The 108,523-nt window shown below is 54.5% G+C and overlaps 7 protein-coding genes across 7 annotated transcripts; 6 read left to right on the top strand and 1 right to left on the bottom strand.

Annotated features, from left to right (window-relative positions):
• Positions 1–3,559: 3,559 nt before the first annotated feature.
• Positions 3,560–13,266, top strand: LOC311185657 (keratin, type II cytoskeletal 75; the record flags this gene model as incomplete). The annotated part of the gene is made up of 9 exons (XM_084256361.1): positions 3,560–4,057; positions 4,594–4,808; positions 5,706–5,766; positions 6,119–6,214; positions 6,959–7,123; positions 9,033–9,158; positions 9,284–9,504; positions 10,862–10,896; positions 13,028–13,266. 9 exons carry the CDS (start codon positions 3,560–3,562, stop codon positions 13,264–13,266), a joined length of 1,656 nt encoding a protein of 551 aa, XP_084112487.1.
• Positions 13,267–15,353: 2,087 nt separating this feature from the next.
• Positions 15,354–25,467, top strand: LOC311185661 (keratin, type II cytoskeletal cochleal-like; the record flags this gene model as incomplete). Its single annotated transcript, XM_084256365.1, has 9 exons — positions 15,354–15,812; positions 17,567–17,775; positions 19,935–19,995; positions 20,603–20,698; positions 21,791–21,955; positions 22,718–22,843; positions 23,317–23,537; positions 24,046–24,080; positions 25,241–25,467. The coding sequence occupies 9 exons, from the start codon at positions 15,354–15,356 to the stop codon at positions 25,465–25,467; spliced, it is 1,599 nt and encodes a 532-aa protein (XP_084112491.1).
• A 3,295-nt stretch (positions 25,468–28,762) lies between these two features.
• Positions 28,763–39,908, top strand: KRT82 (keratin 82; the record flags this gene model as incomplete). Its single annotated transcript, XM_084256369.1, has 9 exons — positions 28,763–29,167; positions 30,805–31,013; positions 33,277–33,337; positions 34,014–34,109; positions 34,478–34,642; positions 37,136–37,261; positions 38,680–38,900; positions 39,127–39,158; positions 39,667–39,908. The coding sequence occupies 9 exons, from the start codon at positions 28,763–28,765 to the stop codon at positions 39,906–39,908; spliced, it is 1,557 nt and encodes a 518-aa protein (XP_084112495.1).
• A 7,709-nt stretch (positions 39,909–47,617) lies between these two features.
• KRT84 (keratin 84) lies at positions 47,618–54,455 on the top strand (the record flags this gene model as incomplete). Its single annotated transcript, XM_084256353.1, has 9 exons — positions 47,618–48,286; positions 49,479–49,687; positions 50,217–50,277; positions 50,697–50,792; positions 51,612–51,776; positions 51,926–52,051; positions 52,531–52,751; positions 53,168–53,199; positions 54,142–54,455. 9 exons carry the CDS (start codon positions 47,618–47,620, stop codon positions 54,453–54,455), a joined length of 1,893 nt encoding a protein of 630 aa, XP_084112479.1.
• Positions 54,456–63,962: 9,507 nt separating this feature from the next.
• On the top strand, positions 63,963–69,845 carry LOC311185665 (keratin, type II cuticular Hb5; the record flags this gene model as incomplete). The annotated part of the gene is made up of 9 exons (XM_084256370.1): positions 63,963–64,382; positions 66,025–66,233; positions 66,536–66,596; positions 66,731–66,826; positions 67,507–67,671; positions 67,921–68,046; positions 68,326–68,546; positions 69,280–69,311; positions 69,652–69,845. The coding sequence occupies 9 exons, from the start codon at positions 63,963–63,965 to the stop codon at positions 69,843–69,845; spliced, it is 1,524 nt and encodes a 507-aa protein (XP_084112496.1).
• Positions 69,846–74,427: 4,582 nt separating this feature from the next.
• LOC311185670 (keratin, type II cuticular Hb5-like) lies at positions 74,428–86,512 on the bottom strand (the record flags this gene model as incomplete). The annotated part of the gene is made up of 9 exons (XM_084256382.1): positions 74,428–74,576; positions 74,903–74,934; positions 77,818–78,038; positions 80,286–80,411; positions 80,652–80,816; positions 81,461–81,556; positions 82,557–82,617; positions 84,025–84,233; positions 86,090–86,512. 9 exons carry the CDS (start codon positions 86,510–86,512, stop codon positions 74,428–74,430), a joined length of 1,482 nt encoding a protein of 493 aa, XP_084112508.1.
• A 10,256-nt stretch (positions 86,513–96,768) lies between these two features.
• On the top strand, positions 96,769–103,392 carry LOC311185671 (keratin, type II microfibrillar, component 7C; the record flags this gene model as incomplete). The annotated part of the gene is made up of 9 exons (XM_084256383.1): positions 96,769–97,152; positions 98,647–98,855; positions 99,820–99,880; positions 100,005–100,100; positions 100,707–100,871; positions 101,012–101,137; positions 101,459–101,679; positions 102,342–102,373; positions 102,839–103,392. The coding sequence occupies 9 exons, from the start codon at positions 96,769–96,771 to the stop codon at positions 102,988–102,990; spliced, it is 1,446 nt and encodes a 481-aa protein (XP_084112509.1). The 3' UTR covers positions 102,991–103,392.
• Between the last annotated feature and the right edge of the window lie 5,131 nt (positions 103,393–108,523).

Below are 108,523 nucleotides of genomic sequence, written 5' to 3'. Positions count from 1 at the left end.
AGCGCACTGCGGGTCCTGAAAATGTTTATTGAAAGAATAAGTACCAAATTAGCACATGCATCCGGTCTGCAGCTCAGGTCAGAAGTCTCTCTAAGATGGAACTGGGGGCTGAGAGATGAGACTAGAAAGCAAGAAGGAGCAGCTTCCATGTTCATGAGACACTGAGGCAGTGCCAAGCCTCATGTGCAGGTAAGGCTACAGCTTCTGGCTGTTTTTCCTCAGCTGGTGACACACTCCCCCACCCTCAACAGCAACCCCCAAGGCCAGAAACAAGCGGAGGAGACGGTATAAACAGAGGCGCCCCAGTATCTCCCAGCCCACCCAGCCTGTGCCCACAGGCTGTGCCCACACACCGGGCCCACCTCTCTGGGCTCCTAGGTGTGTGCTCCTCTGTTCACACGGGGCCTCTGTCCCTGCCTCACAGGAAAGGCCGCAGGGGTACCTCATTTCTCCCCCACTTTCCTCTCCCAACAGGAAGCCTGTTTGGCACTCCTCGGCATGAACCAGAGAGTCTTGGTTGAAAGCCCTGGCCCGGGGACTAAATGAGGCCGTGAGCACAGCGGGGAAGGGCCAGGACTTTGCTGGACACGCCTCACTCTCCCCCTGCACCAACCTCCACAGCCTGATTGCTTCCCCGGCCTGATCTCCTTGGAATGGACGACTGCAGTCAGAGGCTTCACGACGCCTCAGAGGACTGGAGAGACCACCTTGAGCAGGACAGACAGGGCGTGGGGGCATCGGGGCATTTGGCACCCTCCCTCTCGGGCACCAGAGCACACACTGCAGCAGTGAGCCCACCGTCCTCCAAAACCTTAAGAAAATGCCTCCAGCAAACCCAATAATGTCTAGTTGGAGAGGCTTAGGAGATTTGGAAAACAGAAAGGACCACATCTTCTTTAGAGGAGACAACCACACCAGTGCCCCTGTAATTCCACGTAGGGGGCAAGGAGGCAGGTCAGGGGGATAAGCCACCCCCAAACCTAACCCAAAACCAAGGCAGGTGAAGGAAATGCACTGTCGTGCCAGCCACGCCCTGGCCGGCTCGGGGAGCAGCACAAAGGGGTTGCTCCTGAGCAGCAGGCCCGAGAAGGCTTCTTGGGATAAACGCTAACAAAAGAGGTTAAAATCAAGACAGAAAACCTCCCTCGGCAGAGAAGAAAGAAAAAGGTGCTCCTAGCCTAAGTTTTGAGGTTTTGCAGGAATGTGACACAGCCAGTTGGGGAAAGCGGGGTGTCCTAGGAGTCCATGCAGACACCGTCCATCAAGGTAAATGTCACTGAGAGGGGTGAAGGAGGCAGAGAGGGGAAACTCACATCTTTTCCAACTAACTCGCCGTAGTCAGCCTGGAAACAGCTGTCCAGGTGGAGAACACAGAAGAGGTTCAGAAGGAAGGAAGAGGCACCCCTGGCAAGTGATGGCTGAGCGAGACAAGAATGGAAACAGGGTGCGAAGCAATGCCTGGGGACCGGGCTCCCGGGAGAAGCTCCTGGGAAAGCACAGGTGCAGCAGCCTTGCAGGAAGGCAGTCGGGAGCAGCTCCCACAAGGGAAGCTTGCTGGGAGAAGGAGGCTGGGCCTCCGCGCAGGGCCAAGCCAGCTCAGATGTCCTCCGGTCATGACCCTCCTGCACACTTTGTTCCGTGGAGAGCGCTGAGGGTTTGCTCAGCGCAGCTCAGGAAACAAGTGTCCCTTCTTCTGGGAGAAAGATCATCATGCGACATGTACAGAAAACAAAGACAATGAGTGATTCTTTCTGCGCCTGACGCACACCCACCCTGGCTAGGACTGGGAACGTTGGCAACCGGATGAGAACTCCTGTGCTCCTCTTGGCCTGTATCAACAAAAGCTATGATTCATAGATTCCCCGTGGAAACTGAGACTCTGAGACAACATCTTGACGGAGGAGAGGCCCAGCCCCGGACTCAGCCTCGAGGAGGAAAGAGCTCAGAGAAAAGAAAGCCGCAGCCGCAAGTGCCAAGCTGCCTTCCAGCAGGTGAGCGGTGCCTGCCCGCTCCGCGTGCACCTGGACAGGGTACCTGCACCAAGCAGCCGAGGAGTCTGGCTCTGCTTCTCACAGCCTGGCCGTGTGCCCCCAGTTAATCATTCCCTGACTCAGTTTCCCCATCTGCAACATGGAGACTGAACACATTTCAGTTTCTTTCTGCCTCTCCCATCCTCCCGAAACACTGCAAGAAGCCAGCTAGATGAAAGGGGATCTAGCAGTTTCTCTGGCTCGGGAACTGAGATACAAAAAAAAGAGGTTGAGGGTCCTCACAGACTCCTTGTCCGTTTGTAGACTGACGGGAAAGTGGGGTGCATCCATAAGACCAGCAGGGGAAAAACCAGAGACAGGCCCTGCCCCGTGAAACCACTGAGTTCTTTTTATACAAGATGGAAGGATAGGGAGCCCTGGTCCTCGGCAAGAGAGGCCCGATGGGAGACCGCCGGGGTGCGGCAGCCTCAAACAGAATGTGGGAAGGGAGGCTTTGCCATATGTCACTTCTCATAAACTCTGTCATGGCTTCTGGCTTGTCTTCCCAACAGGGCCCCGGCCCACGGTTACAGAGAGAGCAAGCACAGTGGGCGCCCTCCGAATCCCCACGGGACTCTCCACAGGACGCACCGCTGGGGGCACTTCATTCATACGCGCTTGATAGTATCAGAAGGAGAGGAGACTCAACAAACATTTACTCAGCACCGACATGCTGCAGCGTTGCAAAAGTTGTTTTCCCACACGAATCCTCATCCCAAGCCCCACTGAACAGACACTCAAAATGAGGCTTGGAGAAGGTTTGTGATGTGGCAGGACCGGGGTCCAGCTTCCCCTTTCCACGGCTCCTCCACAGCAGCCGGGAGTCACGTGACATCGGCGTGGAAGACCCTCCGTGCGCACAAGCTCACACTCCGGGCAAGCATGAGTGACCTACCGCCACCACAGAGCTGCAGCTCTGGAGTCAAATAAAGGGGCAATCCAAACCGGGTGGGTTCCTGAGGAAGATGGGAGAGCAAGATTTTCAAGATCTGGAGGAACACTGAGCAGCGGAGAAGGCCTGGGGATCAACCACTGAGAAAATGCTCAGGAGCGAGAAGCAGCCCTAAGGAGCAGGAAGGAAGCGCAAACAGTGAATTGCAGTCACTTGTATTGACACAAGATGTTTGAACAGGAAGGAGTCAGTCCCAGGCCTAAGAAAGCGGTTTGGAAACGCAGCAGTGTTTTTTGAGTCCATTATAAGATGCATGATTAGGACATGACTGAAAGCAATTAACATGCTTCTCATTCGTCTGCTGATCAAGTTGTGACTGGAAAGGAGTTTCCGCGTGGGGGGAGGGGGGGCAGGGAGCCAAGCAGTGGCTCTGAACACCGTTTGCAGAGAGGAGCCGTGAGCTCAGGGCTGGCGAATGCCTAGGGGATGCCATCAGAGGCCTCCATTAGCGGTGCCCCGCCCCTCCCACAGGTCCATAAAAGCCCGGGGGCCCGAGGCTGTCCAGATGCCCTGTCTTCTCTACCCCCCTGCAGGAGCCCCCGTCAGGAGCTCTCCTCTCCCGCCCTCCTCGGCCACCATGTCTCGGCAGTCCACCGTCACTTTCCAGACTGGCGGTCGCAGGGGCTTCAGCGCAGCCTCGGCCACCACCCCGGCCAATGGACGTTCTCGTTTCAGCTCCGTCTCCACGGCCCGCTCCACAGTGGGCAGTGGAGGGCGGGGAAGGATCAGTGGTGCTGGGGCCGGCTTTGGAAGCCGCAGCCTCTACAGCCTTGGGGGGACCAAGCGGGTCTCCGTTGGTGGGTGTGGCAGCAGCTTCCGAAGTGGCTTTGGTGGCAGGGCGAGCAGCGGGTTTGGGGTCAGCGGTGGATTTGGCTATGGTAGTGGGGTTGGAGTGGGCTATGGTGGCGCTGGCTTCCCCGTCTGCCCTGCTGGAGGCATCCAAGAGGTCACCGTCAACCAGAGTCTCCTGACTCCCCTCAACCTACAAATCGACCCCACCATCCAACGAGTGAGGAAAGAAGAGAAGGAGCAGATCAAGAGCCTCAACAACAAGTTTGCCTCCTTCATCGACAAGGTGAGCCAAGAGCTGTATCCGTTCTTGGGGTGGTGGTCTGAACTCTTGGTGAGGCCCTGGCCTAGAAAGGAGCTTCCTTGTGGGAAAGCAAGTCAATAAGGTCCCTCCAGGGGCTGAGGCATTGCAAATGGGGCCAGATTTCCCCAAAGAACCTTCTGGAATGTCTCCCTTGTTCCCCTTAGAGCCACGTGGGCTGGTTCAGTCAACCCAGAGGAAAGAGTTAAGTTGTTCTTTACAGGAGGAGTTTCCACTGAGCAAACTAACTAAACCAGAGCAGATACTTTTGAGACACTCAGCCAAGAGCCCCCCCAGCCCCTCACTATAATGACCTCCAAGCCCCACTGGTTGCACAGAAGCCCTAGAGAACTGAGAGTGGCTTCAAAGTCTCTCTCCTTTTGAGCTGGAGTTGTCAATTATAGAGTTGACAAATGGGTGCCAGGTGAAAAGTATATTTTCCTTCTCTCCCCTATTAATCTAACTGGGAGGCCAGGCTTCCCCAGTTTCCCAAAATTTCATTTTCTTCTTTCCCCCTCCAGGTGCGGTTCCTGGAGCAGCAGAACAAGGTCCTGGAGACCAAGTGGAATCTCCTGCAGGAGCAGGGCACCAGGACTGTGAGGCAGAACCTGGAGCCCTTCTTTGATGCCTACATCAATGATCTCCGACGGCAGCTGGATAGCATCACTTCTGAGCGGGGCAGGCTGGACGCAGAGCTGAGGAACATGCAGGACGTCGTAGAAGATTTCAAAGCCAGGTAAGTTGGAGATGGGCTTTTAGTCATGCACAGCCCTCCGGAGAGGTACAAAGGAGCAGATGTCGCTGCCAGCCAGAATATTTGCAACTGGCAGTCATCCTATCCCATGGAGGTAGCGTGCTGTGGGGGGTCACGAAGGGGCCCTCATCTCAAGCATTATCTAGTCAAGGAGACTATTTGTATTTGCTGATATGGCTACAGAGGATCTCTGCATCATCTCACAGAGCATTGCTGCTCTGGAAAGCATGATAGCATTGCACAGTCAGAATATGGTTCAACTTCACTGCACGCAGACTGTCGCCGAGGCTTGCATTGGCAGGATGCACACGAGAGTGTAGGCAAGGTGAGCTGGTCCTCCTAGGGGAGGTAAATTTGGACCGGCCATCAAGCAGGCTGGGACAGGCAAGGCATCCAGGGACAGGGAGCAAGCTGACCCTTAGTGGCTTTGCAGGAGCTGTCCTAGGAGCTATACCTACTCACCAAAAGCAACACTGCTCGACCCTGAGTGTGAAAATGTAGCAAAAGCTACTGGAAAAGAGTCCTGAATAAAGTTCACCTTGTACTTCCAGCAGGCTTGTGAGGCAACTAATATTTTTAGAGATTGAAATGATGCATCTCAAGAAGATGGTTTTGCATAAATATTTCTAGTCCCACTAAGTTCCACGCTCCCCTTCTAGTCTCACAAAAAAAGAAGAACTTCTTCTGGCAGAAGAAATGATTTCCACTTTATAGAGGAAGAAACAGAGGTTACGTGACTCACCCAAAGTCACACAGAGGTCAGAGGAAGAGCTGGAAAGGATTTGTGGTCTCCTGCCTCTTGCTACACACTCTCCTCTGCCTGGGAAGAGTTCAATCAAAACCTTACTCAACAGACGCCCCCTCTTCTTGTGTTTACAGGTATGAGGATGAAATTAACAAGCGCACGGCAGCTGAGAATGAGTTTGTGGCTCTGAAGAAGGTGAGTAGAAAAGTCTCAAAAGAGAAGCTTCAAAACCGGACCTTGGAGCGTGGTGCGATCCGACACTTGGGCTGCCCAAGAAATGTGATGTCATTCCTGAGCATATCTGGCCAGCCCAGGCCTACCAAAATGCTCCCTCCCTGTCTACGACTCCCCGAAACTTGCTTGGGTTTCTCTTAGCCCGAGAACTTAAGCCCCCGGTTCTCTGTAAATCATTTACCCCCAACCAAGAGTCCCAAGAGCAGAGTCTGCTGAAGTCCCCCTGGAAGGGCCAGGGAACAGTCGCCCAGTGTCTCTGCTGACTTGCTGCTTGAGGCCGGGGCCGCACAGCAGCTTCCTGTGCTTGTTCCAGGACGTGGATGCCGCCTACATGAACAAGGTGGAGCTGGAGGCCAAGGTCAATTCTCTGACGGATGAGATCAACTTCTTGAGGATGTTCTTCGAGGCAGTAAGCGCCTGCATGTGTTTTTGTCTCCTTCCCCCCCACCCCAGTTCTGGAGCCGGGAGAGTCGCCCACGAGTGCCCCTGCCCAGCTCTGCACCCCAGACACTCCAAGGCGGGGCGCAGCAGGGGGCATGGGGGAACTGGGAGAATTGTCCAAAATCTTGACACACTAAACCCTCCCACAGAGCTGGTTCTGCCCCTACCCCATGGCCAGCAAGGAAAGAGTGCTGATTTCAGAACCATGGGTCCCGGGGCAAGGTTGTCAAGAAATCAAGACCCACCTCCTTCTGCCCCCTCCCAGAAAAGTTCAGGAAGGCAAACCGGCCAGGGAGCCTCTCCTCCTCTGAAGACGCCTTGTTCTGGGTCTGAGAAAAGTAGGGACTGAAGTCACCCTGTGCAGGGTCCTAAAAATTACTTGATTCTAAAGAAATCTTTTTTGCTGGCACGTGGATAAATGTGTCACATTCGACTCTATACAATCTGGGCTCAGAGGGGTCCCAGCCTTCATACCCAGCCCAACAGTCAGAGGGGAGCCGTGGAAGCAGAACTGGGGACACCCCAGCACACTGCCCTATGGTCCAGGAGCTCCTCGGGGACAGGCATGTGACCCCCTAAATGGCTGGGTGTGCCCAGGAAAGAGCTAGAAGAATCCCCTCCCTGGGATTTCCAACCCAAGTAGCTAGTCATCCGGGTGATTTCAGGTCCCTTCTTTCTCTGCTCCTGTGACGCTGAGTTTACTGGCCTGCAGGAGCTGTCCCAGATGCAGACCCAGGTCAGCGACACGTCTGTGGTGCTGTCCATGGACAACAACCGCTCCCTGGACCTGGACAGCATCATCGCTGAGGTCAAGGCCCAATATGAGGACATCGCCAACCGCAGCCGGGCGGAGGCGGAGTCCTGGTACCAGACCAAGGTGAGTGTGGACCCCCCCACAGTCAGTTCCAGGGTTAATGTTCTCTGAGGTACCAGATCATCACTTAACTATTAGCCACAGGCCTCAGGAAACACGTGAGTGTGTCTTCAAGTTGGAAGTGGCTTTGAAACTATCCAAACTTAGCTTGAAATGTATGTGGAGGCCCAGCCACGTGCACAAGTATGTCCCGGCCATACTGGGTGCCCAGGGGCCAGTATCCACGTCTCTTACAATCTGGTGGGGTTCTGGGGGAGACTCCAAAACCACCGTAAAGCTGTGTTAGCTGTTTCTAAAGTGTTTATTTAATTGCACAGTGTGGAGCTCCTTCTTTATGCCAAGTTGAGTTACAGAGAGGGAAATGAATACATCACAGGGAACCCAGGGCCTGAGAGGCCATAAAGTGAACAGACAATCATTGCAGGGAAAAAGACAGCATTAATAAAAAGCTTCCAAGAAGAGGTGGGTTTTCCGTCCTTTTTCGGAAGTAGTGAGGGTCAGAAGACTTCCCAGGAGGGAGAGCCGAGGAATTTAAGCCTGGACAAGCAGCCCTGTGAGACTAGGCCGCAGAATGAGCAGAAAGAGCTTCCTGAGCAGGAGGGTTTGCTGTGGGAAGGAGGAGGTCTCATGACTGCGGCGGCTCACTGTCCAAAGGAGCAGTCGGCCAGGAGGGCTGCCATGGGGGTGTGTCGTGCACAGGAGAGTCCAGCCCAGGAGATCTGCTCCCTGCTGAATCCAGACCCTTTCAGGGCAGCTGCCCCCACCCCCCTGGCCCCTGCCCCTGCCCTGTGCTGTGCCTGCTTCAGGCCTCACTCCCACAACATGGCAGTAAGAAAGGCAAGTGTCAGCGGCCAGGGGTGTACAATGCAGGGGCAGCCTCTTGACAGGGTGGGGAGAAAGCACTGACTCTCAAGGTGCAGGGGCTGAAGTTCATAGTGAACAAGTCCTTTCATTGGCTGCTGTTCCCTTTATGTCCATCTACTGCTAGAAACAGGAATCCAGTGTCACAGACCCAGGCAGAGCTTCACCCGGGTCTCTTGGTCAGCTGGGGAAGGAATGGGTTTTGCTCCCGTCTGCTGGAGTGGGCCTTCCTGCTACGTCAGTGTCTTGGATTCGCACCACTGTACGCGGAGCGACCCCAGAGCCAGGACGCTGTTCCAGAACGTCTTTAGAATGTCAGCCTTGGCTGATTCCATCCAACACCGGTTCCCTGAATCTTCTCCCTTCTTCCTGCTTGTGCTCCCCGTCACCACAAACGCCCCCAAGGACAGTGAGACAGTGACCAAGTCGCCTCTCACCTAGAGCTCAACATACTCCGTTGTGCCCCAGGATCGGCACTCAGGCCACTTCCCTGCCTGGAATGCCCCCTCCCCACTCAGTCACTTCGGTCACTTCTTCCCATCCCTCAGAGCACAGCTGAGCGTCTCCATCGCCAGAGGTCCTCCCTCTCTCCCCCTGCTTCCCCGCGATGCGTGTCATAGGACCCTGTCCACTTCCTGAGGACACTTGCCTCAGTTTGGAACTATAAATCTAATAATGGGCTTATTTGATTAATACTGACCCTGATCACCCTTGACAAAGAGCAAGCAAGCGTGTGATTATGCTCTTCATGATATTCCCAGGGCCCTGTACATGCATGTCGAGCAGATGTGCTTAAGAAATAGCACCAGGGCGACTCCACTGACCCCCGCCTTGGGTCTGTGAGGTCTGCCCGGGGCGCAATAAACTTTCCCTCCCTTTGAGAAATGTAAAAAAAAAAAAAGAAAAAAGAAATAGCACCAGGATTAGTGCATGAGGGAGGGAGTGACAGGTCAGTGCGTGAGTGGCCTGGCGTGGACTGGGGTCAGGCCCTGCCCACAGCAGTGCCTGGATGGGTGTCTGGTGAGGTGATGGGCCTGCACTGTTCTTTCAGTACGAGGAGCTGCAGGTCACGGCCGGCCGGCACGGGGACGACCTGCGCAACACCAAGCAAGAGATCTCTGAGATGAACCGGGTGATCCAGAGGCTGAGAACCGAGATCGACAATGTCAAGAAGCAGGTAATGTTCTGGCAGGGCCAAGAGCTCCTTACACATTCGCTTCTTCCATTTCTGCCATGTGTGCTGACCCAAAAGCTCCACACCTCCAGGGCTAGCAGGACGCTTATGGTTCCCCTCCCTTACAGTGTTCCAGCCTACAAACGGCCATCGCCGACGCAGAACAGCGTGGAGAATTGGCCCTTAAGGATGCGCGGGCCAAGCTGGTGGACCTGGAGGAGGCCCTGCAGAAGGCCAAGCAGGATATGGCCAGGCTGCTGCGTGAGTACCAGGAGCTGATGAACGTGAAGCTGGCCCTGGACGTGGAGATCGCCACCTACAGGAAGCTGCTGGAAGGCGAGGAGTGCAGGTGAGGGCAGACGCCCAGCTCCATCCCAGCTGCCTGGGCATTTGTAGAAACAGGTTGCTGCAGCTCCCTCCTCACCTGGAAAAGCGAGCAAAATACAAGTGGAGTCAGGCCATAACAAAGAACACAGATGCAATTTTTTTCCAAGCTAATAAATGATTATCAGATTCCCATACTTGAAACACAGCTACTTTGAATCCCACATGAGATGAATTGCTATTGTCTATTGCTAATAAGTCTAAGGTCTAAATAATCGAATCCTGTCAAAGGAGGGCATGTCGTATGAAAGTTTCTGGATGTAGAAGAAGCTGTCGTAGCATCTGGACTTACTGGTCTACCACTCACTGGTCATATAAGCTCAGTAAGTCAGTATCCTCAGTGGGCCTCTATTTCTTCAATGACAGAATAAAGAGCACAGATCACATGATCAGATGATCACTGAGTCTCAGTGGGAGTTTTGTGCCCAGCCAATTCCTAGCTGTGTGACCCAGGGCAAATGATTTAACTTCTCCATTCCTCAGTGTCTTCACTTGTCAAATGGGGATAACGTAGTTCCTAGTTCATGTTACTTAAGAGGATTAAAATAAGGGAACACACAGAAATCTCTTAGGGCACACATGGTACACAGTTACTCAGCAAATGTTCGCTATGCCGTTTAGTGACCAAAGACATGCACTTTGGAATAAAATTAGTCTGACTTCAAATCCAATTTTGTAATCATGGGCAGGTTGATCTCCCTGAGCTACAATTTCCCTCTCTGTATAACTAAGATAATAATACCCACTTAATGGTGTTGTTGAGAGAACTAAATGGCCGAGTGTAGGTAATAAGTATTCAATAAATGTTAGTTCTTTTTAATGTCCTAAGTATGTGTTTATGCATGAATGCCAGTTCTGTCCTCAAGATGCTATCTAGAATTACTCTAGTTGCTACAACAATAATAGACCGATTATTGCTATTGTTATGCTTATGATTCACCCTCTTCTCCACACCTAGAACATCCTCAGCACTGCCCAGTGCATGACAGTAGTCTATTGTTGAGAGAGAAATCTCGTTCTATGCCAAGCCCTGCCTTTCCAATTGATAGCAGTCTGTGATTAGCCGAAGGTGTCTACTTTGCTTAAACCAGAAATGTGTTTCTGAGATTACAGGTTTTCCTCCTGTGAACCTCAAACTCCATATTATCTCCTTTGATTATTATCTTTAATAACACTAGTGCTTAAATCATTTCAGCTTCCATTACATCTGCATAAAAATAATAGTTTTTAAGTGTATTTAAAAGAATTGCAAAATGTCTGTTCAAATGCCTGTAAACTGCTGGAAATGTAATAACCTTCTTTTCTCCTCTCCTTCCAACCAGGCTGAGCGGAGAGGGTGTTTCTCCAGTTAACATCTGTGAGTATGGCATCCTCTTGTGTAATTTCACACATGCGTGGTTGGGGGGATGAGGAGGCGGTGGGCATACGGAAGGCTTTAAGGGGAATCCGTTGATTGGGTTCATTTTGAAAAGCTTTGAGGCTCTGAATTCATTAATAAGTGGGTCTTATTAGGAGAGAATCGTTAATGTCACAGTTCTTACTCTGCACATGAGAGAGGCAGTGGACATTTGCTGTAACCCTTTTACATGGTTTAAAAGACCCAAGAGTTACATGTCCCATGTCTCCGGATTTCACACCTTTCTTGCTCAGATTGCAGCTCTAGCTCAGAGAGGAGCCTTTACTCTAGCCAGGATTTATGAAAGTCCCCGCTGTGTCCCCAGCCTTCAGCCTTTGGAGGAAACCTTCACACCGGACAAAAGGGCACTGCCAACTAGCCGGCCCCTTCCTGGTACAGCTTGGGGAGAAGCCCCAGATCTTGGCTTAACTGTGCAGAGTGAAACTTCAAAAGTTACCAAGGAAAGTTACCAAGGCAGTGAGAGCACCCTACGACACAGCAGTGGGGTGCAGCTTCTCGGGAACAGAAGGACAGAGATGTCAGCGATCCGGTGCAGCCTGTCCTGTTAGGAGGACCAGGCTCCACTCACAGAGCTCAGGGCTGGCATCCTGAGGCCAACTAAATGACCCTGGCCACTTACACTCTACATGAGTGTGGTGTTCTTAATGCCGGATTCACAAAACCGGTGATACTAACCACGACTCCAGAAGGCAGAGCCCTCTGAAGCACCCACGTGTCCTTCCTCGATGGCCTCTCCTAGTGACTCCGAAGTCCCTCAAAGCTCATTTTGAGGACAGATGCCTCTCAAGTTTCCTTTCCCTTAAAAACACCTGAAAGTCTGCATTCCTTTCCTGGGCCTACCTTCGGAAAGTACTAAATAACTTAAAACAACAGAAATGTATAGGTTCACAGATCTGGGGGCTAGAAGACAAAGCCAGGTGTCAGGTGCCAGAGTCCCTCCGAAGCCACAGGGGAGAATCGTCCCTCTCCGCGTCCAGGCTTCCTTGCTATCCTTGCCTTGCAGCTGCATGCGCCCATCACTGTCTCTGCCCTGATGGCCCTTTTTTTCCCCTGTGTCTGTCTTCACATGGACAACTCCCCTTGTCTTATAAGGAAACGAGTCATGTTGGATTAGAGCCCATCCGAGTGATTTTACTGTAACTGGATTGCATCACAGAGAGCCGACTTCCAAATAAGGCCGCGTTCATAATCATGGGGGTAGAGTTTCAACATATATTTTTTTAAAGATTTATTTATTTATGCATACAAAAGCTGGGGTACAGGCCAGAGGTGTAGGGGGTGAGAGGATTCACCAGAGACAGAGTGGGGAGCAAAACAGGCAGATTGACCGAAATACAGTGCTGAGGGGAGCAGCGAGCGAGACATGAGAGGTCTGCTGTGCCGTGTGGGTAGCTCCCTGGCCAGGGATGGAACTCATGCTGCAGAGGCTGCGGGTTGCTTCATAGTGCTATGCTTAACACCTTGCACCACCAGGGAGGCCCCTCAACATATTTTTTAAGGGATACAATTCACCCCACAACAGAGTTCAGTTTTTATTTCAGTTTTCCTATTGACATGTTCAAAGCAGGGTACTAGATATTTAAGGTGACAGGCGGTTTAAAATTTCAGGAAAAGAGCAGATTGGGAGAGAAAAGGAGCAGGGTTGTCTGGGCAACGGGTCACCTGTCACTTGGTTTAGCCAGAGTATTCCAGCTCGCTCTGGGATTCAGAGTGTGGAGGCTGGAGCTCATCAGGGAAGGTGATGTGTGCCTGGCAAGAGTTTGCAGGAGGAAGGGACGCAGGAGGAAGGAGCCTGCAGAGGGAGATGGGAACAGTACAGTGGGGTCAAGCAGAAAGCAGGCGGACCCACAAGCTTCCCAGAAGGGAGACATTCCCAGTGAGTTCTGGAAGGAAGAAAGAGGCCAAGTAGCAGAAGGAGGCGGAAGGCCATTCCGGGTGGGAGAATACCTAGCACTACAGTTCAGGGAAAACCAGACTGAGGCATAAGACAGTGACCACCCTACATGGGCAGCTGCCAAGACTGCGGGCCCTGACACTGGAGGTTCTGACCACATCTCCTCTCCTCTGGCAGCCGTGGTCTCCTCCACTGTCACCAGTGGCTACGGTGGTGGCAGCAGCATTGGAGGTGGAAACCTGGGTCTCGGCGGGGGCAGCGGCTACTCCTTCACCACCAGCGGTGGGCACGGCCTGGGCACCGGCCTGGGGGGCTCCAGCTTCAGTGTGAGCAGCAGCCGGGGCCACGGGGGCAGCGGCTCCAGTGTCAAGTTCGTCTCCACCACGTCCTCCAGCCGGAAGAGCTACAAACACTGAAGTGCAGTCTCCCCACTCGCTCACCCCTGCCTGAATCCGACTCCACTGCTGGCCTGGCCTGGCCCCACGCCCCTGGATACCTGGGTCCTTCTCCTCCTCCCTCCACAAGGCTCACCTGTGCTGTTGGGAAGCCGACCCCAGCTCAGCCCCCTTCCCTGGCCTGCCAGCTTGTGCTCTGCCAAAGCCGCTGTCTTTCAAGTTCACATCCAGCCTGGCTTGAGCCTCCCCACCAGCTCTGCCCTCCTCTGCCCCGTGCGGAGATGGGGAGTCTGTGTCTCCCAGACCATCTCAGCCATTGTCAGCACCCCCGTCTCACGGTGCCTAGAAGCTGCCTGCTGGGAGTGAGGCTCCCTCCCTCCCTCCCTGGAACACGTCTATTAAATGCATGTGTAATGTGCGTGGTGTCCAGCCCTCTGCTTGGAACGGCAATGAGCACAGTGAACCGCCTCCTCCAGGCCTCCTCCCAGCACGGGCCCCACACAGGAGTGTCCAAAGCACATCAAGCCTCAAGCCGTCCCCCGCCTTTCCTCTGAGCTAAGAAGGCCAGACTGGGGGCTGGGAGGGGCCTAGAGCAGAGCTCCCACCAGAGTCACTGCCCTCGCTGTCGGCTTCCTCCTACCTCTTGCTGGGGTGCCTTCTTTTGAAGCCCAAGCCCCTGGGCAGAGCTCTGCCCACTCTATGTCATGCAGGTGATGCCGTCCCCTCCCCAGAGCAGACTTTGTTCCAAGGACACTGACGTAGGGTGGGTGGCCCAGCCCTCCACCAGCAAAGGGGTTGATTGTTCCCTGACAGCTTCAAACTTGCAGACCTAAGCAGAGAAATAACAGGCCAGGAGAGGAGTTAAAAGTCAGCCCTGGGGGCAATGCTTTCACCAGGCAGAGGAGCCATCTAGGCCCATAATTGCAGGCAGTAGTGAGACACCAGGAAGCTCCCACATTCCTGAGTTTACAGGTCTCCTGGACCCCTCCCGTCAGGACTGAGCCCTGGGGCAGGTGCCCCCCAGAGTGGGGGAAGCCATGGGGGTTTGGCAGGAAGTGGCTTCCATGCCCAGGGTCAAGCTGAGAACTGGTGGAAGTTTCCGAACCTCAGATCTGAGACATCATCATCCAGGGTGAGGGGGCAGGAAGTTAAGTGCAGGGGAGAGAGGCCATGAACCAGGGCAAGACGATGACTGGAACATGGGGGGCAAAAATTTGGAGGGGCTGGGAGGGAAAAGATGACAGGAAGAAGAGAAACAACATCGAGGGCAGATGTCAAGTGTCCCTGGGTCCCAGGGGAGAAGGGGGAGCAGTAAAGACCCTGGGGCGGGAGGAGAAGAGGGGCAGGAAGTTGGAGTGAATCTTGGCTTCTTCCCTTGCGCAGACCGCCTCTCCTTCGCAACGTGAGGTGCAGTGACCCTGGGCAGGTGATCCCCAGCCGCACCCCAGCCCCAGCACTCACCAGTCCTCTACACCTCAATCACTTTAAGCTCAAAGCAAGGGTGACAAGAGTAGCCGCCCCTGGTGCTGTTCATTAAGCGAGCAGACAGAAAACAGCCACCGGGGCAGCTGATCCATGAATGCTGGCCACGGAGATCCTTGCCCGCCCTCGCGGTGCTGTGAGAGGGCTCACATGCTACAATATTTGCAACTGCTGCCACGCGGCCTGGCCTGGCTGAATCCTCAGTAAACGGGTGTTTTTTCTGAGGAAGTGACCACGACGGGAAGGGCGTCCTCAAGGGCTTGGGTGCACAGTCCGGGGCCTCGGGAGCCGAGAGGAAAGGAGCAGATGGGAAGCCTGGGAGTGTCCGGGCATGTGGCTGAGCACCTGGGTGGGGGGCTCAGGACCCACAACTGCCCGGGACTGGAATGCCCAGGCCTGGTCCTGCCCTGGGCAGGGTGTTCCCGTGATGATTAGCGGGGCAGGAAAACGGGCTGTGGCCAGACATGCCATTGAGGTGAACTCAACAGAGTGGTCTTTGATCTTCTCCAGCCAAGCCCAGTTCTTGAAAGGGATAAAAGTCTAGGCGACTCGGGGAGAGCCAGGCTTTGAAGGCTCCGCATCCTTTTGACACTCGCTCCTCCGGCCCTCTGGCACCAGCTCTCGCCATGACCCAACGGTCCTGCGTTACCATCAAGTCGGGCGGCACTCGGAACTTCAGTGCCTCCTCGGCCAGCTGCAGGCCCAGCTTCAGCTCCGTCTCCGTGTCCCAGAGCGGGAAGAATTTCGGATGCGGCTTAGGGAGCGGCTTCGGGACCAGGAGCCTCCACAGCTTTGGGGGTGGTGGCAACAGAATCTCCGTCAGCGGGGGCTACCGCTCCAGCCAGACCTGCTATGGGGGCTCTGGCTATGGGATGGGCACTAGCAGGATGGGGGGCGTCTACGGCGGGTACGGATTTGGGGGTGGGATGCTACCTGGAGCTGGGGGCATCCATGAGGTCACGGTCAACCAGAGCCTCCTGACGCCCCTCCACCTGGAGATCGATCCATCTCTCCAGCGGGTGAGGAAGGAGGAGAAGGAGCAGATCAAGACCCTCAACAACAAGTTCGCCTCCTTCATCGACAAGGTGAGAGGCAGGCAGGATCCCTGCCAGGAAGCAGCTGACTCCCAGGGGTCACTGCTTTCTGCACCTTTTTGAGGTCAGCTGTGACTTGCCCAGGACTTGGGACCCTGGGGCTGGGATGACAGCTGATTGGGGGGGGGAGGGGCTTTCCCACCTTGCTGAGGTGGAAGCAGCAAAACATCCATCTCCAGAGCCCAGAGCTGCTTGACCCACTGCTGGGAGGCAGAGTGATCTGGTGCTTGGTTTAAAATTAGACAACTAGAGGGTCGGTCTGGAGGAAAGCGGATAAAGGAATGAAAGCTAAAACAAGGTCAATTCAGGGAGGTGGGCTGGGCTCACGTTTTCCTGCCGGTTCCATCAGGGCAAGCCCCCTGTGACGGCCTCCCAGCCTCCTGGCGATCTGGCTCCGACCTGGCTCTGCCTCGGGGCAGGGGAGCTGGCAAAGGAGTGCTCTGGTCTCGCCTTGTCTTTTGGTGAGTGGAAAGCGGTGACTTCAACCCTGAGGCCCCTGCTGTGTGACCTGGGGGTCTCCCCAGTTCAGGGGAGAGAAGCAGCTCTATTTAGCCCCTTATTTGGGTCACACATGAGCTGGCTGGTTTTGCCCAGGAAGGAGCAATGCAAGGACCTGGGGGGTTGAGAGTCCATCCCTGAGAGCCGGACAAAAGAGTGCTAAGCTAAGAGCCACCAATCAGGGCTCCTTTTCTGGTTCTACCACTGGGGGAGCTAGCTAACTTCAGGGGCTCTAGTGAGTGGGGCAGATGGACTGTTGGGTCCCTCTGCAGGGCTACCAACCTGTGAAATACCTCGGCCTACGAGCCCAGGTCACTGAGCATGCAAACCTCACAGAAGGGCCGGCTGAGGCGCTGGTTCTCCAGCTCTGCTGCCCAGTCACTGCACTTAGCTTGGGGTGCAGCCACAGACACTGCACTTAGCTTGGGGTGCAGCCACAGACACTGCACTTAGCTTGGGGTACAGCCACAGACACTGCACTTAGCTTGGGGTGCGGCCACAGATGCAAGATCTCCAGGCGCCAGGCTCTGAGGGGAAGATTGGGGGTCCCACTTTGCTTTGGCTCATCTGGAGGAGACGCAGGGAGTGTGGGGGTGTGGCAGAAGAGAAAGCTGGGCGGGGCACACCTGCTGAAGTCCCCGCATGGGCCCATGGTTAATGGGCTAATGGGAGGATGGGGGAAAGTTTGCTTCTCCCAAGGCCACGTCCCTGGCTGCAGAGCAGCTGAGTGTAATTCCAAAAAACCAAATTAGTAACTCAGGACCACAAGGAGGCCAAGAGAGAAGAGAAGGGACTTGCCCGACACCACACAGCTAGTGAGGGACTGACTGGAATGGTGCCCAGGTCCCCACAACATGGCTTCAGAGTGACCCGTCCGGGTATTCCTGGAGTGGGTGGGCAACGAAACCCAGATTGCCATTCTAGAGAAAAGTCAGAAAGAAAAAGGACAGATTGAATTTTCTGCAAAGAATATCTTGCCCATTTAATGGGAATCAAAATTTCATCCAAAACTGATCATGAAATGTCCCTTTCTTCAGCTACCACTCAGTATGGTTTGGCACTCAGATGGCTTCCAGACCCTCTGGGCCTCTGCGTTTCTCCCCAGCCACTGCCTATCTCTTAACGCTTTCTATTGAGGCTCCTTGGCCAAGGAGACCCCGGCATTGTCAGGGGTCTGGCGTCCCCTGAGCCCCCCAGGAGGCCATAGCATGAAAGCCCTCATGGTCTCCCATCTCTGGCCTTGGCAGGTGCGGTTCCTGGAGCAGCAGAATAAGGTCCTGGAGACCAAATGGAACCTCCTGCAGGAGCATAAGATCACCAAAACCAACCTGGAGCCCATGTTTGAGGCCTACATCAACAACCTGAGGCGCCAGCTGGACTGCCTGGGAGGGGAGCGGTCGAGGTTGGAGATGGAGCTGAAGAACATGCAGGATGTGGTGGAGGACTTCAAGAACAAGTGAGTGGACCCTGAGCCAGCCTCCCGGCAAGGCCCCCCCACAGGCTCCTGGGGAAACTCTGCTCTCGGGAAGTGCCTGGTTCAGTGGGGAAAGGAACACACGCTTAGGATGCCAAGGTAGAGTCAGAACTAGACATAAAGGCAGATGAAGAACTGGGGTCCTGCGGGCAAGAGCGGCGAGGCTGGGGAGGGGCTGATCACAGCTCACGCATGCACAAAGAGCGGGGTGCTCACCGCAGCGCTCTAAGTTTGAGAGTGCAACTGGCCACCCAAGCAACTCAGGAGCTAAGAACGAAACACATAGAATCTCACATTTGTTCAACTCAACTCCCCCTGCTGATTGACATGGTGCTCATGCACCCCCAGCCCCAAGACGGGGGTAACAAAGACAAAGAGACATATTTGTTGCCTTCTCTGTGGAACCACTCACACACTCACACACACACACACACACACACACACACACACACACACCCCACTAAACATCATAGCATGTATGTGCCTGTCAACATGAGCAATTGTCTTATTTGTATTATTTTCATCTAATTTTAATTATCTTGGTCCAAACATAATAAGTGACTTGATAAGGAACTTTCTAGTAAGAGAATAATGTAGTAAGAGTATAATATAGTAAGAGTTTGGGCTTTAGAGCTGTGCCAGCATTAGCCACATATGACTACTTAAATGTAATTCATTAAAATTAAACATAATTGAAAATTCAACCCCTCACTCACACCAGCCACCTTCCAAGTGCTCATTTGCAACATGTGGCGTTTCTGTCATCACAGAAAGGACTATTGGACAACACCACAGAATCTAGTCAGTGGATTTAGAATCTTGGCTGAACCATACTAGCTAACCTAAGGAAAACTAACCTCTCTAAGCTCCTGCTCCTCCTTCTGCTAAAGAGATATATTAATAGTTTCACTTCATGGTGGGGGGAGGGATTGAGAATATTATATTAAAACTTGCATGTAAAATACTTGGTATGGTGCCCAGTGCCAGGTACACAGTAAGTTGCTAATACATGCTAGCAATTTTTGTTGTGTTGCTAATTAGGTAGACATGTGTGTTGATGCAGATAGACAAAAGAAGCAAGTGCAGATATTAAATTTTCTGTGCAAACATGGAATAACAATTTTCAATCCAAGAAGGCTTCTTGGAGGAGGAGGCAAATGTTCAAGGTAAAGAAGGAAAGAGGCCCAGGGGAGTGAGCTCCTAGTCAGCGGACCTGTCTCTGCTGCAGGGCATTAAGTGGCTTGGACACAGTCACATGATATTTGGCACCTGGTACATGTTCAGATTTTTTGACAGACAATGCAAGGAATCGATAAAGAAAGCCACTTCAGCTTCCCCAGAAAATCTGGGAGGACACAATACTAAAGTTCAGTGGCAAGCACGATCCTAGTGGACTACAGAGGCAGTACAAGAACAGGGCGGAATCTGTTACACACACTATGGGGGACAGCACTTTGTAGCGTTCAAAGAACAGTGACATTGGTGGGAAGGTCACAAAACTCAAACCACACCCCCCCAGAGCAGCTGAGGGCTGAGATGCCTTGAGCTTCAGGAGGCTGGGTGGGAACGGGTCACCTAGAGAAGTGAAGCTTCCTTCCCAGAGGCCCATGAGCAGGGACACACCTGCATGGACCCCTCGGCGCAGAAGGGGAGGGGTGTTTATAGGAGCCCTGAAGCAAGAGTCACCAAGCGGGGCTCCTGTTGGCACAGCTGAGAACAGAAGAACCTGACAACACCAGGGCACCAGGCCAGGCTGGGACCGCCCCCCTGACGCTGACTCCAGGCTCCTCCCCTCACCTGCATTTGAGTGAGGACAGGACCACGGAGTGAAAAGGGAAACTGGGTCAAAGAGGACGCAGGCATGCCCCTCTAGGGTGTCTAGGGACAAGCGGGGAGAAGAGCAACCTCGGAAAGAGCGAGGGCTGCTCTGCTCCGTTGTTGACTGGGGTTTTGGTTTAGTTGGGCAGAGATGGCTACTGGATTGATCTGGGATCTGGGGTGGGGCGGGGGGTGCCTGTGTCGCAGCAATTTTCCAAGGCCTCTCTGGAGAGTCACCATGTCTCCTCCCCTACATTCCCTGCTATCTGACCTCACTTCCAGAAACCCCGCTCCTCACACGCCCCTCTGCATCCTTCCCGCAGGTATGAGGAAGAGATCAACAGACGCACAGCGGCGGAGAATGAGTTCGTGATGCTCAAGAAGGTGAGGAGGCGGGATGCTCCCTCCCGACCCCTGGTGCAGGCAGCCTCAGGAGTGGCCGCTGCTCCTGAAGCCGGGACCTCGCTCCCAAGGCTTATATGCAAATCTGTGCAACCACCTGGAAGCAGGTTTTCCTTTAGAAGTGAGGAAACTGAGGCTCAGAGAGGTTAAGGAAGTTGCCTAGTGTGACCCAGGTCAGCAGAAGTGAGTCTGGATTCAGGACGCCAAGTTCAAGCTGCAAATCACTCCCCAGCCCTCCCTGGGGGGAGCCCAGTGCAGAAAGAGGCGTGGCAAAGAGGCCTTGGCCCTCTGAGTGTGTGGGGCGTCCCACCAGGCTCAGGAAGGTGTGGGCAGGACAGGGATTGGCTCCTGGAGTTATGGGCCACCCCGCTTATTGGGGACTGGCAGCAGGAGGGGCACAGGAGTTCTTCCCAGTCCATGAGCAGACAGGCGTTTCCCTGACAGCCCTGGCCTCACAGTTTGGACCCCTGCAAGTTTACCCCATAACCTAGAATATAGAACTGATGTTTTCCCACTGAACTCCTGGCCTGAGGGCCTGGTCGCCCAAGCAGGCAACACTGTGGTGACAGCATGTTATTTATGTCCCCAGGACGTGGACGCCGCCTACATGAACAAGGTGGAGCTGGAGGCCAAGGTGGAAGCCTTAATGGATGAGATCAACTTCCTGAGAGCTTTCTTTGAGGCGGTAAAGAGAAGGGCTGGTGGCTGGGCGGGGCTCATATGGGCATGGTGTCAGCTGCCTCCTTCCCGGGTCTTCTTTCTGCACATCACCCCCACCCCCAGCTAAAATTCACGGAGCAGGTACAGTCTCCCCACCTCAGGAATAAATGAGGTGCCCTAGGGCAGCTGTTGGGTCAGGCCAGGTAGGAAGTTCAACCTTGACCACCTGGACCAAGCACGCAGTGCTGGTCAGACAAAAAGAAAAAACTGGCTGTTGCAGAATTTTGCGTGGTTTCCATTAGCAATCTGGGCCACTTGGCTCACCCAGGTGCGTTCACCTGCTGTTCTCCTGGAGTGACTGCAGGTGACTCTGTTACATGGGTAGCATGGTGACAGGCACCACTGCCTGCTCCCCTGCAGACACGTTTGACAGCACCTCGTGTGCCAGCCGCTGCTCTGAGTGATTCTGAAAAGCGGTCAGGGACGAGTTCATTGTGGCTTTACTGCTTCAGAAACCACCAGATCCAGATGTGAAGTTGTTCAAGCCGCACACAAAGCACCTGAAGAGTGACTGGTCACTCTGAGATGCTCTCCCAGCTGCTGGCCAGATCCAAGACTTGAATTTTTGGTTCCCTTTCTGCTGTTTTGAGCCAGTTTCCATTAGCAGTACCTGAGGAGCAGGGAGGAACAAAGCTGGAAATGGGGCTGGATTGGAGCAGGGATTTCTGGTTCCTTCTGACTCAATTTCCTTTCACAAGATATCTTTATTTGGTGTGAAAGACTGTGTTTTCTCAGAACAGGAGACAAGACAGTGCTGACGGGTCACAGCAGGGTGCATTACCTTGTTATCATTGTGCCTTCTGGAAAATTCTGGTTACAGTTCCTGCTGCTCTCTGGGTGCAGGGAAGCTGATGACAAAGAACCAGTATAAACTCGGTGACTCTCTAATAGCCTTCCTGGCGCTTTCAGGCCTAAGTAATATGTTTCCCGGTGCAAGTGAGGCTCTCTATGTCAGAAAGGGAGTACCTGCTAGTGCCCCAACATACACTCATGTACACACCCACACTCAGGCGCACACACGGGCCCTGCTTCAGCTACCATGTGGGCCCCTTCACAGGAGCTGGCTCAGCTTCAGGCTCAGATCTCTGAGACCTCCGTGATCCTCTCCATGGACAACAACCGCAAGCTGGACCTGGACAGCATCATCAACGAGGTCAAGGCCCAGTACGAGGACATCGCCAACCGCAGCCGGGCCGAGGCTGAGTCCTGGTACCAGAGCAAGGTGAGGTGTCGAGGTCAAGTTATATAAAGCAGTAAGAGAATGGGAATTTCAAAGACAAATTAGGTAAGAGCCTTATCTCTTAGGTGTCCAGTCTGATGGGGTTGGAGGATCTGAATTCAGCTCGGGGCTTGCCCTCCGACCTGAGTGCTCCTCAGGCAGCACCCACAGGACCTGGGGGAAAGTCTGACAAAGATGGGAGGTGGTCAGTCCTCCTGCCAGGAGGAGGATGGACATGCCTCCAATGCTCTGTGGAAGAGAGATGCGGGATGGCTGGACAGCACTGGCCATCAGTGCTGGCAGGAGCCAGAGAGGCAGGGTGGGAACAAGAAGGGGCTTTATGCTCCTGGATCCAGAGAAGAGAGCTGGGACTGGCCGGGGCAGAGAGGCTGGAGGGCGAGGGCTGGATGTGGGTCACAGAGTAAGGTTTTCCCAGTTAGGCCAAGCACTCTGAGTTGGGGGATATAAGATGGGGAGCCAAGGAAAACAAATATGGAAGAGCTTAAAAAGTAAGGAGTGACAGCAACCCCAGTCTGATGCTGAGATTGTGAGGCTGAGACGCCTGGGACAGAGAGCGAGGGAAGACTCTATCCAGGCAGAAGGGTCTGGCTATGGGGTGGCGTCCAGGGACAAGGAGACTGTGGGCAGAGCCAAGAGGCAATGCGGATGGACAGGATGGGCACTCCAGGCAGTGTATGGGAAGACTGCCGGGCCCTGGAAGCCGCTGCCTGACTGTCCCACCCTCCCGCTTCTCCGTCCCCCCAGTACGAGGAGCTGCAGCGGTCTGCCGGCCAGCACGGGGACGACCTCCGCACCACCAAGATGGAGATCTCCGAGCTGAACCGGATGATCCAGAGACTGCGCTCTGAGATTGACAACCTGAAGAAGCAGGTGAGACTGCGCTCCCAGGGTCATCCCAACCATGCCCCTGTGCCCAGGCAGACCTGGGTCTGGTCCAAACTCAGCCCATGCAGAGAGAGGCCTCCCCAGAGAAGCGACTGTGCAGGACTGTAAATGTCCACCTGCCCCGCCAGGGATGTCAGGACCTTCCTGAGACCCACCCACACCATCCGCTCTAGGAAATGTCTGTCCCCTGGAGGCAGCACCTTGACTTGTTTATGTCCTTCCTATCCAGAGTTCAGCTTTGAAAAAGGACCCCCCCCCCCAATCATATGCTCTCTCCTGGCTATACCTCAAATTATCCAAGGGGAGGAGTGGTCAATCTTTATTTTTAATGATGATGGCGCTCCAGTCTCTTGTGCATAAAATCTACTTCAGGAAACTCTTCCACAGTTTTTACATAAAGTCCACATTTTATTGTATTCTCTGCACGTTATTTCACAAGCCCCCTGTCCCCCTGGCAGTGCTCTACGATCCAGGCCTCCATCGCTGACGCCGAGCAACGCGGGGAGATGGCTCTCAAGGATGCCAGGAGCAAGCTGGCTGAGCTGGAGGACGCCCTGCAGAAGGCCAAGCAGGACATGGCCCGGATGCTACGCGAGTATCAGGAGCTCATGAATGTGAAGCTGGCCCTCGACATGGAGATCGCCACCTACAGGAAGCTGCTGGAGGGCGAGGAGTGCAGGTGGGCACCTCTCCCAGAGGCCATCGGAGCACTAGTGCAATGCCTCAGGGCCCAGAGAGAAATGCCAAGGGCAGGAACGGGGTTGAAACGCAAATGTCCCACCCCATCCCTGTTAGACCCAGGGCCGGGGACCAGGCTGAAGTGTCAGGAGTGGTAGTCCCTGAAAGGTGGCCACAGGGCCATTTCTGTCCAGGCCCCATGGCAAATGAGGCACACTTGGGGCAAGCCTCCGGCATCCCAAGTTTGCCCAGAGAGACCTACAGTCGCACTACCTAGTTAGCAGGGCCCCTCTCCCCACTTCTCTGTATATTTTGACTTGACCTTCTTCTAGAAGAATCCAAGACTCACATTAGCTTCCTGATATTAATGAGGTAAATGAAAAGCCCTTTTAGCAGCACAGCGCCCTGCACGCAGTGAACACTCTGTGCTGCTGACTTTAAATACAAAGAGCCCAGGACATTCAGCTTCTCGGCAAATGAAATGTCTTTCTCTCCCTTACCTGCAACAGACTCACTGGAGAAGGTGTCGGACCCGTGAACATCTGTGAGTAAATATCTTGGGGTGAGGGAGGAAAGGGAGGTCATAGACAAGAGGGAAGCTAAGAGGGTCACTAACAAGGATTTGGTGTCAAGAGAGACTGATTTTGACCCCCTAACCCCCAGGGCTGGTCCCACTGGGGTCCTGGGGTCAGATGCCCATCCTGGCCCCAGACCTCAGGACAAGAGCAATGGCCCCCAGCCTGACAGCTGACTTCTCAGCTAGTTTGGACAGGAATTCAAACTAACACAACTAACAAGTGGCTAATAAACAGGCTAAATGTAGAGAACAAATTTATCATGGAAGTAAAACCATCCAACAGGCAGAGCATAGACCGGCCTGGCTTGGCCGTTACTCAGGAAGAATCAAGCCCACAGGATGGTGTAGCAGGGCTGAGGGGCGGTTAAAAAGCTTGGCTTCAGGGGGCATTCAGGGAGCTCTGGTGACAAGCCACATGAGGGAGGCTGGAGAACCAGGATGGGGTCTCCATGTCCAAGGCAGAGGAATGCTCCGTCTAGAGAAATGGACACCGAGAGAGGAGGCCAAAGAGGCGCCTTCAAATGCTTGGCAGGCCACAGCAGGTGGCATGAGGCAGCGAGCCCCCGTCACTGAAGGCGTTTGAGCAGAAATTAAATGACGGCCTCTGGGTGGTGCAGAAGAAGGGACTCCAGTTGGAATCCTAGGGGAAAGGTCCATTTGGATGGTTTCTGGGCCTCCTCCAATATGGGGGTCCACAGCCCCCTCACTATCAGTGAGGCCTCACGCCCCTTCCCACATGAGAAGCGCAGGTGCAGGTGAGGGATGGCCGAGCACAGCAGCCTGAAGCCTTGGTTCCCAGCAGGTGTGATGTAGGGACCTGCCACTTGATCTTTGCCCCTCCATTTTTCCCTCTAAAAATGAAGGGGTGCACAGTGACCATAGTAATGGTGTCTTCCCAGGCCTGTTGCCATCAGTGTGGTCACAGCTGTGGAATTACTTTGAAAACTGCAAGGTCCTTGCAGACATGCACGCTGAGACAGGGGGTGGGGCTGGGAGTCTGCCCTAGGAACCCTCTGTGGTCCTGGCCCCCAGGGCTGAGGAGTTTCCTGCTCCCTGAGGTGTGGCAGGAGCCTCAGGGCTCGGAAGCGGAGGTGCCTGCCAGCATGCCCTGTGCCTTCTCTCCCCAGCGGTGGTCTCCTCCTCCGGGGGCTCTGGCTACAGTGGGGGCGGCGGCTACAGCAGCACCGTCTGCTATGGCAGCGGCAGCAGCAGCGGCGGCGGCTTCAGCTCCAGTGGTGGCGGCTTCAGCTCCGGCGGGGGTGGCTTCAGCTCCACCAGCAGCCGGAACGTGGGCAGCAGCTCCAGCATACGCATCATGTCCAAGTCGTCCACCAAGAAGAGCTACAGGAGCTAGAGGGCCTCCACCGTGGCCACCGCCCCCGGGCCCCACTCCCCAGCCCCAAGGCCTGCCGCTTTGCTGACCACACCCCCACGCACAAAGCCAACAGCAGGAGGCCCAGGGAGCAGGCAGGGCTGTGAGTTCTAAGTGAGCTTGTCCATCCCTCTGCCCTGACAGGTGCCCACAGAGGTGCTCACTCCCTCCTCAGCCAGAACTCCCGCAGGGTCCACAGGCACCCACGCCAGGCTTGCTGGGCCAGGGCCTGGCCAGGATGCAGCCTTCAGGAGCTCCCAGAAGAGGGGTGCAGTGGGATCTCCTCCTGTCTGACGCAGATCCTCTGCAGTCACAGTCCTTCACGAGGGTTTAAATTGACCTTGGTGACCAAAGAAGTGAAGTGTAGACAGGAGGTTTCGCGCGTATCCTTGGCCACCGCAGACAGAACACCTCCCGCAGCCCCTCAGACCAGGAATGGCCGCAAGCCCTGTCCACACCCTGCCCGCTGTGGCCCTCCAGCCCCCAGTCACTTCCCTGATGCCCCCAGCAGAGTATTTGAATGAGAAACCAACACTCTTCCAAAATAACGCCAATGCTTAATTATTCCTTCTAGAATGGGAAGATTTTAGTAAGAACCCAAAAGTCCCTTGTGGCCTGGGGAAGATGCATTGTTTGATAACTCACAGCCAAATTTCTTCCAAATCCGCCTCACGTAAGCCAGGATTAGAAAGACCCGCCCAACATAGGCCCTGGTGGCGAGGGGCGGCGGCAGGTGCCTGAGAGGCGTGGGAGCAGCGCAGTGCCAGCCACGGACCTGGTGGCCTCCTTCGGAACTGCCCTGGAGAAGCTTCCTGCCAATTCACCTGCAGGCTCAGACGTCTTTCCTTGAGCCAGCCCTGTCTCTGGAGAGCTTCCTTCCCTTTTCACCATGCCCTGTCCACTTTCTCTTTCACCCACTGCTTTTTGTGCTCATGCCCTCCAGCCCCTGAGACCCTCTCCTCCATCCCTCTGCTCTGAGAGCCTTTAGTGCTCCGTCTCCTGCTCTACCCCTTTGAGGTCTGTTTCCCCAGCCCCAGCTAGAACAGGCACCAGCCTCCCTGTTCCCTAGGGATGGCAGGAGAGCAGACCCTGGTGTCCTCCCTACTCTGAGGGACGCTGCTGTCTGAGGAAGAGAGCAGAGGTGCGGTGCAGGGGAACGGGGCGGTGGGGCAGGCACGGCTCTTCCTGAGGCTGGCCTTCAGAGGGTAATTTCCAGGCAGTTGGAAGAGTGAACCCTCAGGACACCTGCCAGTGAGTTCAAGACCCAAATGTATTCGAAGGGCAAGTGGCGACTGGCTGCACTCTGCTGAGGAGCAGGAAGAGCAGCTTCTTCACAGAAGGTCTCTATCCCTCCTGAGCTGCCTGCTCCCTAGGCCTGCTGTTTCCTGACATAGCTTCAATAAAATGGCACCGAGCTCTCTGGGTCTTGACTGTGTCCTACCTCACGCTTTGGGGAGACCCTAAGATCTGGGCTTCTCGGGAAATGCCTTCCACCCACAACAAATCCAGTGACCGTACTCTGGGTCCCCGAGCTCTGGCCCTGGGCTCCCGGGAGCCCCTTGTGGTCATAGAGACCATCCTCTGGCCTGGGAGTGGTGGGGATACCCCCAAGTCCACATCACTCATAGGGCTGCCCAACAGCTCACTCCGGCAGCCATCTGCTCTCCAGGGTGACTTCTCAGCATTGCACACCATCTCCTGGGCCCACCTCTGTGGCAAAATGAGGACCCTCCTTCCCTGACACTGAGAAAGGGGACCTGCCCTTCCTCTGCCTCCCATCTCTCCAGGTGTCCTGCTACACCTGTCACCTCCCTGAGCCCCACCTTGCCGAGCCAGCCCCACCTTGCCGACCCAAAGTCACAACTACAAAGGGACACTTGAACTGAGAATTTCTGAGCACAGAAACATTTGTGTTTCAGTCTGCTGGGGAAACTGAGGGCAGAGGAGCCATAATGCATATTGGCATAGGATCCCCAATTCCTATCCTGGGCTTCTCTCCATGGTAAGTTTGGAGAGAAAAGGACAGAAACACCTCCTGTCACGGACAAGCCGTGTGACTTCAGGCAGTTTCTTAACTGCTCTGCTCCCCACTTACCTTAGTCGTGAAATGGAAATGACACGTTGGTCTCCTTGAAAAACTAAATGAAATAATGGGTGTAAAGAACTCATGGTCCAGCACATAGTAAGCCCACAGTCAGTGTTCCCAGTATTATTACCATGGCCTTGATTTTGACCTGGAAAAGTCCTAGTGCAGAAGGGAGAGACCAGCCAGCCACGGCAGAGGCTGCACTGAAGGGACTCCCGGGGGAGGGGGAGCAGATCCAGAGAGTCTGACCTGGGGGACTGGGGAGGAAGTCTGAACCCCGCATCTACCTGAACTGTTCCTGGGAGCAACAATGGTCCCCACAAATGTACTCAGGCCAAGCTGGCTGTGTCAACCTCAGAGAGCTTCTGGATGGGAAGAAAGAGAACAGAGCAGGGGAACCCAGACCTAATGGTTGAAATCAACACTTGTTTGGAGGCCCAAATTGTCAAGGAGAGGATCCTTTCACACACACCCCGCCCCACGCACAAGCTTTCTCCTCTTGAGTCTATATCTGGAAACCTCGTCTGTCTTGGAGCCGTAGTGGGGCGGGGGGGTGGGGGGGGGGTGGGAGGGGCGGGCAGCCAAGCCAGTGCCAGGACCTCACTGGCCTGAGGGCAGGGAGGGTCCAGCCTGCTTAGGGAGGCTTAGCCCACCTCATAGTCTTCTTTTCTGGAAAATTCTAGGGCCCTCTAGGATCCCAGGGATCCTAGGGGCTGGAGCACCTTCAAAAAACATAAAAAGAGCCTTGGGAGAGAGAACAGCCTCAAGCGCATCCAATTGGCCTCTAATCCCAGGCCAGCCGGGATGTATAATTCATGCCCCCTCTCCCGTGGATGGCATAAGGCCCCAACTCTCCCTTTCCTGGGGGCCGAGTCGCTGAGTACACCCAGCATATCTGTCCGGTCGGCCCCTTTCATCACCCCCATAAACAAGGAAGGAGGACAATTGGGGTTTTTATAGGACCCACCAGCACCGACCATTGGCTCCTTCTCTTTGCTCTTTGCTACCCTAATTATCGACCCTGGTACTTAGCAGTTGCCAATATCCCAAGCTCATAAAACTGATTTAATGGCGATTTGGAGTTTGACCCAGCTCAGTCCCCCGTCCCCTTCAGATAAAAGGTGGAGGCCGAGCCGACTTGATAACTCCAGTCCCTGCCAGGGCCCCGTCTCTCTGCCTCCCTCTCCTGCCATGTCGTGCCGCAACTTCCAGCAGGCCTCCAGATGTGGGGGCCAGAGCTTCAGCTCCTGCTCGGCGATCCTGCCCCGGACAGTCACGCACTATGCAGTGAGCAAGGGGCTGTACCGGCCTGCGGCCGGAGCGGGCCTCCGAGCCCTGGGCTGCCTCGGTTCAAGGAGCCTGTGTAATGTGGGCTTCGGGAGGCCCCGGGTGGCCTCCAGGTGTGGGCTGCCTGGCTTCGGGTACAGAGTGGGGGCCACCTGTGGCCCTGCTGCCTGCATCACCCCTGTTACCATAAACGAGAGCCTGCTGGTCCCGCTGGACCTGGAGATCGACCCGACCGTGCAGAGGGTGAAGCGGGACGAGAAGGAGCAGATCAAGTGCCTCAACAACCGCTTTGTGTCCTTCATCAACAAGGTAAGAGGCCGGCAGCGGTCCAGGGCGTGGGGTGCAGAGAAAATCCTTGGGTGTGGTCCAGGGGACCAGGGAGAGATGGACAATAGAGACCACGGCTGATCAGCTGCCTCCTCTGTGCCCCTCAACGACTTGCCATTGAAAGCTAGTTAGATGGGGCTCAGCAGTAAACATTCCTGTTTGTCAGTCCTACGTTTTTGAATATATCATCTCTTTCTGGATGCTATCTGCTAGAATCCACCGGGGTGATGCACAGCCAGACAACCAGGGGAATTTCCAGAGGCATAATAGATACTGAAAGGAACAAGCAAATAGGCAGAGGACTTCTGAGGAGGCCATAACTGCAGGGCTGCCTTCCTGGTGCCGAGCTGGGGCAAGACCCTGGCCCAGAGATGGGGTGGGTGTTATGACCTGCAATTTTCCATCAGCCGAGGCCTAGAATGATGTGGGGGGGGGGGGGTTCAGTCAGAGCAGGGGGCACAGGTGGCATTGACCAAAGTCTTACGTCTGTCAACCCCAGAGGCTCAAATCTGAAAGGCTGCAGGGAAGGGTGAGGAGCCACCATCAGGGCCATCACTCTCAGCCACCTCTAGACCTGTTTCCACACCCCAGGGGTCTTGGAGGGAGCAGGATTCTGGCCAAGGGCTGAGCCAATGTTTCTGGTGTCCAGAAGTTTTTGGGCAAAGGGTCAGGAGCCCACTGACGGGGGTCGGTTCCTCTCTGACTGTTACCCCAAAGCCCATTCACTGCTCAGCTTTGGCGACCCTGCCGCCTGGGGCAGGCGTTGTGCAGAGAATGGCAGGAGAGTCAGAGGAGGCAACATATGCAAACGTGATCCACAAAGGCACTGGTTTAGTAAGTGGGGACTGTTTCAACTGCGGTTTTATTTTTAAATCTCATGAAGTTCCAATTGTAAAGTCATCCCTCGACGTGGCCTCCATCCATCACATCCCACCACCTCCTGTGATGTGGCTGCAGACCTCACTTCCTCCAGAATTTTCTTAAGAGATAGCACATGCCATAGGGAAGTCCCGAGCTGGCGAGGACTAGGGAGCATGTCCCCTCAGCCGGTGCCTCCTGTAGCAGACCGTTAGCAACTTAGCCTTTCCTAATCTTGGTGCCCAAGGCAGGAGAAATGGGGGGCAGCAGTAATGGGGGCTGTTTTTGGACCCAGCCAGGCAGGTTGAAAAGAACTCGAGTCCTAGCACAAAGCCCCTGACCTGAGCTCCCTCTGCTGTAATTAAAAAGAGGCCCAGATTCTGGGTACAGACTTACAGCACGGAGATTTTCAAAGTGCTTCCACGCACAATCCCAAGAGGGAGCTTTAAGAAACCAGTGAGGCTTGGAGGGACGGATGGCTTGGTCCCATTACAAGGCCAGCAGGAGACAGGCAGGCCAGCAGGGCTAGGAGGAGGGCCTGCCCAGACTTCTCCAGGTGATGCTCTTTCCACGACAATGTGTACCCCAGCAGGGTGACAAAAAGACCCAGCCACTCAGGGCCCCTAGTCTTTGTAAACCCCAACCATTGCTGAGGGGTGTTGAGAAAGAGCATGGACTTGCTCCACGGCCCCCACCACTGTTCATCCTCCCCAACCACGGTCCCCCGGCCCCCGCTGCCATGACATCCACTCTTGGGGCAGGTCCGCTTCCTCGAGCAAAAGAACAAGCTCCTGGAGACCAAGTGGAACTTCATGCAGCAGCAGAGGTGCTGCCAGAGCAACATGGAGCCTCTCTTCGAGACCTACATCGGCGCCCTGCGCAGGCAGCTGGACTGCGTGGCCGGGGACCGCACCCGGCTGGAGGCTGAGCTCTGCAGCCTCCAGAACTCCCTGGAGGCCTACAAGAAAAAGTGAGTCTGCTCAGCCTCCACCCCCTGGGGGGACCGGGGTGAGCTGCCCAAATACGCTGGACCTCAGGTTCCCCTCTATAAAATGGGGACCTGAAAACTTGGTTCTCTTCATGGTAAAGTAACTAGGGGGGAGACTGTAGGCCGAGCATCTAGGAGACTGGCTGTTTCTCCACCGGAGAAGCTCTGAAATCCTGTATTTCTCTTCCTCTCCCTCTCAGCATCTTGACGTCAAGTCTCCCAGATCCCACATTCTCTCTCACCCTTACTCTGGCCTCCCTCCTCTCACCTCTGGGGCCTCCACCCTCCTCTCCCCATCAGCCCTCGGTCTCCTGCCCCCTCTCCCGGTTCTCCGTGATTAAGGCTGTGCAGCTGCTAGACTGGCCCTCCCGGGCCACTCCCAGAGCCCGGCTCACAGCAAGAGGAGGCAGTTGAGCACACGCCGATGAGGAGCTTCCAGGCTAACAGGTCCAGCGCTTGAGAGAGACTGAGGCCCAGATAAATCATCCTGGGGGGTGCTGTTCAGGTCTAGGGCCCATGGGAGCTCACGTTGGGGGAGAGGATTGAGAGAGGTTGATAGAAACAACTAGAACATGCTGATGGCAAGGGTCCCCAGGGTGGCAGGTTGGTGAGGTGGGGCCACGAGGGACACAGTCATGCTGCCGGGTCAGCCACATGCCACTCAGAGCCAGCGCTCTGGGGCGGCCCGGTCCTCACGGAGGGGGAAGAGGCCGGCTCCTCCTTACAATACCCTGGTCCAGTAAGCACAGACCTCCATGCCCTCCCACCACAGCTGCACACCGCAGGGGACAGGAATCCCGAGACGTGGGATAGCAGGAGGGGCCCGGGAAGACTTACTGCCCTTTGGGGGTGTGTGTGTGTGTGTATAATTTCCCATTATTTTTATTTATTTTTTATTTATATTTTTTAATTTTTTAACTTTATGTGTTTCTTACATCGTTTTTCATTTTTGCACAATATATGCATTTTCATCTTGGTTATGTTCGGGACCTTAAAGGGTATTTTACACCAATTGCTTCTTACTGAAAGTGGATTCCGGCACAGACCTGAGGGGAGGGGTAGGGACAGGTGACGAGGACGGGCCAGGCTGTGAAAAGTGAGAACAGACACCTCCAGCGACTGTGACGGGGGAGAGGTGCAGACACGGTGAGGGGCCAGGGAGGTGGAGGCCAGACCCCCGGGAGGAGCAGTGTCCCCCAGGGGGGACACGCAAGGTGGCATGGTTTGCAGCTCCAGATGAGGGCTTTGGATTTTGAAAGTGGAGCAAGAGGAGACGGATGAGACCTAATGGACTGGAGCATTGCTAGCGACAGTGCCCGGGACACAGCAGCGCCTGGCCCCGGCCTCGTGCTTTGCAGATGTTAACTCATGTGACAGGTTAACTCACCACAGCCCTGTGAGGCATGACCAGCGTTCACCTCATTCTACAGATGATGAAACTGAGACAGAGAGGCCAAGTCACTTCCCTGAAGCCACACACTAGCACGTGACAGAGCCCAGGTTCGCCCAGGCAGGGGCTCCAGGGCCCGGAGCCGTGCTGCAGCAGAGTGAGGCTGGGAAAAGGAAGGATGAGCGTCAGGAAGCTCCGAGGAGCTTTTAATGGATCAATGTCGCTCTTCAAACTGAGTTATTAGGGCCAGACTAAAGCCCCTGACCCTGATTCCGCTGCCTTGGGGAGCAGTGAGTGGGCGAGGAGTTCCCGCGAGCCTCCAGGAAATAGCTGGGCCAGCCGGGCAGCTGTATGGGCCTGGCAAAGTGGGTAATTGCTACCTCTGCATCTGAGCGGCAGGCTCGGAACTCCCCTGGAGTGGAGGGGCACGGGGTCAGCTGGGAGGTCAGTGACCGCAGCCGCCGCTCAGGACAACTGGGAAAAGACAACTGTGCCCGCAGCAGGCAGCCGACTTCTCTCCACCTCTCCAGAGGAAACCACTAGGTGGAGGGGACTTCCTTAGCAGCGAGATGGAATAAAGGCTGACCTGCAGAAGGACTTCTGCGGGATCCCCGACCGCAGGAACAGGCTCCTGAGGAGTGGGGGGGAGTAGCTTAGTGACTAAAGAGAGGCCCTGTTCATGATCATCTGTCTTGAGTGGCTGGAGTAGAGATGCCCCCAACAGGCCGCACCTGGCGGCTTCTCTGGGTACAGTCAGTACCAGGCGCATCTGCCCCTTCCCTCAGGCCTGATACCAGGGTGCCTTCTGAACCCTGCAAGCTGGACTGAAGCTTTTTCTCCTACCTATTCCACCAGATACGAAGAGGAACTCTCCCTGCGACCTTGCGCTGAGAACGAGTTTGTTGCCTTGAAGAAGGTGAGGGAGAATGGCACTGGGGAGCGGGGGTGGCCCTGAGCTGGCCCTGCTGGCCTTGGGACACCCAGGCCCTCGGCGTGTCCAAGCGTGTCTGCTGCCCAAGCGTGTCTGCTGCCCCGAAACGCAGCCCGGAGCCCTTCAGGCTTCCCAATGTCCCGGGGAATGAGGAAGACCAGCCCCTGCAAGGGACAGTGGTTGACCTGGCCTCCGCCTCCCAACCCATTTGGCCCAATTCTGGTGAAGCTTGTGTCTGCCCCTGCACAGAAGCTGTAGATGTGACTAACACCAAATCAACAACCAAACAAAAACTCTGATTCAAATCCCAACAGATGAAAACAGTCTCGATGATTCCCCAGACAGATCTGATTGCTGGGTGTTCCTGCCCACAAAGTGAGCTCTGAGCAGGGGCATCTGAGGTTTCCTTAAACCCCACTCCCTTCAGATCCTTCCCCATCAGGGGGCCAGGCCACATATGGGGTCCCAGGGCTGAGGATCCTTCCTCATCCTTGGCCCTGTCACCCTTCACTTATGAACCTAAGTGAGGAAAGGTGGGTCTCACATCTGTCACCACCACTAGCTTGCCTGGAGGTGCCTGGGTTGGAGGGGGTGGGGAGGCTCAGGGACTTGCACATCCCTCCAACCCCAGGTTATGTTTCTGTCAATGTTCTGTCTGCAGGACGTGGACACGGCCTTCCTGATGAAGGCTGACCTGGAGACCAACGTAGAAGCTCTTGTCCAGGAAATCGACTTCCTGAAAGGCCTGTATGAGGAGGTAACTGCAGCCACGTGGCCCACCTAGCGATTGGTCAAGGGACAATGAGGTGGGGAAGCTCCTGTTGTGGGGAATATGTTTCAGGGCGTGACAACTTTAAAGTGAACAGATAAAGAAATCAGCATGGTTTTCAAGAAGTGAGATGCCCTGAAACCAGCTCCCCAGACCTTGGCTATCAGTGGTCACTGTCCTGGGGGGTGAGGACAAGGTGCATGCTGGTAATTGAAAGGCCAGGAGAGCTGTGACAAAGTCCTGTGTGAATCTGCTCTGAGAAGGTCAGAGGGCCTTGCCTTTTCTCTCCCCTACTGTCCCTCTCCCCTCTTTATCCTCCAAAAGCTCAATGTCCTCACCCCGCGTTCCCTCCGCAGGAGATCTGCCTGCTCCAGTCTCAGATCTCAGAGACCTCGGTCATTGTCAAGATGGACAACAGCCGGGAGCTGGACGTGGATGGCATCATTGCTGAGATCAAGGCCCAATATGACGAAATTGCCAGCCGCAGCAAAGCTGAAGCCGAGGCCTGGTACCAGTGCCGGGTGAGGCCTGGGTGGGGCAGGGGACCCCGAGCCCACATGCCCCCAGGAAGTGGGTGAGGAGATAATGAGGGCCCTGCCATGTCACAGCAATGGAGAGCCTCATAAACCCCAAGCCCTGTTGTTTCTGCCAGGTCCCTGCCGAGCATGTGGGAGGGGACCCCACAGACAGCCCAGACCTGTCATCAGGGTGCCAGGGTGCCCCAGCTTTATTCACCCAGAGACTCACTGGAAGTGTTCCTTTAAGCAGTACTCAAGGAATAGTAATTGGCAATGATGGCAGAGAGGGCCCTGGGCTTGGAGGCGTGGGAGGTGGCTAATGTCATGGAGTGGTTCCTAATGGTGGAGCAGAAACAGTGATTAAGGCCGCCCAGACTTAGGTAATTAGGGGCTTACTGGGAGGGCAGCTGGTGTCCCCAAAGGCAATCTGACTTGACAAATTTAACAAATATTATCATCTCAGTCTTCACCCTATCTGTGGAAGACACTGTACATGATTTCACTCCCTCCCTCACTCACTCAATGACTCTTTATGGAACCTCCATCATGGGCCAGGCACAGTGCTAGGCTGAGATCCAGCAGGGAGTAGAGCAGATAGCAAGCCTTGCCTCATGTCACCTTCCTTCTGAAGGTGGGAGCAGGGAAGGGGAAGGCAAGAGACAAGACAAGAGAGTGCAGTGGGTGTATGTTAGCTGGTAAGCTGCGCTGTGGAGGAAACTAATGAGTCGTGGGACTCAGGACTTACCGAGGATGGCCCGGGCCTTACTGAGGTGCAGGGCAATGAACAGAGACTTGGCATCAGGCCATCCCTGTCCTGAAGGAGGTTGCAGGCCATGGGGAGAGAAACGAGCAACTAGGCAGAGATGCGAGCTCCAGGAGGTGATTGCTAAGGCCAAGCAGCAGCTGAGGGGGCATGTGATGGACAGGCAGAGGCATCAGCCTTGGGTCCAGATCACCAAGGCCAAGCACAGCCCCGGGGGGGAGGGTGTGTCCCCCTGAGGGCCAGGGGAGCAGGACACTGATGTCTGACAGCAGGCGCCCAGTGTGTGGCCCCATGGAGAGCGGCTTGCAGAGAAAGGCTGGGGCAGATCACAGCAGACCTGGGAGCTGTGCTGAGTACTTGGCCCTTTTTGCTGAAGGCAATGGCTACCCTTGTCCAGGCAGCCCCCAAGTGAGGCTCAGCCCACTTTCTGGAGCTCCACAGCGGTGAAAGCTATCAGGCCCAGTGACCCAGTGCGGCCCATCCATAGCCAGTCTTCACCCTGGCTGCCTCCCACCCCCAGGTGGTTTGCACTATCAGTCAGGTGGGCTCTGGGAAAGCAACGTCAGTTTCCCCTCCTCCTAACACCAATTAATTGAATGCTATAATTGAGTTACAGATATTCCTCTATTATGTAAGAGTTGTAGTTGTCTGTGAAGATAAGAAATCAAAAAAAAATTTAAAACAAATTCACTTTTTTTTTTTTTTCTCAAGTAACTTGAAGCCTAGGAATAGACTGCCCCAAATGCCCACAATTGATACAGAGGTCCTGTCACCACCAGGAACACAAAGTCCTTCGAGCTTTCTATTCGGTCCTTAGCACATTGTCTTAATCTTCATGGTTGCCTCGAGTCCCAAGGTGGCTGCCACTGCACCGATCTCATATGTTCATTCCAGGCAGGAAGAAGAGAGGGCAAAAGACACAGGCCCCCACTCCAGAGAGCTTTCCTTGAGGCCCTACCCAGCAATGGCCATAATCTCATTGATACAAGGGTTGAGAAACACTCTCACCTGGCTCATTGCCACCCCCAAAGAAAAGCAGAATTCTGTTTGAAGAAGAGGGGAGTGGATATTAATTTAACAACTACAGCAATTACAAGCTTTCCCAGGAAAAACAAATCCTCAAAAGTGATTCATGCTTCTCTCTTCTTTGGCATTTTCTACGCAAAATGTTCTCATCCACCCAATGCAGAAAATCTAAACTTGGCTAATGTTTTAGAATCTATAACACGCAAATTTCTAGCATTTAGAAATGAGATTCAGTGTGCAAAGACTATTCGAAAAGCGCTAAGTCAGGGTAGGGAGTCACAACACACTCTGTTTTGATTGGACGAATGTTCCCAGCCAGGGGCAGTCGGGTCTGTCCTCAGCCCTAGCTCGTTAGGTCTCCCAGGCTGAGCACAGAAACCCCCTCAACAAAAGGGAGGTGCCTTTGGTGACTCTGAGGCTCTGGGGCAGAGAGAAAAGAATGAGACTAAGAACAGCTGAACAGCGAGGAGGGCAGCTTGGCAGAGAATTTAATAGTCTGAAGGTTCAGGGCTGGGAGGTGTGGTGGGGATGAGAAGCAGCCCACAAAAGGACCCCCATGGACCAGAAATAGGAAGGGGTGGGGCGCAGAACAAGCACAGGGACCCAGGGAGCACCTGCAGCAGCGGGGCGCCGTGGGGAGGCTCCGGCCAGCACCGTGTCCTCAGAGGCGGGTGCCTGGAGTCCTGATCTCTCGGCGGTGCCCGCAGTACGAGGAGCTGAGGATGACAGCCGGGAACCACTGTGACAACCTCCGCAACCGCAAGAACGAAATCCTGGAGATGAACAAGCTGATCCAGCGGCTGCAGCAAGAGATCGAGAATGTCAAAGCTCAGGTGAGACCTTGCTCGGAGCCACTGTCTGGTCAAGCGGGACGGATGCACCCTCCCTTCCAGCACTGTCAAAGCAGGAATGAACTTGTGCTCCCCCCAACCCCCCTCCCCCCGAGAGATAGCAAGTGTTGCTACAGCAGAAGCGGCCCACAGCAGGAGGGGCCGTCTCAGGAAATGGTGAGGTCCCCAACAGAGGCATGGCGGCCTCGTGGCGAGGATGAAATAGGAAGGATGCTTCATTTAAAGGGAGATAGAAAGGAGGACCTCATGGTCCTCCCACCCCAAAGACTCTGTCCTTCTATGGCCCTGGAATTCAAGGTGACTCTGGAGGTGACTCTGGCTGAGCTTTTCTAAGAGGACACATGTCCCTTGAGGAGTTTCAGACAGGACTGACCCCCAAGCCCAGGGGACCAGATGTCACAATCCTCGGGTGAAAACCACAGACTTGAAAGTGCACAAAGTCACAACTCTAGGGGAAACTCTTCCTCCTGTGTTTCTCTTTTACTCTCATGACTACACACGCACAGGTCTTGTGACCCCGCCTGTGTGAGTGCTGGGGGGAGCTTCTCACACCAGGCAATTCTGTGACTCCAGATCAGTGTCCTACAATTGAACTCAGTTCTCAAGCTACCTACCTGGAGGGACATCAGGCCCCACAGGTGAGGCGCACATTCCCACAGCACCGCCCCAGTTCAGATGCCAAGCACAGGTCCAGGCTGTCACCTGAGGCTTCTGACCAATTGGCTACTAACAGGAATTTCCCATGAGCCACTCCTCAGATTCAATTGATTTGCTAGAGCAACTCACAGAACTCAGGAAACAGTTCACTTACTGTTTACAATTTATTACCAAAAGGTATAATAAAGGGTACAGAGGATGGAAGAGTTGCTGGGCAAGGTGTGTGGGGAGGGGCACGGAGCTCCTCGCCCCCCTTGGTGCCACCTCCCGGCTCCGCCGTGTGTTTACCAACCTCTCCCCAAAGCAGTGCTTTTGGAACTTTTATGGCGGCTGCATCACTGAGGCATCACACCGTGTCATTAACTCCATTCCCAGCCCGTCTCCCCTCTCTGCTGAATGGGAGGTGGCGGCGAAAACTGCAAGCTTCTAATTATGGCGTGGTCTTTCTGGTGACTAATCCCCGAGACCTACCGTATTAGAACAGGAGGAATTACTACCACTCAGAGAACACCAAGGGATTTAGGAGGCTGTGTCAGAGACTGGGATTAAATACCAAACATTAGAGTAAAAGCTGTTCCTGCTGTTCTTCTCACTTAGGAAATGCCAGGGTCTTAGGAGCCTGTGCCAGCAACTTGGGGCAGGGACCAACACATATTTTTTCTATTATCTTATAGCAGTCATGATCTCTGCTCTTCTCAGAGCCAGGGGTCCCCAGTAATGCCTTTCTGTGCCCTCTCTCCCAGCGCTGCAAGCTAGAGGGAGCCATAGCTGAAGCCGAGCAGCAGGGCGAGGCCGCCCTCAGCGACGCCAAGTGCAAGCTGGCAGGCCTGGAGGAGGCCCTGCAGAAGGCCAAGCAGGACATGGCCTGCCTGCTCAAGGAGTACCAGGAGGTGATGAACTCCAAGCTGGGCCTGGACATCGAGATCGCCACCTACAGGCGCCTGCTAGAGGGCGAGGAGCACAGGTGAGCTCCTGCGCCGGGGGTGGGCACCAGGTGTAGACGCCCTTCCTCTGCTCTGCTTGGTGTTGCTGCTGCTGTGCCCACCCTGTGGCCACTCCCCACCTGACACAGCAAGAATCTGCAGGGCCTCCTCGTGAACCTGGCCCTGCGCGAGCAAGAGGAGGGCAGCTGGGCACTTAATCCGCCTGGTTCTCTTGTGTTACCTGTGTCTTCTCTTTCCTCCCCCCAGGCTGTGTGAAGGCATCGGGCCTGTGAATATCTGTGAGTAGAGGAGCAGTCCCCAAGGGGTCTTGGCAGCCGGTCAGCCCAACCTAGACAGACCCACCACCCAGCCAGGCCCCAAAGAAGGACTTCAGTCTGCTGGGAGCCCCTGCTCTGTGAAGACACCATCTCCCAGGCTAGCCAAGTCTCTGGAAGGCAGAAGTAGAATTAGATATGCAGTTGGCCCCAAGGTCTCAGGGTCCAGAAACTGCAAGGAACCCTACTGTCAAGGGGCCACTCCAGAAAGAAGGCCCTGAAGCAGGTTCCCAAGAGAGGGGAATGACGAGTGGGGTCCGAGAGAAGCAGAAATCAGGCCTGGCCTGGCCCCAGGTCTGGGGAAAGAGTAAAAGCACCAGGAGTAACAGCACTTTATGCGCTGGGTGGCAGACAGGGAAACCAGTAGCTGGGACGGGGTGTTCTTAGAGGTGAGGGGCGGTGGGGTAGGGGGAGAGGACACCCTTAGATCCGTGCAGTGCAAGGCCCCGAGCACCCCTTCCTGTTTCCACAGCTGTGAGCAGCTCCAAAGGCGCCATCCTGTATGAGCCATGTGTGGTCAGCACGCCCATGCTGAGGACCGAGTACTGCTCGGGGAGCACCAGTGTTGTCAAGAGCAGCGGGGGCTGCAGTGTGGTGGGCACCGGTGAACTCTACATTCCGTGGGAGACCCAGGGGCTGCTGGGCTGCGGGAGTGGGCGGAGCTCCAGCATGAAGCTGGGGACCGGGGGCGGCTCCTCCTGCCACAAGTGTTAGCCCGAGTCCAGAGCTGGAGGCCCAGGCCCAGGGCACCAGACCCCAGCCTGGACATTGCGCCCCCCCACCAGGGCTGAAGACAAGACTACTCTAAAACCCCACCTTCCTGTTTGGATGGCAGGCTCCCCTTGGCTTTGTCGGGGAGCTGCCTCTCAGGCCCTTCCATATCTTTAAGCATCACCTTTGACTGAGCTGCGTGCAGATCCTGAGTGAGGTTCCGGGGCTGGAGGCAGGATGTACAGGAGGAGAAGCCTCGCCTGCATCCCCTGGATTCTGACACTCGGGCCCGGGAGCGGCCAGGACAACGGCGATGGCCCCTGACCACTTCTCTTTCGGACCAGAAGCTGCAGTAGGCACATCGCAGTTCTGCTTTGTGGGTTATCCCATGGAAGTTTCCCCACAAAGCTAGTCTTCTCCACCCCTAGAGGGTCCCACCTCCCACCCATCTGGTTCTCATGCACCTAAGAAAAGTGAACTTCTTTGAACATCCACCTAAAATATGCACTACTGCAAATGTCAAAAGCAGATACCCCAAAATCCATGCCTGAATTCCAAAAATGTAGGATTGTTGGATAACTCAGGGCCTGCCAATGGTTCTCTCAGTCAGCACACAGAATAAAGTGGTTTTTGGGCAGTAGATTTACCTGCTCAGGTGTGTTGAAGTCATACTACGCAAATAAGTTTTCTTGCTGAACTCAGATCAGTGGCTGTTGGCAGGGAGATGCCGAAAACAAAGGCAAGAGGTCATGGATTAAATACTGGACAGAGGGCTAGCCAATAGTTGACATTACTCGCCCAATGGAATCCAGCCCACCCACCCCTCCCCTCTGTACATAACCACCCCTTCCTGCTCACTCTCCCTTTAGTTCCTTTTGCTTTGGGTCTGATATGAACGGATTTCCTAGCTACATTGATGTGGGGCTGCCCCAGCAGACTGGGACTCTGGCTCAGGGTCTGGGAGAAAGAAGGTGCTGAGTTGACCTCACCTCCCCAGAGGCTCTGCCCTAGCGCTGCCTCCCACAGAAGCCCCACCCACCCGGGGTCCAGTCTCTGCCTGGAGCCCTGGGCCTCTCTGTTTCCAATAAACTCACTCTTCCCAGGCTGCAAGAATCAGGACTATTCACCTTGCTCTGTGGGGTGCAATAAGAGGGGGTCCCGATGAGCAAGCTTTGGGGGCTGGAGGGCTTGGGCATGGACATGAAGGCTACAATACAAATGGGAAAGCCACATGCAAATTCTCTGCAAGTGGCTTGCGGAGGAAATGCTGACCGTACACATTGCCCTCAGAATGTGCCTATCACTTGCCACATTCAAAACCATGATCTGTTGCACAGAAGCCCCCTCATCACGTGCCCCCGCACAGGTACTAGAGAAAGTCTAGGTCCCCGTCGTGTCTGTATTTAGAGCCTCCATGCCCTGGGCACTCCCTCCCCATGCTGGACCAGGGCACAGGTCCTGGGGAAAGAGAGAAGTGGGCACAGCCCATGCGGGTGGATGGGCTGGTCTCCGCTCCCTCCTAGGGAGTCCCAAGGCACAGAGCTGCATTCCATCTCAGCAGCTCCACCTTCTGCAAGGCCCCAGTCCTTTCCCTGCTGCCTCAATGAGCCACGACAATTCCCCACCACAACTGTCCCTGACACCTCACTCCTGAACACTGGGGCGTTCCCCTCCCCAGCCCCTATGGAGCATCCATCCTAATCCTGGGGGGCTCTCTGCCCCCCAAAGGGGTCATAAATCATGAGAGCCAAGAGAATGGGAGCAACAAGAAAAGGGAATGAATGATTAGGCCTATACAGGGGGTCAGAGAAAGACTTCCAGAGAGACATTCAACAGGCTCTCTGCTGCAGATGCTCTGAGGCAGCATCTCAAAATGACCTCTCCCTTCGCTTTTTCATTCAATAGCAATGAACTTGTCAGCCCCTGCTGTGGGTCAGGCCACACCTGAGCTGGTGACACAGTGAACAAGACAGACCCAGTCAGTGTGACTCACCCAGCAGGCTCAGGAGACACAGTTCCTGGAACCAGGCCAGGGGTGTAGCGAGATGCAGCCCCTTCGGAAGACAGCGGGCAGGCCACGGGAGCTGGCTATTTCACTGCATTAGACCCACAAGAGGGGAAATACGTGGCCACACAGCTGTACGTCAATGTTCATAGCAGCACTATTCCCAGCAGGCAAAAGGTAGAAACAACCCAAATGCCCGTCATCGAATGAATGAGCAAAAGAAGTGTGGCCAGTCCACGCGATGGAATACCATTTGGCCATAAAAAAGGATGAAGGACTTTTACAGGCTACAAGTGGATGAATCTCAAAAATTTATGGCATGTAAAAGGAGCAGTTTGTCATGTTATTTTAGTCATATGGCAGTCCAGGATAGGACCTCTGGAGGGACAGAAAACCAGGGCGGCCACTTAGGAATGGAGGGAGGGACAGGTGGCCGTGGCAGGGGAAGTGTGGGGGTGACGGCTAAAGGTTCTTTGCGAGGGGATGGAAATGTTCTACAATTGACTGTGGTGATGGCTGCACACGCCTGTGGGTACTAAAACCACTGCATTGTACATTTTAAATGAGTGTGTTATGTAGTATGAGAACTATGACTCAATAAAGCAGACTGTTTTAAAAGAGGCCTTGACCCCTGTCCACACGTCAGGAGGCTTACAGCCTGCCAGGGAACACAGCCCTGGAACGGAAGATGGCAGATGTGGGGTGGCTGTCAAGGGGGACCCTCGAATCACGGACTCCGGGAAGCTCTCCAGGAGAAGGGACAGGCAAGCTGGATCCTGAGGACAGCGGTGCTTAGGCAGGAGCAGAAAGGCCATGGGCAGGTGTGAGCCGGAGCCTGTGACCCAGGGAAGGAGGGGAAGGACGGGAGGGCCTCAGAGCCTCTTCCCGCCGGAAGCCCTGGCCCCCCGGGCCCTGGAGCCAGCTGAGCTCCCTGCTGATTAATAGCTTAAAGCTCTGAAAACTGCAGGGACACTGGCCCGGCATCAGCAAAAACAGAGATGCCCATCGACCACCCACCCCTGGGCCACAGGTGGCTACCTGATGTCCACCAGTATGAGGGCGAAGGCTCCCCCAACCATCCTGGGGCGTCCAGCCTGCCGGCAGACCTTGGGACTTCCCAGGGTGGCCAGGCCCCTGATGTGTGTCTGGTGGGGAAGGAGGCTGTCCGGAACCATCCACGAGGCACCACTCTTCCCACCAGCAGGAGCGCCCAGTTCAGTCCTGAACATGAGCTTGGAGGCCTGGGCACGCCCCCTCCGGAACTTCCACTAAGGGGTCCCCTCAGCCGCCCAAGAGAGGAGATGGCCCAGGACAAGCAGGAGAAAAGTACCTCCTGGAAATGGCCTGGCCGGTCATATTCCATTCACCTTTGCAAACATCTGAGCTCCCCTCCTGGGCCAGCCCACGCCGGGTGTTGGCAGGACAGGGAGGTTGGCCCAGCCCCCTGCCGTGGGCCCGGTCCCTGCCTCACTGTGCTCCACTTGGAAACCCAAACCGTGGCCCCTTCCAGAGCACCCCTGTGAGGACAGGTGGGAAGCCTGGGGAGGCTGGGGGACCACAGTGGAGCTCCTCGTTTCTCTGTGTCTCCCCCAAATGTCTCCCATTTCCTTGTCCCTTTTCTCCCCACGTGACCTTTCCTTGCCCCACCACCCTGACCCTCAGGTGCCCTTTGTCTCTGCCCCCAGAGACGCTTGTCTCACCCCAGCTTTTGTCATCCCAGGCCCCCCTACAGTCACAGGGCCCCACACCCAACCCCGGCTGGGACTGGGGGAAATAGCTACAGAAACTGTGAGCAGAAACAAGGGCGCTGGGCTCTGAGTCTTACAGGAAAAAGACTGCACCCCACAGCCAGCCCAGCACCTCAGTGCAATGCCTGGCACACTTCAGCACCCAAGAAAAGTATGGGGGAGCAAAACAACCAGTACACTTATGACTGCAGACAGGGGATCGCTGTGTGGGAAATACGGGGGATTTGGATTAAACCTGAAAAAATCATCCTGTCTAGAAGGGGGGCAAGAGCCAAAAAAAAAGGGGTACTTTATACCTCCTGGGAATTGTCTAGATGTCCCCGAAGTGTCATTACTCAGAGGCAAAGGGGCAGAGGGCCTGGCTGGGGGGGGCGCACAGCCCTCCCAGGTCCCCCCTGTGCACCTGGGACTCCTCGGTCCCTGCCCAGCAGGGGCAGGTCTCGGCAGGAGCGCCTCCCGCAAGCGCCTCTTTCCAGCACGAACTTGTCCCAGGGCAAAACAGAAACTCTCAGAAGAAGGCGGCTTTTAGCAAAGCTTCCCGGCACCTGGGACTTCCCTGTGCCCTCCCCCCTCCCACGCCGACAGGAGAGGCTCACGGGGCTCACCAGGCCCAGGTTCACAGACCGTGCTGAGCCAACCAGGCCTCGCCCACCCCCGCCCTCCCTCTCCCCACTTCCCTGGTCAGCAGTTCTCCCTCCTCCCCACTCCGCAGATAGCATCCCGATGAGCCAGCAGCCGCCCTGGCCCCGGCGGGGCTGGCCCGGCAGATCTGGGGATTACATGGAGGCCAGCTGATGACAGGAAAAAGAAACTGTCACGGCAGCAAAACCTTCAGCCCCGCGTTTCCAGGGCAACTCCTCCCCTTCTCCCCACCTGCCACCCCTCACTAAGGGCTGAGGCGGGCGTTACGCATCATCTGGCGAAATGATGCCTCAGAACCAGAGACGGAAGGCGGCACAGCTCATCCCAGAGCAGGGTGGTGCCTGACTGCCCCAGTTACCCCCACCCGGCCTGCCTGCTGCTGGGGCTGAGGGATGCTGCACCCGGGAGGGGACAGCCCCAGCCCCCCCAAACCCCGGCACGGGGTGCCACAGCCTCTGGTGGGGGAAGGAGGTGGGGTGCTGGGCGGGAGCAGGGTGACCGCTCGGAAGTGAAGGGAGGATTGTGCCAGCGAGGAATGGGCAGAGAGGAAAAGAGAGGCGAGGTTGGGGGAGGAAGGCCGGAGAAAGAAGGGGGAAGGGGAGCAGAAAATAAACAGGTGATCGCAAGAGCAGCCGGGCCCCCACGGTGCACACCCCACTATTATCACATGGAACCCTGAAATTCTGTGAAGTGGGTCTAACTCCGCTTCACGGGTGAGGGAACTGAGGCCTGGAGAGGTTGCCCGGGTCAGCGGCACGCGGGGCGGAGGAGGGATTGCTGCCCACTGCTGCTGGCCATGGCCAGAGCGCGGTGAGAATAAAAGCAAACTGACTTTAGGGTGTATTTTTTTTAAGTTGTGTTTTTTTTTTAAGTTCTCTAAAGACGAGTGCCCATCCCTGCCTGCCCCCGGAGCAGATCCTGCCCCATTCTGTCCTCAGGGCACCACTGTCCTAGTTTACGTCTTGGCAGATGGCAGAACCACGACTGAACCCAGCCCAGCTAGAGCCAAGGCCGTGTCAAGCCTTCTGTCCGAGGGCAAACACGCCGGCTGGTGTTCTCTGCCTCCTGCCCTCTCCCTCCACCATCGCGGGCATCCTCGGCCCCTCCCCCATTTCTGGATCCCCTTGTCTGGCCTTGGAGGAAGGAGCTGCCCTTTCTGCAAAGCCACCAGCTGCACACCCAGAGGGCCAGAGCTGGTTGGTTCCCCTGTGAGCTCTTGAATTCCTGTGCCACAGTCACCTCCAGAGCCATTCCTGCCAGTTTTGAAGCCAGGAGTCTCCTCTTCCTAAAATAGTTACAAAACTCAAGCGCTGGTCTCCTTTGCTCTTTACTCCCTGTTCCCTCCTCCCCTCTCCCACCTGCTTTTCATCTCTGTGGTGTCTTCACCCATTCAAGAAAACTAGACAGCATGACCACCTTGTGCCTGCTGGACACCGGGACACACAGGAGAACGAGCCCCCGAGTGCCCGCCTCCGTGAACTTGTATGCCAGCCCGGAGGCAGAGGGGCCAGTTGGGAGAATGAGCCAACAGACCCCCGTGACGAGTGACAGATTTGGCCACCATGGTAGTGGTGGGAACAGTGAGAAGTCATAGGAATCCAGCTATATTTCAAAGGTAGGATTTTCCAGTGGATTAAATGTGGGATATGGGGGGAAAAAACACAGGAATAAAAGGTGATTCCCAGATTTTTGGACTAAGCTACTACAGGAATTGATAAGCTGCCAAGTAGAATGCAATTGGGGAAGAGTTTGGGTTATCTTAAGATTGAGATGCCTATTTGATGTCCAAATAGAGATATGGATCAAAATGTACCTGTGTGGTATGGAGGGGAAGTCAGTGATTGATGGACGGAGAGCACATCAAGTCATGAGATGGTACCATGTCCCCATATGTGGAGAAAATGGGAATAGGGACGAGGGCTGAGCCCAAAGATGCTGCAGGTTGAGGACACCAGGAGAAACCGGTAAAAGACTGAAAAGAAGCATCCAGTACCATGGCAAGAAAATCAGGATAATGTGGTGTCCGGAAATCAAAGGAATAAAGTGTTTAAGGCGAGGCATTATAAAGTGCATCAATAAAGGTTAAATGAGGGTTGAGAACAAACCGCTAAATACAGCAACGCATAGGTCAGTGGAGACCGTCGCAGAAGTATTCTTTTCTACTTGTCCTTTTAGACACACATATACGTGATAGTTCTAGGGAACATAGTAGTAAACTTGGAATAGAGGGGAAATTTCTCAACTTGATAAAGAATATCCACCAAAATACCTATAGCGAAATCATACTTGAAGCTTTCCCACAAAGATCAGGATAAAACAAGGTCATCTCTCACCAGTGTTTCTCAATATCACACTGGACATCCAAGCTAATGCAATAAGACAAGAAAAGGAAATAAAAGGCATGTAGGTTTAGGAGAGAAGATTCACCAGTAATTCATGACCCTAGACAGAGAGCACTAGTTAGTTTTTGGCTCAAACTCACTTGACTAACTTTCCATACAGACACACAGTCAAATTATGGGCACACTTTGGCCTCAAATTATACCACCAAAGTGTTGACTGGGGGGGCGGCTCAAGAGTTATCTCTCTCCCGCCCCATCCTGTCCTGCAATGGGGAGAGAAACTGCACTTTTGTTTTTTGTTTTTTTTTTTGGTTTTTTATCTTAGCACCAAGCACACCGCCTGGGGCAGCGTGGGCACTTGACAGTTGCTGAATGAGCACATGAGTGAATGAATTTCCTTTGAATTTCTCACACCAGACATGTGTTTACACTAACTCAAGTGAGCTTTGCCAAAGTTGACCTCTTTCTTACAGAAATAGCCAATCTAGATAATAGAACATAGATTAAACACTGCTCCAAGTTTTTAGACTATTGAATCAATCTACAGAGAGGCAAAAACTGTGTTCTCACCATATTCTTTCTTATTTGGAGGTGTGCAGACTCTGTATCTCTTCTGCACCCCACCCCCCCTCCCCACCTATTTAGAGGGCTCTATTTGTCTAATGCATCCTCTGCAAGTCTCACATTGGAGCATTACCAACCTAACTTTCGGGCAGTTCGCCACTCTTGCAGTGGAAAAAGTCTATTGGATTTATGACCAAAGCAAATTAACGTCCCCATAATGGCAATTGTGGTAAACTTATGGGAAAAATGGGACAATAATGTTTATGTGTTTATATGTTTTTAATGTTTATAGGTTTGATGGAAGAAGCCTGATCCCCGGGAGAATAGGTGTGTCTGAGATTGGCTCATTGTTAAGGAGGTTCTAGGCATGAACAGTTTCTGCTAACTACCCAAGCTCATAAATGCCTCCAAATGGCTTTTTTGTTTTTATGGGGCCAATCCTCAGAGCCCCACACACATAAAAGGGGTGAGAGGGATCCACTAGCCTCATCGGACTCCCAGCTCCAGTTCACCCCACTGTGCCATTCATTGCTGCTTTGCCTCCCCCAGGAAACCAGCATGTCTTGCCGCTCCTACCGCGTTAGCTCTGGCCGCCGGGTGGGCAACTTCAGCTCCTGCTCGGCAGTGACACCCCAGCACCTGAACCGCTTCCGGGCCAGCTCTGTCTCCTGCAGGAGTGGGCAAAGTTTCCGGGGCCACGGCGGCTTTGGCAGTCGGAGTGTCATGTCCTTTGGGTCCTGCTCGCCCCGGATGGCGGCCGTGGGTCCGCGGCCCCTCCACTGTGGAGCTGGCTTTGGTGCTGGCGGTGGGATGGCCTTTGGCTTTGGTGACGGCGCTTGTGCTGGTCTGGGGTTCGGGCCCGGCGGTGGCCTTGGCTATGGCTTTGGTGGCCCTGGCTTTGGCTACAGAGTTGGAGGAATTGGAGGCCCAGCAGCCCCCTGTATCACAGAGGTGACTGTTAACCAGAGCCTGCTGACTCCCCTCAACCTGGAGATTGACCCCAACGCCCAGAGAGTGAAGAGGGATGAGAAGGAGCAAATCAAGACTCTCAACAACAAATTTGCCTCCTTCATCGACAAGGTACTTTTGACAGCTGAACCTTTGGGCCTGGGATGATGAGCTAAAATGTATCGGGCCGCCTTTTCCCTTAAGAAGAATTGCCCAGGCCTTGGGACCGACCTTGACCTGCAAGGCACGGTGGTGTGATTTCTGGGTAGCTCTGGGGCAGAGCAAGGACAAGCCTCAGGAAGCACTGCGGGGGGGATAGATTCAAACAGCAGTTATGTCTTCTGGGGGAGCAGGAGATTCCAGCTAAATCTGAACGCATCTGGGCAAACTAAGACCTACCACCTAGTCACTTAGAAGTAGCTTCCAAGTAACAAAAGTTAGGACATGGACCAGATGTTGGTTACTACGTTGTTGAAGGTACTTTTGAAATCCTCATGCTCTTCCTGAGGTTTGTGTAGTTTCTGAGGCTGGGTGGTCACATCTGTTCATTCTTAAGAAAGGGGGGAGTGGAGTTGAGTCATTTTTTCATGCAAAAAAAGGTTCATGTCTTTCATGTGTATGTCTATATTCAGCCAAGTTGCCTGAATTGAGGGAGAAATCAGGGAACCAGCATGGGGAGCTGCTGGTCTTTGGGTTGATCAGGCTTAATGATGTGGAGCTGACACCCTATCCACCACGTCTCCATAGAGTGGGGTGCGCTGGTGTGCCTGAGAATGCTAACTCACCTCTGTGAGCCTCAGCTTCCTGGTCTCTGAAATGAGGGGATTAGAGCAAGTGACCTCTAAATTTTCCACCAGCTCTCCAAGCTCAGCTGAGGCACCATCTGGGGTGGCAGTAACAGCTTCTTACCTGAGAACTCCACCCCCCACAGTGTACCTCCCACCCATATGGATTTTACTCTGCTCCTCATTCTCTGCAGGGGGTGGCTGGCATGGGTTTTTAGAGAGAAGCAACCCCAACTTGGGCTGCAGAATCAGATTCCGCCTTCTGACGAGCTGGCTTCCACCTTCCCCAGAAGGTGAAAGGGGAACTGGTGCAAAAGTGCTTTCATTCCAAAGCCTCAGCTTGCAGCTAAATTTGACCGAGTGCGAGGATGCTCAGGCCTGCTCTCCAGCGCCTGCTGAGCTAGAGCAGGGATGAAAGTCAGCAGGGGACAGAGTGGTGCCAGCATGAAACTGAGAGCCATCTCGAGCTGTTACAGAACTGGGCACTGTGTAGGTCACGCAGCACTTCAATTGCCATCTCCTTGCCCCTGTGGATTTAGGTGCGGTTCCTGGAACAGCAGAACAAGCTCCTTGAGACCAAGTGGAGCTTCCTGCAGCAGCAGAAATGTACGAAGAGCAACCTGGAGCCCCTCTTCGAGACTTACATCACCAACCTGAGGAGGCAGCTGGATGCAGTGACTGGTGACCGGGCCCGGCTCGAGGCCGAGAGGAACCACCTGCAGGACGTCCTTGAGGGTTTCAAGAAGAAGTGAGTGGCATCCGGGGGCTACACAGACTGGGGATGGGGAGGCACAAGCCCAGCTCAGATGCGAACAGCTGCTGAATTCAGGTTGCACGCTGGTTTCCACACCCAGCCTGGAGACAGGGACAGTGACAAGTAAGAGGGGAGGAGAGGCCCTCTGCAGGTCCCAGACGCCAGACACACTTGGGCACACTTGGGCACACTTGGGCATGGTCTACCCCAATCCCACCTGTGGGTGAGGTGCCCTCTGGCTTTCGAGAACAGTGCCCAGGTGCAGTAGCCAGTGGGTCCTGCTTCCTCTTAGACCAAGCGTGATGACCCTAGGTCTTTTCCAACAGAGGATCTGGAGACAAGGGGAGCCACTGGTTCCTAAAGGGTCTTGAGGACAGGACGAGTGGATGCTGACGCATAGTGGCAGCAGGGAGCCGCCCTCCGTAGGGCAGGACAGGGCCCCTGAGGGAGGGCCCCTGAGGAGCGGGGGCCATGGGCTCTCAGTTCAAAGCGCGAGCTCAGTCCCTTCATCCCTCCCACCCAGGTACGAAGAGGAGGTGGGATGCCGGAACAATGCTGAGAACGAGTTTGTGGCTCTGAAAAAGGTGAGTGAGAACCGTCATGCCAGTTTCACCTCAGTTCTCAGGACCCCCCTCCCAGAACCTGCCCCCGCAGCCTGGGGCATCCGAGTCTCCTCGCACAGAGTGGATCCCCCAGGTCACAGCAGTTTCCCTTTGGTTCTGATTTGGCCTCAGATTATTTAAGATCAGGTTTTCACGAAGCAGAGGTCTGTAGAGATTACCCAGATTCTCCTGCCTCTAAATCAGCATCCGAAAATGTCCGGCGTCTGGGAGCGAGCGCATGCCCTAACAAGAAGAACAATAATCACTAAGCTGCATTTCTACCCAAGGTCTTTACCATCCATCCCAAACCTCGCCTCAAGGCCTGGGGCCTTGGCCTGGACTCCACTCCCGAGGTGGGAACAGCGCAGGCAACAATCCTGTTATTCTTCTCTTGCATGCAGGATGTGGACACAGCTTTCTTAAATAAGTCTGACCTGGAGGCCAACGCGGATACCCTAACTCAGGACATTGACTTCTTAAAAGCCTTGTACATGGAGGTAAGGACTCATCCCTTCTGGGGCATCTAGGGGGGTCAGTGCTTGGTAGCTTCGTCTGCACAGGATGCTTTTCAATCTCTAGGGTCCCACATCTCTCCTCTCACTCAAACTACAGGCTCTGTGAGTTGCAGACAGTGAGGGTAGCAGGCTTCACAGCAGCCTGATCCAGGTCTATGAACACATCCCCATTGATCTGTCATCTGCCTCCTTGTTGGCCAATCCAAAGACTGGGGCCTAGAAGGGGCACTTCCTGCCTACTGATCAGAGAACGCGGGAAAACTGATAGGCCAGGAGATGTAGGAAAAAAGTATTTGGCCTAATTAGTCAAAGGAACTATCTTTTGTTCCATAAGTGGTCTATCTGTTCTGGAATAACCCAGCCAGGAAAGGCTGAAGAACATTCTGCCTGGACCCTCACTTTGCAGGCCAGTTCCAATTCAAGCTCTGGTTCTAGTTAAGATTTGAGATCTAGGAATTCCTAGAACACTATGTCCTAAAATAACATCAGCTCACAATGACTGGTGACCGACACAGTCACTTTGTGGATGTTCCGAAGAAAATTGTAAGTCCAGTCATGGCTTGCTCCCTTCCACCAAGTGTCTAGCCCCCCAAGGTTTTAATGTTCGTGTAACCAGGTCAGAGTGTTAAAGAGATGCCTCTGAGTTTCTAATAACGGTGTAAGGCAAGCTGAAATTGTTCTCAGTCATGTCTTTTTCTTTGCGGACACCATGGAGGGTCTGCCTGCCCTGAACCAATGAGCGCAGAATCTTGGCCACTGGAGGGACTCTGAGCCATCAGTCTTTCTGTTCCTCCCACACAGGAGATCCAGTTGCTGCAGTCACATATCTCAGACACTTCGGTCATTGTGAAGATGGACAACAGCCGGGACCTGAACCTCGATGGGATCATCTCGGATATCAAGGCCCAGTATGAGGAGATCGCCAGACGCAGCCGGGCTGACGCTGAGGCCTGGTACCAGACCAAAGTGAGCAGGGTTGTTGCAGGGGGCGGGTGTGGGCAGCCCATGTACAAGGTAACAGGCCCAGTGGGGGTCTGAGGCCCCAACTCAGGGAGGGTCTTGACTCAATCTCTGGACCTTCGGAACACCTCTTCTCCCACCCCTCTCTTCCCCAGTATGAGGAGATGCGGGTGACAGCTGGCCAGCACTGTGACAACCTGCGCAACACACGGGATGAGATCAACGAGCTGACCCGTGTGATCCAGAGGCTGAAGGCAGAGATCGAGCACGCCAAGGCTCAGGTGGGTGAAGGGAGGAAAGAAAGCCCCAGAGGGAGGAGAGGCAGGACCCTAAGCTTTGGGATCCCCAAATCTGATGAGGTAAGAGAGTCCACCAGGACCTAGAAAGAGAAGAATGAAGGGATCGGTCCAGGAAGGCTTCCTGGAGGAGGAAAATATAGACAGGAAAGAGTGTCTCCCAAATAGAAGCAAAGTCTTAGAGTGGCAGGCAAGGCAGAAAAATAAGTCTGTTCTGTGCATCCATGGCTCTTGGAGCAACAGAATTCAGGAAGTGCAAACCAGTGGGGATGGAAGCTGAAGAAAAACAATGCTCCTCCCCCTGGTGACATTAATCTACAAGATCACTACCGCCTGGGAAAGCTGGACCCAGGGGCTCCATCCTGGCTTGGCACCAGGCTGTGTTCCCACCAGCGGGGAACTGTGTTTCTAGCCCCACCTGGGGAGCCCTGTCCAAAGCCCACTGCAAACTGCCCTCCCTGCAGCGGGCCAAGCTGGAGGCCGCCGTGGCCGAGGCAGAGCAGCAAGGCGAGGCTGCCCTCAACGACGCCAAATGCAAGCTGGCGGATCTGGAAGGTGCCCTGCAGCAGGCCAAGCAGGACATGACGCGGCAGCTGCGCGAGTACCAGGAGCTCATGAACGTGAAGCTCGGCCTGGACATCGAGATCGCCACCTACCGGCGGCTGCTGGAGGGCGAGGAGATCCGGTGAGTTCACCCAGAGCCGCAGGAGGGAATGAGGTCAGACTTAGGCATCTAGAAATTTAACTAGGAGGGGGAGCGGGAGGGGGCCCCGTGAATAATTGCTGAAATGACACTCTCGAGAGTGACATTCCTATTCTGCAAACATGAGTCAGGTTGCCCAGATGTGCTAGACCTGTGCTTCCTGAATGCAAGTGAACAGGATGCTCCAGAATCAGAGGGAGGCTTGCTTACCAGTTAGTTTGTTTAAAATGATATTAATACATTTCCTCAAATATTTTAATTTAATAACTGAGGGTGGGATCTAGGAAACTCCCGGATGATTGCACCGTCAGGGCTGAGAGCCGCTGGGCCGTTCATCTGATAGCAAGTAGGACTGCACAGTGAGGCTCAGGGACCAACGTGTGTCTTTCTCTCTCCAGGATCTGCGAAGGTGTTGGACCAGTAAATATATGTAAGAAACTTAAATCTTCCTCTCCACACACTTCTCTCCTGGGACTCTTCAGACTTCCCTTAACGTTGGAGTTAGGCGCCTGCGGCGGCGGGTGTGAGGAGCAGGGACCACAGACCCCTGCCCTGGGGGCATCTCCTGGGCTCAGGCCTGAGCTCTCCCCAGAACCTGCCTTACCAGAGCGAAGCAGTCACCAAGGATTGCAGGGTGCACTGGTGGGAGAGTGTTCTGGAAGTGGCCTTGTTCTTCAAGGGTAAAGGCCAGGGGAGAAACGGAAAGAGATGGACAGGCCTGGGCCAGGAAGTTCCCTCCCCCAGAGGGCAGGGGCTTGGCTGAGGCTGAGTGGACGTCCCTGCAGCCACCAGAGTATTGGTCATGCCTGGAGCTCCTCGGGCACAGTGCTGGCCACTGCGGGCAGGGCACAGAGAAGGCGGCTGCAGTCCCTGCTGTCTAGAATGCTAACCTTCCTGAGGAGATGAGTCCTGGCCAAGCTCACCCTAATCCCCAAGGAGCCCTGGGGGCAGGCAAGCAGGGCATTGCTGTCTCCCTTTGCCCCCTTAGAGAAAATACCTGAATTGCCAGAAGTCAGTCAGTGATACAACCAGAATCGCAACCCCGGTTTCCGGCACCAAGTGCACGCTGGGCACAGAGGCACAGTGGAGCCCGTGCTGGCAAACATCTGGGGAATCAGCTGGACCCCTAATTTGATTTGAATGTTTGACATTAGTGGGGTCACAGCCTTCGAGTCAGTGAGCCAAGAGAAGGGGACAGTGGTGTGGGCTGGGTCGTCAACAGGGACCATTTCAACCCAGGCCACCTCCCCAGATGCCACCAGCCTTTGTTACCACCACCCCCACCCCCCAGCAGCCTTGCCCAGCAGGAGCCTGGAGGACTGAGCCCCGAGAGGGCGGCCTTGCTGACGCTGACTGTTTCTTCCTCCCGCAGCCGTGAGCAGCTCCCGGGGCGGCCTGGTGTGCGGGCCCGACGCCATGGTCAGCGGCTCGGCCCTCTCCCGCGGTGGGGTCTCCTACTCCAGCAGCAGCAGCAGCAGCGTCCGGTACGGCGGTGGCGCCTGCAGCTCCAGCCTGGGCGGGGGCTGCCGGGGGGGCTCGGTGCTGGTAGGCGAGGCCTGTGCCCCCAGCATGCCCTGCCCGCTGCCCACCGAGGGGGGCTTCAGCAGCTGCAGTGGCGGCCGCAGCAGCCGCAGCTCCAGCGTCCGCTTTGCATCCACCACGACGTCCTGCCGGACCAAGTACTGAGCACCACGCCCCGCAGCCACTGCCGGGGAGAATCACCCCGCGTCTCCTGTTCCCGTCCCTGAGCTGCCTGGACTCTGGGCCTGAAGGGCTCCTGCATCCTCCTGCGGGGAAGCTGACTGAGACCCTCAGCTCCCCCCGGGCTGCCCTGCCTGGCTGGTGACCTCAGGCTCCAGCCCAGGCCAGTCTGGCTTCCCCCTGACCCCCGGTTTCCATTCTTCCTTTCGATTACTCTTCACCAGCCGCCCGACAGCCTCCAGAAATGCAGATTCGACACCCTGTATTCCTTCCTCTTTCTCCCCCTGGCAGGAGAAGGTTCTTTCCTTCTCTTCCCGAACCCAGAAGAACCCACAGTCCTTGGTGACCCAAGGGATCCCTATGTCTCCCGAGATGGTTTTTCCTCAAGTGGCTGCTTCTCTTCCTGGGTTGTTGCTTTAACTCCAGCGTGTGAGTGCCCGAGGTGGTGGGGTACAGGTGGAGAGAGGGGCCCTGCCTCAGTCCGTGCACCCTGTCCCTGTTGGCGGTGTGAAAGAGGCCCAGCCCTGTTTGCTGCGAGCCCCGGGAAGGCCTGGGGTGGAGTGGGTGCCTGTTTGTACTGCGCTTTGTGTTCCTGGGTTTCCAATAAAATTGCCAAGCTCACATCACAAGGACTCCAGCCTCTCCTTCCGAATCACACTGGGGCCGGGGGAGATCGCCTCCTAGACCACACCAGCCCTGCCTCTGGGGCCTCGCCAGGGACAGAGGCCGGTGCTCTGGGTACAGGGTTGCTGCTGAAGAAAGAGGCCTTCCCCAGAGGGGCTCACATTCAGTAGGCAGAGTGGATGTGGAGCAAAGGCTCTGAAACAAGTGCCAAGCAGGCCACTTCTCTCCAGGCATTGCCCTACGCCCCAGGGCTGCCTTCTTCCAACCAGCTCAAACCTTCCACCTGTTCCCCAAGTCCCACCACAGCCCAGGTCCTTTGGGATCACCATAGAATCCTCCACAGTCTGTCCCCGTCTACCTACTCACCCCATGCGGTGAGAGAGGCTTTCTTCCAAAGAAGAGTGACCATGGCCCTGCCTTGCACATGGCCCTCCATGGTCCCATGGTCTTCCAGAAAGAACCCAAAATTCTTAGCATGGCATGCAAGTCCTGAGTGATCTTCCCATGCACTTCAACCCCCTGCTGCCCCCACCATGCACCCACTTCCAGACTCTCATCCTTTATCTGCTCATCCCACAAATATTTGATAAGTGTTTACTACATGATCTTAGAAACAGCAGTGAACAGGAGGGGTCCTTGCTTTCCAGTCTAATAGCTGGACAGCTAAACAAACTATGATTTGATATGCTCAGTGTATGTGAAAAAGCAGAATCAATATTGCAATGCACAGAAGAGCAGTCCAACCCAGACGTGAGGTATCACTAAAAGTTTCTTGGAGAATGTGATGTCCCAGCAGACATGTGAAAGATCAAGAATGGGTCGTGAGAAGAAGGGAGAAGTGTCCCAGGCAGACAAGAGCAGGTGCAAAACCCAAGAGACTGGAGAGAGTATGTCCATTTGGGGTGGCACCTGGGGTGGCCCCACCCCCACTGTGATGTTTATTACCTTCCATGCTATAGTCATACTCAACTCCATGTGGCTTTGAACTGAAGGAAGGCCCCAGTTGTCAGGCTGTGAGCCATCAGCACCATCAGCTAAAATTCCAAAAGAAATTCCATTTTTGTAGCCCGAGGAAGCAGGAAAAGGGGACCCTGAGGTATGGAGGGGGAACTGGATGTTTTTCTCTTCTCTCTCATGGCTTTGTCCTAACTGCCACGCCCAGTCATGGAGCTGTGACGAGGCAACGGAGTGGGCGGCTCACACTCCGAGGGAAACATGATCGCTCCGGGTGGAGGAGCCAGGAAAAGAGTTCTGTGCAGGGACAGGGTGGGGAATGGGGGAGGCTGGAGAAAGCGGGGGTCCTCTGTGTGTGAACCCACCAAGTCCTGGGCGTGCATGAGAGACCCAAAGCAACAGCCCAAAACTGAAGTCTGATTGAAGCCACTACCCAAGTGTCAAACTAACTCTTCAGTAGCCTGCACAGGACAGACACACGCAGCGAAGGAGGTGGGGGAACGGCTCTAAGTTTGGAATCAGGGATGGGAGAAAGAGGGGCAGAGCTTACAGTGTGAACTTGATCAAACTCTATCCCTACTGAAAGAAAACAAAACAAAAATAAAAATTCTTCAGAGAATTTTAGCAAGACCAAGAGAATTTGGAATGTTCAGGATACAATCTAAAATTATTTTGAAATTCAAAGAACCAGAAAAAGGTGACTAATTCTCCAGGAGAACAAAAATCAACAGATGCCAACCCCAAGGTGATACAGATGTTGAAATTGTCACACCAAGACTACAAGTGCTCTGTAACTATGTCCCATGAGCTGAAGGTTTGAAGTGAATGAAAAGGTAGTTCTCAGCAAAACCCAGAAACTCTCAAAGTAGGATCAACTGAAAATTTTAGAATTGGAAAATACTGTAGCTGACATTTAAAAATCCTTGACAGGTTCCATAGTAGAAAGGAGAAGACAGAAGCATCAATAACTTGAAGGTAGATCAACAGAAATGATTCAATCTGAAGAACAAAGAGAAAAGAAGATCTGTAAAACAACTTTTAAATTAGAGACAAATGTACATTATACAGAAAGAAACAAGAATTTAAATCACCACAGATTTCTCAGAAATCCTGAAAGACTGAACACAGCAGGCCAACAGCTTTAAAGTGCTAGGGATTAAAAATAACTAGCAAAGGGCCCTCCCCTGGTGGCGCAGAAGTTGAGCGTTGGGTTGCAAAGCTGCCCGCAGCCTCTGCAGCGCTGGTTCAATCCCCCAGCCGCTGGTTCAATCCCCCAGCCGCCGGCGAGGGTCCCACATGGTGCGCAGACCTCTCCTGCCACCTGCTGCTCCCCTCAGCAGTGTATTTCATTGGTCTGCCTGTTCTGTTCCTGGCTCTGGCTCTGGTGAATCCTCTCACCCTCCCACGCTTCTGACTGTACCCAGAGCTTGAATAAATAAATAAATAAATCTTTTAAAAAAAAAAAAAAAAAACTAGCAAAGTTCTGGAGAGCCCCCAGGCCCACATGAAGGGGTGCCAGAGAGGCCAGCGGCCTCGTGATCTTCCATTAGAACTCACTGGCCCCACTAGCCTCTGCCTAGACCTGCAGAGGCCTCTCGAATTTCTGAGACTCCCACCAGAGAGGTCCAAACCCATGTCAGGGAGGGGCGAGAGCAGCCAGAGGCCTCAGGAGAAAGGAAGAAAACAGAGAGAGGAAATGTTAGAATAAATATAAAAGCACATTACCCTTCTCCTACATTCTTTAGCACAAGTGGGATATACAATGTGACCAAAATATATCCTAGTACATATGATGGCATTGTCAGGTGGGGCTTCACTGTCCACGCTCCGTCCATGACAACTATAGTTGAGGGTGGAGAGGAAATGGGAGGTGCAAGCCTCTGACGTGAGGCGACAAAAGTTTGACTCTGAGAAGCCTGTGGAAGATGAAACCCCTGTGGCTGCTGAAGCCCAGGCCTTCTGCTTTGCTGTGTGACCGAGGTCCTAGAGGCGACGGGACACTAGCAGAGACGGGGCCCAGCTGTGCTCCAGGGCCTCCCGTGCTTTCCCCACCTGATTCTTTCAATAGCTTTTATCTCCCCTTTGATAGACCAAAAAAACCAGGCCCAGGGCTGTCCGGTGACAGAGGCAGCCACATTCTGTCTCCAGAGTCCATACTGCCTCCACCAAGGGCTTCTGCCGGCCGCTTAATTGCAACAGGCCTCCTGCCTCATCCTTAAAATGGGGAACTATTTCCACCTTCAAAGAGTGGTTGTGGAGTAGATGCAAGGGCACAGCGCAAAGGTTTAAGGACACAAAGTGGGGACAGCACAAGCAGCTGTTCTTGTTCTGATGGTGGTGGGGACAATTCTAGTTTCATCACTCCTGGCAGGAGGTGGTGGTCGGACATTCAGCCAGGGCAGTACAAATGACAAATGCGGGTGGATTCCAGGCCAGCAGCGGCCTGTTTCCTGCTCTGGCTGACGTGGCAGAGCTGGCGCCACAGGCAGGCCCTCCCTCAGGCTCCTGGTCTTACGCCTGGGGCTTGCCCACCAGCCGTGGGGGTTTGCTGCCCTCTGCTGGCTGCCACCTTCTGGGCGGCGCTGCCCAGGGGTTTTGAGCTTTTTCCTCCTGCCTTTAGAGCATGAACATTACAGCAGTAAAAAGCAACCGGAAAAAGGAAGCCCACCCCGTCCCACCACCCACCACCCCAGCAAGCACCTTTTCCCCTCTGCGCTGCTGTTCCCACAAGACGCTCAGAACACCTCAGCGCTGGGGCAGGGAACACCAAGGCGGGTCCTGGGTCCTGTGTTTCCAAACTGGGTGTGGCCCCTGCTGCTCAAGGGCCGGGGCTCCCCACACGGTGACTTCAAATGCCTCCCCACGATGTCCTTCCGTGGACACACGTCATCAGTCACAAAACCGTAACCCCAGTGCCGCGTGAGGTTGGGAGCCAGCAGGGAATGAGGCCACGGGCCCTCACTCCCAGGAGCCTCTGGGAGGAAGGGGAAGGACAGCCCACGGCCAGTAACCCCAGTGCCGCGTGAGGTTGGGAGCCAGCAGGGAATGAGGCCACGGGCCCTCACTCCCAGGAGCCTCTGGGAGGAAGGGGAAGGACAGCCCACGGCCAGTAAACAGAACAAGCAAGTCGGGTGCAGGGTACCTGGACGGTATCCTCTGCCGTGAAAGAAAGGAAGAGATGGGAGGGAAGTAAGCCCGGGGGATGCCCTGGGAGTGAAAGGACAGGTCGCCATTTTGACAAAGGGACAAGGAGCCTTTTTTGAGACTTTTTTGAGCCAGGTGCCCCACAGGTGGCAATGGAGCAAGTGGTTGAGGGAAAAGCATTCTGGGCAGAAGGAACAGCCCCTGCAAAGGCCCTGAGTCAGGAGTGCCGGGTGTTCTGAGGAGCGCAAGGAAACCTGAGGGAGGAAATGAGGTTAGGGAGGTCACTGCAGGCAGCGCAAGGCCTGGCTGGACACCGTGAGGCCTTTGTCTTGTTCTCTGAGTGACAGGAGGAAACGTCGGTGTCTGAGCAGAGGAGTGGCTCAGCCCTACCCCATGTCTAGGGGGCTCACTCTACTGTGCTGAGAATGGAGGGGAGGGGGCCGGGGCTGGGGGGAGACCAGAGCACCAGTCTTAGCTGTTATATAACTATGTAGTTATATAACTATGCAGCTGTTATGTAACTGTGTGTATTTCTTATATAACTATATAATATCTGTATCTATGGCTCTATAACACTGTTTTCCTCCCGTGGCTTAGGAAAATGATGCTAGTGCTAAGAAGAAAGGAAGAAAAAATACTCAAAACCATAATTTGGAGACTGCATTTACTAAGCATCTGCTCTGACCCAGAGTGGCCATGAGAAGCAGCAAAGCCAGCTGGGAAAGCTCCTGCAGGAAGAGGTGGAGACAGGGCTCAGGAGGAAAGGACAGGATTTCTGGGGATCCCCGAGGGAAACAGAGCGGAAAGCCAGGGCTGCAACCAGGGAGTGGCTGCAGGGCTACGCTGGGGAGCGCCCCTGATTCATCCAGCTCCTCCCTGTGGCTCCGACCTCACTCCTCTCAGAGAGGGTTTGTGTCACCCCAAGTCCTGTGGGAGCCAAAGAAAGCATCACACGAGGCAGGAGATCCGCGCCCCCCACCCCTGACCCGGCCCCTGTGTGCACACACCAGGAGCTGGTGTGGAGCTGGAGGCATAGGGGGAGCAGGCAGAAGCCCAGCAAGGCCGAAGGGCGAGGGCCTCCTTAGGGGAGCCATGCAGGCAGCCTCCGGGGCCTGGGGCCGGCTCAGGCCAGGCCATGTGCCGGGGGCCTCTCAGCAACAGCTTGAAGGCCCAGCCACCCAGGAGGGGCATGAGCCCAGGCAGGCACAAATACAAAGTCATGGTGTCAGCAGGGGGGTGACCAGGGCAGACGGGGCAGGACGGGAAGGTACCAGACCTTCCCTGTGTTCCAACCAATCCAGAAAGCTTCCCAGAATCGGGGCGGGGGGGGGGTGGAATTAGGAGTGTAGGATGAACAGAAGGGACGAGAGGTAGTGAGTCCCTGGTATAGGGAAGGGCCTGACACGCACCCGGCTTAGGAAGCACGTAGGAGGACTACTGGGTGTGAGTGAGGAGGCTCTGGGGAAACCCCAGCAGTGGAGCTGGTTCAGAGGGAGCCACGGTTGCCTGGGACTCCAGGATGGGGCAAAGAACTTCTCTCCCCCAATTAGCTCTGGGAGACTTCCTGGAAGAAGCAGCCTCTTGAGAGTAGCATGGGGTTTTGGGTGCACATTCCTGACACTGGGTGTGTCAGGTGTGGGTGCGGAATGGAACAGGACCAACGCGGTGACAAATGTCAGCACCCGGGACACAAGGGTGTGGAAGGAGTTGATTGAGCCACCTAGGGAGCCCCTGAATGGGCATTTTTATGAGCTGCCCACTGAGACAGAGGAGAAATGACGGCCTCACTCTGACCAGCTAACGCACAAAGGCTTCCTGGAAGAGGTGGCCGGCTGTTCTGGCACATTCCAGGCAAAGGTGTGACAGGGAAGAAGGCTGGTGAGGAGAGAGAGGGGTGCAGAATAGAGCACAGGACATGGTAAATGAGGCTGTGCTGGGTGGCCAGCTCCAACCCAGCTCCTGGACAACAGCCTGGCTCCTGCTGAGCAGCGCGCCCAGGGAGGGCAGAGGTGGCCATGGGGCCAAGGCGCTCTGTCCCTCCCCTGGTAAAGTCAGGTGGCAAAAGCCCAGGTCCCGCGGGTCTGCACCCATCCTTTAGGGAGCTGAGCCTGGTTGGCCCGGTCTGCGCCCCTCACTCACCCTGGGTGACCTGGGACAGCCTGTGAGGACGCAGCCGCCTCTGTAGCCCAGCCACTCAGATCCAAAGCTCCATCGGCACAGCGGAGCAGCCTGCCCACCCCCATCGACCCATAGGGATGCCAACTTCACCCGGTGCCCACAAGCACTACCACACTCCACCCCAGTACTCAGCCCTTGTTCCTGGAGATCCTGTTGCTCCTGGGTAGGGACCCACTGAAAACAGCGGGGCTTCCCCCAGGCTTCCTGAGTCCCCTGGTCCCCCTCCCCAAACCCTGTGCCCAGACTGGGGGTTGCGGGGTGTCTGTGTGTTGGGGGCACGGGGGAGCAGCTGATATGGGAGCTTCTCTCCAGGACAGAACCTCCACTTCCCTCCTGCCTCTAGGGAGGGGCATGAGTGGATCTGGGCCCATGCTCTTCAATAAAGTGAAGGCGAGCAAGGCTCATTAGACTTAAGGAGAGGGTGAGGTTTTATGGATGCCTGAACTGGCTGGGCAGAGGGTACACCCATCCTCGCCTCCCATGCTCGGCCCCCACCCACCTCCCCACCTTCCAAGGGCCTGAGTCCCGCTCGGCCCCACCACAGCAGCTCCAGGTCTACACAACAGCCAGCAAGCCCTCAGGCCAGTGTGCTCGGACACACCCCGGACCCAGGTCTACAGAGCCCCACCGAGGGGCGAGAGCTGGACACCATTCCCTGTTCACCCCAGTATAGCCTCCCCTCTCCACCATCAGAGTCCACCCCAAATTTTTACACTACTGAAATCAGGATAAAGAAAACAGTAAAAGCAGCCTTGACAGAGTCATGGAGATACATGAGCGGAGGCGGTGAAGCCCTGGCAGGGCACAAGAGCAGGCCCCACTCTGCTGGGTGAGGGGTGCCCGTGGGGTGGGGCAGGGTGGTCTGACAGGAAGCAAGAAGCCCCTCTCCTTTACCCAGAGTTTCTTGTCCCCAAAGCGCACCATTCTGTACTGTCCACGTACCTGCCCGGAGCCCTGGGAGGAGGGGAAGCCTTGCCGGGCGGCCAAGGAAGCAGGAGCTCAGAGAGCCTAAGAATGTCTCCAACGCCACTGGGCCGGGAGGGGCCGTGCTAGTCCCCGGCCCGGCCTTCCTACTGGGTTCCCTGCCCAGCTGCTCAGTCCCGGCTGCTCCCCTAGGTGAGCGCGATCTGGAGATCTTTGGGCGCCGCTGATAAGGCTGCTCACTGCTCCTCCCGCTGCAGCCGCCGGGCCTCTGCGCTCTACTCGGAAGAACAGGCAGGTTGCAGAGGGAGAAACCAACTGGTCTGGTCCTGAGGGCCTCTGGCCAGGTCCTGGCGACAAGGGCAAAGACAGAAAGGAGCCAGGACAGAACCGCAGGCACCTGAGGCAGCGGTGTCCGGGAACAGAGGCCCCGCGGCAGCCTTTGGTTCTGGGAGACACCGCCCAGGGTCATTCCCCTCAGAGAGGCCCGTTGGCTCTTCTTCCTGAGGCTCTTCACAATTAGGGTGTCTGGGTAGCCTCCAGGGGACAGAGCCTCTATCCCCCAGGCCTGTGCTCAACAAACATGCAAAGAGCAGCGGTTCTAGCGGGGCTCCAGGCGCAGGCGATGCCGGATGTGAGGCTGAGCCTGCTCCCAGCATCATCCCCACACCTGTCTCTGCAAAGCGGGTTCTAAATGCTCCTCGGGGGTGGGGGGGTGACACTCCTGGGGCCGGTAAACAAGATGGATGAATACATCCTGTGGCTGACGGTCTTGACAGAAAGAACGATTCACAATTTCTTCTTAAAGAATCAAGGGCCGGTGCCCAGAGCAAGTTCGTGGCTGCCAAGTTATCCCAGGATCAGGGCGTCCCATACTTTTGGTCAAGAAGAGAAAGTGGCTCAAGGGAAGCTCCCCATTATCCACAAATGGCTGTTATTGTGGCCACTGAGAGTTGAGTGGCTTGCAATCTTGCTGAGTGAGAAGTGAGGCACTGGAGCAAAGCCTTCTGGGTTGGATCCAGAAGGTTCTCAGAGACCATGTGCTCCAGCCCTCTGCCCTACAGGGATCCTGGTCAAAATCGCCCTCTTAGAGTTATGTCGCCTTCCGGCAGTCACCTGGGTGGGCTCGGACTGACCTATCAGCTCTTGAAACACAAGGCAGCTGAGAACGTAGCCTGGGTGGAGCCCAGGAAGACAGAGGGAATCACCTCCCGTGGTCTCACGCGACCTGAGACCCTAGAATTTCTCCTTTGAGATTGTGGCTCCAGCCTCTACCCCAAACCAGTCTCCCAGACTGTTGTGGAGTTCAAATCCGTCTCCAGGTGTGGGTTGAGGACTTCTCATAGGAGACTGCGAGAAAATTAATTACTTAATGTATGTAAACGAGCTTTGAAGATGAAAAGTGCAAACGCACAGTCTCCCTAATAACATCTTCAATGCTCAGGGAGTCCTGGAGTCGCTGCTGAGCTCACCTTTAAGACGAGTCCTTGGGGAGTTGCTGGCAAACTCCCCAAGCTAATAAACAACATAAAATGAATTTTCACTCCTTTTATGCAGCCAACCCCAGCTCTCCCCACAAATAAAAGGACCAGGGAGGATCAGAGAGGCCAGAGGATTCTACGGACCCGCCAGCTCGCAGACTTCCACAGCACTCAGCCTCAGACCTACACGATGTCGTGCCGTTCCTACAGAATGAGCTCAGGATGTGGCGTCACCAGAACCTTCAGCTCCTGCTCAGCTGTGGCCCCCAAAACTGGCAACCGTTGCTGCATCACCGCTGCTCCCTACCGAGGCGTGTCCTGCTACCGGGGGATCACTGGCTTTGGCAGCCGCAGCCTCTCTAACCTGGGCTCCTGTGGGCCCCGCATGGCTATAGGTGGCATCCGCGCTGGGTCCTGTGGCCGTAGCTTTGGATACCGCTCTGGCGGCGTGTGCGGACCCAGCCCACCCTGCATCACCACCGTGTCTGTCAACGAGAGCCTGCTCACCCCCCTCAACCTGGAGATCGACCCCAACGCGCAGGGTGTGAAGCATGAGGAGAAGGAGCAGATCAAATTCCTCAACAGCAAGTTTGCTGCCTTTATTGACAAGGTGGGTGTCCTTGATCACACCCTTCCTGAATCCCACCGGTGCTCAGGACTCAGTTTGGACATTGAAGAGAGGAGAATGGCAGCTAGGTTTGAGAAAACAGAGAGAGCGAGAACTGCAGATCAATCTAGGTAGAAAGATCGGGTTTCATCTTTTAATTCCAGCAAAGTGCATAAAGGGCCCAGTGTGACCCAGAAAGAGAGTCTGTGATCTAAAATGCGTGTATGCTTCTGGACACAAGACAACACAGGAATATCACAGCTGACTCTGCAAAACTGGACTGGGCTCTGGGTGCTGGGAGAGTTAGAGCTGATGGGGAGAGCCAAGGCTACGTGACTTGTGGCTCCCGGCAGCTCGGAAAGCAGTTGGAGCATGGCCGGGCGCCACACTGCCTCCTGCTCCTCAACAGCACGAGACTCAGGCGTGTTGTCTTCTAGATACTTGTGTGCTTGTTGTGAAGATTAATGGGCTTGTGCATGAAACATGCTGGCAACAGCAAGCACTTAATAAAACGTCAGCTGCTATTACTTTCAAGAATAGGTGTGATTCCGGAAGCATGACAGTTAACCAAGCCAGGCTCAGCATCCACCTTCAAGGACGGGAATGCAGAAGGGCAGGTGGTCAGGCTGCGGGAGGAGGCCCTCGGATACAGGGCAAAGAACGCTGCAGTGTTGCAAGGCTGCCTCCTGGCTGTGCCCTAAGCACCTGCCTGCACGTTGGTTCCTCCTGTGGCCACGAGGCCTCACACCAGCAGAGTAGACAGGACCAGTCCCTGGGGTCCGGATCAGGGGTCCGGATCAAAGGTCCTAGGGTGATCAGCTTCCTGCTAGCACCCTCCCTTTATTTTAATTAATCTTCGGAATGTCCCAAGGGGGCGGGTATTATTATCTCCATTTTTTGAACAACAAATTGAAACCGAGCGATTCAATGAGCCACTTGAACTAACTGGTGGGCAGGCCAAGGGGCCTCAAGGGACACAGATCCTTTACTTCTGTTACTTATTTATTTTGTGACAAGCAGTCATTTCACACCTTGGGGTTCAGCCTCCCCATCGGTGCTATGGAAGAAATACTATCCACCTTCCCCAAAGGTTGTGATAACTGAATGAAATTGATAGTTACAGATAGAGACATAGAATTGTGCATGTGTGCGTGTGTATGCGTGTGTGTGTGTGTCAGCAAAGCGCCTGCACCACACAGTAAATACTCAATGTGTTCCATAAATGAATAACTGAAGCACCGCTGGTAATTATAGCCATGGTTAAATTGGTTGAGCACTTACTATGTGGCAGAGGCTGTTCTAACTTGTTCGCTCTTCATAACTCTAAGGCAGGCACTGTGATCTTGATTTTAGAAATTAAAAGAACAAGTTCCAAGAGGTTAGACAACTTGCCCGCTTAAAGAACAGAACTGGGACTTGAGCCAGACCTTCTTGGCATCACACCTGGGGTGCCCCCCTCACCCCCGGCTGCTTCTCTGGGGCAGGGGTTAGGAGCAAGGCCCCTGTGGTCCCAGACACTCAACCCCAGGGCTCAGCCCTTGGCTGGCACTGGCTGTTCAGTGAGTCTTGGGGCACAGAGAGCTTTGGGGGGGCTAGGAGATCCCACAGACTCCCCCTGAGTTCCTTTCCTCCTCTCTGGCTGCAGGTGCGCTTCCTGGAGCAGCAGAACAAGCTGCTGGAGACCAAGTGGCAGTTCTACCAGAACCAGCGCTGCTGCGAGAGCAACCTGGAGCCCCTGTTCAACGGCTACATCGATACCCTGAGGCGGGAGGCCGAGTGCGTGGAGGCCGACAGCGGGCGGCTGGCTTCCGAGCTCAACCACGTGCAGGAGGTGCTGGAGGGCTACCGGAAGAAGTGAGTGTGGGTGCCTGGGGGGCACGGGGGAAAGTGGAAGGCCCTGCATTCTCCCTGCCCATGGCCAGCTCTCTCCGGATCTAGGATGCCCAGATATTTTAGACTGGGGGACAGTGAGTGTGTGTTCCTGATATCGCTCCCCAGGCGGGAGGCTGAGTGGAGCACTCAGGCGGGGACACGGGCAACTCCATGAATAATGTACAAAATAGGTCATGTTCGACCCCTGGAAGAGCTCGCCCGGAGCTGGGATGGTATCCAACCCCAACCCTTATCTCGGGCCTGCTCTCCCCCCACCCCCCCAGGTATGAAGAGGAGGTGGCGCTGAGAGCCACGGCAGAGAACGAGTTCGTGGTTCTCAAGAAGGTGAGGGGCTGACCATGGGCAGGGCGGGAGGGGACCCCTCTGTGCAGCCTGCCATGGGGGCGCCCTCCCCACACTGACCCAGAGGCGCCGCCCTGGCCTCCTCCCACACGCTCGCCTCCCCTCCCCCCACCCAGGACGTGGACTGCGCCTACCTGCGGAAGTCTGACCTGGAGGCCAACGTGGAGGCCCTGGTGGAGGAGTCCAGCTTCCTGAAGCGCCTCTACGATGAGGTAAGGGGACAAATGCCAGCAGCCAGGGCAGGGGGACGAGAGGTGTGGACTCCGGGCGGGGGGTGGGGGGTGGGCAGGGTGCCTTGGGGGCCTGGATCTGTTGTGTGTGTGATATTGGCTTGAAAAGGGCCTGTGCACATCTGCAAGAGGGGCGCGTTGGTGACTGTCCCACACACATGCACGTGTGAGCCTGGCACGCATGGGTGGGCTGTGCACGTGGGTGGGCTGGCCCCTGTGTCCACTGCACACTGTGTGCTTACACACATGCTCCCACCTGCTGGTCTCGTGCATGTGGGTCTGTGGGTGGACATGACCGTGCAGCTGTGGGGTGGGGGTCAGGTGCATTTCCAGTTAGAGAGGGGCTTAGTTAATGCACAAATCACTAGTCCTGGAATCCAGACCCAGCTCCCCGCTGGACAGCTTGAGTCAGCCCTTTCTTATATTCTGGGTCTTAGTCTTTCCTTTTGTCAAGGCAGGGGCTGTTCCCAGGTCACCTCTCAGGCCCCTTGAGGCTCTGTTTTATGATGCAGCTGTGTGTGAATGAAGGGGAGAGAGAGCAGGTGGAGCAGGGGTCATGTACACCCATGACCAGGTCCCTTCCAGAGAGCAGACACTGCCCAGGTTGAGCGCAGCGCCCAGGGCAGCACCATAACTGAAAGCACTGGCATGGGTCCCCACAGGAGATCCGCGTTCTCAATGCCCACATCTCAGACACCTCGGTCATCGTCAAGATGGACAACAGCCGGGACCTGAACATGGACTGCGTCGTAGCTGAGATCAAGGCTCAGTACGATGACGTCGCCAGCCGTAGCCGGGCCGAGGCCGAGAGCTGGTACCGCACCAAGGTGGGCAGCCCAGGACACGTGGCAGTGGGGGTTGTGGGGACTAGACTAGGAAAGGCTCCTTTGTCTAGGGACTCTGATCCCTGGTGGTGTAAGGGGACGCGGGCAGTCTCAGGCTGGGTGTCCTGGCGGGGCTGCCTCCTGTGGTTGCACAGGCTGAGCACTGTGCCGCCGGTGCTGTCACCCACGGGGTCCTGAGTGGGCAACATGTGCCTCTGAGCCTCACTGGCCTCCGCTCCCCCCTCCCCCCAGTGCGAGGAGATGAAGGCCACGGTGATCCGCCACGGGGAGACCCTGCGCCGCACCAAGGAGGAGATCAACGAGCTGAACCGCATGATCCAGAGGCTGACGGCCGAGATTGAGAACGCCAAGTGCCAGGTAAGTGCACAGAGACCTGAACACCCAGCACAGGCTGCAGCAACAGCCTTTGAGCCCAGGGGGGCAAAGACTGACCCCTGCTAGATCTCACGATCGCCTACAGAGAAGCGGGAACCCAGAGAGAAAGGGCAGGGCGTCACACAGCACTCAAGTGGCTGTCCCCTCCTTGACCGCCCCGCATGGTCAGATTTAGCCCCCTCCCTGCCCCGGCTCCACACGCTCAGGTGAGCCACACTGCGCCTTCTCTCATTTTTTAACCTCACATCTCGTTCATCACAGCGGGCCAAGCTGGAGGCCGCTGTGGCCGAGGCAGAGCAGCAGGGCGAGGCCGCCCTCGCTGACGCCCGCTCCAAGCTGGCAGGCCTGGAGGAGGCCCTGCAGAAGGCCAAGCAGGACATGGCCTGCCTGCTCAAGGAGTACCAGGAGGTGATGAACTCCAAGCTGGGCCTGGACATCGAGATCGCCACCTACAGGCGCCTGCTGGAGGGCGAGGAGCACAGGTAGGGAGGGCCAGGGAGGACTTCGAGGAGCACGAAAGGCAGAGGCCCTGGGCCGCCAGGTGTGAGTTTCCCTGAGCCCACATGTGAGCTGAATCTCTGCTAGTCCAGGTCAAGCTTCAATAATTATAATTTTTCCAATGCTTGTTATGAGCTAGGTCTGCGCTAAGTGCTCATTTTAATCCTCACAATCCAATGAGCTAGGTATCATTTTTCGCATTCAAATATAAGGAAATAAGGTTCAACATTCAGTAACTTTCTTGTGACTGCCCATTGATAAATAGAAGAGCTGGTACCAGTTTCAAGGCACATGCCCCTGAGATGCATTCTCTTCCGGGGCTGCCTGCCCAGGGCTGCAGCTGGGTCTGCCCCGGCAGCGTGTGTCACCAAGGCAAAGCACTCCCTACATGGTAGCTCTCAGCGGCCCAAATCCCCGTCACACACTGGTGTTCTGTGTGTGAGAGCTCATTAGCACTGTCCAGGCTGCTGGGGTCGCTCAGATCGGAGGCCACCATGGAGTTATTAACCACACCTAATCAAAAGGCTGTGTTTCCATGATCAGAGGCTGGCCACAGAATACAAGTGAGCATTTAATGCGGCCTCTGGGAAGTTCTTCCTGCCTCTGGTGGGTAGGATCCATACCCAGAACCACCTTCCCAGCCCCTGAGCAACCATCCACCTCAAAGAATCCAGCTCAGTGTCTGCCCAGAAGTAATGAAGTTTTCTTTCCCCACAGGCTGTGTGAAGGTGTGGGTTCCGTGAATGTCTGTAAGTATCTACTGGAAATCCCTCCCCACAAAAAAGCTTTGTTGATGGTCAAAGTGGAAGCCTGCAACCTAGCCCAGTTAGCGAGAGCAGCAACCTAGCACGCCCCTAGTGGAGAGCTGCAGGCTGTGGAAATGGGTCATGGACCCTATGGGTCCAGAGGTCGGCTTCTTCCTGTCCCAGCCCCCTAGCCGGGCTGAGATGTGGAGGGAAGGCGGTCCGAGCTATTAGCCGCTGAACCCCTTTGAGGAGGAGGAAGCGCTGCGAGACAGATGTCATGTAGGGCCTGTTGGCAAGATCCCAGCAGACCACTCACCCTCCCACACCCTCTCTCTCCCCACAGGTGTCAGCAGTTCCCGTGGTGGTGTCAGCTGTGGGGGCCTCACGTATAGCACCACCCCAGGGCGCCAGATTGCCTCTGGCCCCATGGCCACTGGGGGCAGCATCACAGTGATGGCCCCCGACTCCTGTAACCCCTGCCAGTCCCGCTCAGCCACCTTCAGCTGTGGGAGCAGCCGGTCAGTCCGCTTCGCATAGTGTCCGTCCCGCGGTGTCCGCCTGAGCACAGAATGGTGTATGAATGGAAAATGTGTGCTTGCTTCCAGAATCTTCCACATGTCCCTTTAGAAGGAAAAACCCGCTGGCCACTCTCCTCCAACTTCTCATTTTAGGGAGTTGTTTCCTGGTCTTCTCAACTTCGGTTAGAGAATCATTCCTAGCCTGTCACTTAGCTCTAATTTTACTCCAAAATATCATTAGCCAATTCGTATTCTCCACCAAGTCTCTGGACATCAACCGTCACTCAGGGTGACTGTTTATCATGGAAGCTTGGCCTTCCCCGGGGACGAGGAATGAGTCCAACCAGTCAGCTGGGTCTCCCACACCCGAGGACCAGAGAGGAAGCCGACCCCCTCCCCCCCCAGAAATGCCCCTATCCCGGAAGGTCTCTGCGGGAAGCACTGCCCGTGGTTATTTTTGTTTGTGTTTTGCTTGTCTCTGACTGATTTCCTTCTTCTTTAAACTTGTTCCCGCCAAACTCCTCATGAGACCTCCCAGTTGATAGGCCAGTTGTGGGGGAAACCCTCTAGACTGGGGAGGCCTTGCTATTCAATGCACCTTTATACATTTCAAAGAAAACTCTATGGTTGCTCCAGATCTCCCCCTGCTGGTGCAGGAGGGGTCTGACAATGCAGAACCGGTGGGATGGAGGCTAGGCCAGGTCCGGGTCTCCCTCTTGTCATGACTGTCTGCGGGTGCCTTGCCTTCTGGGCTGTCTCAACCTGTGTTTCAATAAATGCTGCTGCAATGCAAGGATCTGTGGTCTTGTGAACCATGCCTCCATCCCGTGCGCGCGCCCGGCAACCGCTCCCCCGGCCCCTCCCCTGCTGACCCAGCCTTTCCAGGCCCTGGCGCATCTCCAGCTCCGCAGTGACTCTGCTGCTCCCTGGCCACGTCCTTATCACAGCTCCATCCTCCCATTGCCCTCAGACCCGGGCCACATGACCTCTCTCTCCCCAACTCTGTGCCACACGCCTCAGCAGCCAGAACCCCATCTCACGCTCATTGCCCTCAGGCCCTCTCGCCTGGTTCAAACCAATCCCCGGCGTGTACATGGGTTCCTCATGCCCAATGCAGGCTCCCTCCAGCGCCTCATTCCCACCTTCACCTCAGGCCTGCATGGCACCCTCAGCCAGCACTGACCCCCAGATGTGGGCTCCACCCGTTGGGACAAATCCTCTCTCTCGCCCAGCCAGGTCCCTCTCACGTGAACATAGAGGGCGCCTGGGCAGCTCACCATTTGCCTTTGCTCCGAGCTAGCCTCTGCTCCCCACTTCCTCCCCCCCACGCCACACACACCCTCCCCCAGGATCTCTGGTTCCATCTTCGTGGCTGGGGACCAGAGATGCCAGTGGGTGTATCTGGAGTCTGGATCAGACTGAAAGTTCCTTACGGGCAGGCAGTGGCTCCTCCTGGCCCTGCCCGCCCCCCACTGGCTCCCAGGGGGAGCACCAGAGCACCCAAGCCCTGCGGGGCTGGATGAACGGGGTAGCTCGCAGAGCAGGCATGACGGCACCGTCTGGGCTCGCCTCCGCTGGCCCCACGGGAGAACAAGCTGGCTGTCACTAGTGCAGGGAGGAGCCCCAGCTGTGTCTTCTGGTGGGTCCTCACTTCAGGCTCAAAAGCTGCAGCTCCTTAGAGGCTGCCAGCCTCCAGCCTCCTCTGGGTGCGCTGAGGAACCTGCCACTGCTGGCTGAGGACTGCGGGCTGACTCTGAGCAAGCCCTCGAGTCTCCCATCTGCCCCCTTCTTTCTCCCGCCTCCCTCGCGGACGTGCTGGTAGTCACCATAGACCAGTGTTCGATTTAGGACACATTATTCATCCACAGAAAAGGTTAGTTCTCGGGCCTCCCCGGTGGTGCAGCAGTTGAGCGCTGGGTTGCGAAGCTGCCCGCGGCCTCTGCAGCGCCGGTTCGATCCCCGGCTGCTCCCCGGCCACTGGAGGAGGGTCCCACATGGCGTGCAGACCTCTCCTGCCGCCCGCTGCTCCCCTCAGCAGTGTACTTCGGTCCTTCTGCCTGCTCTGCTCCCCGCTCTGGCGAATTCTCTCACACACACACACACACCCGCCCCCCCCCCCCGCGCCTCTGACTTACCCAGTGCTTGTATAAATAAATAAATAAATAAATCTTTAAAATAATAATAATAATAAATAAAAATAAAATGGAGAAAACTTTCCAAGAACAAATCTGTGTGTATGTGCCCTGCACCACAACTGCCAGGCTGAGACAGACCCTCCCACACGCCCACCCTGGGAGGCAGCCCCCTGCCACCTCCTTCCCCATCTCCAAGCCGGAGTGGTAGCGCTTTGCCCCTGATTTTACCTCACCCCACCCCACCCTGGCTCAAACTTGGCACCCAGGCTGTGATGTGCCCAGACAACCCTGCAGGACCCACCGTCCAGAGCAGAGATGAGCCGTGCCACATGACCAGGCCTTGGTCCTCCTGGACCCCGGCTGCACTGCCAAGAACTGCAGTGTTTCCTCTCTTCAGATGTGTGTACTTGTGGCAAAACACCTTCTAACCAGTTGGGTCTCGTTAAGTCTTTTATTTTTAATCCCAAATAAAATAAAGTGGGAGAAAGAGTTCTTCCTGTAAAACAAGTAAAGAAAGTGTCCTCCAAATCCCTCTCTCCATCTCATCACGTCAGGGGGACACACACACGTGAGCAGAACCTGAACAGACTCCCCTGGGCCAGGCTTGTTGGGGACTAGCAAAACGTCAGGAAGAGGCCAGAGTCAGGGGTCCCCAATCGGTTGCCCCATCTAGGCCATCGGGGGAAGTGCCTTGACAGAGGCCTGAGTTTTCATCCCCGGTTCCCCCTAAAGCCCTGTATTAGCTGCTCCCTAAGAACTGTCTGAGGTTTTGGAGAGCAGAGGCTACGAGGAGATGTTTCTACAAATGTTTCTAGAAGGTTTGTTTATGTCACTGTCCATCTCTTGTCTCTGATTTAAGTGCCAGAGGAGTAAGGTAGGCTGGGTAAGAACCCTGCATCCGTGAAATTCTGATGGGCCAGGATGTCCAGTCTGGAGGAGCAGCTGGAGTCAGCAGTGAAAAGTATGTGAACTTTGGCTTTCCCAGGACCTCAGTTTGGGGCCCAGACTGGCTGTGTCACATTGATAAATCTACTTCATTTCTCAGAAGCTCAGTTTCCTCATCTGTAAAATGAAAGTCACTGGCTGTGGGCAGTAAATGAAATATACACATGACAGGCCAGACATGTGGCAGGCGCTTGTGAATGCAGACTCCCTCTCCTCCTCGCCCCTGCCTTTGCCCCGACCCTCCCGGCCTGGGTGGCCCAGACTGGCTCTGACCTTTCAGCAAAGTCCAAGGAAAAATGGGAAGAGAGCCGTCTGAGGGCCTCCCTGGTGGCGCAGGTGGTTGAGTGCCGCACTGTGAAGCTGTCCGCAGCCTCTGCAGCGCGAATTCGATCCCAGACAGCGAGAATCCCACATGGCACGGCAGACCTCTCCTGTCTCGCCCGCTGCTCCCCTCAGCAGTGTATTTTGTCAGTCTGTTCGGTTCCCCGCTCTATCTCTGGTGAATCCTCTCACCCTCCCGCACATCTGGCCTGTACCCCGGTTCTTGTATAAATAAATAAATATTTAAAAAAAGAGAGAGAGAGCCATCTGATCCTGTGAGATCGCAGGGAAAGTCACCTCTAAGGTCAGAATTTCTGACCCTCCTATTCCCTCTCCCAGGTAAACCAAGGGTTCTCAAACTTCAGTTCCTGTGGGAATCCCCTGGGAGCTTGTTTACGTTCAGATTCTTGGGCTCACCCTTGGAACTCCAGATTCAGTAGTTTCAGATGAAGCCCAAGGCCAGTCTAGTCATCAAATCCCCTCAGGGGTCGTGATAAGGACCATGGTCGTTGGTGCCCTCTTGGCGAAGCACTGAAAAAAATCAGGGCTTCGGTTGGGCTGGGAAAACCACCAAGGAGGCAGTGTCCACTTGGTTACCAGGAGAAAGCCTTTGCCATCCACGCTTCATCATGCACACCTAAGGGAGAAGGAGCCAGAAGAATCACCCCCCAAAAAAATCCCAAACCAACACCAGTAACCGCAGCCAGCACCAGTCTTTCTGTACTGACTCAGGAATTGTTGGGGTGCTCTGGGAACACACAGTCTCTCTCAGATCAAGTGGGGGAATCTCCTGCAGCCCCAACCCCATGATGCTGGAGCCCTCGCAGCTGAGGCAGCAAGCACAGTCCCTCAGCCCGGGCAGAAGATGGACATGTGCCCACACACTGCTGTCTCCCCAGAGAGCGAGCCGCTGGCCCAAGTTGGTTGAGAAAGAAAAAGACCAAGCAGTTTGTATCCAAAAGTCTTTATGTCCCTTTCCCAGAACACAGCGGGGCAACCAACAGAGGTGGCAAGAATGCCAAACCCAGGCAGGGCTCACACCAAGAAGTAACCATAACTCCAGCAAGAAGGAAGCCGAAGCGTTAGTTCTGGCTTCCCTGCGAGGGGCAGTTACCAACCTGCCATTTGCACCCCAGAGAGAAAAGAGTTCCCCTTCCTACTTCCCACCTCACCCCCCCAGAACCCAGGGCCCCACCCCTGCTATGCAAACCGCACAGCCCTGGCGCCGGAGCAGACCAGGACAGACGGGGAGCAGACGCCGCCGCCGCTCAGGGCCACGCCTGCCGGGCCGCGCGGGACGCTGGAGCCAAGGTCCCCGCAGACCACGCCGCCCTGGGATCGGCTCACACCTGTAAGGAGACGCGGGTCAGGATTCTCCTTCATCCCAGACATGGGAGCTTTCTCTGTGTACCTGAAACTCAGGCTGTTTTTGTAGACCCAGTGAGGGGGTCAGAATTTGCCACTTTCATTAACTTAGGCTTCGAGGGTGTTCTATGAGGCCATATCTAGGGGCCATCCCTTTGTCCAGATCCCAGAGACCTCAGCTGCCATTTTCCTCACCCCGTGCCCTGCAGCCAGAGGGTCAGTCACCCGTTAGATGCAACCCAATATTAAGACTGACATCCAAAAGAAACACACACACACACACACACACACACACACACACTCTACTTACAGATGTTGACCGAGCCCACACCTTCACACAGCCTGCAGGAGAAAGGAGAGAGTAAGTGGTTAGAATCCAGTTCCTCTGGGCCTCCCCAGTGGCAGAGCAGTTGAGTGCTGGGTTGTGAAGCTGCCCGCGGCTTCTGCGGCGCCAGTTCGATCCCTGGCTGCTCCCTGGCCACCGGAGGAGGGTCCCACATGGCGCGCAGACCTCTCCTGCCGCCCGCTGCTCCCCTCAGCAGTGTATTTTGTCAGTCTGTCTGTTCTGTTCCCTGCTCTGGCTCTGGTGAATTCTCTCACCCTCCTGCGCTTCTGACTGTACCCAGTGCTTGTATAAATAAATAAATAAATAAATTTAAAAAAAAAAGAATCCAGTTCCTCGACAGCTGATTTTCCACTCCAGAGGAGGGGCCAGAGGAGGTGCTGGCCGGCTCCAGAGAGCACCAGCCTTGGCGCTGCCCCTGGGCTCCCAAGTAGACTAAGGAATGTCAGGTTGCAGCATCCAAAACGCAACTTTTGCCTTGTTTGTTTTAGTGGACTAAAAGGTAGAGGTGGAGGTGGCTGGACCCCGCCCCTGTAAATTCCAGCAGTCAAAGATTGGGTGGTGGCAGCAACCACTGCTTCACTGGATACTTCTGGACAGGTGAAAGCTCACCTGTCATCCCAGTTGATCCATTATTTATTTTTATCACACTATTTTAAGCGCTACTCCGTACCTCCTTGATAAGTGCGGAGGGCGGCCCGAAGGTGTTGAGAGCCTAGACTCTGGGTGTGCCACTCGCTCACTGGGTGACCTTGGGCCACATAACATGTCTGTGCCTCCATGTCCTCAACCATAAAGTGATTATGAGAACTCCTGCCTTGTTGGTTGTAAGATTTAACTGGGCTTTGCATGTGTCTACAACAGAGCCTGACACACAGTAACAGTAAATCCAATGTCAGGTTTGTTCTTTACATTATACAAACACTTGACTTTGGGGAGACATTTACACCACTGCAGCGGGCTCTTCGTAAACACTCACCCCTACCTGCACTTTCCACTCTGTCTCCCCTTTTCCAACCCCCAAATGCATGCATTTTCCTCAAGCTCCAGTAGGCTTCCTTCTGCCTGGCTCAGAGATTTCTCCACAGCACCGATTTCCAATAAGGAGTGGATGTCAACCTCACTTTGCTGGCATGTGATCTGATTTTGCCACAACCTCAAAACTGCACCCTTCTGGGCCTCCCCTGGTGGCGCAGCGGTTGAGCACTGGGCTGCGAAGCTCTGCAGTGCCGGTTCGATCCCCAGCCACCAGCGAGGGTCCCACATGGCGCGCAGACCTCTCCTGCTGCCCGCTGCTCCCCTCAGCAGTGTACTTCATCAGTCTGCCTGTTCTGTTCCCGGCTCTGGCTCTGGTGAATTCTCTCACCCTCCCGCGCTTCTGACTGTACCCAGTGCTTGTATAAATAAATAAATAAATCTTAAAAAAAAAAAAAAAAAAACCTGCACCCTTTCACTTAGATGCTAGCCAGAGCCCGCATGGAGCTGGCCGAGCCACAGCACCCGCAGTACATCTGCATGTTGACCGCTTTGTTTTCTTTTTTTCTGTAATGAGCATTACTTGTGCAACCTAACAAAATGCATTCATTGCCAACAGGAGATCTATTCGAAGGTTAAAGGCCACAATGTGCAAAGCACTAGACACTAAGCTGCCTTTTAAATGCTCAAGTGCTGGGGATGGTGCCTCACTCACTCTGTATGGAGTTATTGATAACACTGACCGCTGTTATCAGAAGGAAGTTTCACAGTGCAAACGCCAAGTGTCTCACTAAGTGCTGGTGCATGGGTTAGGGATTAAGAACACAAAGGAAGAGAGAGCGCTGGTGACTTCTTCCAAAGTCCCATAGAAGTGGCAGTAAGTCTACCTACTTCAGTCAGAGCTGACGCAAATCCAGCAGTAACATCAACTACCATGGGTGCCGCTCAGGTCAGATTGCCAAGGCTAACCGGGTTACTAAGGAGCTTCTCTGCCTGGCTAACCTGCATAGAGATATTCTCGTTCTGAAAATAAGCTGCTCCGATTGCACTTACTCTCTTCCATTACTTCACTTAATCCTTACAACGATAGCCTTAAGTGATGGGTTTTATGATTATCTCTGTTTTATAGAAGTGGACGTTGAGTCATGAGGGGGTAAGTAGCTAGTAAGTGCTGGAGCTGGGATTTGAACCCAGGTGGTCTGGCTCATAGGCCGTGCTCTTAACGTCTACACTCTGCTCTCCAGACGAGGCTGCCCCCTTGATGGGACCCAGCTTGGGGCCAACAGAAATGGCCACGTCAAGGCACCTGAAGGCGTAAACACACCTGCTCCTCTCCATGCCAACCTCACCTGCCCCAAGTCTTGGCTCAAACTGTCAGCGTTGTCTGAAGTGTCCTGTCCCTCCCTGCCCCCTCAGCTCCTCTGTCTCCCCCTAAAACAGCCCCCGGGACACTAACCTGGTCATCTGAAGGACACATTTATGTGTGTCCTGTCTCCCCCTGCTAAGGAGAGTCTGTTCTGCTCACTTCTATTTGCTGTCACAACCATACAACCTGTATTTGTACATCCCACATCACATCTTCTTTTAGCACCCACTGGGCATGATAGCAGAAACCCCTCTGTAGCCGATAGGGTAAAGTGGCTGCCTTGAAATGAGCTTTATGCCGCTAGAAGGGCAATGTGGGAGGGAAATAGATCACTGGTGTCCTAGTGAGGAGACTAGGGCAATTTCAGCACCTCTATTCTCTGGGCCTCAGTTTCCTTATCTGAAAATGTGGTCATGGGTGAACGCCATGATCCCAAGAGGCTTTCCCAGTCTGCAGGTTCTGTGCCGGAGATTTACGGCCCAGCAAGGATCTCCTCTAGCCCTGAGTGGTGATATAAAGTGGCCCCGTGCATTGTCCTCACCGGCTCTCCTCGCCCTCCAGCAGCTTCCGGTAAGTGGCGATCTCGACGTCCAGGCCCAGCTTGGAGTTCATCACCTCCTGGTACTCCTTGAGCAGGCAGGCCATGTCCTGCTTGGCCTTCTGCAGGGCGTCCTCCAGGCCTGCCAACTTGCAGCGGGCATCACTGAGGGCAGCCTCGCCCTGCTGCTCTGCCTCGGCCACTGCTTCCTCCAATTTGCAGCGCTGGGGGTGGGTAGAGGAGTGAAGGATTTTGAGACGGGTGCAAGCTTGAGAATCCTCATTTTATTTCACCTGCATTCAAATGGTCAACTGCAATGTTATGTTAGCTAAGCCATTTGGAGCTTCCTTTCTTTTTGTATACCACATGATTCTAAACGCAAGTCCATGGTGAGCCACTAGGAAGGAAGGAAATGTTAGCTCTGGACAGAACAAATAACAACTAGTGATAGTATCTTGGATTTGTATATTATTGTTAGTTTACGAGGCACTTTCCCAGATGTGATCGTACCTGACCTTAAAGTCACTCTTGAGCTTGTCGGAACAGGCATTGCTACTCCATTATGCAGATGAAGAAACTGAGAGGCTCACTCAAGTGCACCCAGTTAATTAGTGCTGAGCTGAGGTTCTCAGAGGCCAATGTTTTGAGCCCCATTCCTTGGCCCCCTGAGATCAGTAAGGAAAGGTTGATGACTCGCAACACAGTAATTGCACTTCCTCCTTTTTTGCCCCACTTAAGGAAGCACAAGGAACCCCTACAACTCAATTGCAACAAAAGCAATAATCCAATATTTATTGATGGGCTAAGGGCTTGAATATGCATTTCTCCGAAGAAGACAGATGGCACCAGGTATATGGAAACATGGTCACCATCCTTAGCCATCCATGAAATGCAAATCAAAACTACAATGGGAAATACTACACACCTGTCAGAATGGCTATTATTAAAAAAAAAAAAAGACAATTGCAAGTGAGGATGTGGAGAAACTGAACGCTTTGCTCACTGCTGGTGGGAATAGAAAGGGTGAGGCCCTTCTGGAATCTGCCAGCACCCAAGGGAAGTGTCTCCATGCTTATCTTAACCACCCAGCAACCACTTTCCACTTACATTCAAGACACCACTCAGCCAGGCGCGCATGGAGATATGTACAAAAATGTATTAAAATGCTTATGATACAATAAGTTGTAATAGCAAAGACTTGGAGGCCAACTAGGTATCCATCTATGAGGGGTGGGAAACGATGATTTATGAATAGTGCAGAGCTCCACAGGACAGGAATAATGAAACCTGTGGATTTCAAAGACAACATCCACTGGCAAAGGGAAGAATCAGAATGAGATTTCTGGCATATCATTAGATCAATTTAAAACACTAAAACCTATAGACATTTTAAAAGTGCAGCTTAAATTTTATGTCCATCTATTTCATGCCAAGGTACAAGTGTAAATACATGCCTGAAAGGTGTATTTCAGGACAGAGTAACTACAGAAGAGTGTGTACTGGGGATGGGGAAGGGAACGGAGCTGAAGATGAAGGCTCAGCGATGTGAGATTATGAGTGGTGGTGGGTGCACTATGTGGGGAGTGGGGGAGTGGTCAGGTCAGGTCTGCACTCCTCAAGGCCATCAAGATGCGTGGGGAAAAGGAGAAAGCAGAGATCAGCTCTGCACACACTGCATAAGGTGTGTTGAGAGGAGAGAGATGATGCATGTGCCTGGAGGGCAGCAGGAGCGCAGTAGGAGCAGAGCACAGAGCAGGTAGACTGAGCACCACAGTCCCTCAGGTGCTTTGTGACCATCAGTCCTTTGCTGCAGATGGTTAACACACGAGCCCCTCCAAAGACAGTCCTGGCCCCGGAAGCCAGAAGGAAGTAGGAAGTAGATCAGAAGAAACAGGTGCATTATTATAATTAGTCTTTTTCCTGGTCCCTTATTTAGGTTTTCTAAAGTGCTGCTATGAGTGAGACCATCTGGTATTTTTCTTTTTCTTTCTGGCTTATTTCGCTGAGCATGATCCCTTCCAGCGCCATCCATGTTGCTGCAAATGGCATGAGTTTATTTTTTTTTTGATTGCTGAGTAATACCATAGACACACTATGAGGGGGGAGGCGGGAGTAGGATCAAAACAAGGGCGGGTGGGAATTGTATGGGGACTGCAACCAAGATGAAAATGCATACATTCTGCAAAAACGAAAAATGATGTAAAAAATATATAAAATTTTAAAAATAATAATAATAAATTTAAAAAGAAGAAGGAGAAGGAGAAGGAGAAGGAGAAGGAGAAGGAGAAGGAGAAGGAGAAGGAGAAGGAGAAGGAGAAGGAGAAGGAGAAGGAGAAGGAGAAGGAGAAGGAGAAGGAGAAGAAGAAGAAGAAGAAGAAGAAGAAGAAGAAGAAGAAGAAGAAGAAGAAGAAGAAGAAGAAGAAGAAGAAGAAGAAACAGGTGCAGTGAGCGGTGCCTCGGGGCCTCCTGACCTGCTGCTTGGCGTTCTCCACCTCGGCCGTCAGCCTCTGGATCATGCGGTTCAGCTCATTGAGCTCCTCCTTGGTTCTGTGGAGGTTCTCGCCCTGCTGGGTCACCGTGGTCTTCATCTCCTCGCACTGCAGGTTGAGACACAAACATGGAGAAATGTCTCTGGTGGCCTCGTGGCTGGAGTGTGCGCTGGGAAGCCACTGATCCCATCCTCCCAGATTAACCCGCTGTTTGCCACTGCCCCCTCCTCCTTCCTGGTGTGCTCAGACCGAGGCTGCCATGCCCTGAGTTTGTGGGTGCTGTCTTAGGACGCCCCGGGACCACAACTCTCCTCCTTGTCCAGGTGCCCGCCCGGCCCTCCAGGTCACCTTGTTTTGGTACCAGGACTCGGCCTCGGCCCGGCTGCGACTGGCGACATCATCGTACTGAGCCTTGATTTCAGCCACAATTGAGTCCATGTTGAGCTCCCGGCTGTTGTCCATCTTGACCACCACCGAGGTGTCAGAGATCTGTGACTGAAGGAGCTGAATTTCCTGTAGGAGACAAGAGCAGTGCCTCGGCCCCAAAGCCCCCCGATTCCCGTCTGCACCAGTAATCCAAAACACAGTCCCGACTCTGAAACTTGCAGAAATAAATTAGAAAACTACTGACGAGGAAAAATTTAGAGTGTCGGTTTCAGAGGAAAAGGCTGGGATTTGGGCCGTGGCTTCATGGCAAAGAGAAAGGGCAGATTTCTGTGTTAGAGACCGACCGCCATGCTCGGCCTGAGGCCTGAATCCAGACCCGCTGGAACGATGTGTATAAATAAATGCATCCACCAGAGAATGGCCAACTTAGAGTCCTGAGTTTTCTGCTTGGGTTTTCACGCCTCCTGAATGAACATTATTAGTTTATCCAGGCACCTAAGCCGACAGCTTCAGTCCCTGCTTGGTGCTGTGAACAAGCAATGAATCGGTCTTTCAAATTATTTTAAAGGGAGAGCATCACCCATTTCCATTTGAAAGGAGCCTGAACAAGAGAAAATCTCTGGTCACAGAAAGAAAGATGTCCAGGGCTTAAAGGAGTAAAAAATGGACAACCTTCCCTGGAACCAAGGAACCAGGACAGGCCACACCCCAAGAAAATCCTCCTCTGTCTCCTCCCCCACTTGCTCTTCCAGAAATAGGGAGAAGCTCACCTCCTCATAGAGGGACTGCAGGAAGCCCATCTCCTCTTTCAAGGCCTCCACATTGGCCTCCAGGTCAGCCTTACGCAGGTAGGCACAGTCGATGTCCTGGTGGGGACAGACAGGAGACAACAGGGCATGGGTCACTCAGTCCCCCTGAATCCCTGTACTCTACAGGGGCCTGTGGCATCTCCCGGCCCACCCTTCAGCCTCTGACCTGGCCCTGCCTATCGACTTCTAACCTGGACACCTCGCCTTCGTCTAAGAGGGATGGCCCTTGGTTATCTGTCACTGACGTTGCACACACATCAGTGGGGCCCTCTGAATAGGGAATGGAGAGAAGTCTGACTCCTCCAGACTTTCCCCCAATCCCTCCAGCATTGGGGAACTTGCTAAAGTGAGTAGCCTAATATCACAGCCCCAAATGCCGGGCGGCCACCTCTAAGCCAAACTGGCCACTAAAGTGCAACCATGTGGCAGCCAACAGAAGCCACATGGACACCTCGCCAGCGGGTGTGCGCTGGTGCCCAGGCCTGGCAATGCCCAACACCGAGAAGTGACACCCCTGCCTGAGCTCAAGGTCAAACCTCTGTCGGCAGGTGCTTTATCAGTGCCCCCACCATTCTGTGAGTATGCACAAGTGAGGTGAGTGGTAAGCACAGTACTTGTTAAAGAGCATTGACTACACTTCAATCCTAACGTGAAACCAAAGGGAAACAATTAACAGCATTTCCTCTGATTTCTCCATCCTTAATGGTGCTAAACAGGGCCCGGCTCTCAGTCACTAGCAAGCTGAGGACCAAGCCCTCTGCTGTGCGAAGTCGGCAGGAAGCAAGTGCAAAGGAGCGTGAAACAGTTTGCAAAGAGACCATTCAAGAAGAGCGGAAAAGAGTTCGTGAACAGGGCCTCCCCTGGTGGCGAAGGCGGTTGAGCGCCACGCTGTAAAGCTGTCCACAGCCTCTGCAGTGCCGGTTCGATCCCGGCCCAGCCACCCGGCGAGGGTCCCACATGGCGGGGCAGACCTCTCCTGTCCCACAACTGACAGGAGCAGAGGGGAGCAGCCAGCACTCCCGGTTTAATCCTTCCCCGCTTAGGAAGAGCCACTTACCTTCTTCAGCACCACAAACTCATTCTCAGCTGTGGCTCTGAGGACCACCTCTTCTTCATACCTGCAGGGAGAGCACAGGACAGGTCTGGTGCTGAGGGCCAGGGTGGGCCTGCAGAGCGCTGCGCAGTCAAGTCTCCCTCATTCTGCCTTGGGCTTTCTGTGTGCCTTGGGAGAAGTTAGGCCTCTCTGGACTTCTATTTCTCAGGCACAAAGAACCCTCCAAAAGGTCCCTGGGTGTGGACTCCAAGTCCCTGCTTTCTGATCCAAGTTTGGGCTGATCCAAGTTTGCTGTAAAACCCAGACAGTCATCTAATCACTCTGCACCTTGTGTTACATTGCCTGGGTGCAGTAAGGCCTTGGCCAATGTGTGTCAGGTGAATGAAGGGCAGATACCCCATGTGACCTGCCAACCCTAAAATTGTATAGAACATAACTAACGCTCCATGTAGCCAGCCTGCGACATTCTCTTCCCCTCCCCAACATCCAAGGACTTGAATTCCTGGAAGCAACACACTATGCCAGGCCTGTGAGCCGAGAGCATTTTCATAGCCCTCCTCCACTGTGGAGGAGGCTGGCCCTGCTCCTCTGTGCTGTGAGGTGTCATCCCTGGAGCAGCCCAGCCTGGGCCAGCTAGGAAGGCCAGAGTTCCCAGAACACGGTTTTTGCAAGGCTTTAATGACAGGGTAATTTGGGCTGCTATAAACCCTGAGCTCTATAATTACTGGCCTTCACGCCCCCAGTGTAGGAGTAAGTCCTTAACACCTGCACACTGAGAATTATGTCTGCATTTGCATCACCCTCGGGGGGGGGGGTGAAACCTCTTTACTGGGTCCACTTGCATGATACAGCTCGGACTTCCAAGACCAGAATTCCAGTGACTTCAAATTAGAATTGCCAGGACTGATCATTCAAAATCATCCTCATTCTGTAGGTACCAGGTAAAGAGGAACAAGTTAACAGTGACCTGCTGAGCCATAAACCAGGCCGTGGCCAACGAAACAATCTAAACTAGAAGATTTACTTGGGCCTTTGATTGCAGAGGTGGCAGAAGAAGAGCTAGATGCTTTATCTGCAGAGTGAATAAAAGAATTGTCCAGATCCACCAGATGCCTTGAATGGCTTTGGCTAGTTCATCTCCAGGAACTTCCTGTCCACCCAGCCTAGCTCGGCCCACTCCCAAGTTCTGCTCCTCAACCCTGTTAATCTGTTTGTTGCTTCTTTCACTCCATCTCCAGGTCATCCTGTACCCGGATGTGTGTCCCCTCCCCCCCAAATGGGAGCTCATCTCCAAATCGTTCTCCAATTCTGGGATGGGGCTGTAAGAGCTGGGAACTGAAACTAGGTGACGCATCTTAGAAGCAGCCTGGAATGACCCTAACCTTCAGCTACCTCTGCCTCCAGGAGAGTCGTATGCACCCAGTCAGACCCACCCCAGTCTTGTGACCACACCTAACCCTGCCACGCTCACTTCTTCTTGTAGCCCTCCAGCACCTCCTGCACGTGGTTGAGCTCGGCGGCCAGCCTCCCGCTGTCGGCCTCCACGCACTCGGCCTCCCGCCTCAGCGCTTCCATGTAGCCATTGAACAGGGGCTCCAGGTTGCTCTTGCAGCAGCGCTGGTTTTGGTAGAACTGCCACTTGGTCTCCAGCAGCTTGTTCTGCTGCTCCAGGAAGCGCACCTGTCAGGGGGGTGGTAGGAGAGACTCATGGGGAGCCCAGGAGATGACCTGATCCCCCAGAGCTCTCTCTGCCCTTGGGGGTGGCCTCTGAACTGCAACAGCCAGTGACCTGCCTCTGAAAGTCAAATCTTTTGGCAGAATCTGAAAGTGTGGGTCACAATTGTTCCCCAAATAACTTCTGCTCACCCCATTCCTTCTCCCAGAAAGTACATACAATTTACAGTGATTTGTTTATTTTACAAAGAATAAAATAACATCTGATTGGCAGAAATGCCCCTGACCATGTGGGTAGGACAAAACTGGCCACTCAAGGATGTCCACACCCTGCTTTCTGGAATCTGTGGATGTCACTTGATGTGGCAAAGAGACATTGCAGATGAACTAAGGCTTATGGACCGGAAGATCAAGAGAGTAACCGAGATGATCCAGGCGGTGCCCACGTGGCCACATGTGCCTCCAGAGGGGAAGAGGAAGGCAGCAGAGTGAGAGATGCTCGGGAGGAGGCAGAGGAGAGACTTGAGACATGAGGAGGACACAGTCACCAGCTTTGAAGAAGACAGAAGAAGGGGCCATGGGTCAAGGGGTGCCAGCAGCCTCCAAAAGCTAAGAACAACAGTCAGCCGGCAGGGAACAGGGACCTCAGCCTCACAGCCACTCAGTCCGGCTCGAAGCCTAAATGTCCTGGAAATTTGTCTCCCCCAGTGTCTCCCAAAATAAGTGCAGTCCTGTCTACACCTTCATTTCACCTTTATGAAATAATAAGTGGGTGCTGTTTTGAGCTGCTAAGTTTGTGGGTGCATTTATGGCAGAGATTTAAAAATGAACTCACCATGACTCTCCCTCACCCTGATCCTGGGGTGCAGAAGCCCAGGAGGGGGCCTTGGGCCAGGGGCTAGAGCTCTTACTGTCTCACTCTGCTACCAACCAGCCCACTGTGCTCCCTTGTCTCCGAACACCGTTGTGAGCCCAGTGAGCAGAACAGGGCCTGGGTTTTAGCCCCTAAGCACACCTTGTGCAGGGATCACTGGCGTAGCACCCTGCTTCTCGTTGCCAAGGGAAGGAAAGGTGGGCTCGGACGGCCACGGCATGCTAAGGGAGGCTGCTCAGCCCCTCTTCTTGCAGACACTGCTGTCTGGTGGGGGTGTCTGAGAACACAGCTCCCACCCACCCTCTCCCAGCTTTCACCTTCTTGCAAAGTCCCAGGTGTGACCACGCACACCAGTCAGCCTTGGAAAATAAGCCTTGCCCCTCTTGGACCCCAAAGATTTGATCGCCAGCTGTCAGAGGGCACATCGCTGGGTCAGAGTCCATATGCCCAGCCAGAAGGAAATGTTAGGGACTCCATCGTCAGCAAAACGCAGTTCAACAGCCCCTCCACGGGCCTCCCTTAAGCTCGCAACTCGCTGTCTTTAATCTACGTAAGTGTGGGTGAGGGGGTGCCTGGGGTGGGAGCCCTAGGAGTTCACAGCCCCCCATGATGTCCCTGCCAGGAAGGGGCAGGAAGGGAGCTCCTGGCCCCTCTCACCTGGCTCCCGTCTCTGTGCTGGGAATGGTGGCGTCTCTCTAGGCAGGAAGTGAGACACACCTAAGTGGAGGTGCCCACCCCACCCGTACCCCCTTTTGTGTGAAGGGGTCACAGACCCCAACATTCAGCTTCTGTGTGGCAGGGAATGCAGCAGCGATAACCCTTCCAGTTGCGTCTGGTGAGTGCATCCATTCCTGCATTTGACTGGAAATCCTAGACCCCAGTTGAGCCACATTCTTAAGGCCACATGCAGACCCGGGACTCCGGGAACTTGAACCCACTCTGCCATGGCCTCCCGGTCCCGTGCCCAGGGAGTAACTCACAGACCCACCTTGTCGATGAAGGCGGCAAACTTGTTGTTGAGACACTTGATCTGCTCCTTCTCCTCATGCTTCACGCACTGCGCGTTGGGGTCGATGTCCAGGTTGAGGGGCGCCAGGAGGCTCTCGTTCACGGTCACGGTGGTGATACAGGGCGGGCTGGGTCCACAGAGACCTCCTGCCCGGTACCCAAAGCTGCCCCCGCTGCGAAGGGGCCGCCTGCAACTCACCGCGATCCTCGGGGACCCCACTGCGCACAGGCTCCGGCTGCCGAAGCCCCCGAGCCGCCTGTAGCCCGGCCCCCCCGGACTGCCCCCACAGTAGGCCCCGGCGCTGGAGCAGCTGCGAGCCCCAGGCTTGGGCACAACCGCCGAGCAGGAGCTGAAGTCCCTGGGCCCGCAGCCGGGGCTGATGCGGTAGGAGCGGCTGGCCATGCCTCTGCCGTGGGGGTGCAGGGCAAGCGGCCCTCCTGCCTTTTATCAGGCAGACGACAGGCCTGCAGACGACATAAAAGGCAGGAGAAAGTTATTAACACCCTTTATGAGCGTGGGAATCTCCCGCTAGGCACACTGAGAAGAAAGCTGAGACTTGCCTCCTTTAATAGGCATATCAAGGAGACCCTGTATCAAAATAAACCCCTGCCCTGCCTTCCCCCGCAAGCCTGGACAGATCTACTCGGCCCCTAATTCCCCTCCAGCCTGTGAGTGCCCCGGGGCTATCTATCCCACAGGAGCCAGCAGAGGCCCGGCCAGCACACGGCTGAGACTCTAGGGGTCCCCCCTCCCACGAAGGTCCCCCCAGACCGTCCTTGCAGGCAGGTCACTTAGCGACCCCCTAAGTCCGTGAGGACGCCTGACCCGTCCTTCCCAGTGAGCACCTGTGGAGAGAGACTCTTCAAGCCTTTCCGTGTTCTCGTAACCGCATCCCTCCTGGGGCTAGAGCTGAAAGGACCGGGCAGCGTGGCCCTCGGGGCCTTTGTGCTGAGGTGGGACATGACCTCGCGGGCGAGATGACCACACTGGTGGCTGCCTGGAAATCAGACTGCAGGAGACAACTGTGAAAAGAGCAGAAGGGCCGGGGTGGGGAGAGGGGGGTCTTACTGTCTCCGGGAGAAGCCCTGGTTGGTATGTGCAGTGACCAGCTTGGGAGGGTCAGGGATTTGAAACACAATTGCCTCACAGATTGGATTCTTGATGGGATAGCAAAGGAGGAACCAACGGTGTCTCCACACTTTGTTGTGGGTTAAACTCCCCCACAATGGGAAAATAGCAGTGGTCAGGGAGGAGAATGCCAAAGCGAGTGGCCCAAATGGTTGTTGGAAATCCTGTAGAGTCCATCACTCCACTAAGCACAGGATCAGAACAGGAGATAGAGGGATAGATAGTCTGGGGTTGGGTAGATAAATAGATAGATAGATAATAGATAGACACTGCAGACATAAGCATGTATCACTTTGTCAGCACCACACAAGTTTCTATGAAAACTCTCTCAATCTCTTTTCTGGGAGACATGGTGCAATCTCCAAGCTATCTTGCCAAGCAAGGCACAATTTTGCATCAGAAAAGAGCAAAAGTGGGCCTCCCCTGGTGGCGCAGCAGTTGAGTGCTGGGCTGCGAAGCTGCCTGCAGCCTCTGCAGCGCCGGTTCAATCCCTGGCCACAGGGCGAGGGTCCCACATGGTGCGCAGACCTCTCCTGCCACACCCGCTGCTCCCCTCAGCAGTGTACTTCATCACTTTGCCTCTTCTATCCCCCACTCTGGCTCTGGTGAATTCTCTCACCCTCCCGTGCTTCCGACTGTACCCCAGTGCTTGTATAAATAAATAAATAAATAGATAAATAGATAAATAAATAAATAAATAAATAAATAAATAAATCTTAAAAAAAGAAAAGAGCAAAAGAAGGATAACGGTGGCAAAGAGCAGAGCCAGCTGCCCTGCCCTAGCAGTGCAGCCACCGCCGGGCCCGCAGACCCTCGGATCACAGCCACCGCGCTCACTGAGGACAGCAACAGGACAGCCGTGCAACGCGCTCAGCACAGTGAGTCATTAAATGACCTCGGTAAATGGTCACTTTTGCTGCTATCTCTGCCTTGGTCCCAAGGCACCTCAAGCCACGTGAACTCAAGAACAGCACAGACAATGGTGTCCTTAGGGCAGGCCAGCCTCCAGTACTTTCTTAAACTGGAGACATGGGGATGCTGGTGAGCCCAGTGGGTGCGGCTGGCTGTCTGTCTTATAGGCCTCGAGCTGTCCCTGTCGATCTGCATAGGAAGACCAGGCCCTCTGCAATGTGGGTGCCACTGTCTGCTGTTGGCATGTCTTCTCTTCCAGATGGGCCCAGGGCTTCAGACCTGTGGAGCACAAGCTGGGCCTGGACAGCGTCCTAGACAGCCCAGCAGCACACCCGGTGGCATCGTCTGCACACAACCGTTGTGGGTAGGCTGCCGATGACGGGGCTGCTGGGCGCATGTCCCCGAGTCCCTGCTGGCTCTCACTGGTTCTGTCTCCCTACCTGGATCCTGTTCTTCATCATCAATGATTTCTGCATTGTTGGCATCACCACCTCTGCCATCAACGTGGGGCTGATGATGCTCAGAAACCCTCAGGCAGGACTAAGGGCCTCTGAGCCCTCACCCCAAGCCAGGCGGGCCTCATCTGCTGTGCTTTGGCACAGGAGCTTAGTCCCGGGGGCTCCTGTGGGTCTCAGAAGACTTTCCATCCCTCCCCCACCGTCCTCCCACACACGGCAGTGGGCCAAATACGCCAGGCTTGTTCTTTCACCCTAGGGCCTCCGACACTGACCCCAAGAACTGGCCTTCCAGGCGCTGCCATTGCCCAAGGAGGAAAGTAATAAATTAAAGCTCGCTAGACAGACGGCAGTCAGATAGCTGGGCTCTTCCTAAGCGTGACACAACTTTCCCTTGGATTTCACTTCGGAGGTTTCCTACCGCAGGCTAGAGCCCTGCTTCTGAGATGCTTTCAAGCTGGTGAAACCTACTAAGATGGGCAGAGAACAGAGAGCTCAGTGAGACGAAGAGCCTGGCACCAGGACGATACGGGGCGGAGTCAGTTACAGCCCGGCTCCTGGGAGGCAGAAGCAGGGCTCCCGGGACACGGGGCCGCCAGAAGGACGTGGCACCCACAGGGTAAGAAGGAAGAGAAACGGGGGATCAATTTAGAGTTCCTTGCCTCTGGCAGGGGAGGAGACATGGACTCCATCTGGCTTTTAGCGTGAAGTAGCTTCTAGAACACAGTGAGGCAGAGGTACAGTAAACCAGGATGTTCGCGGTGTATCGAATGAGGAATGGGAGATTTGGTGGGTTTCTCCTGGGGCCCCAGAATTACAGCCAGTCCCAAAGCTGAGCCCAAAAGGGACTCTAATGTCCCCCCAAGTTCTGAGAGAGCCACACATTGGGCCAGTCACCACCCTTACAGTCACAGGCCGTAAAGGTAGCTGGGAAGGCAGCGAGAAGGAGGGGCCACAGAAGGCAGGTGCTAAAAGTGGCAAAGCGGCACCAGTGCTGGGGACCTCACAAGAACCAACCCTCAAAAGACAGACTCAGGGCCACCCTCTAACTTCAGAGGCTGCTGCGGAGACTGCTGCCCCACGATCTGTCATCTGGGTAGGTCCTGCTTGATAATCCTGACTCAACATATGTGGCAAATCTTTAAAAATTAAAAAAAAAAAAAAAAGGCTCCTGTGCAGTCTGTCATGGAACAGCGAGCCAGGCCAGGGGGTGGCGCAGGGGTGGTTTGAACAGAGCTTTAAAATAAAATTCTGCAATAAATCAAGAGTGGTAGCGAAGTGTGGAATCCAGCCTAGATTGTTCCAGCTACGATGGCTGTAATGAGCCACCTGAAACTCAGCAGCTTTCACAACCAACACATGATTTACTGATGAACCTGTCGTCTGGCAGAGACATGTCAGTTCCGTCCTAGCCGCTTCTTCGCATCCAGGTAGCACCCGGGATGTGCAGTGTCCAGACTAGCGGCCATCCCCTCTCTGCTTCTGGAGGGACACATGGGTCAAGACAACACCCAGAGGATGTCGAGGGGACCCCAGCCCGAACAGCCAGCCCTGTGAGGAGTCCTGTGAGGAGCAGCTTTGGAGTCTGTCATGGCGATGGGGAAGGGTGGAGACACGTGAGTCAGCTGTGCCTACAAGAGCTGGGGGAGGCCCACTGGGGGAGTGGCGGATGCCGGGAGGTGACCCAAAAGGCCGAGGACAACTGGTGGGCTGAGCAGCAGGCTCGGCTTTGCGCGCTACATCACGGCCATTTCCAAGACCGCCTAAGCTGGCGCATCAGACAGGAAGGCAGCTGGTGGGGCATGAAACCCTCCCGAGTTCCCCAACCGCAGCACTTCAGAGGCTGGCCAGAGAAGAGGGAATTTTACAAACAGGAAGAAAGCTTGGCCCAGAAACACTCATAATTACCCCTTTTCCTGTCTCTTCCAGGAGCTCATCCAGTTACATCACACCCCCATGATGTACAAATCATTTCAGGGATCCAAAACCTGAGCTCTGTGACTCAGAGAAGTCTTTGTGGGGGTGTGACTCACCGCTCTGCTTCAGAAAAAGATGCCCCTGGACAGCCAAGCTAATCCCACTAGGGGGCACCCTCGCCTGGCTGCAGAACGCACCCGATGCAAACATGGAAGAAATTTTTCTTCCTCCAGGAAGCCTTCCTAGGTTGATCAACACAAAGTGTGGCTTCCCTGGCTCCTCTTTGCCTGGATTTTTCACTCTCCCAGCAGCTTTCCTCCATGTCCTCAGCCAGTGTACCCCCCTGGGTAGCAACCACCCCCACATGTCAACTTCCTAACAGATCTTGGATCCACACCAGTCTGTCCATCCCTGGTCCATCCTATGCCTTGTCAGTTTTAATTCCCTAAAAAGCCACTGCCAAGGAACATCTACCCAGATACCAAAGGCTCAGCCAAAGACAGCTGAAGACTGGTCCCACCTGAAAACTGGTCCCAACTAAACTCCCAAATTCATTTCCTAGGTTCTTAGCACTTCCTCTATTTTACTTCTGATAATTCTTTCAGACCTCCTGGGCAGTTGAGTCCATCACACTCTCCAGTTCTTGGCACAGTGTCCTCATCAGCCGCCAGAAGTCCCCTCTGTTCATTCATCTGTCCTCTTCATTTCTTAGCTCTCCTCTCACTCTCCTCCCCAAAGACACCAGCCGGAAGGCGTGTGATGTTGTTCCCAAATAGGCATCATCACTATAAAGTAAGTAGCATTGCTTTCAGCATGCGTGAGTTTTATTTACATAAATGGTAAGATTTTGACCTTTTATTTTTAACTCAACACCACACTGCCTAAAGCAACTCTGTTGCTTTGAGCTTCTGCATTCTATTCCATAATTTGCATTTATAATTTTTACCTACCTCTGTCCGATCTATGGTCATCTAGGTTGCCTCCAACTTCCTTCTGCCACAAATAATGCCGTGATGGATCGTCCTGCCCGGGCATGAGAGCGCTGCCCTCAGATGTGAGGCTGAATCTCTCTGAGCAGTGGGGTTGCAGGGGCTGAGTTTGCACATGCCAGAAGTCACCGCCTGATGGCGCGCTGCTTTCCAGAAGGCAAGTCGTGACATCAAATACCCAAGGCGAGCTACACCAACCCAAGCTCCCACCCCCAGTTCACGAAGGCTCCTACCCTCTCACCTTTCCCCCGGCAGTTGGTAGCACCCCTTTTCTTACCCTGCCCATTCCAGTGGTAGAAATCCACCCCTTGTTCTGATCTGCATCTTTGAAGAACCGATGAGTCAGCTTCTGTTCATGTACTTGTTAGTTGTTGGTCTTCCCTCTGGGGAGTTACCTGCGCAGAATTTGCCTCTCTTTATGTAGGGGTCCCCACCTTTTACTTGCTGTTCGCAGGAACTCCTTGTATACTATGGATATTAAGCTTTTCCTAGTCTATCAACAGTCTGTTAACTTCTTTCTCTGTATTCTTTCTTGGAATTCTTAATTTTGATATTTTTGTTTTGACTTTTAAGCTTTCAGCCCACCCCTATGACACAAGGATACCCTCTCACATATTCTTTGGCTTGCTTTACAGTTTTATTTTCATCTTCAGATCTGAGATCTCTCATGATATATGATATAGTCTGGACTCCAGCTCCACACACACACACACACACACACACACACACACATACACCCATGGTGAATCTGTTTTTACCAATCTCACCCACTGAATAAATGGCTCTGTGCTGGCAGCCCCAACATCAAATACCAAGTTCTCTGGTATGTTCCAGGGGCCGATCTACCTGGTCCTGCACAAACACTATCCTTTTTTCCTTCTATGACTCACTAGTCCTCAGACCCTCTCTTTGCTTCCCTTTTTCACATGTGACTTTACTTGAAATTGACTTGATTCTTTCATGTAAACTTAGATTAATTTTACCAAGTCCCTCAAAAGAAAGCCAGCTAGAATTTTTATCGTGTTTGCATGGCATCTATAAATTAATTTAGAAAGAATTTATTTCTTTAGAATATAATTCCATTCATCAGACTTTCTTGCATGTCTTTTTCATAAGAGTCTAGCATTGTTTCCCATAAAGATCTTGTGAATAAGTTATATCATAAAACTTCATTGGTTTCACAACTCTTAGAAGTGGTATATTTTTTCTATTTATTTTTCTAATTGGTTGTTACTGATCTAGAAAAACATTTGGCTGTCTTCAAGCTCACCTCATGACTAGCACTCAGTTCATTCTGTAATTTCTATAGTTTATCTGTTGACTATGGTGGGTTTCTTATACAGCTGATCCCATTGCCTGAAATTTTTCTCTTCTCTCCTAATCTTACACATATTTCTCAAAGCATGCCTTAGAGACAAGAGTCCTGGTCTTGCTCCTGACCTTCACTAGAATGTGCCTGAGTTCCTCCTGTGGGTTCGATGCCCTCTAAGCTCCACCAGTGGGCATCCACCGCCTTTTGAACATTCCTTTGTTTTTCTGCCATTCTCTGCCGGAACAGCCACCCAAGCCCATCCCATCCTTCAAAGCTGCTCTCAAGTCTGACTCAGCAAGCCTCCTTGATTACTCCAACTCACACAGAGCGTCAATCAATTGACAATCAATCATGAACCACCTCGAAAAACAACTCTATCAACTATCCATTTAATTCATGCAGAGTTACAAACCTACCCACCTTAGCAGTCAGCTCTTTCAGAGCAAATCCTGTGAATTAAACATCTCTTCCTCACCTGTAATACCTACTACCTGTTTAATAACCAGTCGAGAGTGTGGGCAGGTGCCATGTTTTACCAGCCCCAGCACATAGGCCACGGTGTGTTGTGAGTTCAAGGTCAAAAGGCAAAGCCAAAGGCATCCAGGTCTCTAACAAAGGCAAGCAAAGGCCATGGGGTTCTCCACCCAGGTAGGAGGTGGACGCAGAGTCAACCTTCCCTGCTTGCACATACACTACCTCATGTCAACTTCACAGAGGCCCAGGAGGCCAGTAGTCAGCTCTCCTTTTATAGATGAAGAAAGAAGATGCAGAAAGATTAACTAACTTGACACACGGTCAGTGAGGCATGGAAATGCAACTAGCATCCATGCTCCGGGCCCCAGGCCTTGCGCTGAGCACAGCAGCCCCCACACGGACACATCACGGCCACAGCCAGACAGCACGTCCTGACCCTGGACAGCCTCCTGGACCCAGCAATTTCACTTCCAGGATGTATTTTGAGGAAATTAGTGGAGAGGCACAAGAAGGTATATTTGGGACTACTCTTCCAAAATAGTTATCATAAATCCATGAATGTGTAGTGGACCCACAGACCCTGGCAAGAAGAAATGACAAGAGTCCAAGCACCAGTGGGCCAGAAGCCAGGCAAACAGGCAGGGGCCTCCGGGGAGACACAGAATAATGATGGAGACCAGATCGATGGGGAGGGAGCAGCAGTCAGGACCAGGACGAGGGGCAGGTGACTGTTCTGGGGAGCAGGACAAGTCAGCCCCCAGGCCCACTCAGGCCAGCTGCCTGAGGGGCGGCCACAAGGCACAGGCAAAAGTCTTGGGACTGCCTGGAGCCTTTGGAACCACTGCTGAGAGCCTGCGGCCCGGAGCCCCAGGGTAGGAGGAGGCTGCCAGGTGGCTGCCACTGTCCCTTTGTCAGCTTCCTGTTTTCAAGGGGCTCACCCTCTGTAATTCTCTTTGTTCTGAGCCATTTACTAATAGCAGCTCTAATTAAGGCTTTCTGGGGTGACATGATTGCCTTGTAAAGCTGCGGGCTGTTTTCTGTTCAAGCAAGATGGCATCTCACAGCCCATCACACCAGCCCTTTGCAAGGCTCTGCGCACCGCAGCTAACCCAGTCTGGTCACCTTTTAGTGGGGGGATGGGGGGACACCTCCCGCCACCAGACACACCCTTAATCCTCCCAACAGCCAGGCAAGGCATTCCCTTCATGATTTACAGGTAAGGAGACTGGGGAAACATCACTATCCAAGGTCTCTAAGCTGGTAGTGCAGAACTGGGCTTCAGATCACACACTTTCATCTCTGGAGTCCACATTTCCAGCGTCTTCAATCAGGACAGGGACCCGGGCACACCCGTGGCTCCCTCAACCCCAGGAGATGGATGTGTCTCCATAGAGACCCCAGTGAAGGGGCCAACTGGACACCGGGTCCATGGTTGAGTCGGGCAGGTACAGGGCAAGGATGGAAATGCTGCATGGAGGACCTGCCTGGCATCATCCCTCGACATCCTAATAGAAAAGCCACCTCACATGAGCTCTGGATATGCACTCAGAACCTTCCAGGTGCTCCCCAGTTCTGATGTACATTGAGATGAGAGGAAAGACAGACCTGGCAGCCGTCTGGCCCAGCAAATATTAGCATGAAACTACCAACCAAACACACCTCCTGAGCAGTGCTCTCAGAATCCCATCGGCTGCCCAGCTGGAGCCAGTCTCCCCAGCCCCATGCCCTTGCCTCCTTGTAACTACTGCCCAGCAGCCCCTCAGCCACGGTCCAGGGGGACCCTCAGAGCTCCCAGCCCAGACACGGAGTATGTGGGAATCTGTTCCTAAGGCCCAAGAGCTCCTCTCTGTCACAATCCATGACAGATCTCCATCACCTGCCTCCCCGAAAAAGAGGGAATGTAACTGCCCTGCACGCCCTGCGAGGGGACAGGGAGGGCAAAAGGTAAGGCCAGCTGGAAGGCGTGGAGGGCTATTCTTAGCCTTGACTGGGTCAGCGCTGGGCTATGACTGGTCAGGAAACAGGTCCATTAGTGGAGTCATCCTTAGACACAAAGGCAGTCAGGAGACTTGGGCTTGGAAGGGTTTATAGACTCAGTTTTCAGGTTAGAGCAATCCCCTGGCTCAGCCCCACGGCCCATCTACCAAAAGCATCATTGCTCCAAGCCCAGGAGATGAGGGGCAAAGTCAGAGGGCTTGGCTCAGGGCCAGCCACAGCACCCCCACCTGCTCTCACCCTGGGGTCCTCTAAGGGGAGGAAGTGACGCCATCCCAGAAGCCTTGTGATCGCCCCCATCTCAAGCACCTTCCATGTGTCCTGGTGGGTGTGCGCACACCAATATTTCTTATTCAATTTCCCTGCTAGGAACCCCCAGGGCTCCCATACCCACACATCAGCCTGGGCCTCCCAGGGCCTTCCCATCACCTGTGGCTTCTGCCCCTGCCTCCTGGCCAAATGCTGGCCCCTCCATGTCCATGCCACCCTCTCAGATACCCCAGTCATCTGCTGGATCCCCAGAACCTAGAAAGTACCAGGGTATGGCTGGTACTCGATAAGTATTTGCTGGATGATTGAGAGAATAAATGATTCCATATATCCTCATCTCTAAATCAGAGCTAGGTGCATTTCTCATCTCCTCCGAATCCATTCACAGGCAATCCTCCTTAAAGCCACTTCCAAGAAGCCTTCCTTTAATCCTTGTACCTTTGGGCTGGTCCACACTCCCACTCCTGCCCCCGGTCCACTAGTAATGATGCCCAAGACTCTGAAAAATGGCCCTAGTTCTGTCCTGAGCTCTTCGACGCAGTTTCTCCCATGTCCCCCCTGGTATCCCACAACTTCTGCATCCCCAGGAATACCCACAGTACAGGAAACGTGTCCCTCCCGAGTTATACCACCCCCCAACCCATGTCTGCTGGGCTCTCGTATTGACATGCTTCAGAGATGAGAGGAAGGCAAAGAAGCCAAGAATAAAAGGATTTGGGGGACACAGTCTTCCTTGGAGCAGATCAGACACTGCATCCCAAGGCCAGGCCATAGGTCCAGGGCAGGCTGTGTGCATTCCAGAACAGGAATCCGAGAACAGGCTCCACCCTGGTCACTGCACCCATCCTTTGCACCAGAGCACAGAGTCCAGCTGAGGCCTCCAGGGGGCTTCTCCCTTCTCCATTTGCCGCAGCAATGGGAGGGGGAGAGGTGATAGCCTAGGAAGCCTGTAAAGGGCTTTGAAGATGAAACAGGCCTGTGGCCAGTGATTGTTGACACAACTACACTGAAGAGGCAAGCCGGGTTGGCTCTTAAGAGGCCAGAGTGATGCCAAGCCAATAAAATACAGCTATTGTCTCTTTGCTGCCCCTTTTAACACCAGCTACCCTGGTGCATAAAAGGGCCTGCAAAAGCCCAGGGAGCACAGGCCTTTGGCTCCATTCTCTGCCAGCTTCTCCACTGTTCGGATACCACCCTACGTCCAGCATGACTTGTGGCTTCAGCTCCATGGGATGTGGATTTGGCGCCAGAGCCTTCAGCTGCGCCTCGGCCTGTGGGCCCCGGCCCGGCCGCTGCTGCATCAGTGCCGCCCCCTACCGCGGCATCTCCTGCTACCGCGGCCTCACTGGGGGCTTCGGCAGCCGCAGCGTCTGCGGGGGCTTCAGGGCCGGCTCCTGCGGCAGCAGCTTCGGATACCGCTCTGGCGGCGTGTGCGGACCCAGCCCACCCTGCATCACCACCGTGTCTGTCAACGAGAGCCTGCTCACCCCCCTCAACCTGGAGATCGACCCCAATGCACAGGGTGTGAAGCATGAGGAGAAGGAGCAGATCAAGTGCCTCAACAGCAGGTTTGCTGCCTTCATCGACAAGGTGAGTGTCCTTGATCACACCCTTCCTGAACCCCACGTGTTCAGGACTCTGGGCACTGAGCAGGGAGTCAGAGGCAGGTCATTGCCTATTTAGAGCTCCCGGTCCAAGCCAAGGCAGGCATGCCTGTGGGACACAGACAAGGACAAGAATGGGATCAGGAGAGGAAGAAGACAAAATGAAAACATAGAAGCAAAATGAGGGGTAGAACCTTTAGCACTGAGCAATAACATCGCCTCGTGAGCAAAAGAGTGGGTGTTATGTGAATGCTCAACACCTCTAAAGCCAAATAACCTTTTATACATCCAGGACGTATTCCCTATGCCAGGGGCAGGGTTAGTGGGTGAGCTGCTAGCGATTGCCAGGAGGAACCTCAGGGATCACGAAGAGTTGTTTATATACGAAGTGGTTACTTGTCTGCTGTGCTAGGGCAGAGAGCTTTGTCCAAGGGGTGAGCAGCACTGCCCCCCACCCCGGCCTTACTGAGAGGCAGGACGAGGCTGAGACCACCTGCAACTGTCAGAGTCCACTAAAGGCTGCAGTTACAGTCTCCGTGGGGCCATCGCGTGGTGGTTCAGGAGCCTGGGAGAGCCAGCCTTGAAAGAAGTCACACTGGGTGACACTGCCCACCGGGAGGGACCCAAAAAGCCAGAGACTCCCAACAGCATGAGTGACCAAGGACAGCATAAGAAAGGACTTACCAAGGGTGGCAAGTTAGTCGACAAAGGATGTCAGTGCAGGAGTGAGCCGACCCCGTGGCGGGCAGAGAGATGTGAAAACCCCTGGGCTTCATAGTCTGCAAGTATTAAAGCGAGAGGAGCGCCCCCCACAGGCAGGCAGCAGAGCCAGAGTTCTTCCTCCGCCCCTTGAGACCTCAGGCCGCAGGCGACCCCCCTGGCCTTGGATTCTGCAGCTGTCACACAAGGGCTTGGAAATCAGAGCATCTCTGCACTCCTGTCCCAGGGAGCTATTCTCTCAATTGCGTTGTTGTTATAGGGTTTCGATAATTGGCACCTGCTTTATTTTTCAACTTTTACAACCTGCCTTTCTGAAAAGGTTGGCTTGTGCTCTCTTGTGTGCTAACAAGCACACCCACCCCGGCGCAGCGGCTCTTCTGCGTGCAGGCGCCTTTCATGCCAGGGCTTGTTAAACCTTCAGAGGGAGGTGCGCGCTCACCTCCTCACTCTACAGAGGGATCAGTGCTGAGTCCAAGGGCACATTACAAACAAGTGGCAGTAGAGTCTGGACTCGGCGTGGTTTAGCACTTTCCATGACACTTAATAAATAAGTCACCCTAGAATAAATCGAGGTTAGCGCTCAGGGAGGACTTACAGCGGGAGCTGACTCAGCCCTGGTGTGGCCAGGAGGGAGACGACATAACCCCATAGGGAACACTTTGGGTTGGAGAGGTGGGTCCTGTGGGTCCTGGGGTGGAGACCTCCCTCTTGCCCTTGACCCTTCAAGAAGGGATGCTCAGGCTCTGCCTCTGGGCTGCAGGTGCGCTTCCTGGAGCAGCAGAACAAGCTGCTGGAGACCAAGTGGCAGTTCTACCAGAACCGCCAGTGCTGCGAGAGCAACCTGGAGCCCCTGTTCAACGGCTACATCGAGACGCTGAGGCGGGAGGCCGAGTGCGTGGAGGCCGACAGCGGGCGGCTGGCCGCCGAGCTCAACCACGTGCAGGAGGTGCTGGAGGGCTACCGGAAGAAGTGAGTACAGGAAGGAGCTGGCTCAGGAGAGGTCTTAAAGGAAGTTTCCAGCACTGGGGAGTGTCTGGGCCTGTGCAGGTTCACTGAGTAAAGACAGGGAAGCAACTGCACCCCTGCCCTTCCCCAAAGGACCCCAGGGGATCTGGCTGCCCCAGGGGATCTCACCTTGCCCACCTCCTCCTCAGGGGGATGATGGTGTATCCCTGTCTCTATCTACCAGACCCTTTTGTTAGGACCCCAGAAAAACCATTCTTGGTCCCCTCGAGTCTAGCCATCAAAGCCCTGGACATTGTTCCTAAGTTGATTCCTTCACTCAGCTACCAGGTGCCAGTCAGACACAAGTGCTAACAATCCAGAGACAAGTGCATTCTGGGCATAGAGTCTGCTGGGAGGCAGGCGCCATCCTCACAGATGGGCCTCCGGTTACCAAGTGTGACGCCTGATAGACAGGAGCACACCAGCTATTGGAAAGGAATCTTCCAGCTCCCTCAGTAACACTCTCAGCCACGGGCCCCACACCCCCAGCCTGGCCTCACAGAGCAGGAAGAGTGGTGGGCTCGTTGCCTCTTGACTGAGCCCAGGAGGGAACTGGGAGGCTCCTAATACCTGTAGCAAGTCAAAGTCCAAGGGAAAGGAAAAGACAGGCCTGGGGAGAGAAACAGGCACCTCGCACTCTGCAATCCTAGACACGCACACACACACACACACACACACGCACGCACCTTCCAGATTCTGCCTTTCTCCTACTCCCAAAAAAGCTCAGACGTAAGTAGAATGGCCACTTCCGTTCTCCAGCGTATCCCGGCAGGCCTGGGCTGGCAGCTTGATTTCTTCCTAGTCTTGCCCCATTTCAGAGGCAGCGGGTGAGCAAAGGGAGGTCGCCAAGCCAGGCTTGTCTGCTTGCATGCGTCATTGCCCAATTAAGAGCTGCTCACTGGGGTCCTGTTCTCCCCGCCCCTCTCAGGTATGAAGAAGAAGTTGCCCTTCGGGCCACAGCAGAGAATGAGTTCGTGGCTCTAAAGAAGGTGAGTGTCTGAAGCCAAGCCTCCCCCCACCCCCGAGTCCCCGTCCTCTCTGCCCGTCACACTGCAGCAAACCCTCCCTGCACCCTGAGGGTAACTGGCCTCGCGGCCCTTTAAACCCACACAGGAGGTGGACTGCGCCTACCTGCGCAAGTCGGACCTGGAGGCCAACGTGGAGGCCCTGACCCAGGAGATCGACTTCCTGCGGCGAGAGTATGAGGAGGTGAGAGGGTCTCCGCCATGGCGCGCCCCTGAATTCCTGCCCAGACCCCGTGATCATGACTGAGGCTTCTGACGCAGACAGGAGACAAGGAAGCCCAGGCTCAAGGCTGGAGGGCTGGGAGGGCCAAAGAGAAGAAGAGAGAGATAGAAATGATGAGCCAAAAAGGGACCAGGCGAGCAAGGCAGGAGAGGGAGACCTCCAGGGTGGGCTCCTCAAGAAGCCACACCACAGGCCGCAAGGCAGAGGGTGGCCAAAAACCTGTTTCCCGTGGCTTACATTTTCTCTGGCAGCCAATGTGCTTGGTCTAGGAGAATGAGAAGCACAAGGTCCAGGCCCCTAAGGTGCATCTGCGGGATGCTGGCTGGAGGGGCAGCCTGGCTGCAAGTCCACCCGAGTACTTCCAGGAGCGAGCATTTGAGATGTGGTTACATTTTCCTCTAAAAGCAGATCTTATCTATACAGAAAGCTGTACAATTTCATCAGAGGATTTTTCTGCTCCAAACATGAGACTTTGGTTCATGTGAGCCAGAGATTACAGGCATTGGCAGTGAAGGGTAAGGAAACGTCGGTGAAACTTGGTTGTTCTGCCACTTCCCCCGCCCACAGGAGATCCGCGTTCTCCACGCCCACATCTCAGACACCTCGGTGGTCGTCAAGATGGACAACAGCCGGGACCTGAACATGGACTGCGTCATCGCCGAGATCAAGGCTCAGTACGACGACATCGCCAGCCGCAGCCGGGCCGAGGCCGAGAGCTGGTACCGCAGCAAGGTGGGCATCAGGGACCCCAACCCCGCAGGAGGGTCTCTGAAGGGTGCCCGCCTCCAGCTAGGGAGATGGGAGGCAGGTGGGCAAGCTGTGGGGCTCACAGGGGTAACGTGCCCTGAGCCTCCCTGCCTCTGCCCCCCCAGTGCGAGGAGATGAAGGCCACGGTGATCCGCCACGGCGAGACCCTGCGCCGCACCAAGGAGGAGATCAACGAGCTGAACCGCATGATCCAGAGGCTGACGGCCGAGGTGGAGAACGCCAAGTGCCAGGTACCGGCGAGCCCACCCTGGGTGCAGGAAGAGGCTAGGGTCAGCTTGCAGCAGAGGGATTTCGGTTAGATTCTGGAAAAGTCTTCCAAGAGATTCAGTTAAGTGCAGTCTCACAGGTGACAGAAGAGTGAAGAAGCCTGCTGTGACTTTCCTGATTCAGTGGGCATAGGGTGTGTGTGTGTGTGTGTGTGTGTGTGTGTTGGAGGAAGTGAGGTAGGATGGTAGCAAGCTAACAGGAGAAATAACTTCCAGGATAGAAGTGACTAGGATCTCAGGAAACTAAACTCACTTGCTCCTTCCATAATCCCCCCTTCTCCCTAGAACTCCAAGCTGGAGGCTGCCGTGACCCAGTCTGAGCAGCAGGGCGAGGCTGCCCTCAGCGATGCCCGCTGCAAGCTGGCCGGTCTGGAGGAGGCCCTGCAGAAGGCCAAGCAGGACATGGCCTGCCTGCTCAAGGAGTACCAGGAGGTGATGAACTCCAAGCTGGGCCTGGACATCGAGATCGCCACCTACAGGCGCCTGCTGGAGGGCGAGGAGCAGAGGTGAGGCCCAGCCCAGCTGCCCTGAGAGCTCTACATGCACACACCTCAGATTCCTCCCCATTCCAGTCTCAGTCCCAAGACCTGGCCCCAAGCTACACACGAGGGCTTTTGGATCCTAGTTCTCAGAGAACTGGAACTTGGACATAACATACAGAGAAAAATCAAAGCCAATGCCACTTTGATGTCTAGAATCTCAGAGAGTCTGGGGCCTTGCTAGGATTAGATACTAGGCACCCTTCTCAGTTTAAAACATCCTCATTATTGCATCCTCAACTCTTCCAAGATCCACTCCCTGCATGGCTTCTTGGAGGTCACTCAGCCCTCGGGTAGAGATGCAGGCCAGTCTCGGACCCTGGCCTCTTGTCATTGCCCAAGGGGACCTTCCCCTTCCTGGTATGCCGGGTATGGTTGTTCAGGCTGTGGACTACACAAGGACAACCAACTGAAGGGCAAGTGAGAGCTGAAATCCAGCGCACATTCTGTTTGCCAGAGAGTGCCCTGGCTCTGCTGCAACTGCAGGAAGGCACTTTTCTTAAGTTGCACAAAGACAAAGCACACAGGCCAGAAACACCTCTGAGACAGCCCATTCCAGCACCCGGGGGAAATCCGAAGCGCTCATTCTGACCTCTTTCCTCTTCCCCTTTCTGCGTTTCCCCACTCAGGCTGTGTGAAGGCGTTGGATCCGTGAATGTCTGTAAGTATCTTAAACCCTGAGAAAGAAAAGCTTAGACTGAGCAACAAGACAGGACGGTCTAGAGATCTGGGGGGGAGGGTTGCGGTAATTCCCTCAGGACTGGGAGTAGGTGGGGGCTGTAGCAGGAGAGACTGTAGGAAGAACCTCCAGACCACTTGAACCGGGCTGAGGAGGGGGAAATGATTAATGTCACTGCAGGAAGGGGCCTCAGTTGTCGCTCAGTCCACGCCACCCGGTGTTGGTGAGGAAACAGAGACCGGAGAGGGGGAGGAACTGGCCCAAAGTCAGAAAGCAGCAGAGCCAGCGTTGCAGGCTCCCAGGCTAAGGTGCTCCCACGGCGGCAGACTGGCCTCAAGTCCCTCTGCCTCCTTCCCTAGAGGGCTGGACAGAGCAGAGAGGCCAAAGGAAGGTGGGAGGACGAGGCGCCCACCAGCCAGACCTCCTGACCCTTCCCTGTCCCCCCAGGTGTCAGCAGCTCCCGGGGCGGCGTGGTCTGTGGGGACCTGTGCGTGTCCGGCTCCCGGCCGGTGACCGGCAGCGTCTGCAGCGCGCCCTGCAGCGGGAACCTGGCGGTGAGCACCGGCATGTGCGCGCCCTGCGGCCTGGGGCGCTGCTAGGCGGCCCGCGAGAGAGCCAGAGAAGCCGTGCCGCTGCCAGCCGCGCCGCTGCCCACCCCCAGCTGAAAGCAGCGGCCCCGGTAGCGGCCCCTCGTGTTCTGAGAGTACACCACCTGCGCCTTCCCGTGCCAGCTCCGCTGCGCGCGCTCTCCTGGAAAGGGCTGTGGCCGGGCATGGACATTCCCCTCCACCGGCTTGGCTGCTGGCGCCTGCCAGGGAGAAGGGCCTCTGCCCCGGGAAAGAGCGTGGCTGGAATGCCTCCCCCGCCTCTCTGGCGCCTTGTCTCCCATTCTGTGAATAAATTGTGGGATCCACTTTCTGTGCTGTGATGTTTTGCCTGCCTGGGGTCATCCTGGCCAGTCCTCCACCTGACACCCCAGCAGCGCTGACCTCCCCTGGCCGGCACTGCGACCAGGCCCCCGCACTCCACCTCCCTTCCACCTGTGGTGTGGACCCGGTCCTCTGATTGGTTCTGAGGGAAGCAGAGCAGGCTCTGGGATCCGGGGGAGGCAGAGCGTGTGTGTGCTTGCGCGCGTGTGTGCTTGTGTGTGCGTGTGCTTGTGTATGTGTGTCTGTGGTTTTAGCCCTTTCTCACACACACACACACACACTCACTCACACCTCTTCACTCACCCCCACCACACACATCTATCACAGAGGCACCACCCAAAGTACCAGCAGCCACCTCAGGGGGCCCCCCTGTTGTCCAGACCCCACCCCGCATTCCTGCTGCTCACATCACACAAAAGCAGATGAAACCTCTGCCATGTGCCCCTTGTCCATCTATCTCCCTCCCACCCCGCGTGCACCACCTCTTCAGCCACCTGGGCAGCCTCCTGGAAAGTCCATGGCTGGCAAGACGCCATCTACTCGCTTCCTGGACTCCCCACTCATGCCCTCATCCCCAGTACCTCAGAGCTGTGCTCCTCCCCTTGCCCATCGGCACTGCGGAGTAGTCAGAGGGCTCCAGGAAACCCAGGTCTGGCCATGCAGTGGGGCTGCACTGCCCTCAGGAGGGAGGGCAGACCCTTGACGCGGCATACCAGTTCTGCACATCAGCCTCAGACAGACCCCTAAGTGCCATCCCCACTCTCCGGCGACCCCCTCCTCCCTCCCCTGCTCTGCTCAAGGTGCCCCGAACACCTGTCTGATGCCAGGTTAGACCAGAGGCTCTCCAGGGGACTTCCCAGGAGTGATCTTGGGAACTGACTCTGAGCTCTCTTCTGAGTCTGAAATGAACCTTTCTAAAGAGGCTGTCGATATGACTGCCAGGCTTGGGGTCATCCAGGTGCCACCTGGGAGAAGCTCAGGGAGGCTCCAAGCCCTGCCAGCCCAAGGGACCAGGTGGGACTGATTGCAGACTCTCCACCTGGTAGGGTTTCCTGTTGGAGTCCCTGAGCTCCGCCTCCTCTGCCACCACTGCACCTCTCCACCGAGGGCCAGCGTGGCCACAAGGAACCCTGGGCCTTGTAACTAGGGGGAAGGAGAAGCACACTTGGAGGGCTAATAACCAAGGATGCAGGTTACTTCCTAAAGGAAGTGATTGAAACTGAGACCTAAAGAAAGACCAGGAGTTCATTTATTCAATCAGTAGATGCCTATGGAATGGGTAGCATATAGCAAATACTATCACGCGTGCTTGGGTTCACATTTCTGAAAAAAGTTGTCAAGATGCCTGTCCTCTGTTAAACTTACATTCTACAGCAAGAAGTAGTCGCAGGGGCCTCCCTGGTGGCACAAGGGTAAAGACGCAGCCTATGAAGCTGTCCACAGCCACTGCAGCATGAGTTCGATTCCTGGCCAGCCAGGGAGCTACCCATATGGCACAGCAGACCTCTCCTGATAACATGTGGCAAGAGAGAAATGGAAGGAAATGTCCAGCTTCTCAGCACCATTTAAAAGAGCAACAGAGGGTCAAGGATTGTCAGTCAATAGTTGTTAAAATAAGAAATGATCTCAAAGCGCAGCTAGGAAACCGTGCCCTCAGGAAAAGTGGGGTGAGAACCGTGGCTGTAAGACCCTTTGGTAAAATCGCAAAGATTCCATGCAGAGCCTCATAGACCTCCCCCCACGCCAAACGACCAAGTCTTCTAAGACTCTGAAGGCAGCCTCAAAGATCCTTCCAGGTGTGCAAGGGGGCTTTGAAGAATCCTGAACTTCATGACTGTCAGCCCAGGGTTTAGAGGGAACCGTCTCAAAGAGATGGGTGGCATGACCACCTATTTTGCCTAAAGAAATCTGTCAGCGGTGCGCAGACCTCTCCTGCCGCCCGCTGCTCCCCTCAGCAGTGTACTTCGGTCCTTCTGCCTGCTCTGCTCCCCGCTCTGGCTCTGGTGAATTCTCTCACCCTCCCGCGCTTCTGACTGTACCCAGTGCATGTATAAACAAAACAAACAAGGAAACAAATAAAGAAAGAAAAACATGCCTCTATTAAAAAAAAAAAAAAAGAAAGAAATCTGTCAGCATCTCATACTCCAGAAACGTACAGTTTTTTGTTTTTGTTTTTGTTTTTTTAAGACTTAGGGCAGTTCTGACCAAAAGGAGCAGAGACAGTTCAAAATGAAAACAGACCCCTGGGTCACTAACCTCCTGCAGACAGGAATAGGCTGAGAAAAGTAATGGGCTTCAAACAGCAACACTGATCATGGCCAAGAGGGGACGAGTCAGAAGATCCCAAAGGCAAGAGCCAAGCGCAGAGGCTCTACTCCCAGGGAGTAAAGCCAGGCAATAATAAAATATACTCGCTACCTCTGCAGCAGGAGGAAAGCTACCTGACTGTACTTGGACTTGTATGAATCGATGCCTGCTAAGTGCCTCCCATTTACTTCTCTCTAAATGGGATGCCTATTGTGGCTGTCAGTCCCCAACTCACCGTGCATGATAGGTAACAAAAAAATTATCTTAATTCAGTTCTTCCAAATGAGGTCAGCATAATGAGAGAGCTGCTCCACAGGAAACATATCCCGAGAGCCTCAAGTATACCCAGCTCTGATCCAAATAGTGAGATCCTAAACTTCAAGCTGATATCACATTGGGGTGAAACTTTGGGTCCTCTTGGGAGGCACATGTTGCTTGTGGGAGGCTCATGAGCTGCAGTGGCCAGAGAGTACACAGGGGGATATGTCCAACAATTCCTTCCCTCTCTGTATATGTAAATCATCAGAGATAAAACCCATTTTCCCTTCTCTTGAGTCTGAGCTGGCCCTTTGTGCTTTGGCCAATAGAAAAAGGTGGAAGTGACCCCCTGCATTCAGGTGGTCTTCTTCACCAGGCTGTGGAGAAACCCAAGTAGCCACATGAGAAAGTCTCAGATGGAGGAGAATCAAGTCCCTGTACCCCAGGTATCAACGTGTTGCCTCTCAGCGCCAGTTCACCCTTCGGTGCCTGCTCTGTGAAAATTGACAGGGAGGCTTTAAGTACTTTTCTTTGTCTGCTGGCACAATGTTGAGCTTGTCAGTAGAGGGCACTGGAGAGATATTGCAGGATGAACAGGCTTTTCTTTCCCAATTCCTCTTGCCAGATTCCTGCAGCACCCACAGTTTCTCCCAGCACACTTCCCTGCTGGTTTTCAGGAGGAATACATCATTATGAACAGTTTTTCTTAACATCATAGAGGGCAGAATTTCACCAAGTTCAAAAAGGTATATTTCCAGCAAGTTCTGCCAGTGCTGTGACAGATGCTGTGACAAATGCTTAATATTCAATACAATCTGGATCTAAGGCCTAGGGGGTCCTCTTCCTGCGTGCCTTCTCAGACCTAGAAGTGGGGACTGCTCCTTATATCTGCAGCACTTGTATTTTTCAGAGTTCCTGCATTTTATTTGCTTGCCAACCCCCAGTTAAGGTTGATAATTCTTTATATTAAACCTTATCTATTCATGAGTGGACTAGGAAGATGTGGTATATATGCACAATGGAATACTCCTCAGCTATAAAAAGATAAACTCTTGACTTCTGCAACAATGTGGATGGAGCTGGAAGGGATCACGCTAAATGAAATCAGTCAGAAGGAAAAAGACAAATACCAGATGGTTTCACGCAAAGGTGGAGTATAGTGAAACAAAATAAAGGATCACATAAAACCAAGTCAATAACAAGCCCCAGAAACCTGACCGTAGAATTAAGGCTACCAAAGGTGGGGGAGGGCAAGGGAACAGCACAATGGGGAGGGGGCCCAATGGGCTATAGGTGCCTTGGCAGTGGTGTCATGCTGTGATGTATACCTAAAGAGTGCGATCCTAAGCCTCTAAATCATATAGTGTTATAAACCAATGTCACTGCAAATAAATAAACAAACTTGATCTGCTCGAAGTATCATCTTTTGATTCAACAATCTGGTCAACAGCCCAACTAAACTCCCAGCTGATGGCCAGCACCAGGCCCAGCTCCGTGAGATGAAGCCATTCTGGAGTTCCCAGACATGCTAGCACCCCCAAAGAGCATCATCTAAGGGAGAACTGCCCAGTAAACCCACAGAATCATGAGAAATAAGAAAGTATTATTGTATTAAGCCTACAAATTTTAGAGTGATCTGTTATGCCAAGAACGATCTGAAGCACCACCACACAGCCCAGCAGGCAGCAAGAGCACATTTTACGTAAGCTAAAGCTCCACGAGCATTAATGATCTGCCCATGATTACAAAACGGTAAATGATTGCACCGGCATCAAACATAGGTTTGTATTAACAAAACCCTTTTAAATACATAATCTCAGGGAGCCAGGAGGGACCTTGGGAATGCGATCCAGCCTCCTCCATTCTACAGCCAAGGAAACAGAAGCCCAGAGGGTGGAAGCAGCTTGTCCAAAGACACATGTTTGGGGAGAGGCGAACTCAGGACTTCTCCTGACTTCTCCTGACTCTCAGCCCAGGCCTCTCCTCCCCACACTGTTCATCATGGCCTCTCTCCTTCTCACCTCCGCACACTTCATCACACGCTTTCTACTCCAGAACGACCCGGGGTGGAGGGCGGGAGAGGGAATCTCCAAGGGCACATGTCTAGAGACAGCTTTCGCTGGCACAGTTGGGGGTGGGAAGTCCCACCTGCAGCTAGCGAAGAGCGGGTGACACTGTTCACCATCCCACAGGGTGCAGGACGACCTCCAACAAAGAGTTCTCCAGCCCACGCTGCCAGCGGTGCAGCCGAGAAGCCTTGTCTGAGAAGCCGCGCCAGACTCCCTGCTTTGGTCAGTGTTGTCTTGTTTTCTGCAAGCCTTGGATGGTCCAGGCTCGGATGGGCAGCACCCACCGCGATCATTTTCACCAGCTAAAAAAAATAACTCAATGAACGGAGAGAATAAATTTCTGGCCGCAAGCAGCTTTCACCAAGGAGGACTCTGGACACCGGGTTTGATCAGCTAAAATAGTTTATTGAAGACACAGAGAGGAACAAAGGGAAACACACAAGCGGCTGAGTCATTGGCCTTAGAGCTTCTGCAGGTGGCCCTGAAAGATGCTGTTCCCTTCCAGGGTCTTGTCCCCACAGGGTTAGCACCCCGGCTCCGTGCCACAGGTTCCCAGGAAGCGTGGCCAG

The sequence above is a fragment of the Talpa europaea genome, assembly GCF_964194135.1.
Source record: "Talpa europaea genome assembly, chromosome: 15".
Taxonomy (NCBI): Eukaryota; Metazoa; Chordata; class Mammalia; order Eulipotyphla; family Talpidae; genus Talpa; species Talpa europaea.
This window is presented reverse-complemented; position numbering and strand designations above follow the sequence as displayed.